Source organism: Nyctereutes procyonoides, unplaced genomic scaffold, assembly GCF_905146905.1.
Source record: "Nyctereutes procyonoides isolate TBG_1078 unplaced genomic scaffold, NYPRO_anot_genome, whole genome shotgun sequence".
In the NCBI taxonomy this organism is placed as follows: Eukaryota; Metazoa; Chordata; class Mammalia; order Carnivora; family Canidae; genus Nyctereutes; species Nyctereutes procyonoides.
The window spans coordinates 4,179,522-4,323,572 of record NW_026575044.1 but is presented as its reverse complement, the minus strand read 5'-3'; the positions used below and the strand labels follow the sequence as shown (position 1 = coordinate 4,323,572).

Genomic DNA, 144,051 nt, shown 5'->3' with positions numbered 1-144,051 from the left:
CGGGACGGCGCAACCCGGGTCACGCTCGGTGAAAGCGGAGAGCCGGGCCCTTCCCGCCTGCGGCCCGCGGAGGGCGCCCTGAGCGCTGCGAAGCCGACGGTCCCGGGGTGGGGGTGGGGGTGGGGGCCGGGGAGAGCCGGGAGCGCGGAGGGCGCGGAGGGCGCGGGGGCGCGGGGGCGCGGCGGCCAGGCCGGCCGGGGGACGCGAGGACGGTCCCGGGCTCGGCGGCGAGGACCGTGCGGCGCGGACCTGCCGGAAACCGCGCGGGGAGGAGTGTCCGGAGCCGGCGCCGCCGAGCCCGCTGACATCAGCCGCGCTCCTCCCCTCGCCTCCCAACACCCTCAGCTCGCGGCCGGACCCTCCTCCTCCCACCACGTGTCCTCCCCGCTCCCTCCCGAGGGGCCGCGCGCACGGGAAGCCGGAGAGGCGGCAGGGATGGCGCTGTGACAGCCGGCTCGGAGCCCTCGGCGTCTCCCCCCGCGGCCCCGGCCGGCGCCCCGGCCGCTCGGTGAGTGCGCGGGCGGCGGGCGGCGGGCGGCGGGCGCGGGGCGGCGGGCGCGGGGTGGCGCGGCCCTTCCCGCGGCTCCGGGGCGTTCCGGCGCCGGCGGGGGCGGGGGCGCGGGGCTGGAGCCGCGGCGGGCGCCGCCGCCTTTGTTGCGGGCCCGCCCGGGTGGCGGGTGGCAGGCGGCGCCGGCTCCCGCCGCCCGGCAGGTGCGCGGGGCCGGGGAGGGGGCCCGGCGGCGAGGAGGGCCGCGCCGGGTGGGGGCCGGGGGCGGCGGGAGCGCTGCGGGCGCGGGGCCGCGGAGAAAGGGAAATGGGACAAGATGGCTGGAGAAACCCGAGCGCGCCCGGGGGCGCGGCGGCCGCAGGCGGGGCGCGGGGGCGCAGGGGCGCGGGGCCGCGGGGCCGGGGGCGGCGGGCGGCGGGTGGCGGGCGGCGGGCGGCGGCGGCCCTGGCAGCCGGCACCGCGCCGGGGGCACTGTCGCTGCGGGGCGCTGTCGCCGCCGCCGCCGCCGCCGCCGCCGCCGCCGCCGCCCCCGCCCCGCCTCGCGCGCCGGAGCGGGCGGGGCAGGCCGCGGCCAAGTTCGGGCCCGGGCTCCGGGGCTCCGAAGCCCGTCCCGCTCTTCCCCAGACCCGCCGCCTCCGCCCGTCCTTTTTGGAAATCTCGAGAAAAGCATACTTCGCGCCCTGCGGGGGTCTTTGCTTCCGAGGCCCGGGAGGACGCGGCGGCCCCCGAGACGCGCGCGCCCGCTCGCACCCAGGAACTGGCGGCGCCCCGAGAGGGCAGGAGCGCGGCCCTTTGTACTGGCCCGATGCTCGGCCGGGAGGGCGCCCGCGGCCCGAGGCGCTTCCCGGCGCGGGTGGGCCCCAGCCCTTGGCTGCGTCTCCGCGGGCGCTCGGGGCACGCCTCACTGGGTGTCCCTGAGGCTCCGGCTCGGAAAATCCCTGACGGCAGAGTGGCCCTGTTTCCTGAACCAGCTCCTGGACAGAATCTTTGACTTTGGAAAATCCGGGTGATGGGTGGGTGTTCCGGGCCTGCCAGCCTCCCAGTGCCTAACCGGGCTGTGGAGACAACCCCGTTGAGCAAGTGTCCGTCCCATCTGTATTCCAACACCTTCATCGGTAGGAAGCCAGCACCCCTTTCCTGCCACTTATTTCGTGTTTGGGTGGCACTGGCTGTGAGAAAGTTCTGGCTTGCAGTGCTCTTTAAAACCTCTTCCAGGAATGTTTACCCACCAGGCCTGTTCCGCTGCTGGGTCTCTACAGAACCAGTCTGGTCTCTTCCACAGGTAGCTTTTTAAATATTTGAAGACAGTCAGGTATGCTGTCTGCCTGCAGCCCCTCTTCTCGTAATTAAATACGTCACCTTCCAGCTTCCTAGTGCTTCTCCTGAATCTCTTCCTCCCCAGGCCTGACTCTGTTTCCTTCCCTTATTCCAGCCTGAAGAGTGCTCAAGGCTAAGAGGTTTGTGCAAGCTGCCCCCATCCTAGCCTTCGAAGAGTTTACACTCGTACCTGATTTTTCTCAACTGAATCTTGCTTGCAGAGATGGAGTCCACAGCCTACACTCTCAACTTGACCCTAAAAGAAGAAGAAGAGGAAGAAGAGATTCAGAGCCGGGAGCTGGAGGATGGCCCCACGGATATGCAGAAAGTCCGGATCTGCTCAGAGGGTGGATGGGTAAGTAAGAAGGTGTGAGGTCCACACAGCTCTGAGGAGAGAAGCAGGCCTGAGCCAGGCTTGTGTTAAGTCTCCTCCTCAGGCAGACATAGGAAGTAAAAATAGCCCAGCCCAGCCCGGTATGTTTGCATTCCTGAGAAAACAGTCCTGTGGCTTTAAAAGGCACTGTGAAGAATGGAGGAGCTGGTTATGGGAACAGTCTCCAGCCATGTAGCTTATCATCCTTCGGGGTGGAAATCCGAGAGGCAGAGAGAGCTTATCTCTCTGTCCTACCCCTGAATCCCCTACATCCTGCTCGGTGCCAGGCATGCTGCAGACACCAACTAAACGTTTTGCTGACCTATGTTAAAGAAAAAAATATTCTGACGTTTGTGAAGACGGTAAGAAAAATTCTGTTCAGGACTGTTGAGACAGGTGTCAGGACTGTTGCAGTAGAGGAGGGAGCTGGGGAGCTGGGGTCAACACTGAATACAGTGAGACGAGCGGGGATTTCTAACCAGAAAATCCGCCAGAGTGGAGGGGTCAGGGGACAGAAAATTACTAAGAGGCAACTTCAAGAATGGGGGGATTCTTGCTAAACTGACTTAATAAGATTCTTGCTAAAGGCAGGCTAGGTTGATCACATGTCAGGGGTGGGGGGAGACTCTTTCTAAAGTGACTTAGCAGGATTCTTACTAAGATTGGGCTGGGCTAGCTTAGGACAGGAGGGGCGCCCACATGGTAGCCTGGTGGAGAAGAGGGTTCAGACTAAAGTTGGGGAAGGAGAGAGTCTGCTGCTGCTTGAAGGGAACCATTTTAAATAAGACTTGGGGCGTTGAGCTGACATGAGGAGAGCTGCAGGAGGTGAGGACAATTGGTTCTGTGCGAACATCTCTTGTGTTAGCACACTCAGGAGAGCTGCACATCCAGCAGGCCTGAATTGAAGGGTTGGGGTGATGGGCAGCAGAGAATCTGGAACATACTCAAACAGAAAAGTTGATAGAAGCAGGGTAAATTCATGAACACGTAGACGCAACATTGTCCGTCCCGATCTTTGCCTGTCTGCTGTGGCCCACCAGGTTGCACCTGTGAGCACGAGCACTCTGGAAGCCTCACCCAAAGAAGTGGGCAGGGCTGCAGTGGGCTTGTGCCAGGGGCGCTTCAGGAAACACCGGGGTGGGTGGCTGGGGGGGGGGGTGTAATAGAGAATTATTGTTATAATTGCATATGATTATTCATAGTACATACTGGACACCCTGACATTTGGGCATGAATGGTGAAAATCTTAAACATGCAACAAATTGACATTTCTTTTCTCTGCTTAGTTCTATGTGTGAACATTATCAGTATCCGTTATATTCTTTGTTTCCAATAGGAGATGTGTATTCATAGAATCCTGGTACTCCCAAATGTCCCGCCTAGCTCCCCTCCCACACAAAGGAATTGGGGAGCAGAGGAGTTATCTACTTTGCCCCAAGGATACGCATGCACACTGACATTTGTTCTTAAAAATGCCTGTTGAGCTGGACTCTTAAGAGTGGTGCATTTTGTTATATGTTATACCTCAATTTAAAAAAAGAAAAAATAATAATACACTACCAGCCCCTGGGCTTGCAGCCTGGCTCTGTAGGCTGCACTGCCCTTGTCTTTTTGTGTTCTCTGCCCATCCCATCCTTCTCCCTGGCCTGATCCCTTGCAGCTGGGGAGACGTTGGAAGACAGGAGTCTGTCCCATGTAGCATGGAGCAAGACTTCCAGGCATTAGAGACCTTGGGCTTTAAGGCTAAATTGGCTATCCCAGAACATCTTGATAGCATGGAAAACCTTAGAAAATGAGTACAGGGAAGGTGGACATTGAAGTATGGCAGGACAGCGAGAAGAGATCAAGGTGAAGACCATGCTTGGCTGAGAAAGGAGGCGGGGGACTGGCTTTTGGGGCCTCCAGGCCATCTGTAGTTACTGAGCACAGTGGTGATGTTCTTAAGACAAGATCTCTAGTCTCCTGCAGTTGCCACTCTTGTGAGGAAGGTAGGGAAGTGAATGCAATTCATAGTACGGTATTCAGAGTGCAGTGGGGGAAGTTGGCTCAGGTGTGGGGTCTCATTCAGACTGGAGAACTCAAGAGGCTCTTGGCAGAAGGGAAGCATGGACCTACCTAGTCTTGACCAGTAGGCAGGTTGACTCCCAGGCCCATCCCCTCCTGGGGACACTTGGCAATATCTGGAGACATTTTTGGCTCTCATGATTTGGATAGGGGTTGGGGAGTGGAAGATCCTACTAGGCCTCTCCTGGGGAGAGGCCAGGGACACTGCTAATCCATCTATAGTACCCAGGACAGCCCCCACCACAAAGAGTTATCTGGCTCAAAATGTCATTCATGCCAAGGTTGAAAAACCCTTCTTTAGGACATTACGCTAGGGGAAGAAAAGAAATGAATCTGTTCCTTAAATAGATATTTTGGTTGTAGAGAATTGTGTTAGGGTGATCAATAAAAGTCCTTCCAACATAAGAACCTTGCTACGTATCGGAATAATATTCCATAGGAGAGTTGGAGTAGAAATAGAGTTTCAAGTAGAGAAAAGGAAAAACACGCCTTGAACTGAATCTTACGAGTGGCACTGGCCAGGGGGAGGGACAGGGCCTGCACTCCAGACTCGCAGAAAGCATACGCAAAAGCATCGGAGAGGAAAGCTGTGTGCAGTTAGGAGCAGCCCCCGTAGCTAAGTGGCCTGCTGAAAAAGCATGGGCTTTGGAAATCAGACTCTCTAACTCTGACTGCAGGCAAGTTACTTAGCAGCTGTTTCCTCACTCATAATAGATAGTGGGTAGTGATGCTCATATCTTAATATTATTTAAAGGATTCAATAAGATAATTTAAAGGGTTCAACAAGGTAATCTATTTAAGCATGTAAGAAGGAGCGCCCTGCCCGGTGTCTGACATCCAGCAGGCACCATCTTGGTGCACTGGTAACAACCCCTTGCCCTGAGATCCCTGCCACCTTCATTGGGTAGTTAGGCCACTTCATCAGTGAGGCTGTACAGTGTTACCCTTGGAGATGAGCATTAGAACGCCAGCTTGCCAGCAGAGCAAGGCAGTACACAGCTAGAGGCAGGAGTACCTATCTGATGTGTCCTGGATCTTCTGAGGAAAGTGAAGGGGAGGGGGCCAAGAAAGGTATCTGGGGATTGAACACAGGCTGCCTGACTTCTGAGTGTGGCCCAGGGCTGGCCCTGTTTACCTTCTGCTGTGCTTAGCCAGATGAAAAGCCTCTGTGGAGAGAGGAGAGGCATGCACCACAGGGCCTGGCTGAAGGCTTGCTCAATTCTCACAGAGGGTTGCTGTGAGGGGAATTTCTAAGCCACTGTACTGTGTGTCTCCAGAGCATAATGTGGGCTTGTTTGAAGATCCTCTGTGGATCAGACATAAGTGTATGAGGAGACGAATCTGGCCCCAGCCAGCCTCTAGCCACTTTCTCACAACATCAGGGCTCCTGGTGTTTTTACCAGGCCAAGGATGTGTTACCTTTCTGAGTATCGATAGCCCCTCTGAAATGACAGACATGGCTAGTCCTGTGTCCCATTTTATCAGCAAAGGGAAAGGGACTATAAATAGGTCTGGCCTAGATCTGGAATTTCCTAGGGAGAGAAAAGGCCAGAGGGAGGGTTGTTCAAAAGTCTGGGAAGTGGGCAGGGGTGGGGTAGAGAATCCCTGGCTGCCTGGCTTTCCAGATTGATGAAGCCTGTGGAAGGCCTAGAGATCCATCTACTTTTACCTCCTAGTGTCTCACACATACTCCAAAGGGGAGGCTTACTTCTGTGACAGATAAAATTTAATGATCATTTGAAACCATTCTAAGTGGAATAAGGGAAGGGAAATTCGGATATTGTTTGCTTAAATCAAAAGGACATTTTTAAGTGATTACTGTCTATGAGAAGTGTGTTAGGCTGAGGGAAATGGAATAACCATAGGTTTTGCATTCAGTGAGCTTGTACTGCAGAAGAAGAAGCTGACAAGGAAACCAAAAGAATACTGCGTTGTGATAAGTGCCACCGTAGTGTTGAGCCCAGGTATCATGGGAACGTGTAGGTGGGCACACAGCCCAGGTCAGGGTGGACTTCCCAGGGAGCAGGACATCTAGGCTAAGTCTTGGAAGATGGGTGGGACGGTGGGTGTGTGGGTGTTAGCTGGATCAAGAATGAGGAGGAGCTCTGAGGCAGTGGGAGAGCAATGTGCAGGGACGTGAAAGGTCAAAGAGTAGGCATGGAGTATAGCTGTGCATGGAGGTGGGGGAGAGGGGGCGGCTGGTCATCAGGGAGGACAGTTTACTTTGTAGGGGCTGGAGCCTTGAACCCAGAGAGTGCCAGGTCCAAATCTCCACCCTGCCATTTATTGGCCGTGTGACTTTGACCAGCAGCAAGGCCTCTCCGAGCCCATTTCCTTCTTGATTAAATGGGGTTGTTGGAAAAAACAGATAAAGTAGTTACAGGGGCCTTTCCCTAAGAAGTGCTCCCTGCATATAGGGTGCTGAGAGTGGGAAGGGAGGATGTGGACTTTGGGAATAAGGGGAAATGCCAGTATGTCATACCAGTCACATGACTGATGGCTGGACACCTGAAGAAGCTACAGACAGTGCAGACATGAATTTTCTAAGCTGATGAAAACTGGGTTCATCATCACCCAGGCTCTGGATTCAGCCTTGGAGAATAGCTTTGAAAGCAGTAATGCAAAGAAACCAGCCCAAAACCCTGGCCCAATGATCTCCGATCACTGAATATGATGAACTTTGAGGCTTTTTAGTGACTGAAAGAAACATCATGGTTAAAAAAAAAAAAAAGACATGTAGTTGGATGAGCAAGAGGAGGTTGGTGTGGGTGGCCTAGCTGCCAGCGCCCCCTCCCACAGTGCCCCCTCCCACAGTGCTGGGGGAGGGGGGACAGTGGGGAGAGCTTTGGAGCTGCCTTCTCTGCCCTTAGGGCTTTCTGCAGAAGGTCTAGGCATGAAAGCAAACTAGTTTGCTCTGGTGTCTCATTACATAAATTTAAGCTCTAATTAGCTCTCCTCTCAGATCGTAGGTTGGAAAAGGCCAAATGAGGCCCCCTCTCTCACTGGTTCCTCCCCGGGCTTTGGGTTCTGAGTCAAACGCTAAGGCTGGTGCCCCTGGAAAAGGAAACAGTACCCAGGACCCCCGCCTGCCCCCACTGGGCTAGGGATCTGCAGATGAGAGAAGGCAGGGGACAGGTTGTCTTGATGGGGGAACTGCCCCAGGGTGTCTGCTTGGGTGTGGGTGCTCCCGGCTCCAGAGTGGGGGGGCTAAGCCAAGACCAGCTGTCCCCGCAGTGGATGTCCCCGCCTGGTGACCTGGTGATCTGTGCTGGGGAGTTTTTCTCCTCGGGGTGCTGCTCTGCCTGTCTGTGGGCCAAGGCAGTGATGGGTACTCAGCAGGGCAGGCAGGGCCTGTGCTATGTCCTAGGGTGCCTCTAGGAGCCGTGGTGAATGTGATGGAGCATGTCGAGGCCCCTCCCTTCTAGGATGAAAGGGTGTGAGTCTGTGTCTGCGTGTGCCTGTTAGTCGTTGAGAAAGGCCTGTTCGCTATTTCAGGTGCCCGCCCTATTCGATGAGGTGGCCATATATTTTTCCGACGAGGAGTGGGAAGTTTTGACGGAGCAACAAAAGGCCCTCTACCGGGAAGTCATGAGGATGAATTATGAAACTGTCCTGTCCCTGGGTAAAGCTTTGTTTTCCTTTGTCTCCTGGAAGCCCTGAGCCCAGAGAATTGTTTCCATGTCTCTTCTCTGGTGTCCAACATCCCTTTCTCCTGAACTTGGATTCTGTCCCCTTGATGCCTGTGCCCATTTAATTTCCTGTTTTTGATTTAGGCAGGATATAAATATTGTGTCCTCCTACTCAGCAACTTGTGCCAGCTCTCTGAACCATCCTCATTCGACCCAGGTGTTCACATAGAGTCATAACCTGGGGCATCTGGGTGGCTCAGTCGGTTAAGGGTCCGCCTCTTGATTTCATCTCAGGTCATGAGATCAGGGTCGTGAGATCAGAGCCCTGCATCGGGCTCTGTGTGGTGTCTGCTTAAAACTTTCTCTCCCTCTCCCTCTGCCCCCTACCCACCACATGCTCGTGCACACATTCTCTCTCTCTCAAATAAATAAATAAATCTTAGAAAAAAAAAAAAAAAGACATAACCTAAGAAATGTCACCACAAGTCTGGGCCTGTGTTCCATATATTCCTTAGGAAGCCTCATTCTTGCCCTGTCCAGCTTCAGTTGCGTGGGAACATACCACCAGAGAATCCTGGTTCCCCTCCCAGCGTTGGTAATCTACATAGTTAGAGTGTAACCAGTTGGAAGCATTTCCTGAGTTGCTCATACATGTACCAGAATGTCACTGGATCCACCAAGTCCCTGCTAAATGCAGCTCTTTTTTTGTTGTTGCTAGTACCAGCCCTCCTTAGCAAAGATCCGTAAATTCCCTTGGACAGAATAACTTCCTATTATATTTTTTCTTTAAGTACCCCTGAGCCCTTTCCCCCGTCTTTTGTGTATCTCCACATTGAGAATAGCATGTGCATGGGAGGGTATTTCGTAAATATTATAAAGTACTACTTTTGGCAGTGTTTCAAGACAGTAACACACAGCTGTTACCTGTTTTATTTCCTATAAACAGAATTCCCATTCCCTAAGCCAGACATGATCACTCGATTGGAAGGGGACGAGGAGTCTCAGAATTCTGATGAATGGCAGCTCCATGGAGGAACCTTTGCAGGTACTACAATTAAACCACTCCAGCATCCATCCAATAGGGGAGCATCGTGAGGCTGGATTTTCCATATACGTTGTGTGGCGTATTTAACAGTAAGGCAGGGTTGTGAGGCAGAAAGATCATGGGCTTTGGAGTTTCAAAATCTTTCCAGTGCTGTGTGACTTTAGGCCATTTCATTCACCTCTCTGAGCCTCCATTTCTTCCTCTGTCAGCTGTGGGTGATATGTCTCAATGTGCAGTGTTGTATGTGCATGCAGCATACTGAAGCTTGTATGGCATCTGGTCCAGCGCACATCCCAGGGGAAGGAGGCCACCTCAGCAGTACACCAAGTACCTCTGAAAGCCAAGGAAAATCACATGACGAAGCATGTGGCCAGCAAGAGCAAATGTAGTACATATGTGAGCAAATATATCTGAGAAGCACGTGGTCCTTTATCAGGCATCATAGTTAGGGCAACAGTTGGATAAATACAACTTTTAAGCAGCCACTGTTTTTTTTTTTTTAAATTTATGATAGTCACACAGAGAGAGAGAGAGAGGCAGAGACACAGGCAGAGAGAGAAGCAGGCTCCATGCACCGGGAGCCCGACGTGGGATTCGATCCCGGGTCTCCAGGATCGCGCCCTGGGCCAAAGGCAGGCGCCAAACCGCTGCGCCACCCAGGAATCCCGAGCAGCCACTGGTTTTATTCACCTCTATAGCTAAGAGTTTAAAATGCCACATTTCATTGATTCTAAGACGTGCTTCCCCCCCCACCCCATCTTGTTAACATCTCTGATGTTTAAATTTAACATCTGTTAAATTAAGAATGCCTCTTAGAATTAATGGCATTTTTTCCCTTTTTTAATGGTATATCTTAAAACTGATGGCATCTTAGTTTTGGTGAGATAGGATAATTTCTCCAAGTCCTATTCAGTTTCTGTGACCACCTTCTAAATACATGTATACAATGAAACCCAGTTCTGACATTAGTAGAAGGAACTAGTTTTCTGCCTTAAAAGCTTAGCTGTGCTAAGTATGGTTTTGCCATAGATTTTTTTGGTTTAAGGAATGTGATGCAGGCCATGATGCATCTAAATTCTGGACTCTTATATGGTAGTATGGGTTTTATTTGACTTCTCCCCCACATAAAAATATTTTGACCCAAACATGGCCCACAGAACAACCATGTGATCCAGGTTTTACCTGTGTTCAGTTCCCCACTCTGGCACTTTCTAGCTCACCTACCTGGATTTATCACTTCACTTCTGTAGCTTCATCTGCAAAGCAGGAGTAATGATGATATATAGGTATTATTGGAATTGGATGTAGCAGTCTGTAAGAATTGGCATGTGAGTAAGGACTTAGGAAATGCTACCTGTTATTAAAGTTACTGCTTTGGGTAAACTTCAGATTAAGATATTCTTAGTATTTCAACCCAAAAAATCAGGGAACTGGCCAGAAACTATTATAAGTACTGTCATTATCTTTGCCCCTCCCCGTTTGTCTCCCAGAAAATGAAGAGTCTGATGTCAAGCCCCCAGACTGGGCCGGCCAGATGCATGCCACCGCACAGTTTGCTCAGCCCCAGCACCTAGACGGGTTTGGCCTCCGCCTGCCTCGAGACCTCACGGATCTGCCTGAGTGGAGTGAGGGGTACCCCTTCTACATGGCCATGGGCTTCCCGGGGTATGACCTCTCGGCAGACGAGATTGCCGGGAAGCTCCAGTTCAGCAGGGGCATGCGGCGCAGTTACGACGCAGGATTCAAGTTAATGGTGGTGGAGTATGCCGAGAGCACCAACAACTGCCAGGCGGCCAAGCAGTTTGGAGTGCTGGAAAAGAATGTTCGAGACTGGCGCAAAGTGAAGCCGCAGCTCCAGAATGCCCATGCCATGCGGCGGGCCTTCCGCGGTCCCAAAAACGGTCGCTTCGCCCTGGTGGACCAGCGTGTGGCCGAGTATGTCAGGTACATGCAGGCCAAAGGGGACCCGATCACCAGGGAGGCGATGCAGCTGAAAGCTCTCGAGATAGCCCAAGAAATGAACATTCCGGAGAAGGGGTTCAAGGCTAGCTTGGGCTGGTGTCGAAGAATGATGCGAAGGTATGACTTGTCCCTGAGGCATAAAGTGCCTGTGCCCCAGCAGCTGCCCGAAGACCTGACTGAGAAGCTTGTCACATACCAGCGGAGTGTCCTGGCGCTGCGCAGGGCGCACGACTACCAGGTGGCTCAGATGGGCAATGCCGACGAGACGCCCATTTGTCTAGAGGTGCCATCGCGGGTGACTGTGGACAACCAGGGCGAAAAGCCTGTCTTGGTCAAGACGCCCGGCAGGGAGAAACTAAAAATCACAGCGATGCTCGGTGTCTTGGCAGATGGGAGGAAGCTGCCTCCATACATCATTTTGAGGGGCACGTACATCCCCCCCGGGAAGTTCCCTAGTGGGATGGAAATCCGCTGCCACCGGTACGGGTGGATGACAGAGGACTTGATGCAGGACTGGTTGGAGGTAGTGTGGCGGCGGAGGACGGGTGCGGCACCCAAGCAGCGTGGGATGCTGATCCTGAACGGCTTCCGTGGCCACGCCACTGATTCTGTGAAGAGCTCCATGGAGAGCATGAACACCGACATGGTTATCATCCCTGGGGGCCTGACCTCACAGCTGCAGGTGTTGGATGTAGTGGTTTACAAGCCACTAAATGACAGCGTCCGGGCCCAGTACTCCAACTGGCTTCTGGCAGGGAACCTGGCACTGAGCCCCACTGGCAACGCCAAGAAGCCGCCCCTGGGGCTCTTCCTCGAGTGGGTCATGGTGGCGTGGAATAGCATCTCCAGTGAATCCATCGTCCAGGGGTTCAAGAAGTGCCACATCTCCAGCAATTTGGAAGATGAAGATGACGTCCTGTGGGAGATTGAGAGTGAGCTTCCAGGAGGAGGGGAGGCGCCCAAAGAATGCGATACAGAGAGTGCGCCGGAGGGCAACTGACAGCCGACGGGAGAGCTAAGGTAACCAGGCAGCCATCGGCACATACCTGGCGCCCGCGCTGACGGCCCAGTTTGTGGTCCACAGATACCCTTCCTCTTGCCATTACTTTCTTGTGCTTCCAAGAACTGTCAAGCCTATGGTATAGTACCCTACGTAACAGGCCAGCAGCCTCTCCTTTATGTCAGTCTTGTGTTGCATGGCTTACTCTGTGGGTGTTTTGCTCTGAGGCCCGGACCTGGGAGCACTTGTATAGTACATAACATGAGCCAAGAGTTACCCGAACATTTCATCTGAGAGCCATCGTGCTCAAAGAAATGATTTGGGCCTGAAAGAGCATAGTTAGCAAGAGGTTTTGCCAAAAAGCCGACTGGCCTGTAGGACCATGATGTAGGGAGAACACCCTGGTGTAGGGGAGAGCACTGTGTGCTGTGAGCCTCACCTCCGTGCTTGAGTAGTCTGCAGAAACCCACGGGGGTGTGAAAACGGTAGCTTAGACTTGCTTTTCCCATGAAGTTCAAAAGTGTTTTTAAAACATCTCTTAATCTCATCATGACCTTCACATGGATGGAATGAGCAATTGCAGTAATTTCTTATAGCCCACTGATGTCTGAAGGGAGATATTTCTAATTTGAATCTTTGCACCAAAAAAAGAAAAGAAAACAGGGCACATATCTGGGACTACAGTGAATAAAGTCCAAGGCCTGGAATTTTCAGAATTGAATATAGAAGGGGAGCAGCTTTAAGAGGAATCGGGGAGTGCAGATGAACACACCACTGGTGGAGGCAAGTCTACACCACACACACACACACACACACCTTGAGATGAGAGCGCGGCCAACCAGGTACACTGAGGGAACATGTGGAAAGAACATACAATTCATTTTACCCTCTTGCTCTTGTCTCCCTGATGGTCAATTTATTTCCCTAGACACACAGTATTTAATATGAAGGGTCATTCCTTTTTCTACAGAGGACCCAAAACTACCTTGACATGTCTTTTGTGGCGTAACTCCACGGTTCCATCCTACTTGCTGTTTTCTTCAAGGGAAGTGCTAACTCAAATCTTTCATCCCACTCCTTGCTGTATAAGTGCAAGAGTGACTTCCGTCTCTGTCCCTGCCCTCAGATCGAATCGTATGCATACTACTGAACCCCACTGTGATTCTGAGACCCCTAGATACTGTCTCCACTGGGAGTTCTGTCAGTCCTCCAGCAGGGTGTTCTTACTGTTCCATTCACATCACCGAAACTGCTTTCTCCCCCCTCACGTCCCTTCCCTCTCTCTTCATGAATTCAGCCTCCTTTTCTGCTAACCAACCTCCGCTGGATATCAAACTTTGAGTTATAGTGAATTTTTAATTCGTTTCTCATTTTACTTTTCTGCGCCCCCTTCCTTGTTAGATAACATTTTTTTCTTTTCTAAGCTCTTTACTACCAAAAGAGGAGAGGGAAGAGACAGGGCTAGGCTGCAGCTGCGAAGGTAGGCATGTACGTCCAATACCAAATGTGACCTTTTGCCCATCATGACCACTTCTCTCTACAGCTGCCCTTTTGTGAGCTGAAGAAGTGATAGAAGTAGGGATTCTCAGGAAGCAGGAGTTTTAGGAGGGGATAGACGGCCATAAAACTGCCTCTACTCATGTCTTTGGAAGTCTGACTAATGGAATAATTGTGTTTGTTAAAATGTATACGATTTCTAAAATCCAAAATCCAAGGGTTAATTCATACTTCGGTTCTCTCTGTTTTCCAGCAAATGGAACTATTTGAAACAGGTGAGGAGGAAAATCCTCAAGAAGATTCCTCAAAGTGTGGATGCACAGGGAGCAGCAAAAGGCCACAGGGCTCGGAACAAGCCCGTCTGGACAGCAGCCTGTGTACCCCATCCTGCGATACAGCCTAACCCCGCCCCACATCCACAAGGTGTCAGAAAAGGTGTCTTGGACCCTCGATTTCAGCAGAGACATGATTAGGGAAGAAACTGCTTCTGCCCCATTTTTTGTTTAGAGATTAATCCATGTGTCCACTAAAAAACCCTGTAAATATGAATGAACAAAGGTATTTCCTGGAGAAGAGACCATTTGTTCAATACCAACAAGAGACTCATGGGCCCAACTCCACTGGTGTCCTTTCTGTGGAGCAAACCTCAAGTAAATGATTTCTTTTGCCTTTAAAAATGCTTCCAAGAGTAGAACCTGTCCCCACACAGGTTAAAACTACAGAAAAGGCTTTATGGAAATGAGTCTTTTATGTATACCTGCTACTTATACATTTCCTCTTTTGGAAAAATGAAAATACTAATGATAGCAAACTTCAGACATACTGGCCTGGTGCCAGCAGATGGCTTTTCTACAGACAAATTAGGTTAGTGTGGAAGATACAGGTTAAAATAAACTGTGCTGTTTTATTTATCTTCCTAATCTGGTCGGCAGCTAGAATTTTTTAGGGTCTTCTTTAATGGCTCTGTTTGTCATTATACTTAATGATAGGGCAGCATTTAGTACACAAGCTCTTCTGTTTCTCAGGCTGCCTGCAGAAGAAGTCACCATAAATTATCTGCTGTCTACATGGTACAAGGCTCATTGACTCATCTGATACTTGTTTTGTTCATTTCTTTAATATTTTTATCACAAGGGTATGAGAGGACATGGGCCTTTTAGCCACAAGCTGTTTCAGTACTTTAAATCTCTACCCTGCAGGAATAGATGGGAGGTCTTTGAATTTTTACATTATAGACATTTGCATTCCCACAGAAGTTGTCATGAGAACATTCCTTCTAAGCTTATCTGTGCTACAAAAAATATGCCAGGACCTTATAGACAAAGCCACTGCTAGAAATGTCATTCCAATGTCAGATCTGAGTAACAGTAACCACTTTTCCTTGTAGACTCAGCTCATTTATAGATCATACTGTTCTTGGCATCTTGAAACACCTATTTCTACTCAGGTACTCATTTTCCTATTAGTGATTCACCTTACTCATTTTTTTAAAACCAGTTTTCCTCCAAGGGAGTTGTGGGGATGGGGGAGATAATTTCACTTAGTTTCTGGTATCTGAATAACTTTCAGTGTTTGAATTGTCTCCCCATTTGCTTTTCACCAACACATTTGTGTTACCACAAATGGCATCCAAATCCCGCTACTTTGCATTCCAGAAGTTTCCATCCCCTCCACTTCCACTTAATTTCTCCTCCACTGTCCTGGTTCCTGGCCCTTCCTCTTATGTCCTGTTTTACTTGCTTTGGGAGCTTAATTGATTTTATGAGACCTAATTTTGGGTTCCTGCACTGGAGCCATAGTTTTCTTACGGAAAAGAGTAGAAAATGGGCTCAAGTCCTGTTTCATTCCACCAACACCTTCTTGAGTCTCATCATCAGCTGATAGATGATGCCTTACAGGTTGCATAGCACTGGAACTTTCCTAGAGTAATGGCTCTACTGTCAGGGTTTTTCTGGGCTCATTCTTCCAGACTTAATTATGATCTATGCTTAACAGAGTCCCAGTACAACTATTTTGCAGAATGGCTATTACCCTAGAATTACTATAGCACATATTGAGACATAGTTGTACTCCCCAGTAGATAGAAATTGACCCCAACAATAAACTTTGATAATAAAGACAATAGGCTATGGTGGTTTTATTTATTTACCTGCTAGCATTGTGAAAGGTCACACTTCAAACGATCATTTACGCTTTATTCTCCATTCAGTTTGGGGTATGTTTGTGTATGTAATATTCCTGGGATGGCAACATAAATGCTGGTGTCTGAAGACAAAGGAAAATGGTGTATATGGTTTCAAACTGAATTAAAAGTCAGGCAGGAGGTGTTGGGATACCTGGCATGAATAGCTTTTTTCCTCAGTCACATCTCAGATGCTCTCAGGGATGGCACGTTACCAAATCACATGGAGTAAATCCATAAAGGGATATTAATCTTAGTGAAGGCATGCTAGGAAGTTGATGAACAGAGAAGAAAACTCAGTATCCTGTTTTCATAAATTTCTTGAAAAAATGAAAGCATGAAGAACCTACATCCCTTTTCATGGTGTGCTTTAAATCAAATTAGTCCTGATGATCTACCATACCCACAGATTCAATGAAATTAGTAGTCTACTATCTAAGAACAATCCAGACATTTTTCCTTTTTTTAAGCCATCAGAATCCAGCGCTGAACCAATCTGTTGGCCACAGCACCTAAGTCTGACTCCTAAAATCAAGCTTCCTTACCCTTATTCTGCATCCTGGAGGCATTTTGGCAGGAGCCAAAATATGATGGAACACGGGCATTTATCTAATGGTCAAACAGTAATCCTTTAGAAGTTAATTGTGAGGTGCAGTCAGAAACATCCAGATCGCTTCAGGCAATGGTGGCGGGGGCAGGGTGGGTAGTGTCTGAGGAACCTGTACTTGGTCCCAGCAGGGGGTGATCAAGGCAATGAGAATGTGTGCAAATCCAGCACGGGATGCCTGGTATAAAGTAAGGTGGGCCTTATCCAACCTGGTTTACATAGTGACACACCTGTAGCTAAAAGGCCATTACACTCCTGCAGGAAAAATAAGCTTTATTCTAATTTTGAAATTACCTAGTTTCTAACAGCTTTTTCCTCACTGGGAGTTACTTTTCTAAATGCTTGGTAATAAGCAGTCACGATTTCACTCTGGATCCCACAGTTGGCAACAGTTGGGAGTTGGAACCAACCTTCGGTGCAACACAGGTGTTCACATCTTTCAGGGCATCTCTTGAAAAAGCCTAAGTATCCCTCTACCTTCAACCCCATCTTTCACTTTACAAAATGATTCCTTAGGAAAACTGGCACAGAAAGTAGATTTTCATGTAGGCACAAGAGACATGAGGCAAACAGAGTCCTCTGGTGTCCTGTGGTCCCACCAGGGTAGGTGGCTGAGGATGTGGACCACACACTAGGGAGCAGTGGGACTTCCATGGGAGCTGCCATTGCAACAGGCAGCCAGACATGGCTGAGGCTCCTGGCTGCTTTCCATCCAGGGACTGCATGGAATTTAACACATACTCAGCAGTAAGGCCCCAGATCTACGAATAGCCCCAAACCAAATCATTACATTCAGCTGAGTGTCCGTCCAAATTCTTCTAAACCTGAAAAATTATCTAAAACTCTAAAGGACTTTTCAGACTTGCACCCAGAACTGAAACTAAGGTGTTTAATTTTTCTTTTCAGTCCACACATCACAAAAGGAAGAAATGATCTACATACCTAAGTTGGAACCTGTTTTTTAATCTTTCTCATCCATCACATCCCTCTCTGAACAGTCTTCTAAATCTCACAGAGCAGGGCTTTTCAAACTTCTAAAGGCAGCAGTATTCCTTATATGTTTAATAAGTACACAAGAGGAAAGTTTTCTCCCAAAAGGTTTATTTGTCACATTTGAAGTACAAAATCAAATACACAAATATTGAACCATGTATACATATCTATACATACTACTTAGACCTACACAACCCATCTGTACCTTCTAATCTAGTCACCAACACTATCTTCTGAATAAAAAGCATCACCTCTAAAAAAACAAACTTTATTATTAGTAACACTGTAAAATGTAAATTATTTGCACTTTATCATTTGGAAGGACAGAACAGATACTGCACAGGAAGTGGGGAATTTCTAAGTATAAATCCAGTATGTCTACATGGGCTTCTTAAAACCTATTCTATAGGAATAATCAAGAGATGAATTTTGCCAAAGTCTTTGGGCATATTAAGTATAAAAGAAACGTAAGTTATGAGAAAAAACTTTATTAGTTACATTCCAGAGTTTTTATTTTGGTTTTTAATGTAAAGAAAGGACTTTATTTTGTCTAACAGTATAGCATTTCTAAGTCCTATTTTCTATAGAGTTGTAATGAATTTGGGGGGAGATACCTATATCTGCTCACTAAAGGAGGTATATGATTTTTAATACTGTGGATTATTTCAACCCAAATCCAAGAGCACAGTTCTTTAGGAAAAGGCAGAAATTTTAGGCTTGCCAGATAACAGAATATATGCTGTCATTGAACACACAGATGTCCTGCTGATCATGGGAACTAAGTTATAAAAGCTTCTTTGTTCTAGGATGTCATCTACCTCACAAACAGACCACAGGATACTAAGCCTCAGATGCCTAAAAACATCTCCATTCTAGGCACAGGATTTTATCAGTGCTTCTTACTCCCATCACTGGGAACACATACATACATACATACATACATACATACATACATACAGAGATATGGGTCATTATCAAAGTCAGATTTATATTAATGGCTTCACAGTAGCAACGCAAAATGTACTCAGTGTCACATTTCCATAGGAAAGTTTATATTTACACTATACACTTCAGTTTTGAAGTGTGGACCCAAGAAACATTCAATTCTCTAACCAATGAATTTGCTGAGGGTCCCATGCCCTCAAATCACCTTAATTCAGCAGAGCAAAAGCCCTCCTTGGCTGCCAGGCGCTGGCGGTGGACTTTGTCTTGCTGCAGTTCTTCATGATTTGGATGCCAGAGTTTCATGATGATCCTTTCAATGTTGAGAGCATATACGGTATGTGTAGGAATGACTTCCCTGTGTACCTGTGATTAAAATATTAGCATGACTCCATTATGTTTCAGTATATTTTTCCAACATTTTATAAATTAAAAAGTAAGGTTTATGTCAACAAAACACACAAAAGACACACATACCTATAAACTATAAGCCAATGCCTAATGATAAAGCTCCAACTAGATAGCAAGAAAACAAAGAAATAACAAGCTTCTGAAATAGGAGTAAGGGAATAAATTTTTTTTCTTTTCTTTCTTTCACTGGGGACATGGGGGCTGGAAGAGGTAAGTTTTAGGAAGGAGGCCTGGGCCCTGGATTTGAAAAATGAGGATAGTATTAATGGCTTTAATAACAAACAACAGAAACTGAAAACCAAAACCAGGAGGAGGAAAAGCTACCAAATTATCTTTGTAAACTCAAGTGAACTTTGAACCATAAATCTAGATAAACCTCAAGGGGCCAAGAGTTACCTGCAAAGCTTCAAAAAGGTCGTACATGTTGACTGGAGGCAAAGACGCAGGGAGGGTATCCCCAGAGCACGCCAAGAGGAGTGCAGCTTGCTGCTCCGCGTCATCAGGGGGCGGGTGGGAAGCTGGGTTCTGACCAGCACAAGGAGCAGAGAAGGCTGGAGGGCTGAAGACAAAGTATTTTAAAAATATTCCCAGTAACTAGGAAGGAGACAACTGAACAACTAGAGTAGAAATGGGCTTTAATACAGCTTATTAAAAATATCTTAAAAGGAACAAAAAACCCAATTACAAATCTAATTATTTTTTTAGCTAGCATATACATGAGTAGCCTCTAATTTTAATTATCATAGGCAGCCCATCCGTCAGGCTGGAAACAAAACATAAACACATAAAATATTTACTGAGCTCAAGATACTGAACCAAAATTGTTTCCTGCCCTTAAAGTGCTTCTAGTCAGGGGAAGAAAAACAGACCTTAATTAAAGGAGAATGAAATTGAAAAACTGACTTGGGAAAGGAAGATAAAATGTAACTGGAGGCAACAGGATTGAAAATTAACATGCAAGAAAAGAAGATATGGCACAGAATAAGCAGCAGGCAAAAACGGGGGACGGAGAAAACCCAAATCTTGCCAATTTCCGAAAACAGGATCCAGATATAGTATCAGCAGGGAAGTCAGGCATAATTTTTGTATCATAATACTGTAGGAGATGACCTTTACAGTTCTCAAGAACATCTAGGAGGTAAAACAACGAGGAGGTAACTCAGACCAAAGCACAAGCGGGTATGTGCGTGGGTATGGGCATGAGACAAAGGCAGCCCTGTTGGAGAAACAAGCGCCGACAGTGAGGTGATGCCCCGACACTGAGGTGACGCCCTGTGGGCCCGCCGGCGGGGGAGAGAGGCAGCTCGGGAGGCCTAGCAGGGTCAGATAGGCTGCTCCCAGCATTCGGCCACTAAAAGGAGCCCCCTCTCCCTGTTTTTGGTTTGTTTTTTTTCCAGAAAAGAATGACTTACAAAGAGAATACTCCCACACAGGATAGGCCTGAATGAGACTGAGAATGTAAATCTTCACATTTGACAATCTAAATAAAAATAGTGAACCTAATTTAAGATGGGGCTCTTCAAAATGGGCCTAAAGGTCTTCAGCCATGAAGTAGGTACAACCCCCTCCCTGTTGTGTCCAACTCTCTTCTCGGCTTTCCTACCACGTCTCCTACGTTCCCTTCCTATTCCTTCTTCACCATCATCACTCCTGCCAGTCTTCCCAGTCACACTTTTTTTTGCTCTGAACTTGGACCTCCTGTCATCTCCCTAAACAACCAGATAACTGGCGCCCAAGGAAATTCAGTCACTTCAGTTACCACAAGAAAAATCACATCATTCCTTTTTCTTTCCCAAAGGCTTACAATCTGTGGACTAAATTATCTGTGGGAAAGGAAGAAAGAAAGGTGGAGAGGTGAAATCAGACAACACGCGGATGAGATGAAAGGTGATCCAGGCTGTCTCATAAAGTGATGACTCAGGAGGACCTTAGAAGTCTTGGGAGCCCCCTCTGTGGAGGGCGGACAGAGGAATCCCAGGTGTGGGGCCGAGAGACCAGGTCTGCACAATGGCATGCCGAGAACAATCTGATGACACCCAACATAGGCCACTCCCTTGAGCTATAGCTACAGAAGCTATAGAGAAATGCCTCCCAGTCCTCCTCCCACCATCGATACCCAACCCTGAGCCAACAATCTCAGGCTTCACTTCTGACCCAGAGCAGGCCCACTTCTACCACCAGGCAGATGCTGGCCCGTTAGGAGCCATCAGAATGCACCACCCCAGGGAACCACTCCGTCCACCTCAGAAAGTGGGGCACACTCACAGTAAACTACTTGTGGCAGCCAAACTCTGCAACTTCCCTTCTGATACAAAGTACCAAACAATTAATTAGTTATCACCAAGGATGCACCAAAGAAAATAAAACTGCACTGTCCTCAAAGGTACCTGAGACTTACAGAAACATAATAAGCAATTATTTAACAGTGGTCTAATACGTAATAGTAGTATACCAACCAGAAAGGAAAGGATGGATGCAAAAATCACAAGAAACTTCATATACCTTTCTATTAAGTTGTTGTAAGCTACTACACTATTCTTCAGGTATGGCTGTGGGGTTACATTACTACCAAAGGCATACTTAAAGTGACCATCACGTAACCGATAAGCTTTCCTTCTTGACACAACTGATGTCAATATATCTTTAAGGTGATTCTGTAAAAACAAAAAAGAAAAGAAAAATAGCATGAACTCTTGTTTAAAAGCAAATCATAGAACTTCCATTGACCAAAAAATGTTTACTAGCATTTAGTGGATGGAGATATGAGACAAGCTAGCATATGTTGGAACCAAATGAATATTTATTTACCAAAGAGCCACAAAGCCACACCAGAGTAGGAGGGTAAAGGAAAGAGGGAGATGTGCTATTTTTATTTAGTTCAATTTAACATGGGCTTACTCTACATGAAATTTATTAAAGAAGTTATTTATATCTCCAAATTGGCTCCTCTCAGAAAAGGATTTTCAGATAGCCTTAAAGTACAAAAACAAATACATAAAATTTTAAAAAGGAGGCAAATTAATTTGAAACCTGTTTTAAAATAGGACAGAAAGTCTCAAGATCTAAAATTTATTGGTTACAATGCCCAATCTACTAAAATTCTTGCATTAAAGAACCTTGGCTCTCCCCAAAAACCATACATAACAGATATATAGAAAATAAACAAAAATTAGGTATTTAATATCTCTTAAGGAGAGCCAAGTACATTAGAGAGGAATGGAAAATGTGAAAATAAAGAGAGAGAGCTGGTCCCAGTCTACTATTAATAACAGGAGAGTCAGTATTAGGCCTGGTGTTTCAACTATACTAGTAAAATAATCTCATATCCAGGCTTTCATGATACAATTTGTCATTTCCACACACCAAATTCATTTAATGTTTACAACTTGATGAGACAGCTATTATAATCTCTGGAGTACATGAGAGCAAATGGAGGCCCCAAGTATTGGGAATTACCCAGTATCATCTGGCATACCTACACACTATAGATCCCAATATATTTTGTCAAATAATTAAATGAATAAAGTGAATGGATCAGTGAAAGAGTGTGCTAAGACAAGAATCTCACTGTTTAGACTCTTTAAATGCTGTGCCACAGCAAAAATCAGTGATTTTAATCTTTAGGATTCTACATCTCAATTTTTTCCTTAAAACCTGCTCCCTTGGGGATCCCTGGGTGGCGCAGCGGTTTAGCGCCTGCCTTTGGCCCAGGGCGTGATCCTGGAGACCCAGGATCGAATCCCACATCGGGCTCCCAGTGCATGGAGCCTGCTTCTCCCTCTGCCTATGTCTCCGCCTCTCTCTCTGTGTGTGACTATCATAAATAAATAAAAATTAAAAAAAAAAACAAAACCTGCTCCCTTATCAGGGCAGCCTGGGTGGCTAAGTGGTTTGGTGCCGCCTTCAGCCCAGGGAGTGATCCTGGAGACCCAGGATCCAGTCCCACATCGGGCTCCCTGCATGGAGCCTGCTTCTCCCTCTGCCTGTGTCTCTGCCTCTCTCTCTCTCTCTCTGTGTCTCTTATGAATAAATAAATAAAATCTTTTTTTTTAATTTTTTTATTTATTTATGACAGTCACACACACAGAGAGAGAGGGAGAGAGAGAGAGAGAGAGAGAGGCAGAGACACAGGCAGAGGGAGAAGCAGGCTCCATGCACCGGGAGCCCGACGTGGGATTCGATCCCGGGTCTCCAGGATCGCGCCCTGGGCCAAAGGCAGGCACCAAACCGCTGCGCCACCCAGGGAGCCCCAATAAATAAAATCTTAAAAAAAAAAAAAAAAAAAAAAGCAAAAACTGCTCCCTTACTAACAAATTAACACCAAATTAAGCAGAAGTGTTAGGCCACAATAAGTTTTCTGAAAAGCTTAGTCTGTTAACTAAAGGCAACTGCTTGAACTATGAGGTGTTTCTCCCCTCAAAAGAAATCCATTTCAAGACAACAATTCTCAGATCATGACATTTTGGTTCTTTTCTTGCAGGATCAAATTAACAACACACACAAGCTTGTTACATTCAACCTGTAAAACTCTTTCTGCCACCAGCAAACCAACCTCCACCGCATAGACAACAGCTGAGACTGCCTCCTCGGTGACGTTGTCCAACCCGTGCTCATAAGCAGTCACTATCATTCTCCCTTCCAGCTGACCCCGAGTGGGAAGCATCATTGTATGGGAACAGAGTTTCAAGTCATCATCATCTTGGGGATCCTTTGCCACAAACTGCTGGGCTCCCGAGAGGGGATTTTGAGGCTGGAATCTATGCTATGGGTAAGAAAACTTTTCAAAATTATTCATCACAGTGGCAAGTAATGAGACACAACAAAAATAACCAATTTATTGGACTTGAGATCCCACAAATTGTCACCAAACCATACCGGAGGGGTTTAAAAAAAAAAAGTGACTTGTGTACAAATAATCACAGATTCACACCCATTACATAATGAAGACATGAATTAAGGGGAATAATGGTAGTATGCACAGCAGTTTATTCTATTCAATTAATACCTTGGTAACCACAGAATATATGGCTCTGTGCTAAAAATAACAATTAGGGGGAAGGAGAAGATATAAAATTATTTTCAAACAAGTCAGAGCATTTTAAATATACTTGTAAGTAAGCAAGTTCTGAAAGTAGAAATATATAGTAATACTCCAATTATGCTGTAAAAAGCCTAGCCAACCAACATAACAGATTTAATAACAGGTATTCTAAAAGAACACCAGATGATATAACTATTTTATATAGTCTTTTACTTACAATCCTCAACACAGAATCTTGCTAACATAGTCATTCTAATTATTTAAAATAATTTTTCTTGGGCACCTGGTGGCTCAGTTGGTTAAGTATCCAACTCTTGATTTCAGCTCAGGTCATGATCTCCAGGTCATGAGATCAAGCCCCAAATAGGGCTCTATGCTCAGTGGGGAGTCTGCTTGAGATTCTCTGGCCCTCTGCCCCTCTCCCCATTCATAGGAGCGCACACATGCACTCTCTCTCTCTAAAATAAATAAATCTTTAAAAAAATAACATAGTGTTTCTTAACCTTTTCCCACTCATAAAACCTCTGCCTTCCTCTGGTGGACTCTGAAAGCCCATCTGTATACTCCATCGTCAGTGCGAGATACACCCACAGTAGCAAACATGACCTGTCCCTGTTTGAAGTTTGTATTGCAAAAGAAAACACTGGTTGTTTTTCCATTTTCCAAGTACAAAACTGTATTTTATATCAAATATCCCTTTTCAAACCAAGGAATGCCTCTCTGGAGGTACTAATGCCTTCCAGATTGAGTATTATTTATAGAATACATAAAAACAAAGGTAGCAATAAGTATTTGTTGAGGTTAATCAATAAAGCTATTAACACCCAGTCAAATCTATAAAAGAAATATTTTTGAGAAACTTTCTTCTCCAAATACAAACAAAAAAGCAAGTTATTCTACAATGTTTACAAATTTTATAGCCAAATGCCTTCATGACTTCTCTGCTGATCCCCAAAGGCTCAGGGCCTAGTTGGGCAACATCAGGATCCTGCCAGAGGCAAGCGTCCTGGAGCCATGGAACACAAATCTTCAATATAAGAAACATTATTCATTCCAGAAAAATACTTAAGAGGAGAAAGAATACAGGTATATTTTTTTGAATCATTAAAAAATCATTAGGTATTAACAAAAATATATTAATATTTATGCAATAACAAACTAGAATTATAAAAACTCAGATACCTGGGACTCACAATCTTTGAAACTCTCAACTTCAAATACAGTAACATTCCTCCTCAAATCATGCCCCCCTTTTTTCCAACTCTACTACTAGTATTTTAAGATGTATTTAAAAACTAAGGCCAGTTTCATCACATCAGCATTTAAATCAGTTGTTACCAAGATCTATTGAATAACAACCTACATCAAATTTCTGACGAACAGAAGAAAGTTTTTTCTTTCCCTTTGGTTTTCCAGGTTTAGCTGCAGAACCCCCGGTCCAGTGCAGAGATCCAGCACCCTCTGTGAGACAGAAAAATAATAACCATAGAGAAAATAATGATAGGTGTCAACTGCTAAGTTTGTTTTTATTTTGGGCTAAAAAATTATGGAATGCTCAAGTAATGAAAATAAATAATAAATGCTTAAATTCAGATCTTCTCTTTTTTCTCTAAACAAAATTATGAATCATCTCAAAGCATGTTTTTTCCAGCTGTAGCCAAAATTATTCCTTTATGAAGACAATTTGTTTTTCATATTTTCAACTCTAATGTTTATTGGGTGTTTTGTTTGCTTGTAAGTAGCAGTAATATCAAAAAAGTAAGAGAGAATTTTCTAGTTCAAGATGGTGAACAGAGCACATGAATTTCTCTAAGACCCTACTAAAAATGGTAACAGTGGAAAGTAAACAGCACATATGCACAATAGCAACAAAAAGGAAAATGAGTGAAACAAGATGATATCTCAACAAATTTCAACAACGGTCTAAAACTGTCTGACTTACAAGCAGACATATGGAAGCTATAACCTAGGCGAGGCAAGGTTGGGAAATACAGAAACCAGTCTACCTGCATAGCAGAAATCTAGAAAGACTCTGGATTTGGAGGAGGTAAGTGCAGTGGAAACCACGGAGGGATCAATAAAGCTAAAAATAAGATTAATGGAAGGTCTATATTCAAAAATCATCACCACCAGTAGTGGGCACAGTACAAAATAAAAATGCAGGTCCCTTGTGCAAACATTTACCATTTCAAGGCAACCAAAGTAGAGCGCTAAGCCAAGCATGGGGCCCGTCTGAGTTCCTGGGCAGTTCACAGGCCTTGAAGCCAGCCCGGCTCATGCCCATACATAGTACAGTAACTACAACAGCAGGGGAGAGAGAGGAAGGGGACAAGTGAATGGAGGACTCTCCTCTACTTAAACTGAACAAAATTTCTGGGATCTATTCACGTAGTTGGTATAGATGTTGGCATTCTAGAGCACAGCTCTCTGTATGCTTCCATTTAAGGAGCCCCAAGCATTGTATGCTTCATTCTTAAATATGAATCACCAGACATTTGACAATAGTCTGTAATATGATCAGAAGACCAAGCTAAACAAACAGAAAATAAAGGTCCCAGATTAAAGATTTCAGGCAACACAAAGGACTTCAAGTAATTTCTAACTGGTACCTTCAGAAGTTTGAAAGATATATAGCCATAAAACAAAAAGAAGATATTATAAAAATTGCTGAATTAAAGAACCCATTGAGCAGGAAGGTTGAAACAGCTGAGGAAATCTCACAAACACAAAGCATGAAGACAGATGCCCAAAATCAGTAAATGCAGAAAGAGACTTAAGCTCCAGTAAGGAGCTACTGAAGTCCTACCGGAACAAGAGACAAAGTAGGTGTCTTTGAGAAAAAGTCCAGGAGGGGGAAGAAGTATTTCACTCTAACGCTTCTGTATTATCTCTAACCATGAGTGTATGCATATATAGTTTAAAGAAAAAAAAAAACTGAAGTAATCTAAGCTCATTATAGTACACTTAAAAAAATTACTCCCCAAAATTTTTGTAAGACAGAAGAAAAACCCCACTCATCATCTAAGCAAAAATACTATTTTGATGTTTTTGATGTTTTTTGATGTTTTTTTAAGAAGTTTTTAAAGTTTTTAAAAAAAATACTCCAAGTTTGCCAGTTAAAAAGGAGCTGTTTGGACACTTATGATGATGAGCACTAGATACTGTACAGAATCGTTGAATCACTATATTGTACACCTGAAACTAATATAACACTGCATGTTAACTAGACTAGAGTTAGGGGGAAAAAACTGTTTGGGAAATCAAGTTCCTCCTCTCCACCACTTTAAATGTCTTTGGTATACCCAGGTCTCACTGATGAGGTCAGCCAATCCCAGAAGACTCCCAGAGAAACCTATTCCTGCTGGTCAGCCTGAGTGTTCCATGACACTGCTGATGTGTGAGCACACTCCAAGCAAGGAAGCACAGCATGGTGAGTATGGACTCACTGACAATGAGGACAGCTTTCCAGCGCTAGGCAGATTTCAGTGTGGATCCAACACTTCCACTTACTAGTTGGATAAAGTGTCAGGTAAGTTTTGCTTTTCTTTTTGTTTTCTCTAAAGTTTGTTTCCTAATCCATAAGAGGAGGTTAAGACCTATCCTAAGGAATTGTGACAATTAAAAAGAATGCACAGAAAGTGTTGCATTGCAGTTACTCAATGAAAATACTCTTTCCTGCCTAACTTAGAAAAACAGAAAACCCACTCCTAAGTATTATACATACAATGAACTATTTCTCTATTTCTTTCTTTCTTCTTCTTCTTCTTTTTTTTTTTTTTTTTTGAGTAAAAGGATAGAAGTTTATAAAGCAAAGATACAGAGAAAGCTCTCAGAAGTGAGAGAGGTCCCAACAGGTTGCCCTCTATTTCACTTTTAATAGAAATCATCTCTTTGTTGCTAGCAACTATCAATTTCATTTTGAGGAAATATATTTTGGTGTTTGATAGAGAAATAACCTCTCAAATTCCAAATATTTCATCATTTATTTTAAAATAATCAATAACAAATGTTCATGAACATCAAAGGCTTTATTTAGTTAAAATCAGCCACTTATACTAATACTTCATTTTGTTTAGCATTTTTTTACTTTCAAGAGCACTTTTTCATATGTTCTTTCATCCGTATATGTATAAATATAATTATCTATCTATCTATCTATATATATATATCTGTAGAGCAGATATTACTGTAATGTAAAAGCTAAGAACATCCAATAATTAACTATACTACCTAAGCTAGTGGCAAAACCTAAACTTGAACCTAAGTCTCTTGACTCTAATCAACCAGGGTTTCTATCCCCAAACATACCACTCACCTTTTGCACATATGCCACTTTAGAATAAATATACAGAGCAAGATCTAGTTCTCACAATGCTGTCTTTCCTGATCAAATTAAATTTTACACTAAGGAGTGGATCATCTCTATGATCTAACTAGCTGAAGTCCACTTCTATTTAAAGAAAACAGAACATGCAAAATCAGATACACGTGACAATGTGCAGAAAAGGGCAGTGTGGGGTAAGGGAAGCAGCCCCTATTAACTCCAATCTCCATATACAAATGCTCATTGTTAACTACTCTTTACCAATGACAACTTCTTTGAGTGTGGGGGACTTGGACTTTAGGAGACTGCATCTGAGTTCATTATTATACAGTAGAGGGTTAGGTGAGAAACACAGAAAGTACTAGCCATTTCTCCATAAAGATTATTATCACAATCACCACAAGTCCTTTAAAAACAAAAATATTCAACTTAATCTACAGCACGAGATACCTAGAAATCCAAATTTCTAACAAGAGCTCAATATAGTTTTTATTGTGAGGCAAATTTTAATGCATTTATTTTTGATCACTTGATTAAAATAAGATGGTTGAAAAAAGTGACTTATACCACTTAAGCTCCAAAAAATTAGGGCAAAATAGTCACTGTTTCTTATCTGTATCTATTTCGGGTATGTGACAGAATCAGCCCCTACCTACCTCCCCAACAAGCTAAGGCTGTAATCTTCCAGGTGCCAATCTCCTACTTGAGAATACAAGTCAAAGTCCAGGTTCTCACCACGTTGTGGTTTCTCCTCCGCCTAACCCTAACTCATCTTCCCTAGATCACAGAAACCCTCTCCTAACACCAGCGGCCCTTGGCTTCTTCATCCTGATTGTTCGCCCTCTGGCATCTCATTTACGCAATCTAAAATCAAGCTGAGCTGAGTGAAATAAGTCAATCGGAGAAGGACAAACATTATATGTTCTCATTCATTTGGGGAATATAAATAATAGTGAAAGGGAATATAAGGGAAGGGAGAAGAAATGTGTAAGAAATATCAGAAAGGGAGACAGAACATAAAGACTCCTAACTCTGGGAAATGAACTAGGGGTGGTGGAAGGGGAGGAGGGCGGGGGGTGGGGGTGAATGGGTGATGGGCACTGAGGGGGGCACTTGACGGGATGAGACTGGGTTCATATGCTCAGTGGCAAATTGAACGCCAATAAAAAATAAATTTATTATTAAAAAAAATAAATTTATTATTAAAAAAAATAATAAAACAAAATCAAGCTGAGTGGACAGTAAAGACCAAAATTCAGTATAAGCACAGGGAAATCATCTACTTCACAAAGGTTCTATAAAACCATCTTTACCTACATAATAAATGTTTTCTTCTGAGCAGTTCAAAGAACATTTCACTTGCAAACAACAGATGTGTCTGTTAAAGAGGAAACTAAAGCCCACTGCTCCATGGCTCTGCTGAATGACATCCCCAGAAGTATTTCCACTCCCTTACCTGGTGTAGACACCAAAATCTGACAACGCGTAAGAATAGCCAGGAGGAAATCGTTGTGAGAATGGACTGAAAAAGGGAAGATTGTCACAAGTAAATTACAAAATATTTAAAAATGTAAGGAAACCATTATTTAACTTTGGATTATCCCCACCCTGCCATTCTTTACACTTTATTTCAAATATCCATATTATTAAAATAATCTTACACACCACTAAACCCAATTTTATTTTTTAAGTGAAAAGATTTACTGCAAAATGTACTGCCATTTATTTTTGCAATTACTTATCTGTCATTTATTACAAATCTGAGAATACTTCAGAACAGTAAAGTAACTCTCCGGATAATTATTTTACCATTATCCTGCGTGAGAAGTCTATGGGCTTCAAGGTCAAACTCTTCTTTGCTGATCTTCTGCTTGAACCACAACTTTAAATTAGCCCAGTATCTGCAAAGGCAGAAGCAGTATTAAGAACCAACGGGTCTGCTTCTTTCCTTCCCAAATTCACCTTACCTGCTCCAAAACCAAGGAAAGGAAATTTTGCATTTCCTACTGTATTGTGAACTGAGTTCATACACTTCTCCCCAAATTCATACGTTGAAGCCCTAATCATTACCCCAGTACCCAGGGTGTGACTGTATTTGGAGACAAAACCTTTTTAAAGAGGTAATTAAACTAAAATGGCGTTTTCTTCAGGGTGGGGGTGGGCCCTAAGCCAATTTGATGAGTATCCTTGTAAAAAGAGATTAGGACAGAAAGAACGAACACACGAACACACACACACACACACACACACACACACACACACACACACCCGTGACCCCAGACAGTGGCCATCTACAAGCCTAAGGGAGAGGCCTCAGAAAAAACAATCCTGAGGATACTCTGATGTCAGACTTCCAGCCTCCAGAACTAGGAGAAAACAAATCTATGTTGTTTAAGCCACCCCATCTGTGGTATTTTGTTATGGCAGCCTTGAAAATGAATACACCTAGGAATCAGAAAACCAACAGAAGGAAAAGGAAGTTCTTCCAAAAAGGAACTGATAGTCACACAATTGGACTCACAAGTCAATTAGCCAAAAATCACAGACATACCTTTCCTTCTTCTCTGTTGCCTTTGTAAAAGACCTACCCTCCAGAATCCTACATTTGAGATATATATTTTAAAAGTATTATTATTAAAAGTATTAATTTTTAAATATTAATTTCAAATACATTAATTTTTATAATTAACTATAATTAATAAACTATTGTATATTTGGAAGTTTGCTGAGAGATCTTAAAAGTTCATTAAAAATTTTTTTACCTATGTGTCATGACAGATATGAACTAGACTCATCGTGATAATTTTGCAGTATACAGATAGAATACTTGTTGCACACCCAAAACTAATATAATGTTACATGTCAATCATTCCTCAATAAAAAAAAAGATTTTTTTTTTTAATTTTATGATAGTCACAGAGAGAGAGAGAGGCAGAGACACAGGCAGAGGGAGAAGCGGGCTCCATGCGCCAGGAGCCCGACGTGGGATTCGATCCCGGGTCTCCAGGATCGCGCCCTGGGCCAAAGGCAGGCGCCAAACCGCTGCGCCACCCAGGGATCCCAAAAGATTTGTATTTTAAAAGATGTTTGTGTTTTATGGGTTCGGGAGTAGTCATTAATATTGATCCTGATAAACTTTTTCCTTTCAAATGAACTCAAGTTTTAATCTAACTGGCTGGAGTAATGAGTTTCTAAAACACCTCACCACAAAGAAAATACCCGTGGATATGAGAAACTTAGTGGTTTTTAAAGTGAAAACCAACCACTAGTTATAAAAGGTACCAGTTAACTGAGAGGAAAAAAAAAAAAAAAGATTTGATCCCTTAGACCTTAACAACATTATCAGAGCACTAAAATATGACTTTTCACATCCACAGCCCTTGTTCATCAAACAGAATTAAAGACTACTCAGTGCATGTCTTACAATCACTTTCAACTTACACTTAGCTATTTTCTAATTCTCATTTGAGTTCCTAACAGAAAAGAAAAAAGAAGATTTCTAAATTAGATGGTTTAATGCTCTCACTGCATTATACCCATGGCAGGGCTTCTCCTGCACATAGCTTCCCTTCAAGTCATCTTAGTATGTACCTCTGTATGTAACTGGATATGTGTGCATGTAACTGCATGCAAAGCTTTGGGCTCACATCCATTTTTCGCCCCCCCCAGGAGAAAACTATAGTTTTAATGGGGCCAAAGTTGCCCAAGACCCATTTCAACAGCAAAATGTTTAGTTTCAGAGCTTGGCAGGACATTTCACCTGATACTCACACACGCTCATTAGTCAGTAACTTCTTAACAACAGACATCTAAATGCTCGTGTTTTTTGTTTTGTTTTGTTTTGTTTTAGGACAGGAAATAAAGCTCTACAGAAAAAACAAGTTTCTTCCTGGCCCATTCTATCCAACAAAAGAGGATAGTAACATGAGACAAATTTCATTATTTAAAAGCCCTGTGTCACTATTTGGCAAGAACGATGCAAAAATTTTGAGTGTGAACTTATATGTAAAACAAGGCTCTAACAGGAAGCTCTGCCAACATGATACTACTTATCTTCTCCAATGGCAAACTTCCTAGCCGAAAAGATCTGAGAGACCTGCTCCCCAAACCTGGTCCCTATATTACCTTGCTGTACAGCCATGGACAAATGACTGTTTTCCTCAACAATACCAGAGTCAACATCTATGAAAATGAGGATGATAGGAGAGAAATGGGAGTGGGTCAAACTAGGAAGCACTGGAGATATTTAGAGAAAACTAAATAACATATGATCAAGCCACCAAAAAAATTCAACACTTTAAATAGGACACCTTCCTGGGTACTACACAAAGTGAATTAGCTAGCAAAGGCCATGTCTTTCTAGAAGCTGATGTGGGCATGCAACCTGACATAAAGGACATGTGGACCACTAGATAAATAGAAAGCAACTCTTATCTGGGTTCCTTATACACTCTCTGTGTTTTACCTACCACCCAGGACCATGTTTAAACTGCCAGGTTATATAAACCAAAGCAAACTACTCACGAAGGAAATGTGAGAAATTACTGTATAGCAATAGTACAGAGTGTTTAACCGAAAGGCACTTTTTAAGGAGCAGGGGAAAAAGCGAGAGAATGGAAAAACAAATACCAACCCTGTGCCACTAACTATTCCTGGCACAAAAGCATATTTTGATTGCAATATCAGTGCAATATAGTGATTCACCCTACAGATGCACCAAATTTAGCTTTAGCATCTATATTTGACCAACATTTGATAGCCAGCATTGGTCTTTACTAACCAAATAGAGGGGGCACCTGGGTGGCTCAGTGGTTGAGCATCTGCCTTCTGCTCAGGTTATGAACCGGGAGTCCTGGGATCAAGTCCCGAATTCGGCTGAGTGGGGGGTGGGGGGAGGGCTGCCTCTGTCTCTGCCTCTCTGTGTCTCTCATGAATGAATGAATGAATGAATGAGATCTTTAAAAAATAATACAAATTTAAAAAGTAAAATTGTAATAACAGTTGATGTTCCAACAACTTCTAAAACACCTCCTTGTTATTTCAGAAATATATTTGGCTTCGGCCTTGGATGAAGTATTGATCTTCCATCCTGCCATTCCGCATCGGACCTGCTTGTGTCCGCCTGGCTGGGCGCAGGTTCCTCTAGAACCCCCCGTAAGGGGGGAATCCCTGGGTAGCTCAGCGGTTTGGCGCCTGCCTCTGGCCCAGGGCGTGGTCCTGGAGACCCGGGTTCGAGTCTCACGCTGGGCTCCCTGCATGGAGCGTGCTTCTCCCTCTGCCTGTGTCTCTGCCTCTCTCTCGCTCTCTATCATGAATAAATAAATAAATCTTTAAAAAAAAAAAAAAAGAACCCTTTGTAAGGTATCAGGGCCAGGAATTAGGGCACGGGGAGCCCAGTGACTTTTGAAGACTTAACTTCTCTAGATCTCAGTCTTCTCATCAAATGAGAAGGGTAACCGTACCTACCTCACATCCCTGCTGTGAGGATTAGATGAGATAGTACATTGGAGAGTACTTAAAAAGTGTTCAATTAATGTCCCCTACTGAGATCCTCACTATCACTGCAGTGATGTTCGGTATTCTACCCGCGGGTCTGTCTGCCTTCCGAAACTGTTGTCAACGCTCTAAAACGCAGGGTCTACGCAGGGCCCGGATCTCGGTAAGCCTCCGCCTCCAGGAAGCCCTCCAGGGGCGCGCCGCCCCACGCGGTGCCCGCTCCCGCCGGGGAGCGTCGCGTTCGCGGTCACCCGGCCCGGGGCAGGCCTCACCGGTCTCGAACTCTGCATGGGGGCCTGCAACCGTTTAGGCACGGATCGTGCCTCTCCCGCCCGCGCAGGGCGGGGAGTCCCGGGCGAAGGCGCCCCCCCGAGGCCCGCGGCCCGCAGGAGGCAGGGAGGCCCGGCCCTCCAGCCCCGCGCTGGCCCAAGAAACCCGGAGGCCCCGCCGCCCGGGACGCCAGGCAGCGCAGGCCTCGGGGCGGCGAGGGGCGTCTCCGGGGGCGGGGGGCAGCCCGAAGCCAGGGGAGCACAGGCGCGGAGACCTGGAAGCTGCGCCACAACCGCTCTTACTGTTTCACGTTGTCCCCCAGGGCCTCGCTCAAGTTCTTCTTGGCCGCTTCCAGCTCGCTCACAAAGGTCGCCATTGCTCCCCACGTCTCAGCCCGACCGCAGACGGCTCTGCCACGCTGACCAACAACCGAAAAGCCAACGCGGCGAGAGTCCCGGCGCTGGAGGCTCAGTCCGCCGGCGTCTGCCCCGCCCCCAATCGCTCAGAAGACGTTTGTTTGGTTTTCGGCTCCGCCGGCCTTCCTGAAGAGAAAGTGAGGCGGCAAATTCGCTGTTTTCTCGGTCCTCCTGCCCCCGCCCCTGGGGTCACGTGATCGCGTGTGGCCCCCGCCCCCCGCCGCCGCCGCGGCCGCCGTGGGCTGCAGCGGCGCCTGCCGGGCTGGTGCTTCTGGGCTCCTGCAGGCTGCGACCCGCCGGCGAGGGCACGGTTGGGCCCGCTGTCCTTTCACCTACAGGAGTTATCTTTCCCGGCAGGTCAAAAAGTAAGTGTAGTATCTGGTTGGTTCCCTCCGACTTATTTTTTCGCCAGGCACCGATCGTGTAATATGACACTTAATCGATTCGTCTTAATTCTCTGCGACTTCCAGCTAAATTGTAAGTTCCATGTGGACAGGATTGTGTTTTATTCACTGCCGTTTGCCCACATACTGGGCTCTCAGTAAGTACTTGCGGAATGAATGAAGTAATTGTGAGAAATAAGGAAAAGACACAGAAGGCTAAAAATTAAAAAAAAAAAAAAAAGAAGAAGAAAAAAATGTGTTTTACTACCTCCGGACAAACTTTGAGATTTCTCCTCTACCCACACCACAGTCCCCATAATTTATAATCATGCTCTGTCTTCTATTGTGCATCTTGGTGGGGGTCTTTAAAGCTTAATATACTAATACAAATCTTTTCCTCTGGTATTTTAGTGTCTTTATAATCATTTTAATGACAGCTTATCAAATACCCCACAGATAAAATGTACACAGTGACTTGTTTCCTAATTGTTAGCCTGGTTGTTTCCATTTTTTTTCTCTATTAAAAGCAATTTTTAAAGTAATGAACTTTTTTGCATAAACCTTTTCTGCATTTAGGATTATCACTTTAGGATAGAGTCCCACAAATAGAATTACTGGTTTAAATGATAGGAATATTTATAAGAATCTTGGTGTATATTGTCAAATTGCCTCCCAAAGATGGAAAATAATCCTAATTGCTTTGAAATCTTGTGTAATTTCTCTACGAAGGCCCCTTCAAGCTGCTTCATTTGTTCAGCAAAATGCCCTCCTATTATGTGCTGGGAACTCTTATGTGCTGGATTTACAAAGATGAACAAGCCAGGTAAAGTATTTCTATCTGTGTTCATAAAACTCCAGAGAATTTTTTTACCTTTTTTTTTTTTTAAGATTTTATTTATTTAGAGAGTGAACAGGAGAGAAGCTGAGCAGGGGAGAAGGGGCAAAGGGAGAGGGAGAAGCAGGCGACTCACTGAGCAGGGAGCCCAATGCAGGGCTCCATGCAGGGCTCTATCCCAGGTCCCTGGGATCATGACCCAAGCTGAAAGCAGACCTTTAACTGACTGAGCCCCCCAGGTGGCCCAAAATTTTGACTTTTTAAAAAGTGGTTATCCACTTCTGCTTTTCCATGGCTCCCCACTGTAAACAGAAAGTCACCAGCTAAGTAAGCTAGTAAATACTTTATTCATTGTGTTACTGAGAACTATAGCCCAGGAACAGTCTTTCAAATTGCTCTGAAGAACTGCTCCAAAACTTGTTATATATTATGTATACAAATTATGTATGTAAAATTATTGTATATACATAAGGGGAAAGGGGCTCATGTGCTTGCAAGCAGTTCTCCAAATACTTGTGCATCACAAGGTATAAGTTGTTAGAGTCATTAAAATGAAGGTTTACTGATGTTCACACAGATGTGAGAAAGACCCTTAAGTCATCTGAATACATTATGTTTCTATCATATCTGACTGTTTAAAAATAGTGCTTGAGTGCCTCTGATTAACTGGTCTTCCAGTTCTTCCTGTTGTCCATTTCTCCTTGAGATGACTTGAGATGGTCACTGAAGGCTGTCACTGGTCACCTACTGTGGTCTGGGTGCATATTGAGTATTGAACAAATATCAGACTCCTCAATCTGGCATTTACACTTTCTTATGACCTGAACTCTGCCTGTCTGTCCAGATCACACACATCCTGGACTGTCCCTGTCACCCCTCAGGATGCATTTTGCATCCGTTACTTGACTTTCTGTAACAAACCACATGAGTCAGTCCCTCTACACCTTTCTCCCCCTCTGCTAGGTTTGAGACCTATGGGTGGCTACCTACATTTTTTGCAGACAGGTCCAAACATGTGTAAGAACCTGCTAAGGGGCAATTCAGCAGCACTAGGAAAGGGCACAGGAAGTGTTTAGGTATATCTTCCAGGAACAGTTCTTGTTTTTCATCTCCATCACTTCCCATCCACTAGGAGAAATACGACTCTTAGCTCATCACATCTGTGCTTCATAGCACCCATAACTCTATACATCTAGTTCAATTATATTCCTTTTTTCTCTCATCTCTTTGTACACCTATTAGCACTGATTTCAGTGTAATTGTTAAATGTCCACCTAAACTATAGTGTTAGACAATATAACATACACAGAAATCTGACCAATGTACCTAACAGAAATAAATATCAAAAACATTTATAATTTGGCAGATGTCCATCAACAGATGAATGGATAAAGAAGATACACACACACACACACACACACACACATACACACAATGGAATATTACTCAGCCATCAAAAAAAATGAAATTTTGCCATTTGCAACGACATGGAAGGAACTAGAGTATATGATGCTGAGCGAAATAAATCAGAGAAAGACAGTTATATGATTTCACTCATGTGGAATTTAAGAAATCAAACAGATGAACATAAACATAAGGGAAGGAAAAATAAAAACAGAGAAGGAGGCAAACCATAAGACACTCTTAACTCTAGGACACAAACAGGGTCACTGGAGGAGGATGGGTGGGGGGTTGGGGTAACTGGGCGATGGGCATTAAGGAGGGCACGTGATGTGATGAGCACTGGATGTGATATACAACTGGTGAATCACTAATTTCACTGAAACTAATACTACACTATGTGTTAACTAAATTGAATTTAAATTTTAAAAATTTGAAGTTTGGTGATTTACTTTAAAGAAACTGATTCTAAATCTTCTTTGGGGATAGCAATAGTTACACACTACATACTACATACAATCAACTATTAAATAGCTTCAGAGAATGTAGGTTAAAGTAGTTTGTGAAGTGTAAAGAATTCTACAAATGTTACTTTAATCTAGTTTTTAAGAATCTGTTTTTTGGACCATCTCATAGTAATTTTCTCTTCCCCAGTTGTAGACTAGTTTTAGAGTAACTAGTAAAGTCAACTCAATAAGATATTGGGAACAAGCAATATAAAATAAGAGTTTCTATTACATTATATCTTTTTTGCATTTCATTAAAACAAAGTTAAAGGTTGATAGTATTTATACATTGCCTATTTTTATGCAACTTCTTTCAGTATGTAATTACATAAACCGTAAATATGTGATTATATAAATATAATTGTGTACAAATAGAATACAAAGGAAAGCCCCACAAAAAGTTTATTTTCATAGCAATCTTGTTTAGGTATCTATGAAAGCTTGGCCTCTGCTTGCTTAATTCTTCCCCATTCTGTATTTTATAAAGCATTGGATTTTTGGCAATAGGATTTGATGTTGATGGAGTTGTGAGAGGTCTCTGCTCTGGAAATTAAAATTATTGTTATTCTTTTTCACAGATACCATATTTGGGATTTTTAGACCTATTTATAAACCACTGGCTCCCTCTTTACAAATACTTGTTGATTGGCTTTCTTACTCCATTCATTAACATTGGCTCATTAGCCTTTTTCCCAGAGCACTGCCAGCAAATGTGTGAGCTGTTGTTCTATTTCAGACATCAGCAGCTCTGCTTCACTTGGAAAGACTCTTATTCAGCTTTAAAATATTATTGATAATATTTTTAGTTGCCCTGTTGAATTAACCGCTATAACGCTTACTGTAATTTGTAATACTTATTATGCTACACTAGGCTACTTGTGTGTATATATTTATAGTTATGTGCAGTGGTACACAGTGGCTCACACTCAACATATGTGTCTGTCAGCATAAAATATTTTAGAAGATTCTATGTAATGGTCTTCTTAAATCTCTATCTATATTGAGGTTCAAATTTTAATACAGTTAAAGTTTATAGACTAGAATATATTAGGCCCAAGTTAAATTTATGGCTGAAGACAATTAGAGAGGCATGTCACCCTGACACCACATATATTTATTTTATGTCTGCCAAAAGGAGGTGAAGAGGCTCTAAATCTTTTTTTATGCCACGAATTTCATCGCCACTCTGGAAAAGCCTCTGCACCCCTTCTCTTCTCAGAATAATCTTTCTAAATAAATAAACTATGTAGGGTTACATTTTAAACAATTTTACTGAACCTCTTCTAGCCTTGAGTCCCAGCTTAAAGCCCTCTGAAGCTTTATAAGTACTTAGATTCCTCAGGCTGCTGTAACAAAATATCACAGTGGTTTATTTTATTTTTATTTTTATTTTTTAATATTTTATTTATTTTTAAATATTTTATTTATTTATTCATGAGAGACACAGAGAGAGAGAGAGAGAGGCAGAGACACAGGCAGAGGGAGAAGCAGGCTCCATGCAGGGAGCCTGATGCGGGACTCGATCCCGGGAGACTCCAGGATTATGCCCTGGGCTGAAGGCAGGCGCTAAGCCACTGAGTCACTCAGGGATCCCCCACAGTGGTTTAAACAACAGAGATATATTTTCTCCTAGTTCTGGATGCTAGAAGTCATGATTCAGATGCCATCAAGTTTGGTTTCTTGTGAGAGCTCTGTTCCTGGCTTGTAGAGGGCCATCCTCTTTCTATGGCTTCACAATGCCTTTCTTCAGTGTGTATGTGTGTGTGTAGGGAGGGTAAGAGGGAGAGAGCACAAGCATGGCAGCTCTCTGGTGTCTCTGCTTGTAAGGACACTAATCCTATTGGGTCGGGGCCCCACTCTTATGACCTTATTTAACCTTAATTACTTCTTTAAAGGCCCCATCTCCACACACAGTCACACTGAGGGCTAGGGATTCAAAATATGAATTGGAGGTGGGGGGGGGATGCAAACATTCAGTCCAAAACAGTACTACAGGAAGTTAATAAGAGTTTCCCATTCTTTTTTAATCTTTTGGAGATTAGAGTTTTAGGACTCTCAGAAATGGAAGACATCTAGGGATTCTAGTAAATGAAAATACCTAAGCAACCCTAAGAATACTGAAAAGTAAACACTGTTTTTACATATGTTTTGATACTATCATGGTTGACTTGATCAAAGCATTTTTGCTGAAGTTAGTTTTAAAATAGTCTCAGAATATAAGGGATAGAAAGGAAGAACCATGATCTGTGACATAGATGGACAATAATTAAGAGAGTCAACTGTAGGGACGCCTGGGTGGTTCAGCGGTTAAGCGTCTGCCTTTGGCTCAGGGTGTGATCCTGAAGTCCCAGGATTGAGTCCCACATCAGGCTCCCTGTGTGGAGTCTGCTTCTCTCTCTGCCTATGTCTTTGCCTCTCTGTACATATGTTATACATTATAAAATGTAAATAACTCTACAAACATTAGCTAGTCTAGTTTTAAAAATCTGTTTTTTAAATTATTTTGTAACAGTTTTCCTTCCCCCTCAGGGGAGGATAAGTAAAAATATAAGTATTGTAAAAAAAAAAAAACATACAAACAAAAACAAAAGAAACCTTAGAATTAGGACAGAGAGCCCTTCCATAGCTCAGTTGGTAGAGCAGAGGACTTTAGATGCAATGGCTAGAGATAGGACAATCAACAGAGAATAGAAACCCAGTAGAGTTTGTTACTCAGCTAAAAGGGCAGAATAGGGGACAGAGCTGGACCACAGATTAGCTTCTGAGGACACAGAGAGGCAGCCAACCTTGGGCACAGCCTCTTAGATCTTGCTAGAATATTTCTGTGCCTTGGAGGGAATCTCAGAAGCAGCTCTTCATTCTTTTGCCCTTTCTCACTCTGACAGCCTAACAGAAAGACCCTATTGGTTCTGTTTCTGTGATGGTAGTAAGAACACTACAGACGGACTGTAGGGAAACAGAGATGGCTCAAAGAGCTCCCATTAGGGAGGAAGTTAGTTTGGGCATACCAATGGTATTTGTGGAGCCATCCTTTAAACTTTGGAAAACATGAATTATTAAACTACATATACTGGGAAACAACCCCTTCAAACTTCTGTAAGCAGCTTGTCAAGCTGAAATTTGGAAAACTTAGCTGAAGCCTTTGGCCACTACTCAGAATGTGGACAAGAGCTTCTCCGGGTGTTGGGACACCTGGGTGGCTCAGTGGTTGAGTCGTTGCCTTTGGCTCAGGGTGTGATCCCAGCACTGGGATCTAGTCCCCCATCAGGCTCCCTCCAGGGAGCCTGCTTCTCCCTCTGTCTATGTCTCTGCTTCTCTCTGTGTCTCTCATAAATAAATAAATAAAATTTTAAAGAGTTTCTCCAGGTGCTAAAAAATATTTTTGTATAGTGATGATGGAGGTCAAGCATTAGAGAGATCTTTGGCACTTGAGGCCACTTGGGGAAATGTCAACTGACACACTGGCACTGGAGTTGCTCATGACATTCAGACTGTGCTGGATGGAGACCAGACTACACACCTCACCCTCCGGACAGAGGGAAAGCCACAGGGCTGACCCAGAAAGGTGAATTGCCTGCAGTTGCCCTGAAAAGCCTGACCCTAGGGAACGAACTTGATTCGTAAATTTTTGAAGATTTGGCCCGTGCTTAGTGTTTGAAATCCAGGAGGTGATTTGTTGCCTGGAGTTATAGCTGCAGTCCAATCCACTTGCTGGAGCCCTGAGTCCACTCTCTATCCTTATCAGAAACAGTAAGCCCGCTGGGAGTCAGCACTTCCTCCAAAGTAAGGAGCTTAGTCTTACATATCTTTTCTATATTTATGCCTGATTTCTTTAACAATTTTTGTTGCTTTTGTAAAGACATCTTTTTCATCTATTGCATTGAAAGTTGAAAAACCACCTGTGGCTAGTTCCAGTCACTGAGTAGCTAGCTCAAGGCCAGACCCTCCATTACCGTGTGGAACAGGGCTCTTCATAGTGGGTATCTTTGCCTTGCACCTGGTTTTCATGGCACTTTTCACATTTCACCAGTAGGTATGATATTTGCTGTACACTTAGAAAAAATACCCTTTATTCCTACTTTGCTGAAAGTTTTACCATGCATTATCATTGAACGCATAAATGTGTTTCTGCATCTATTCAAAGGATTGTACTGTTTTTTCTCCTTTACTTTTTTGGTGTGGTAAATTACACTGATTGATTTTTTTTCTCCACTCATATTTCTGGAATAAATCCTCCTTGATTGTGATACATTTTTAAAATACACTAGTGTATTTGATTTGATCACATTTTGTTTAGGAGTTTTTGCATCTATTGATAATACCTGAGTAATATTAGTATCAATCTAAAACTTTTGAATATGGTCCTTGTTTGGGCATAAACTTACATCATTAAATGAGTTGGGGAGTTTTCCTGCTTTTCTGTCTCTGAAACAGTGTTTAAAAAGGGAGAGGGGAAAAAAATAAAACATAAAAAGGGAGAGGGGCTTCTCTGTTCTTTTAAAGTTTGAGAAAATTTTCCTGTGAAATCATCCAAGCCCGCTCTGGTGGAGAAGAGGGCAGGTTTTTAAGAATTTCCAATTCCATTCTCTGATTTTTGGGTGTCCTATTTTTTTCTCGAGTTACTTCTGTTAATTGATGTGTTTTTCTGTCTACTTTTCCATTTCCTCTAAGTTTTTCAAAGGAGCTCTGTGTTGATAGGTACTTATTTTGCTGGGGTGAGGATGGGCTGCGAAGGTGGATGAGTATCGCATTAACATATCCCCCTTCTTTGCATGTTGGTGGATGTGGGGATAACACTATTTTCCCGACACTTCAAAGAATCTCCCCCACCTCTGGCCTCATTCATGGAAACTTTATTCCAAAGAAAATTCAGGAGGGTCACATGATGAAGGAAAGCCGGGGTTGTGGGTTCTCTAATTTGGGGTCCCAGTTTTTCCACAACATTTTTATAAAGAGGCTCTTGGATTTGCAAACCCAATTTGGATCCCCGTCTCCTTTCGGGCCATTGGAGCGATCACCGGCCTGGCAAATCTGTGTTCAGCCCCACCAAGGCCTCTCGGAGCAGCCACAAATAATTTCTGCGTAGAGAAAACAGACCCCCCACCCCCCGGGTCCGGGCTGGTCCTGCGCTCCCCGAGGAGGTGGTGGGCCAGCCGTGACCAGCGGCGCGCGGTCGGGCAGTGACATCGCGCAGGTCTGGGTAGCCCAGGGCAGTGAACAGCCTTTCGCCCAGGCCGGCCTACCTGCTGGCCTCCATCCTGGTCCCCTTGGCCGAGGTTGGATGTCGCCGGCAGCGACACAGGTGGGTTCAGGGCTGTGTCCAGTTCAAGAGCGCACCTTGCCCGCGGAGACCCGACTGTGCGGGCGCCTGTCCCTGAGAAGCAAAGCGGAGATTCGGAGCTAGAGCCCGCCTGGCCGAGGCGACCCGCTGCCGCTCCGGGAGAGACCGCGGCCGCGGCCGGTTTCCGCCGGCGGCCACACGGGGGTGATGTGCCCTAATCCTGCCTCTGGGATGGGCGGCTGCTGGCGAGGATGCCGCGTCTTAGGCAGCCCAGCCCGGAGCGCCGCACCCCTGGGCCGCCCCCGGCAGCTTCCATCGGCCACTAGCGGGGCTCAGGTGGCCATCTGAAAGGTGGCCGCCCTCCTCCTACGGATTAGAAGCCCTCCGACTCACATGTAGGTGCTCCAGGGGTGGTCTCCAGGAATGTTGCAGGACATTGCCCCATGGAGCGTTCAGGTTTAACTGGTTGACGGTGTGCAGTCGGCCACCATAAAGCCCCTGCCAGCAATGGGCTGGAAAATCATTGCCATATTCTATGCAAGGTAGTCACCTAGAGGAAGAAATGGAATTGCCACATTTAGGAGCTGAAGACCAAAGGAGACTTAGAGCTGGGGGTGGCGGGGGTGGTGAAGGCCTGCAGAGCTGACCCAACCCTGAGAGCTTGGGTCCGGAAGGGGAGAGAGAGCAGAAAGTCCATTGTGGAATGCCTTTCTCATCAGACCCTAATCAGTAATGACATAACTTGGTGAGGTCCTAACTCCTGCTCTCCCCATGCCATAGGTGAGGAAACTGAGGCCCAGGAAAGTCAAGTTGCCCCACGATATAAAATAAGTGGTAAAGCCTGGAACCCAAGTCTGGTACTAGTTTTTGTGCTTATCCACTCTGCTGTGATAACCATAATGACAAAAGTTAATTCCACAGAGCATTTAATGTCTGCCAAGCAAGGAACAGAATGTTTTGTAATGCTTTTTTTTTTTTTAAGATGTATTTAATTGGGCGGGCACAGAGGGAGAAAGAGAATCTCAGGTAGACTCCCCACTGAGCCCGGAGCCAGAGAGGGCTGGGTCTCACCTCCCTGAGACCCGAGTGGAAATCAAGAGTCAGATGCTTACCTGACTGAGCCACCTGGGCATCCCTTCCCATGCTTTATTTCATTCTCACAATAATCCTATGAGGAAAGTACTATTATATTATCATAGTACTTTATATATATGTAGAGGCTGCCTTTAAGCAACAGACCTGAGCCGTGGACTCCTGGGCAAGCAGAGCAGCCCACAGGGCCCACTGAGCTGAATGCAAATAGGCTCATTAAGCCACCCACTTGGAAGTAGCCATAAGCCCTAACTAGCCAATGGGCTACTTGCAACCAGGCACAGGTACCAAAAAGTACCAAAAAAGGGATAGTTCCAGACATTCCCATAACTCCTCACTTGGCCTTTAGCCACAGCCCCCTCCTACTGCCTCTTGGCAGACACTCTTCTTTGCTGTCCTGCCTGCTGTTCCCTTGCAGTGTATTCAATAAACTTCTGTCCTCTTTGTCCTTTGCCTTGGGTGAATTCTTTCACCACCCACACTGCCAGCTCCACCCAAGGGGGTTACCCCACATACAGTACCTTATTGTTACCAGAGTACTCTCTTTAATTGTCACCACAACCCTATAAGGTAGGTGCTATTATTTTTAAATATTTTTATTTAGGGCAGCCCCGGTGGCGCAGCAGTTTAGCGCCGCCTGCAGCCCAGGGTGTGATCCTGGAGACCTGGGATCGAGTCCCACATCAGGCTCCCTGCATGGTGCCTGCTTCTCCCTCTGCCTGTGTCTCTGCCTCTCTCTCTCTAGCTGTGTCTCTATGAATAAATAAATAAGATCTTTAAAAAATATTTATTTTTATTTAAATTTAGTTAACATACAGTATAGTATTAATATCGGGTAGAACGAGGTGATTCATCAGTTGCATACAACACTCAATGCCCATTACATTAAGTGCCCTCCTTAATGCTCATCACCCAGTTACCCCATCTCCTCCCACCCATCTCTCCTCAGTTTGTTTCCTAGAGTTCAACATCTCTTATGGAATCTCTTTTCTCTCTGTTTTTCTGATTTTTTCTTCCCTTCCCCTTTGTTCATCTGTTTTGTGTCTTAAATTCCACATGAGTAAAGTCATGGTATTTGTCTTTCTCTGATTGACTTATTTTGCTTAGCGTAATACTCTCTAGTTCTATCCATGTCATTGCAAATGGCAAGATTTCATTCTTTTTGATGGCTGAGTAACATCCTATTGTATATATATACCACATCTTTATCCATTCATCCATATCCATGGACATCTGGGCTCTTAATATAGTTTCTATCCGGGCTATTGTGGACATTACTACTATAAACATTGGGGTGCAGGTGCCCCTTCGAATCACTATGTTTTTATCCTTTGGATAAATGGCTAGTAGTGCAATTGCTGGGTTGTAGGGTAGCTCTATTTTTAACTTTTTCGGAAACCTCCATACTGTTTTCCAGAGTGACTGCACCAGTTTACATTCCCACAACAGTGTTAGAGGGTTCCCCTTTTTCAGTATCCTCGCCAACACCTGTTTGCTGACTTGTTAATTTTAGCCATTCGGACTGGTGTGAGGTGATATCTCACTGTGGTTTTGATTTGTATGTTCCTGATGCTGAGTAATATTGAGCATTTTTTCATGTGTCTGTTGTCCATTTTTATGTCTTTTTTTAAAAGATTTTACTCATTTATTCATGAGACACACACAGAGATAGAGAGAGGCAGAGACACAGGCAGAGGGAGAAGCAGGCTTCATGCAGGGAGCCTGACGTGGGATGTGGAACTCGATCCCAGGACTCCAGGATCATGCCCTGGCCCGCAGGCAGGTGTCAAACTGCTGAGCCACCCAGGGATCCCTCCATTTGTATGTCTTCTTTGGAGAAATGTCTGTTCAAGTCTTCTTCCCATTTCTTGACTGGATTTTTTGTTTTTTGAGTGTTGAGTTTATAGATTTTGGATACTAGCAAGGTAGGTACTATTATCATCACTATTATTTTACAGGGAGATAAACTGTCATAAAGAGATAAGAAACTTGCCTACAGTTATATGGCTGATCACTGGTATAGCTGGAGTTGAGCCCAGACAGTCCCACATCAAAGTGCATACACTAGCTACCATGTTCTAGTGCTCACCCTATTACAGGTGCCTCCAGCCACCTCTTCCCAAGGATTTCATCTGAGACAAGCCAGGGAATAGTGAAATTCCTGCTGCCTTCCAACCACTATAGTTGATGCCATCCTTTCAGTGATCTACATTACACATTATATTACAACTCCTTGCAACCCCATGATTCCTGTGTACTGTGGGGACAGAGTTCATGCATGTCCTGCATCCATGTTATGAGAGACTCCTCTACACACTGCACCTCGTCTTGTGCACATCAGCTAGGTTAGGAGATTTGGGCAAAATAGTCTTTTCTTTCTGTTTTTCTTTTGTTTTGTTTTGTTTTGGCACAAATGTCTGAGGCCTGGATTTATTGCCTCTCCCCCTGCCCCCATTACCAAGTGTACTGAAGAATCCAAACCTAGAAAATAGTATCTAAGTGGTCGACTCCAGTCCAGGAACATGAAGCAGGTCCCACCCAGGCTTCTCCCATGTGGAGGTAGGACTACCACCATTTCTATGTGTTGTTTGAAATAAACTTTGGTATTGTATCTGTATGGTAGAGCATGACGTAGTTGGCTTTACTCTTACTGTTCCCCAGTAGGGTTCTTGAGGCTTGGGACTTCAAAACAAAAAAAAGCAAATAAAAAAGGTTAGAAGTTTGTCTTTTGCTACTTCTCCATCATTATGATCTGTAGGGACCCTATGACATTAAATTGGTGTGTGGAGAAGGTTATAGACAGTGTAAACCAGATTAATGAGGGGATCCCTGGGTGGCGCAGCGGTTTAGCGCCTGCCTTTGGCCCAGGGCGCAATCCTGGAGACCCGGGATCGAGTCCCACGTCGGGCTCCCGGTGCAGGGAGCCTGCTTCTCCCTCTGCCTGTGTCTCTGCCTCTGTGTGTGTGTGTGTGTGTGACTATCATAAAAAAAAAAAACAGATTAATGAAATTTGGCTGCTCCTGTGACAAGTGACTGAGGGATGTCTGTCTAATACCAAATGGATAGTAACTGGAAGTCACTTCTTTACTAGCTATGAGGGACTGCTGAGCAGCCTCACATCCCAAAGTACCTATTACATCGCTGGGCCACTGGGGTGACAGGGTTTTGTAGAATCCCAGTAACAGGGGCCTTAGCCTTTTCTTCCCTGTGCCAGTTGGAAGAAGGGCACTGTGTTCTAATGTCCAGCACAGCCAGCTTCTGATCAGATAATACTGCTAATAAACATTTATCAAGCACTTAATATGTCCACACAAATCACTCTAATGTCCAATGTAGTCCAGTGTTTTCCATGTCATTAGGGGATACCTAGGAACCAACTGGGCTAGGGCAATGGAATTAATTCCAGTTGATTACTTTGGGAAGCCCAAAGGGGCCTATGGAAGACAGGAAGGGTATCTACCCTCCATTTCTGGGACCTGATATGGCCAAAGATTACTGAGATTTGCTTTCCCTAACAGATAATTATTTCTGTTTAATTTGCCCCCCAATATAACTTTGATAAAAATAGTTTCTCAACTTTGGTGTTAAAACCACACACAAGCCACACTCCAAACTGATTAAATGAGAATGTCTGGGAAATGAAACCCAGGTACCAGTATTTTTCAAAGCTCCCCATCCCCCAACCAAGTGATGTCAGTGTGCATCCATTCCTCATACTTTCCCTCCTAAACATGACTTACAGTGCAGGGTACCTACAGCACCTTTAGGGCAGAGGCCTGTAGGCTTGGAACCTCAAATGTTCCTGGGGAGAGGATGCTGATCTGATTGAATTAAAAGAGGCAAGTTCCAATATGTTTGCTACAGATCAAATCAGATACCAATTATATAGGATCATTTTATATTAAGGAATATAGACATGTTGAGGGCATTCCAGGATGGAAGTAAGTTGGCCTTTGTCACATCGTGGAAGTTGAGACTGAGCCTTGGCCCCAAAAGTAGTGTCATTGGACAACTAACTTTGAGCTGCCCTTTGGTTATCCTTGAACTTAATGAAAATACACACCCAAAGTGAAAGTCTAGTTTGAGCTGTGCTCTGGGGATTAGGGAAGAGTCTAAGGGTGGACTGGTGAAAGAGGAGCGATAATCTTGTTTAGGATCACATGGTGGCTGGGCACTGCAGGAGAAGAGTCAGCAATAGCATGAACAGAGATCCCAGGCAGGGCAAGGAGCAGTGTCCACAGCTAATAGTGACAGTAATGTAGTGGTGTCAGAGATTGACTGGCACTGTACAGATCTTTTTGCCCCGGAGACTGCCCAAGTCCCCATCACCACTGAAAGTGAGACTGGAGGTTCTATATGAAGGGGTAGGAGAGACGGGAAAAGAGGCATTATTATTTGGACGTGGATAATAGCCTATACTGGTGAGCCGGGGAAGCCTACCACATATTGGTATAATCTGATAGCTCAGGAGTATACCTCAAGCACTACTCAAATTTCCCATGAAAACAAAGCCCCACTCCCAACCATATGTAAGTTTCTATTTGGCCTTTAGTGTTAGATGGACATCTTTCTGGTTGCTGCAGGGAAGAAAATATATGAGCATTCTCTCCCAGCAAGGAAGGTATCCTGGGGATCAGTGCTCTAAGACATCAGGACACTCTATATGTAATACATGTTATATTAGATACTAAATTCTTTGAATAAAAGGCTGTTCCCTGGCTGGTACATTCATGACTAGCAATGACCAAATAAAGCTTGTGCTTGTCTTAATCCATGTCATCTTTGAATTATTTTGTCTCTAGCCTCCCTGAAGTAAAACACTGGGGGAAAAGCCAATAACCTCTACTGAGAGAAACAGTGTCATTTTGAAACATCTGTAACGTACCTATTTACCTTTTTCAAAATCCTCACCAACAGAGTCACACTATCTAGTCATAATTTCAAGCACTTTGTCTCCATAGTGATGATTCAGGCTCCTGTTGCCATGGTGATCATTCTTGAGCTAAACACTTCCGTCAATCCTTCCCCTCCTTCCCATAACCATTGTCAGTTCTGCAGTCCAGGCCCTTATTATGTCTTCAGTACCTAGCACTGAGCCTGACAAATAATAGGTAGTCAAAGTATTAAAATAGCTCTTACCTGATATTTCCATCTCCAGGCTTTGTCCTGTGTGTTTTTATGCTTTATATTCTTTTTTCCTTAAGTGGAATTTTTAAATTGCCAAAGCAAATACATCCTCATTTTAGACAACTCAAATAATACAGATGCCTACAAAGTTAAGGTAAACATTCCTTACCAAAATAAATTCTGGCTGGATCAATGATTTAAACATAAAAAACTATAAAAGTTCTAGAAGAATTTATAATCTGTGATAAGCAAGATCATTTTAAGTAAGAACAAATTCCAGAAGCCATCAAGAAACAATGTATTTGACCATATAAACATTTCTAAAGCTGCATGGGGAAAATGCCATAAACAAAGCCAAAAGACTAATGAAAAACTGGGAAATGTATTTACAAAGAAAACTGGTAAAAAGTTAAACCTCCTGGGGTACCTGTGTGGCTCAGTCAGTTAAGCATCTGTCTTCAGCTCAGATCATGATCTTAGGTCCTGGGATCAAGTCCCACATCTGGCTCCCTGGTCAGCAGGGGGTCTGCCTCTCCTCTCTCTCTAATGCTCCCCCTGCTTGTGCACAAGCACTCTCTGTCAAATAAATAAAATCTTAAAAAAAGGTTAAACTTCTTTAATTATTAAAGAGTTTATATGAATCAGTATGAAAAAGATGACCAAGCCAGGAGGAAAATGGCCAAAAGAAATTGTTGGCAGAAAAAAGGAACAATAGTCCATAAAGCAGATGACAAGATGTACAACCTCACTCATAATTAAATAAATGCAAGCAAGCTACAGTGAATAAAAAGATATGATTGTTGGTTCACTGATCTAATTGGTAAATATTGATGTTTAGTGGTGCCTGCTTCTGCAAGACTGAGGAGAGAATGAGCACTCTCAAATTGTTGAGAAAATGTACATTGGTGTGTTCTTTCTGGAGGATGCTTTGACAATATCCATCAGAACACTCAAAATTCTCATCTTTTACTACTAATCCCTCTGCCTTAAATTTGCCCAATATATATAGCTGCAGATGTTTAGCAAAATGTGTGTGCCAGAATATTTATTGCTACATTATTGTGAAGCAGCAAAAAAATTGGAAACATTCAGTATTCAAAAATAGGGGTCAAATTTACTAAATTCCAGTAAATCTATATGATGAATAAGGATGGCCCTGAGAAAAGAATAAAATAGTTGTATATGCTCAAGGTTCAAAAGACCAAGTTGCAGGACAGTGTGTAACACTTTGACAAGAATAGACAAATAGATCTATATATGATGTGGATATATGCATTAAAATATTTTTGGCAATAAATTACAGGAAACAGTTATTAGTGGATGTGAGCTGGTGTGAAGAAAAGGAAATAAAAATTTTTAAAAAGATTTATTTATTCATGAGAGACACAAAGAGAGAAGCAGAGACCTAGGCAGAGGGAGAAGCAAGCTCCCTGCAGGGATCCTTATGTGGGACTTGATCCTAGGACCCCAAGATCATGACCTGAACCAAAGGCAGATGCTCAAGCACTGAGCCACCCAGGCGTCCCAAGGGCAGAAATTTTTACTTTCATTTTATATCTTTTACTTGGTAAATTTTCCATCTTATACATGTTTTGTATATGTCATTTTAAAAAACTGACATCAGGAGTTTCCTTTTCTCTACTCCAACTGCAATGCCCAGAGATATTTTTTCATTGTTTTTTTTTCTATATGTAGACAAGGAAGGTACAAATATGCATCTGTGCATATGCACAATTACAGTATTCTCTTGTTACAAAAATGGGATTTAGATAGTTCTGCAATTCGCTTTTCCTAATTTATATGTCATTCACATATTTCCATGTAAAGATGTACTGCATAAAATCTCATAGCTAAGTAGCTGCCCACACTCTGATTCATTGATTGAGCACCAAACAGATGCCAAGCCTTGTGCCAGGCAAACGAGCAGGCAACATTGAAAAAAATGCAGTCCCTGCCCTCAAGAGGCTCCAGCCTAGCTGAGGAGATGAATGAGTAAATCCACCTGGTCGGGGTGGTCAGTGGAGTGAGTCCACCATGGTATTCCCGGGACTTCTGAACCTGGGAGAGCGTAGAGTCTTTTTCCTCAAGTACCACAGAAGTGCATGGACAGAATTGGCTTCATTTTACAGTGTTTGTTTGTTTATTTAAATAGACTTTACTTTTTATAGCAGTTTTAGGTTCACAACAAAACTGAGCAGAATGTATTGTTTCCAGATACCCCTTGCCCCCTATATGTACATAATATACTCCCCATCAACATCCTACATTGGAGAGGTACTTTGTAACAATCATTGTACTTGTCCTTATCAGCCAAAGTCCATAGGTTACATTAGCTTTCACTCTTAGTGGTGTACATTCTGTGGGTTTTGACAAATGCATAATGACACATATCCATCCTTGTGGTACCATACGGAATAGTCTCACTGCCTTAAAAATCCTCTGTGCCCTGCCTCTTAATACATGGCAATCATTGATCTTTTTATTGTCTCCTTAGTTTTGCCTTTTCCAGAAGATTATATAATTGGAATATACAGTATGTAGCCTTTTTAGATTGGCTTCTTTCATTTAGAAATATGCATTTAAGTTCCCTAAATATCTCCTTTCATGGCTTGATAGCTCATTTCTTTGTAGCGCTGAATAATGTTCCATTGTCTGATGTGCCTCCATTTATATATCTGTTCCCCTACTGAAGGACATCTTGGTTGTTTCCAAGTTTTGACAATTATGAATAAAGCTGCTACAAACATGCATGTGTAGATTTTTGTGTGAACATAAGTTTTCACCTCCTTCGAGTAAATACCAAGTGGTAAAATTGCTGGGTTTTATGGTAAGATTATGTTTAGTTTTGTCAGAAACCACCAAACTTAAAAGTGGTAAAGCACACTGTATTTTTGAAATGACTTAGTCTTGTCCCAAACAGTACGTATATGAGGTATGTTTTCAGACACTCCAGAACTTTCCTGAGTGATCAATGCTTCCTCTCTCACTGAAGATGTCTCTCCCTCTGCCCTTATGTTTCATCTTCTTAGTTTGACTCTTTGAACTCTGTCAAAATGCAAACCCCAATACGATTGATCACAATTTCCATTGTCATCAATTAGGTACACCTTGAATAGGAATAAACATTCCAAGAGTGTTTTGATGAAGCAAAATGGAGTGATGGCTAAGGGAAAGAGCAGTGTATATAACTGGTCCATTTTCTTCCTCTCTAGAGGGGCTTCCTGTACCCAGGGAAAGATATCTTTCCTGTTGAATAAGGTGGGAAGGGGCTAGCAGTCACCAGGCAGGGACCTGGTGGTGTACAGCAGTGAAGAGGAGCAGTCTGTGTCCTTGAGCTCACCACCCAGGCATGTACAAACAATTTCCATATAACACAATAAGTACTCTAATTGCAAAAACAATGTGGTTGATTTTCAGATAGTCTGCTTAGTTGTCAGTTGACGTGTCAAATTCTGTGTTGCCATCTTGGATGCAGAAAATATGGTTTGCACTAACAGATGAATAAAAACACCACCAAAGTTCAGTGGTGACCATGACTGACTCAGCCTGGAGGGTCTGAGAAGTTTTCACACAGGAGGCAAAGTACTCAACCAATTATGTGACTTTTTGGGGCACAGGGAGCTTTGAGGGCAGACAGGTCAAGTGTGTGCATGAGTGTGGAAGTGGGAAAGAGTATGGTTTGTTTGGAAGAAGAACAAGTGGTTTGGGGTGGCCAGAAGAAGAGGTGTCTGTGCTGGGGGCGGGCAGAAGAGGGATGGGGATGGTAGGAGAAAGGATTAAAGGGGGCAGCATGTCAACGACTTGTACATCATGGGCAGGAAATTGACCTTGTACGGTAGGCCTGTGCTGTCCAGTAGGATAGCTACTAACAAAACACGGCTCTTGAGTATGTGAAATGTGGCTAGAACAACTGAGGGACAGAATTTTTTTAGATTTAAAAATGAAAATAGTCTAAAATAAATAGAGGTAGATAACATGTTGATAATATTTTAGGTATGCTGGGTTAAATAAAATATATTATTAAGGGGCAGCCCGGGTGGCTCAGCAGTTTAGTGCTGCCTTCAGCCCAAGGTGTGATCCTGGACACCCGGGATCCAGTCCCACATCAGGCTCCCTGCATGGAGTCTGCTTCTCCCTCTGCCTGTGTCTCTGCCTCTCTCTCTCTCTCTCTCTGTGTATCTCTCATGAATAAATAAATTAAATCTTTTAAAAAATACATTATTAAAATTAATTTCACCTATTTCTTTTTACTTTTAAAAAAATGAGGCTGGAGCGCCTGGGTAGCTCAGTTGATTAAGCCTCCAACTCATGATTTTGGCTCAGATCTTGATCTCAGTACCCTGAGATCAGAGCCCCAAGCCAGTCTCCATGCTCAGTGCAGTGTCTGCTTAGGACCTTTTCTCCCTCTCCTTTTGTCCACCACACCACCACCCCCGCCCCATCTCAAATAAATAAATTTTTTTTTAATGAGGCTGTTAGAACCTTTAAAATTACGTATTTAGCTCATGTAATATTTATTTTGGACAGTGCTGCTATAGGCAGTTGGGAGCCATTGAGAGTTTTTGTGCAAAGGAAAGAATGTGATCAAATGGGGTTTTATAACTACAAATAGAGTGAAGGATGGCTTGATGGGTGAGTGCGCCCAGGAGGAAGGTGACTAACCAACTAGAAGGCTATTGATATAGTTCACTTAAGAGCCAATAAGGACCTAACTGAAGTAGTAGTAGGGATGGAATGGAGGGGCTATATTGAAAATATATTTAGGAAGGGAAGTTGGCATGGCTTAGTAATGGCTCTGGGAGTGTGTTGTACAATAAAAAATTTAATTTTTGTTCCTGGTTCCTGAGAGGTAACCTCAAAATCCTGGAAATCTCCCAAGTGATAGGAGTGTCTTTGTTGTTCATGGTGGACTCCTGGACCACACCTGAGTTATGCTAAGGAAGTGACTCATGGTAAGCCCCTAGATAGTTTCAGAATGGGGCTGGCCATGCCAGAAAGACCAGTCATAAGATTGGGGGGTTGGACTTTGAGCTAAGTGTTATCAGCCAGACCTCCCAACCTTGGGGAGGGATGGAAGGGTTAGAAATAGAGGTCGATCACATGGCCAATGATTCAAGCAATCATGCCTATATATATAATAAAGCCCTAATAAAAACTCTGGACACTGAGGCTTGAGTGAGTTTTCTTTACACTAGTGGGCTGGAAGGGTGTTGTGTCCTAAGGACACAGAAACTTTACATGTGGGACACCCCCCACCCCGACCTTGTACTATGGTCTATTTGGGGGACTTGTCCTGATTTGTATCCTATTATAATAAACTCTAATCAGAAATATAACACTTTCTGAGTTCTGTGAGTCATTCTAGTGAATTATCAAACCTGCAAAAGGTTTTGGAAAACCCCTCAATTTTTAGCCAGTTGTAGTTGGCATCTGAAATGAGAGCAGTCATATAAGGGGATGTGCCCTTAACCTGCGATATTTAACCTAATTCTGTCTAGCTAGTGTCAGGGTTGCATTGCAGGGTGAAAGAGAACAGGTTGAGGATGACTGTACAGTTTCTAAGTTAAAAATAAAGGGAACTCAATAGGAGATGCAGGTCTGAGTCAGAGCAGGGGAGGATGGATTGGGTACTATTCCTGTCAACTTTAAGGAGTCTATTATCTTTAGGGTTGCAATGTCTAGGAAGCTACACAGTTGGAGTTCAGAAGAGAATCTGGGCCACAGAAGAAGATTTAGGAGTGCCCCATATTCAGGATGTTGAAATAGGATTTTTTTCCTGCCTTCGTGTCCTCTAAAGCCCTTGCTCCTTCCATCTGCTGTCCTCTGGCTAGAGAGATCATCCTGTGCTTTGCCTTTCCTATCACAACTCCACCCAAGTTATGCCTTCTTCTTCATCCTCTTCCCACTTTGGCCTGAAGTGATCGTAAAACTGTCTTCCTGTCCAAATGTTAAGACAATGATGTAGAGAGGATAGATAACCAGGTGGCTCTAAACACACCCTCCACACTATGTGTGCTGTTCACTTATGCTCTCACCGATTCTCATTTGATAATCTGCCTATATGACTCTTGCCCTTTTCACTCTTGTGTGGATGGGGAGGGCACAACTCTGAACCTTTGCAAGGTTAAGCTTGTCTTATCACTCGTGCATTATATAACATGATGAGATAGTTCATTATTTTTTTCCAAAAAAATATTTGAGCACCTAATAGGTGCTTAGTGTTAAAGATATAAAGATGAAAAGACATGGTTGCTGTCTTCAAGGAGTTTACAGTCTGAGGGAGTTCAGACACTTATATGCTAACCAAATTCTTTTGATCATGTGATTATGTACAAATTGTAACTGAGGAGGTTATCTAATTTAAATTCATTTTATAAGCTGACAGGAGTTAGTATGTTCAACTAACTTAGCATTTGTCCGTAGAAGAAGCTGGATTTCAGAAAATTAAATATTTCTTCATTTTTGGTTTTTCAGTGGATGCCAAACATTTATTTCTTTTGTTTGTTAGCATTTTTCACATCCTATCTATCTACACTTACACTAGCTTTTCCCTACTCATACCCCTTTCTCCTTGCTCTGGCACTACTATGAATATTGACAAGTGGTCTAGGGAAAGAGAAAAAGTTATTTTGGGACAACTCCATAAAAGTGTAATGCAAACAGATCTATAGGAGTTTCAAAGTTCACCACTTAAGTCAAAGGATGATGCAAGAATTAGCTCTGTTCCTTTGCTGCTTTGGACCTTTCAAAGCATCAACATTACCTGGGAGCTTTGTTAGTAATGTGGGGTCTCAGGTCCTATAAAGACCTATTGAATCAGAATCTGAAAAAATTTTGAAAGCTTTTATTTTGAAATAATCTCTACACCCAACATGGAGCTCAAACTCATAACCCTGAGATCAAGAGTTACAGGCTCCACTGACTGAACCAGCCAGGCATTCCCCAGGATCTGAATTTTTAACAAGATCACTAGGTGATTCAAATGCACAATAAAGTTTGAGAAGCACTGCTCAGAGAATTTCCTGTGGAATTCTGTGAAATGCTATAATTATGCAAGGGAAATTAAGTTTCATCCCTTGTAAACACTGACTGCTTGGTAAAGACTCTTGATGTCATGATGAGTTTTTTGGTTTGGTTTTTTTTTTTTTTTTTTTTTTTTTTGATAGAGAAAGAGAGAACATGAGCGAGGTTTGGAGCAGAAGGAGAAGCAGACTCCCTGCTGACCAGGAAGCCAGACATGGGGCTGGATCCCAGGACCCCAAGGTCATGACCTGACCTGAAGGCAGACACTTAACTGACTGAGCCACCCAAGCGCCCCATGGTGAGCATTTTTAATGAACTGGTAGAGAGAAGAGTCTACCTCTGGCTCAGACATATTCTCCTACCTTAGATATAGAGAAGAATCTTGAAAGACAGACCTTTGCTCAGCATAATTGTACAAAAATGGGCTTTGTATTCAGGCTGGCCGTGAGCAAAGTGAACTCAGTTTCTTAATGCTTCAAATTCTTGGAATGGAGTTTGGGGAAGAAATGTGGTCCCATGAGCCACAAGACCCACCCATCCCTACCTGAATGTCAGGACTGTTTTAGAGTCCAGTTTATTTCCTCTTTTGGTGGCTTAAGAAAGCAACTTTCCCTGGATTCAGAATTCAGATTTTCTTTCTTCAAGTTTTAGCTCTTAAAGGTTTCACCTGGGATTTCAATATGTAACTTGTTTTGAGTTAAATGCCTGTAGACTTGGGTGCTAACGGTTTGGTTTGCCACTTGGAACTTGATTATATCATTATTCAGTCACTCTGAGGAACCAGGAGCCCATGGTTCCTGATTTTTTTTTTTAAAAAAAAGCATGTTGAAATGTATTAGAATCAGAACCTGTACAAAAAATAAAATAAAATATAATCTGAAACTGTTCAAGTTCAGAAAGGCTAGTCAAGTCCTTTTCTTTTTTTTTCTCATCATTATAAATAATTTAATAATTATTTTTTATTGGAGTTCAATTTGCCAACATATAGCATAACACCCAGTGCTCATCCCATCAGGTGCCCCCCTCAGTGTCCGTCACCCAGTCACCCCCACCCCCCACCCACCTCCCTTTCCACCACCCCTTGTTTGTTTCCCAGAGTTAGGAGTCTCTCATGTTCTGTCTCCCTTTCTGATATTCCCTACTCATTTTTTCTCCTTTCCCCTTTATTCCCTTTCACTAGTTTTTATATTCCCCAAATGAATGAGACCATATAATGTTTGTCCTTCTCTGATTGACTTACTTCACTCAGCATAATACCCTCCAGCTCCATCCACGTCGAAGCAAATGGTGGGTATTTGTCGTTTCTAATGGCTGAGTAATATTCCATTGTATACATAAACCACATCTTCTTTATCCATTCATCTTTCGATGGACACCGAGGCTCCTTCCACAGTTTGGCTATTGTGGACATGGCTGCTAGAAACATGGGGGTGCAGGTGTCCCGGCGTTTCATTGCATCTGTATCTTTGGGGTAAATCCCGAGCAGTGCAATTGCTGGGTCTTAGAGTAGCTCTATTTTTAACTCTTTGAGTAACCTCCACACAGTTTTCCAGAGTGGCTGCACCAGTTCACATTCCCACCAACAGTGCTTTTCTCTTGCCAGGAGAATGCCATTATCAGTGGGCTCTGGGTCATCAGCCAAGGAGGGGTGGAAAGAGAGACAGAAGCAGCGGCAGGTCCTTCACCAGACAGAGGGCCCTCGGCACTACCATCCCCAGCTCAGCCATCACTGGGAGGGATAAGAGATCTTGGGAGAGGGACGCCTGGCTGGCTCAGTGGTTGGGCGCCTGCCTTCAGCTTAGGTCGTGATCCCAGGGTCCGGAATCAGGTCCCACATCAGTCTCCCTGTGAGGAGCCTGCTCCTCCCTCTGTCTGTGTCTTTGCCTCTTTCTCAGTCTGTCTCTCTAATGAATAAATAAATCTTAAAAAAAAAAGAGAGAGAGAGAGATCTTGGGAGAGCAGGTGGCAGTAGACAGGCCTGGGCAGCAGCTGGGGCCTTCACACTGAAAACCAGTCTGCGTAGTCAGGGGGCAGCAAGAAGCATGACCAGCAAAGAACACCAAACAGGAAGAAATTTCTGCCACCCAACAGACCCGCAGTAACCTCCACTGGTCCTCAGGTACCAGAGGTTAGTCAACCCAGTGCTCCCAACGAATGAGAGATTAGAAAGTGCACTAAGAAATATGGGTGTAGTTCCTCGCTGTGCCCCTGTATTAACTTCCTGTGGCTACACTAATACATCACCACAATTTGAAGACTTCAAACAACAGAAATTTATTCTATTGTGAGAGCACAGTTCTGGAGGACAGAAGTTGGAAATCAATCTGACTGCAGGACATGCTCACTCTGAAAGTTCTAGGTAAGAACCCTTTTTTCCTTGACTCTTCCATTTCTGGTGGTTCTCAGCATTCCCTGGCTGTAGGCTAGATAATTCTGCCTTCAGGTGGCCTTCTCTATCTCTCTGTGTCTCCTCTTCAATCTCTTATAAAGACATTTGTCATTGGATTTAGGTCCACCAAGATAGTCCAGAATGATCTCGTCTTGAGATCCTTAACTTCATTATACCTTCAAAGATTTTTTTTCCAAAATAAAGTTACATTTACAGATTTTTGTGGTTAGGATATAGACAAATTTTGAGGGGAGCCACCAGTCAACACACTATAGACCCTAGCAAGCTGTGTGGCTCTGGACAGACCCCTAAGCCTTAGGTCTCTCATCTATAAGATCTCTTCAACTATAGCACTATTACTTTGTGACTTCTAAGAGTCTTTTACTTGAGAACTCTGTCTCTACACAGAGTAGGACATATAAATAAAATGCTCTCAAGTACTTATTTTTTTAAATAGCCTTTTAAAATCTTTTAATCTTTATGGTGTGCTGTTTTTACATTAATTAATTAATTAAGTAAATACTTCACCAGGACACAGTTCCCAGGAAGTGTTGGAATACAGTGATAAAATAATAAGATTCTTGCCCTCATAAAGCTTATATTCCATGTAAGCTCACATTTTATACTACTGGAGAAGAGAGGCAATAAAGAAGTAACAAATAAGGGTGCCTGGGTGGTTCAGTCAGTTAAGTGTCTGCCTTTGGTTCAGGTCATGATCCTAGGGTCCTGGGGTCGAGCCCCACATCAAGTCCCACATAGGGCTCCCTGCTCAGTGAGGAGTCTGCTTCTCCCTCTCCCTCTGCTGCTCCCGCTGCTTGTGTGTGCTCTCTCTCTCTCTCCCTTTCTCAAATAAATAAAATCTTAAAAAAAAATTTTTAAAAGAAGTAACAAATATTCGAGCTAATGAAATAGCACCTTGCACCATAAAGGAAATCGGGAGATGAAGAGAGGCACCAGATAGGCTGACCAGGAAGGCTTTTCCAAGGAAGGGACATTTAAAATTGAGCCATTAAAAATTAGAAGGAATCAAGAATAATAATTTTTGTTCAAGAAATTGAAAGGAGGCCAGTGCGACTAGAATAGGTTTTTTGAAGCTTCCATATGAAAAATGAATGATGAAAGACAAAAGTATCAGCCTATGTGATATTGCTTACTGGATTTTAGTTGACGGTATGTCAGTAGTGTGATGTGACTGCCACAGAAGTCTGTGTGGTCTTAGGCTCTGCTGGCAGAGTCTGGTCTCTGGTTCAGGCAAGATGATGGTCTTCCACTGTCCTATGATGCTGAGAATGCCCTGAGTGCTGTGTTCCGTTCTGGGCACTGCATGTGGTCCAAATAAAATAGGTCAATTAAAGAAAATCTTGGACTGTGCTATGTGTAAAAGAAATCCAAATATTGCCCCAAATTACTTTAAAAGTATGAGCACTGGGTGTTATATATGACTGATGAATCACTGATTTCTGTCTCTGAAACTAGCAATACACTATATATTAATTAATTGAATGTAAATTAAATTAAGAAATATCAGAGAAAAATAATGTAGGTCTTCACTCTAGGTTTACTGGAAGTCACAATAGAGATGTTTATATGAAAAATTAACAGAAAAATTCTTTTTATTATTTTAAAGATTTTATTTATTTATTCATGAGAGACACAGAGAGAAGCAGAGACATGGGCAGAGGGAGAAGCAGGTTCCCCGAGGAGAGCCTGATGTGGGACTTGTCCCCAGGACTCCAGGATCACAACCTGAGCCAGAGGCAGATGCTCAACCACTGAGCCACCCCGGTTCCCCCAGAAAGAAAAATTCTTAAAAATGCTCATCTCTTGCCTCAAAGTTCCACACACCTGCCAGCCCCAGCTTCTCTTCTCTCTGTTGTCCTTTCATACCTACCACCCCAGTGCTGCCTCACAAGAACCCCCTTCAAAAAGCCTGAGCTGTCCATGTCTGCCCCTCCGCCACTGCCCGCTGGTGAGCATATTTCCCTCTGATTTGTCCTCCCACAACAAGCAGCTTCCTCAGTACAGAGCCTTTCATCTCACTGCACATACTTTAAGATGGCCATGGAGGGCAAATGCATGATATATTTAAAAGGTAAAATCGACAGAACTCAGTAATTGATTGGTTAATCATAATATTCTCTGACATTTATTTTATTCTTACTTTGTGTCATGGCCTGTTCTACTCTATGAAGTAGATAGTGTTCTTATTCTCATTCAAAAGTGGGGAAACCAAGGCTCAGAAAGGTATGTTGTCCAAATTCAAGGAGGTGTAAAGTGGCAAAGATGGGATTTAAACGGAAGAAGTCTGACTGTGGACTCAGGTGAACTAACTGGGATTGGTGAGGTCAACACAGCCAGGAAAAACAGGTGAAAGGCCTGGGCTTTGGTGTTGGGTAATGCTAAGTTACTGTTACTCCACGTTACAAATCCCAGTTCATTCCTAAGGTTAAATATAAAAGTTGCTTGTTCTCTGATTTCCTACCTTCTTTGTTCAACCTTTGTAGTAACTGTTAACTCATTTTTAGAATTCAATATGCCAAAATCTTCCTGAAGAAATATAAAATGATAGATGGAGCATGCCCAAAGAAGACTCAAAATCAGAACTGAAGCACTGATAGCTTCATAGCTTTTCCTCATTTCTTTGGCTACTTGTATCTTTAGCAATTGGGGTTGATGACTTGAGGTATGCTCTGGGGCTTAAAAGGGTTCAGAATCTGTGTGTCTGATGCAAACTAATTGGTGATGTGCAAATGCCTCACATCCCCTAAGTTTCTTAGGTTTTTGGCAGCAACACCTGTGACAGGAAATAAACCCTGCTCTCTTCCTCTCTGGGTGGAAAACAGATGACCCCAACCCACATCAATATGACAATCATTGGTGCTTCCAGGGTTATCACAAAGGTTAACTAAAACCTTCTCCTAACGGTTCCTCTCCAAAGTCAACTGTGAACAGCTTTTGACAAGACTATTTATTTATTGTTTATTTATTCATACATACATACATACATACATGCATACAAGACTCTTTAACCAAGAAAGCAGCCCACCCCATTTGGGCCTGCCTGGAGAGCAGGTGTGGCTTATAATACTGCACTATTCTTGGAAGTTCCCTCCTCATACCTCCCTCACTCTGGACTGAGGCTCCTTTTGACCTCTATGGCACAGTCCCAGTTTGTTTTTTATATTCAAGGCCTGGTTTCTGAAAATGTTATAGGCCTGACTTACAAAAGCGAGACAGTTTTAGAATCCTTTGTGATCACTCTCCAGACCAAAAGACTGGGTTTCTAAGACCCGGAAACCAGAGCCAAAGGGTTTTATTTTGCTGCCTTTTGCCTGGCTCCCCTACAGGGCAACATGGACGCATCAGTCTCAGCATATTCGTGTCACCGTAATAAAATCACTGATAGAGTGCCTGGGTGGCTCAGTGGTTGAGCGCCTGCCTTTTGCTCAGGTCGTGATCCTGGGGGTCCTGGAGTCAAGTCCCGCATCAGGCTCCCCCTGCAGGGAGTCTGCTTCTCCCTCTGCCTATGTCTCTGCCTCTCTCTGTGTGTCTCTCATGAATAAATAAATACAATCTTAAAAAAAATAAAGTCACTGATATTCACATGACATCATTCAGGCAGCAGGTTTGCTCTGTGGGTCCCTTTGATATTAAAAGGGGCTTTTCTTACAGGTGCTGGAGAGACTTCAGCTCTAGTTTTTTCTTCTGATGGTTGCAAAAATCTCTTCTCTGTATGTTAAGGCTGCACATATCTTTCCCCCACTTCACAGATGGGGAGAAAGGAACAAAAAGCTTAAGTGCATGAACATAAACTCTTACGCAAGCCTTCCTCCTGTCCTTCTGAAGAGAACTTGATCCCTGCCCCTCCTCAATGTGTCATCCTCTACCCTCCAATCAGCAATCATGACTGAGAGGACAGTGACTCCACCTCTAGCACTTATCCATTTAATCCAGTCAGAACAGGGCAGACCTAAAACAACAAATTTAGGTTAGCAGAAAGGGCTAGTATTAAATATTAAAAAGGAATGGTTTCTCTTTCTTTGCTGTTGGGTGTGAGCAGAGAAATCCATTGTCCCAGTTGCTGATTACAAAAGGAATCAGTTTTAGGATGAAGCTTCAACCTGGATGACAAAGAGCAGAGTTAGAAAGAGATCATTGATAACATATATTGAAGACATTGAAAAAACCAACCCTTGTGGCCTGTTCTACATTTTGTTAGCTAATAATTTTGCTTATTGTTTTTACCAGTGTGTGTCAAGATTTCTGGTTTTATTACTGTTGTTCTATTGTTTTGTTTTTGTTTTTGTTTTTTCTTGTCAAAATGTCCCACTGCACCCTGTACTTCAGTCTTGTCCACTTCAGGAAATCTATCGCTGTCTCACCAGTTATTCAAGTCAGTGACCTAGGAATCAGATGTTTTTACTTTTCCTGCCCCATCTCCAGAACTTAATCAGAAAATCTGTTAACTCTAACCTCCAAAATATCTTCATAATCCATTCTATACATCCATCTCCAATGCTATCATCTTATTCCGTTGTCTCTCACCTAAAATCTGCAATAGCCTTCTGTTTTCCCTTCTCACTTGCTGGCCTTCCTATCATCTGTTATCCATGAAGAACTCAGAACGATCTTCTTAAAGCATAGGTCATGTTATTCATCTCTTTAAAACTTTTTTTTTAATTTAAAACTTTTAATTCTTTCTCACTTAGAAAAAATCCAAATATCTCATAATTATAGGAAAGACTACATAACTATAATAAAGATCTCAAATAAAAGTTTATTTCTCTTTCACATAACGATCCAGGCTGGCAGGACAGTTCTGCTCCATGAGCCTATTCAGAGACCCAGGTTCCTTCTGTCTTCTCACTCCACTGTCCCATAGGCTAGCATATTGTCTGTATTTGCAAGGTTGGTCACTCAAGGGAAGGGAAAAAGAGGAAGTTAAAGACAAGCATTTTCCCTGCCACCTTGTGAAGTGGGTGTTACACACATCTCCTTTGTTCATTTTCCACTGGTAATAACTTTGGTGGTATGGGCACACCGCACAGCAAAGAAGACTGGGAAGCATATTGTCTGGCTAGGTACCCAGATAAAAAATCTTTTACCAAGGAAGAAAAGGAAAATAGATTTTGGGAAGATGACTAGCAGTGTGTCATATTTAATGTGGCCTTCAAGGCCTGGTCTCCTCCAGCATCATCTCCTACATCTTTCCTAATTCACTTATTATGAGCTGTGGTGGCTTCCTTTCTACCATTCAAACATTCTGAAGTCATTCCTACCTTAGACCCTTTGTACTTGTTCTCCCTTTGCCTGGAATACTGCCCAGTAATCCTCATATCTGGGTTCCTTCTTAATCTCCAGGTAGCAGTATGAACAGTTTCTTCCTTTGAGAAGACTTCTCTAATCTCCCTTCCAAAACTGTCCTACTTCTTAGCTGTCAATGGCTATAACTCTGCTTCATTTTCTTCATAATGCTGATATTTCATGAACTCATTAATTTTTTTGTAGGTTGGCTGTCTCCCTCACTGGAATCTGAGTTCCATGAAGGTAGGGGCTTTATTTGTCTTGTTCCTGTTTACTGGGGTTACAACCTCAGTGCCAAGAACATTGTATAAACATGGAAAGTGCCAAAAAAATCCTTTTAAAAGTAAATTGAGGGGCACCTGGGTGGCTTAGTCAGTTAAATAGCTACCTTTGGCTCAGGTTGTGGTTCCAGGGTCCTGGGATTGAGCCCACATTGAGCCCCACATTGGGCTCCCTGCTCAGCAGAGAGACTACTTCTCCCCCTCCCTTAGCTCCCCCCCACCACCACTGGTCTTCTCTCTCAAGCTCTCTCTTTCTTACTCTCTCAAATAAATAAATAAGATCTTTTTTTAAAAAAAGTAAATTGAATGAAAAGATCCTAAGCAGTATCTCCACATCTCATCTCTATGCGATTATCTTTCAGATCAGCATTTACGACTTTGCTTTTTACCTTCTAATTTTATTTTGTTAGATTTAGCCCATTGCCCACAGCTACAGATCTCTCTTGGGATTTGATTCTGGACCTGCCCACTACCTGGCCCAGAATCAGGACCTGCAGATCCTCGCAGCATCCCATGCAAGTTGGCCGTCAGCCTTTCACACTGTGTTAATGGGCACTCACCATTCCCAGGGTCTTTAGTTATGTTTCCTTTTCATTTCATCTCCCTTTTGAATATGAGTTCCCACAATCTTTACACTTGTTTATAAGCAGGAATTGTGTGTCTTGAGGAGTAATGAACAAGGATTCAGATTTGGGGGCTAGCTCCATTGCCACTGTGGTCGTTTTTTAAAATGACCTCGTGAAAGGCATTCCCTTTCTTTGTAGTCTTGATTTTCCATATGTAAAATAGAGGGAGAAAAATGCCTGCTCTGCTTTCCTCATAGAATTGTTAGAAAGATCAGATAACAATGTATATAAACATGCCATGAAACAATCCAAAATTCTATTGAAATGGAAGATAGTATTCCAGGACAGCCAGGGCCAGGTGACAGGAGTCAGGGAGAGTCTGTGCAATGTGGGAGACTGTTGGGGAATGTATCTCAAAAATCATCAGCTCCCCACCCCATCTGCTGTACAAAGTATGGTGTCTTGGCCTTTTCCCTCCAGTTTTCATGTCAAGCATGGAGACACCTCCTTAGAGAAGACATCAAAAGCATCCCTTTGCGCTAGATGGCTAGAAGATGGCCTTGATAAAAAGGGAGACTTTTAAAATACTGTTATAACCAGTGTAACCCATAGCCTTATCACTGCACATGAAGTTTCTCAAAAATTGCCAAAGAGAATTGCACCCATAACAATAACAACAAATCCTTAGAATCTTCTTTTCATATGTTCCTCAAGAGCTCAAATAAATGATGGTTATATCCCCAAATCTGTGTGTGTTTGACTCTCCAAATTCTCTAGCTCATCTTGAACATTATCCTTTGTGTTCTTCTTTCCTACACTCTGATCCTTCCATGTGAATCAGTGAAACCAGGCCTGGATCCTCTGATACATTACCTTGTTTGATACTAGAAATTGCAGACACTGAGCTGGCTGTTCAGAAATTGGTGTACACTGAAAGAGAACAAAGTTGAAGAGTGCTCATAACTTTGATATTTTCTACCTATTATACTGATTTGTTGCCTTTCAGATTAAAAGAAATTGATGCTCAGACACGGTGGAGAGGACGGGAACATACACAGAGACTATAGCAGACACAGAGTCTGAGCATATTTCTTAGTAGTTCATGCTTCATCCTCCCCATGACCTGGATAGGGTGTCTTCCACGCTCCCCAGTTGTCTAAGCCTAATGTCTCTATCTTGTATACATAGCTTATACTCTCGTGTGATTCTCTTGCGCTTGAGGGTAGTAATTCCTAGTCTAGGCATTGGTGAAAATACATACAAATAGCTGGCCTTTGGACTCATTGCCTCCTTCATGTCTAAGCCACAGCCTCTTCAGTAACCTCTGTGTGTTGAGCTGAGCACTTGAGGTTAGCAGCCAGTGCACTGCACCTCAGATGTATCTACCTCCAAAATTTTTGGCCTCTTACCTATGGCTTATAAGTGAAAACAATCCCCATCTCCTGCCCTGCAAACCCCTCCAGGCTTGTAGGTCATTGTGAAAGGGAGCAGTTTCTTGGCAAGTCCCTCTCAAAAATTTTCCAAGCTCTGCTCTAGCATATAGCAAAGAGGAAAGCCCTAAAGTGACTGAGATAATTTGTACTAGCTGAGATGTGACCTGGATGTAAAAGTGTTTGGGCACATTCAACCACATGGCAGTTACTGGTCTCGAGCCCTCCTGAGGTCAGAGCTTTCAGAATGTCATAAGTGATTTTGCTTTGGTTTAGTGAAACTAACATTGGAGAACTTATGGTGTGCCATACACCATAGTGATTTGAAGGATTCAAAAAGAATACTTTCAAAGAACTTGCATTGCAGTGGGTGGACAGACACAAAAAGAGATCAGGTTGAAATAGTGTGTTGAATGCAGCCACAGGATGAACAGTGCTGGGGAGCATGAAACTGAGGCTCTTAGCTCAGCCTGGTGAGAGCAGGGTTCCCTAGAGGACGTGACACCCAAACTAAACCCTAAAGTGTGCATAAGAAAATGCACAAAGAGGGAAGGCATTCTGCAATAAAGGCACAAAAGTGCAAAACAACACAGTATATTCCAATGCTACAAATGGTTCCGCATCTGAGAGCATAGCAAAGAAATAGAGAAGTAGAAGTAGAAACTGGCAATCAAGGTGCAATGGCAGGGAAGAATCAGATCACAGAGAACCTTGTGTGTGTTCTAAGGCACTTGATTTTGTGTCCAAAAGACTGTGGCGAGCCAGAAAAGTTTTAAGCAGGGAGCGACACAGTCAGACTTTAGTCTTGCCATGTATCTTGATTTTAATGAAGTATTTGTTATTTGAGTTTTCTGCTTAGGAAACATTTGCACATATGGAATTTCATATTTGAGGGACGTTATCAAGATGCGATGGGGCTTGTGTGAGAAGAATATTCAGGTTTGCCCTCTTGAGTGAACTGTGTGCTGCTAGTTTTCTTTTTCTTTTTGTTTTGTTTTCTTTTGCCTGGATCCAGGGGTACAGGAACCCATCAGTTCATGGCACACAGTGCAGTGCCCCATCCTCTGTGTGGGCCAGGCATCCTCTACTATAAGGCAGAACTAGGTAGCTCCCTTTTATACCTTACATTTCTTACACTGAGAGTCTTTAGGTAAAAATCTTTTTTCTTTCTCAAACTGTGAGGAGCATTTGGCAGCTTTCTAAAAAATGCTGGTCTCCTCAAATCAAGAAATTAAAACATTTTATTTAGTCCTGAATTTCCTTAAGAGATAAAAATGTGTGAAGTTTCTTGTAATGAGAGATACGTTTGCCATGATAAAGAGTTGTTTGCCAATTCTTAAAGACTTTTTCCTCTGAAGCACTGAAAGTGGACACAAAACCTTCTCAAATGCCTGGAGAAGAGGTTTCCTTTACAAAATTCCCCATGACCTATTCTGAGTGGCCGGAGTTTAGATGTTTATGAAAATCCCCTTCATTTAATAGAATTATTTAAATCTGAAAAATCTCCTTGGGAAAATGAGCACTCACCAAGTTTTCATGAGGAACACCTTGTACATGATGCTCACTCCCCTGGAAGGAAGAACTCTTAATTAACAGATTTTTTTCCTTCAAAACTCTGCTGCTCTGGACACATGGAAAGATGCTCAACATCACTAATTATCAGGTAAATTCAAATGAAAACCACAATGAGGTATCACTTTACACCTGTCAGAATGGCTAGTGTCAAAAGCATAAAAAATAACAAATGCTGGTAAGGGTGAAGAGAAAAAGGACCCCTTGTGCACTGCCAGTGGGAATGCAAACTGGTGCAGCCACTCTGGAACAGTATGGAGATTCCTCAAAAAGCTAAAAATAGGGACGCCTAGGTGGCTCAGTGGTTGAGCATCTGCCTTCAGCTCAGGGCGTGATGCTGGAGACCCGGGATCAAATCCCACGTCGGGCTCCCTGCATGGAGCCTGCTTCTCTCTATGCCTGTGTCTCTGTCTCTCTCTGTGTGCATCTCTCATGAATAAATAAAAATCTTTAAAAAAAAGCTAAAAATAGAACTACCCTACAACCCAGCAATTGCATTACTAGGCATCTATACAAAGGATACAAACATAGGGAATTGAAGGGGCACATGCATCCCAATGCTTATAGCAACAATATTCACAATAAGTCAAGCTATGGAAAGAGCACAGATGTCCATCAACAGATGAATGGATAAAGATTGAGAAAGATATATATGAATATTATTCAGCCATCAAAAAGAATGATGGGAAGGGAAGGAAAAGTAAAATAGGATGAAAACAGAGAGGAAGGCAAACTATAAGAGATTCTTAACTTTAGGAAACACACTGAAGGTTGCTGGAAGGGTGGTGGGTGGGAGAATGGGGTAATTGGTTGATGGACTATAAGGAGGGCACTTGATATAATGAGCATTGGGTCTTATATGAACTGATGAATCACTAAATTCTACCCTAAAATTAATAATGTACTATATGTTAACTAACTTTAATTTTAAATAAAACAAAAATTAAAAATGGAATTACCTACCCTATGATCCAGTAGTTTCACTACAGGTTATTTACCCAAAGAAAACAAAAGCACTAATTCAAAAAGAATTGTGTTTATTGAAGCATTATTTACTATAGCCAAAGTATGGAAGCAACCTAAGTATCCATTAATTGATGAATGGATAAAGATGTGTTATGTAGGTACCATGGAATATTACTCAGCCATAAAAAGGAATGAAAACTTGACATTTGCAACAACATGGGTGGAACTAGAGAGTATAATGCTAAGTCAGTCAGAAAGACAAATACAATATAATTTCAGTTACATGAAGAATTTAAGAAACAAAACAAAGTAAAAAAGAGACAAACAAAAAGACAGGCTATTGGGGATCCCTGGGTGGCACAGCGGTTTGGCACCTGCCTTTGGCCCAGGGCGCGATCCTGGAGACCCGGGATCGAATCCCACATCGGGCTCCCAGTGCATGGAGCCTGCTTCTCCCTCTGCCTGTGTCTCTGCCTCTCTCTCTCTCTCTCTGTGACTATCCTAAGTAAATAAAAATTTAAAAAAAAATTAAAAAAAAAATAAAGAATGCTGTTTTATCTGAAGCCAAGGTGCCTAGAGATGACTCTACCCAAGTGCGCCATCCCCAAGAACAAGAGGTGCTGGCCATCCCTGAGAACAAGAAATGAAACAGGACTTGGGACCAGAAAAGAGAAAGTGCTTTATAATGTGAAATGTGGCATGGTGAACTGTCGATTCTCCAGAACCTAGTTAGTTCCCCTTTCCTGCTTGAACAGAAAAGAATGAAAAGGTAGATGGTGAAGCAAAAAGTCCCCAGTTCTATGGAATTAAGAGAGGAAGAGGAAAGCCCTTGCCCAACATCAAGTGTTTTTCTTGAAACGATCTAGAATGTCTGGCAACAAAGAAAGGGTGAATTATTATGGGATAGAATTGGAGGTAGGATAGAAGAAAGGAAAATAACCCTGGAAAGAGATGAAAAGTCTTAAATAACATGGTAACACAGAGATGGATTTCTGAATTTGAAATGAGCTGAGTATAACCTTAAGAATATGTGGAAGGTGCTGGTGGGATTCTTTTATGAGTTGCAGTGAAAACAGCCTCTCTGATGTTCTGAGGGTGGTTTAGGCCTTTATGACTATAGGTGAAGAATGTTTTGGGGAGGAAGAGTTAAGATGGTAGGGGAGTAGGGGGACCCTAAGTTTATCTTGCTCCTCAAATACAACTAGATAGTGATCAGATCTTTCTGAACACCTGAGAAATCAATCAGAGGTCAGAGAAAACAAATACAGCTAGTCTATAAGTAGGAAGTGGCCACCCTTTGCAAGGTAGGAGATGCAGAGACTTGAATAGCTGAGTATATGGTGGCGGGGAAGGAGCCTGCTTAAGGAGGCTACCACAAAGCATCATAAGCAAAGGAGTGCAAAATTGGAACTTTCAAGACTCTGCTAAGTAGAGTGCCCAGGTGGCCAAGTGGGCTGGAATCTCAGGTGTGACACTGTGATATGAGGATTCCCTGGGCACAAGAACAGGTGGTACCTAAGTGTTGCAACTGTTCCCAGGCTTAGGAGCGTGGAAACTGGCTGAGAACAGTGAGTGTAGGTGCTGGCTTTTTGCTCTGTGTTGCCATTAACTGTGAACCACTGCACAGTTGTTCAACTGCTTTCTTGGTATGGGTCCAGCAAAAGGCAGAAGCATGGAGAGACCCTCCCTGGGAAGAAAAGTACAGGTATGTGTCTCAGGAATCCCCAAAGTTTGGAGTTTTGAAACTCAGCTACCTGAGATTTGAAAAAAAGAAAAAGAAAAAGAAAGAAAGAAAGAAAGAAAGAAAGAAAGAAAGAAAGAAAGAAAGAAAGAAAGAAAGAAGAAGAAGAAAGAAAAGAAAGAAAGAAAGAAAGAGAAGAAAGAAAAGAAAGAGAAAGAAAGAAAAAGAAAGAAGAAAGGAAAGAGAAAGAAAGAAAGAAAGAAAGAAAGAAAGAAAGAAAGAAAGAGAAAGAAAGAAAGAAAAAAGAAAGAAAAAAAAAGAAAGAAAGAAAAGCCTGGATACAGGCAGGGTGAACACAGAGTTTTGACAGAAACTGGGAGACAAGAGTGATTTATTGCCCTTCTGTGAGGGCTCACTGAAGAGTGTGGGGCTAGAGAGCTGGGCTCAGCCATATGCATCCCCCCATCCCAACAGTGCTAAAAGTCTTCAAGGGAGCACAACCTAGTGGAGTCCAGAGCCGCTTACATCAAGCCCTTCCTCCCTGCGCCCTGGAGACCCATTTCCACTAGGGCCACTATATACATATAAAGCATTTTTAATGCTTTTTAATTTTTATATATACTTTATTTTTAAAAAGACTGTATTTATTTATTCATGAGAGACACACAGAGAGGCAGAGGGAGCAGCAGGCTCCCTATGGGGAGCCTGATGTGGGGCTTGATCCCAGGACCCCGGGATCATGACCTGAGCCAAAAGCAGATGCTCAACCACTGAGCCATCCAGGCATCCCTATACATATATTATACACACATATATATTTGTGGTTTTATTTCATTTTATTTTATTTTTATATGTATATATCTTTTTCTTTCTTATTTTGGGAACTAGATTCTTTTAATAAGAAGACTGAAACATGCCCAGGATTTGTTGTTGTTGTTTTGGGAGTTTTTTCTTTCCCTTTATTCCTTTCCTTTCTGGACAAGATGATGAGATGCAGAATTCACCCTAAAAGAAAGAACAGGAGGTAGTACTCACAGCCAGGGATTTAATCAATACAGATTTAAGTAAGATGTCTGAACTAGAATTTAAAAGGATGATTATAAAGATACTAGCTGAGCTTTAAAAAAGCATAGAAGACACTAGAAAATCCCTTACTATAGAGATAAAAGAACTAAAATCTAGTTGGGCTGAAATTAAAATGCTATGACCAAGATGTAGTCCCAAGTGGAGGCCATAAAACTGAGGATGAATGAAGCAGAAGAGTGAATCAGTGATATAGAAGATAAAATTATGGAAAATTAGGAAGCTGAAAAGAAGAAAGAGAAAACTGTTAGATGATAAAGGTAGACATAGGGAACTCAGCATTTCCATAAAGTGAAATACTATCCATATTATAGGAGTAAGAGGCTCAGAAGAAGAGTGGGGGTTGTGGGGGGAAAAAGGGCAGAAGGTTTATTTGAACAAATTATAGCTGAGAATTTCCCTAATCTGGGGAAGAAAATAGGCATTCAAGTCCAAGAGGCACAGAGAATCCCCTCAAGATCAACAAAAATAGCTCAAGAGTACAACATGATTATAGTGAAATTTGCAAACTATAAAGAGAAAAACCTGAAAGTAGCTCAGACAAAAGGGTTAACCCTTAACCTACAAGGGTTGACACATGAGGCTGGTACAGACCTGTCCAGAGAGACCTGGCAGGCTAGAAAGGACTGGCATGATATATTCAACATGCTAAGTGGGAAAAATACACAGCCAAGAATACTTTATCCAGTAAGGCTGTCATTTGGAATAGGAGGGATAAAGAGTTTCCAAGACAATCAAAAACTAAAAGAATTTGTGAACACTGGGGATCCCTGGGTGGCTCAGCAGTATAGTGCCTGCCTTCGGCCCAGGGTGTGATCCTAGGGTCCTGGGATTGAGTCCCGCATCAGGGTCCCTGCATGGAGCCTGCTTCTCCCTCTGCCTGTGTCTCTGCCTCTCTCTCTGGGTGTCTTTCATGAATAAATTAATAAAATAAAAAGAATTTGTGAACACTAAACCATCCCTGCAAGAAATATTAAGGAGACCCTTTGAGCTGAAAGACCAAAAGCAAAGACCAGAAAGGAACAGAGTCTATAGGAACAGTAACTTTACAAGTAATACAATGGAACTAAATTAATATTTTTCAATAATTACTCTGAAAAAGGAAATAAGATAAAAATTGAGAGGGAGGCAAGCCATAATAAGAGATGCTGAACTCCAGGAAACAAACTGAGGGTTGCTGGAAGGGAGGTGGATTGGGGGAAGGGATAATTGGGTGATGGGCATTAAGGAGGACACTTGATGTAATGAGCATTGGGTGTTATATGCAACTGATGAATCACTAAATTCTACCTCTGAAACTAATTTTAAAAAATAATACTCTGAATGTAAATGAATTAAATGCTAATGGCTAACAGACAAATGAAAAAATGCTTAACATCACTCAGCATCAGGGAAATACAAATCTAAACTACAATGAGATACCATCTCACACTGGACAGAATAGCTAAATTTAATATCTCGAGAAACAACAGCATTAGTAAGGATGCATAGAAAAGGGACCCCTCTGATACTGTTGGTGGGAATGCAAACTGGTGCAGCTCCTCTGGAAAACAGTATGGAGGTTCTTCAAAAAGTTAAAAATTGCTATGACCCAACAATTGCATTTCTAAGTATTTAGCCAAAGGATACAAACATCATGATTCAAAGGGGCACCTGTGCCCCAATATTTATAACCATGTCCACAATAGCCAAACTATGGAAAGAGCCCAGATGTCCATCAACAGATGAATGGATAAAGAAGATATGGTATATATACAATGGAATATTACTCAGACATCAAAAAGAATGAAATCTTGACATTTGCAACAAGGTAGATGGAACTAGAGGGTATTATGCAGGTGAAATATGTATTAGTTAGAGAAAGACAAATACCGTATGATTTCATTCATATGTGGAATTTAAGAAACCAAACAGATGAACATAGGGAAGAGAAGGAAAAGTAAAGTAAAATGAAAACAGAGAGGGAGGCAAACCCTAAGAAATTCTTAGGGAACACACTGAGGGTTGCTGGAGGGGTGGTGGGTAGGGGATGGAGTAACTGGGTGATGACCATTATAGCAAGGGTACTTGATGTAATAAGCACTGGGTATTATATACAACTGAGGAATCACTAAATTCTATCCCTGAAACTAATAAAATACTTTATGTTAACTAAATTTAATTTAAATAAGAAATGAAAGACTCTTTTTGGATATAGTAGTGGATACCTGTTATTGTGTTTGATTTATGCAGCATCCCATTTCCCACTTCTATCAATACTCCCCTCTCTTCTTTGGAGAAATGTTCTCATCCCACTCTCCAGTCCTTCACAGAATCTCATCTTCCTAGTCATAGTGGACTTGCTATCTTTCCGGCCACAAAGATTAGGTCAAAGATGGGCACATGACTTACTATGGGTCAATCACAGCCTTTCCTCATTGTTCTCTTGAGTAAGGCCTTTCATCTGTCTTGTCACATAAGCTGGGAAAGTGTGACTCCTGGATTGCTAGTGTCTTTATTCCTGCCTTGTAGAGAAGGTCTGTTGTTACTAGGAAAAAATATAGATATAAAAAGATAAGGAGATGTGAGTGGTGGACATAGAACTGACTACATTAAACCCAGATTTTCTCTCATTACTACTACTCTTTTTCCATTTCATGAACTACCCCAGGATCTTTCTAATAAACTACCTCCATTCCCTCCTTTTTTTTTTTTCAGCTAGTCTGAGTTGGCTTTCTGTCATTTGCAACCAAAAGATTTTTGACTAATATCACTGCTAAAGGAAAAACCTCAGCTGGAACTTTATGTCTCCCTGTCATGAAGGAATGAGAAAAGCCAGTTCCAGGATGGTAGCAGCAACACCAAGAGGCTGTAATTGAGGAAGGATGCTAGTATATCTATTATAAATGAATTCCATTCAGTTAAACAAAGATCTTTTATAAGAAGAGTGGTAAACAGAAGTCAGCATATATATCTTTTTGGCTTTGCTCTGCTGGAGAATGAACATCTCCAGAAAAAACAAAGTGAGCCAGGAAGAATATATTGGTGCTGGGCTGTTGCACAAGATATATAAACAAAATACAAGAACACATCTCCTGAGAGCAAGGGTTGTATTTAAAGTGTTTTAATATAAGAGACGACAGAATCTTCTCTACTTATTTTTGAGACAGAGAGAGAGAGAGAAAGAGAGATTCATCTTTCTATGGCCAAAGGCCAGGCAATGGACTATTTGGTTGCCCATTTCAGTGACATAATTTTTGCTTGTTAATGAGAAACTGGCTTCACTATAACTCTGTAGTATCAAAGTCTGATCTGACTTCAGAAAAGACTTGTAACTCAATGGTGTTAAAAACACACTTTAAAATAGCTTTAAATCAAAGAAGGCATGTGCCTCATTCCCACTTGGTCCCAAGGAAGAAACATGAGATATTCCCCACATGGGATCCACAAAAGTCTGCCCTGAAAAGATAATATGGGAAGATCTACACTTGAAAAAGATACAGAAAAACTTATCACTTCTAAATAAATAACTCCTAATATACTTGAATTTTATTTGCCAAAAGTGAATTCATACATGACTTTTTAAGACTACACCTCATGGGACGCCTGGGTGGCTCAGCGGTTGAGGTCTGCCTTCAGCTCAGGACGTGATCCCAGAGACCCAGAATCAATTGAGCTCAATTGCATTGAGCTCCCTGCATGGACGCTGCTTCTGCCTATGTCTCTGCCTCTCTGTGTGTGTGTCTCATGAATAAATAAATAAAATCTTTAAAAAAAAGAAAAAGAAACAAAAAGTCTATACCTCATGAACAATGTGAGGAACACCTCTAATACCTTGAATCCTGGAAAGTTAGTACCAGAGGTAGTTCCGTGGAAGTGTGCCACTAGATGGCGTGTCAGGCTAACCCACTGCCCTTCTCTAGAGTTGGGCTTGCTGGCTACCTCTAAGCCTCCTGCCATATTTGGTGAGTCATCTCAGACCACTTAACAAGCTTTCAGGAAATGCTTAAAACTAAATTCAGCAGAAAGTCTTTCACCTAAATGGTGTGATGAGTATTATTAGGATGTATCGTCAAGATTTTTCAGAACCTTTCTGAAGCCTAGTTAAGCCTAGTTCTTTATTTCTTGAATGAATATAAAAATATGATTTTTACATTAAACAAATGGGAATCAATAGGTGCAAACATAAAATATTTTTTCTCCACAACTGTCTAATTTTGATCCATCCCATGGGTCTAGTTCTTCCTTGCTTCTTGAATAAAATCTGGATCCATAATGTTTTTGGTCACTTTTGACTGGTAAATGGACTTCAGTTTGCTTTTAACCCCCCAAATTATTAAAATAGTGATTCATTATAAAATGATCAAACTATGAACAATATGTAAAGTTAAAGCTTTTTGTTCTCTTTTATCTTAGGCTCACTTTATTTGTATTTATTTATTTTTAAAGATTTTATTTATTTATTCATGAGAGAAACACAGAGAGAGGCAGAGACACAAGCAGAGGGAGAAGCAGACTCCATGCAGGGAGTCTGATGTGGGACTCGATCCTAGGACTCCGGGACCATGCCCTGAGCCAAAGGCAGATGCTCAACTGCTGAGCCATCCAGGCATCCCTCTTAGGCTCATTTTAGGCTAGAAGCTTGCTTAGAAAGAAATTCATGTACCTTCTAGATTTATCTCACTTAGCACTTCCATTCCCTCTTCACTCAATTACTCATTTCTCTTGGACCCTCCAGAGAAGGTCCTACCGTGTATACGTAGTCATTATGGAGAGAAGGAAGACAGGTAAGGAGCAAGAAAGGTCTTTCTTCACTGGTATCCATACAGTATGGCATTCTACCAAACATAATTTAAAAACTACAAAATGTATAAGGAAATAAGAAACCATAAGTGAGAGTTAACGGAACTAATGAACTTCAAAAACCTATAAAGATTGCAGAAAGAATAACTGGGTATAAAGTATAAAATTAGTATACTTAACATAGTCAAAGAAATAAGAGGGAATTGTCTACAAGATTAAGGAGCAGAGGGCAGCCTGGGTGGCTCAGTGGTTTAGCACAGCCTTAAGCCCAGGGCCTGATCCTGGAGTCCCAGGATCGAGTCCTGCATCGGGCTCCCTGTATGGAACCTGCTTCTCCCTCTGCCTGTGTCTCTGCCTCTCTCTCTCTCTCTCTCTGTGTGTGTGTGTGTGTGTGTGTCTCATGAATAAATAAAATCTTTAAAAAAAAATTAAGGAGCAGGACAGTATCAACAATGACCATGAAAATTTGAAAAAGAACTAAAGTGAACTTTTAGAAATGAAAAATTTTGAATTGAAATTAAAACTCAAAGAAGGAGATTAGAGCCACTTGAAAATAGTGAACTGGAGGATAAACTTGACGGAATTACCCAGAATACAGCACAGAAAGACAATGAGATGAAGAAGACAAAAGACAGATTAAGCAATATGGAGGATAGAATAAAAAGGCCTAACATACATTTAGCTGGAATCATTAAAAGAGAGCTTAAAGAGAAGACATACTTGACATATTAATAAGTAAGAGTTTACCATCATTAATGGAAAATCCAACCCACAGATTTAGGGAGCACAACAAATCCCAATCTGAATAAAAAAAGAAATCAACACCATGTTAATTAAGCCAAAGAACACAAGAGACAAAAAGAAAATCTTAAAAACAGCCAGAGAGACAAGACAGATACAAAGGAAGGATAATTAGATTGGTAACTGACTTACAAGCAACAGCAAAAGTCAGAAGAGATTGGACTAATATCTTCAGTGTGCCAAAGGAAAATAACTATTAGTCTAAAGTTGCATACTCGGTAAAATTATCTTTCAAGAACAAGAATGATGTAAAGCCTTTGTTTTAGATAACAAAAATGGACACAGCATCCTACCAGAAGACCACTACTAGAGAAAACTTACTTCAGAAAGAAGGGAAAAGATTTCAAAAGAAGATCTGAAATGCAGAAAGAAAAGATGTGTGGAGAAAACATGTAGATATATAAATCAATATTGTATTTTTTCTAGACAATATTTTATAAAGCTGAAAAGGCAAGATAAAGTGAAAACAAAGGACAAAATCAAAAGTCCAGAGGAGGTAGTCAGAGTTAAATTGCTTTGGAGTCTATCTTCAAGTGAACATTTTTAAGGTAACTACTAACAGAATTGAGTCCAGATGCTTCCAGCAAGGATAGGCTTTCTATTCAACCAGAACTCTAAAATCTAGGACTCCCTCGGTAGGGTCTCTCATAAGAAAGGATTAGTATGTCCCCAAGGTAGTTATCCTTTCTTTTGCTAACAAAGATTTTTCAGATCTCTTTGGAACTTAAAATGTCCTCCCACAAATAGCTTCCTTCCTCCCTTCCCCATTTCTAGCAGGCAGATCCTTGTGTCCATCGTGAAAATGAGCTAGGTACCATCACCTTGCCCACCGTCTTTCCTACTGCTCATACTCTCCTGAATGTTAGTCTGTGGAGAGCAGCGAGAGTGGCACTAGAATCTATCCGGGCCATACATAGCATATGAAAGTCTGTGAAAACAGAGATGCCTGGGTGGCTCAGTGGTTGAGAGTCTACCTTCAACTCAGGGCGTGATCCTGGGATCCTGGGATTGAGTCCTGCGTCAGGATCCCTGCAGGGAGCCTGCTTCTCCCTCCACCTGTGTCTCTCTTATAAATAAATAAATAAAAATATTATTTTAAAAAGTCTGTGAAAACATATTTATGCTCTGTTAGTACTTGCCTCCCCTACAATCCCACTGTATTTAACCCTCTAATACAGTACTTAAAACAATCAGAGGCAGTCGTGTATGATTTTTTTTCCCCCTGCTGAGGTTATTTAATGTCAGATCATGATTAAACATAGTTGTGTTAATTAGGAGCTCTTGGTAACAAATGTAGGTGAAATGCTTTATTTAGAGTAAAACATTACAAGCAAAATCACTTTATATGTTTGACACTGAAAAAATCATGGGCAACAGTTATACAACATTTTAGTTTTGATGCCACAGACAAGGCACAAAATAACTAGGCAGGTGACTCTCAAGCAACAGATTTCTGACCCCTTGTCCTGTTTTTCCTTCTATTCCCCTCTTGTATATTCCCAAAAGGAAAATTCTCATGGGATAGTGTCTGATAGCTTTGTTAATAAGCTGGCTTTTCCTTAAAGCCAAGGTAAGATCAAAGTTATTTGTGTCTCTTTTGGTTTTTCCAGAAGAGATGGGTCGGGTGACATGAGCTTGTGTCCAGCCCCAGGAAGAAACTCTAACAAAGCTTCTAAGTGTTAAAGCTGCATCGCCTCCTTCTACATCTAGTCCCTCCTAGCTCTGCCTAAAATCCCCAAATGCAGTGGAGGTGCCAGATAGTTCACTTCTAAGCAGGTTGCCCCCAAGCCCTAGAATTCTGAGTTTCGATGAATTTGTAGTTTGGCTCAGAAGTTCCTCTTCAAGAGGAATCTGAAGTATATTTTTGTCCAAGCCTTTTCTCCTCACAGCACAGCTAATGAAACCAGAAACCATCCTTGAGGGAAGCTGGCTTTCGTGCAGAGCCGCAGTGGAGGAGTGGGGTGGGCAGCATGAAGCAGCCCTCACTGCCAGCCTTCACAGCCTCCCCACTACTGGTGGTGTGTGGGTGAGCACGGGGGCCAGGACTCTGCACCAGGTGCAGACCAGTCAGATACCAGTCCTGGGGAGGGGGGGGGTTTGCAGGATCATCTGGGAAGAACCCTACACAGACAGAGGGAGGAGGGTGTTGGGAGGATCAAAGGCTATAATGCCTGTGAAAGTGCTCTGTAAACAGTGATATACCATAAAAATAACACAAATACATTAGTATTAAACTTATCACCCTCAGGCAGTGCCAAAACTCGGGATACTGCTTAAAGCAGCACAACATTATCTCTGTTCTGATAGTAAAACCCCTTACTTAAAGCTCCACGGATCAGCGTTCCAGGTGACTAGGAGGTAGGATCCTGGCAGGAAAAAAACAAAAAACAAAAAACAAAAAAACTAGGCACTCTTCCTCTAGGACTTTAAGTACCCAGGGTACTATTTTGGTGAATTTGGATCTCTACATCCTGTAAGTCAGTTTTGAACTCTAGCAAGATTCTGGCAGCATCTAAATCTGATGTTGGAAGGGTATATAATGCAGATTTAATTTTTCTTGCCCACCCCACTTTGGGTCTTAAGGTGGAAGAGGGAGTTGACCAGCCAGGCTGATAATTTGAATGCTTCAAAAAATGATTTGCCATTTCCCTTTTCCATTTCCTTCTATTCATGATCTAAGTTTTGCTCAGAATGACATTAAGGGAATGAGAAAATTACCTATAATTCTTGTTGTCAGATCTAAGGTTGTCACAACAGATCACTATTCTAGGATTAGAAACATCTAGAACCGGCTCTTGGGGAGTGTTCCTAGTTTCTCTCTCTGCCTCACACAGTTCTCCTGCCTCTGGACCCTGGCAAGCCGATCCCCACCATCACAGCCAGACTGCTGGGTGCTTCACCACTGCCTTCCCCAAGGGAGTAAGAAGACGTCTGAACCCACCTAATCAATCTCCAAGGAAGGGCCCAACAATACATTTTCAACAGCAATCAAGTAATTTGTAGCTTAGGCAATCTGGGGAAACACTAATCCAGCAGAAAGGATCAGGCTTGAAATCTAAAAGCCTAATTAGATTTGTAACTTCACTAACAGCAATGCTGGTTTATTTCTTCACCTTTAAAGAAAGCGGGGTTGGATTACAATAGTATTTGCAACTTCAGCTTCTCTCAAACGCTCCCCAAAGTCTAGTCAGATGACCTATATGATGTCTTTCAGATTATTTAGAAATACTTAGACATGTGGCCAGGTGTTTTCAGCATGGAGTGCCGCGGGCTACAGTGGCAGCCCCTTTCTACCCCCAGTCCCATGCCAGGTGCAGAAGTGAGGATCATGTGAAGCGAGATGAGACGCCCATTACCTGTGCCAGACTTTCTGTGTGTTATGGAGGGTGGCCAGCAGCACTCACGGCTGCAGAACTGAGGCCCTGGTCAAGCAGAGGCAGAGCGCCCGTGAGCATGCTTGCATGGAACAGCACATGTATCATCAGGTCCATGGCAAATGTCCCCAGCTTCCTAGTGAATCTATGTATGGCCTAAAGAAGCTGTTCTGGGGGATACCTCCAGCCACCTGCATCCACTTTCCCGACATATCCCTGACTCAGCTGTGACTCACAAGCAAACAGCAGCTCCTGCCATCATCCCACTGGGCCTTCTGCCTTCTACCCCTCTCCATCCTAATTCACCTCTTTCAATCAGATTTTTTAATACTGGTTTGTAGAACACTGAGCTTATCTTTAAAATACAATGGACTGACACACACACACACACACAACATTTAAATATCAAAATATACCCATTTAAATTTAAAAACTTTAATTCTCTGGGTTTGTTGTAATTTATCCATAGCAGTATTTCACATTATATGCATAAAACCTCCTACTTCTTTCCTGGGCATGTCTTATTTCCCCTTTTCAATTGCAGGGTCCCAATGGACAGAGATCATCTCTTACACAGGACTTATTTTGTACCCCCAATAAAACCTAGGAAGGAAGCTAATATGTATAAGCCCTTCCTGTGTGGGAAACGCTACTCGGGGAAGAAACAAGAAGACCCACTGAGAAAAGCCACAGGGCTGAGAATGGCCAGCTTTGCCTTTGCTTGTCTAGCCAGTCTTGTCTCTATCCACATACCCAGAAACAACAGTGTTCTCTCTCCTGGGAGTGATTTATGAAGCCCTACAGAGGACAACCTGGTCCTATATCCCCAGGTTATTTCAGGAGCCTGTTATCTTCATGGTTTTGATTGCATTGTCTGTCCATCGTTTTGCTGTCTTTGGGATTGCAGGTTTCCAATTTTAATAATTCTTTTCCATGACTCCCCTAACTTTCTCCAAAATCCTACATGCCCTCGGCTAACAAAAACAATATGTCTGGTCTCTGCAGCTGGTGCTATGGGGCTCTTTGGTGGAGAGAAGCCTGACACAGTGCTCAGTGTGAAGAGAGAATAGCCTCTGAAGCTACCCAATATTCTCCAGAATTGCCTGAGCAAGTTAAAATCCAAAGCTGGTGACTAAGAAATGACGATGTTTAATCATCCTTTCCATCTGAACTGGGGCCCAAACAGACTAGACCTCACTCTCAGAGGCCAGGGACACCAGCAAGTCTAAAATTCAGCACCAGGGTTATGGCTTGTGTCTTCCTGCCCTTGGAAGTGCCAGCACTGGGCTGAACTGTCCCTGGTTCCTCTTAGGCCAAAGCCACTGCAAAGTCCTTTGGTAAGCCAAGTCTCCAAGCATGAGTTGATATCAACTCATCCTTCTGATCCTCACCAGCCACTTCTTTATTTCATTGCAAACGTAGGACTGTTTTAGAAGTGCCATGAAGTAAATGGATACCAGTGGAATGGTGCTCTGAGAATAGGGCCCAGCTCCAGTCAGGTGGTTCTGGAGACCAAGGAGATGTTGAACAAGAAGACTTCATATTGGACTATTTTTTAGTCCAATATAGAAAATTGACCAGTACTGGGAGGCCAAGCATCACTGTCCTGCGTTGATTTGATCCAACCATGTGTCCCACCATAATGGCGTGGGATGAAAAAAAGCTTTGGCAAACGTTTGCCAAAGGTAGTGGAGACTGTGAAACACCTAAGGTTAGATGGAGTCAGGGAGTAAGGGCTGAACATCCAGACAAGAACAGTCAGCTTTTCCTTGAAGACAAACAGACATTTAAAGGGTGCACCAACTTCTCATGCCTTGAATAGGAATCAGCAGTTTGGGCTGGGCTCAGCTAGGCAGTTCTTTTGTCAGTCTTGGCTGGCTCACGCCTGTGTTTGCGATCAGCTGAGACTTGACTGTTCGGGTGTAAGGGCTATTGGGCCTTTTTTCCTCATCATGCAGCGGGGATAGCCCAGGCTTGTTTACCTAGTGGCACCTGCAAGGTTCCCAAGAACAGCAAGAGAAGATAGGCCCCATGCACAAGAATTTTTCAGGTCTCTGCTTGTGTTACATTTGTTTTGGGCCACTGGCCAAATCAAATCACACAGCCAATCCCAGATTCGAGGGGTAGAGAAACAGACTGCACCTCTTGATGAGAAGGGAAGTAGTTGTGGCCATTTTTTTGCAATCTATACAAATTACAAAATCCAGAGATATCTAGCTTTGGGATTTAGGTAATATCTATCATTTTGGCAAGAGTGGGAATAGGAAGTGCTCCTCCTTCCTGAGAGCAATAGCACTCATTTCCCAAAGCATCTAGAGCAGCAGCCTAGTGAGGCAGAGATACGTGCTGCATACATCTCTGGTGTCCTGGAATAACAGAGCTGGAATGGCAGAAACAACTCATGGTAAATGAAGTACTAAACCAGAGAAGACTGAGTAGAGTTTGTGGGGAACACGGCCCGCATTCAGAACATAATGAAATCATATATTCTTTTTCTCTTCAATTCTTTTTCATCATTCTTTATTTTAGGTTACTGTTTCTCCTTCTTTCCCCTTCCTCTTTGCTTTTATATGTGTATTTTAAACTTTATTAAAAGGCACCTGATGACAATTGAATCAGAGTGCAGAGGGAGGGGGGCTCCATGGGTGGCACCAACCTGTGGAAAATCCAGGGGAAGGAAGGATGAGGAGAGCCCTTAATGTCCAAGACTCATATGTCACTGTGCACAGAGGAAAGAAAAACAGCAGTTTGTGTTCTCAGAATGGAAAAAGAAATAACACTTATACAGCTTTTCAAAAAGGTATACTCTCAAAAAAGAAAAAAAAAAAAGTATACTCTCTTTTGTCTTGTTCCAGCCACTCAAGAACTGTCATTCAGAACAGCAAACTGAAGTCATTTCTCTGATTGTCCAGCAGGTCACTGTCACTGAACTCACCAAAGGCCTTCTGATTTGTGTGTAACAATAGTCATTGACTAGTGACTGGGAGGAAATGGGGATAAAAGGTATATTTTGCCCAAAGCTATCTTCCGTTGTCAGTACAAGGCCTTCTTCTAACAGTACTATTAAGTTCTTCTGTCTCTAAGCACAGCACAGAAGGTATAGAAGAACATACTGTAGGCAGAGGCATTTTCGAGGGATTAGCAGTCTGGAGCTAACTCCCTTTCAGAATTAGAAAAGGAATCCTGGTTCGGCTAAGGAAGAACATCAGGCAGGATGAACTCAGTGAGTGAGACACTCCATGTGTGGGAATGTTCTCACACGTAGTCATCTTCCTAAGTTTCTCATACTAGTTAGATATACACTGAGGTTTGGAATCAGCCTCCCTGAAAGGCTGCCCCCCACCCCTTGCCAAAGCAAAGATCAGCAAATCTTCCAAGGTGGTGGCCAGAGAAGGTCCCTGGTGGGCCTGCTGGCTCTTGGATCTGTGTCTTGTCCCGGTAGTCCACTTCTGATTTCTAGTCACCCAGAGAGATGTCTTGAAAACAAACATCAGACCACAAGGGACATCCTGGTTGGAAAGTCACTCTGGAAAAGAGCAGAATGGGCACAGCATTAAACTACACAATGGTTAAAGAAACCCAACATAAGAGGTGGTTCCTTGGGCAGAGTCCACAACCTGTTCAGAGTCTGGCACCCCCTGACTCAGGGCATTTTATCAAGCTTGTGGTCATTATTCCTAAGCCTCAGTTCCTGCTGAAGCCAACATACATGTGACAGAACTTAGCTCTACAGCCAGAGAATGGCTTCCCAACCGCTTAGGGCTAACCACAATGTTCATAACACACAACAGCTAGTGCGGATGGTGTGTCATCAACCCAACGGAACCACAAAGTTCACTCCTGCTCATGGTACTTCATACATCATCTCATTTTTCTCTTTAAAGAACAACAACCAAGAAAAGTTAATTATTTTGGAGGGGTTAATAATCATGTCAAAATTTCTTTCCATTCACATTCTCTCCCCATACCTCACACTAAAGAAAATGTCCACCTTGAATTATGAAACACAAAATGGCGGAAGAGGCAGAGGACCTGAGGAGGGAGCATGAGCACTGGGGCTTGCAGAGGGGCCCCCAGAGCACAAGGGGCAGAGGCAACCCAGAGTGGACATCTGTGACTGTCCCCCAGCCTTCCTCTGAAGTCCAGGGCTCACATTTAGGGGCTGAGGGATGCACTGGGCTGCTCTTGGCATTCACAGAGAAAGCAATAAAAACCTATGTAAGGCCAATTACAAAAAGAGGCAATTAACTGGGCAGGGACCAAAAGGTTTCCCTCACACAGAGCACAATTTTCAGTTTCCATTCAACAAAATGTCAAAGGAGGAAAGAAGTGAGCTGTCCTTCAAAAATAGCAGCAGCTACTAACCTTCTCTGGGATGTGAAGGCTTTGGGAATTTTATGCAAGTCATAAACCCTCCCGGTATGGGGTGGGAGACCTGGGAGGAATGCGCACAGAGGCATGCACAGAACATGCACACACGTCTCCGAAGTCCACCTGGATGACTGCCTCGAATCCCCGATGCTGCACGCTTACAGCTGGTCTTAAGCATCTGAGACCCCACATCCACACACCGCTTATTTCTGCTCTGCGCGAGTGCGCAGGGCCCCAGGCTTACTGACACGACCTGGGGCAGGGCAGGGCAGGGCAGGGCAGGGCAGGGCAGGGCAGGGCAGGGCGCGGCGCAGCAGCGCGAGGCCCCCCCGCAAGCCAGCCCGGCATCCCGGCTCCCCACGGTTCCTACCGCGCCTGCGCGCTCCGTCCCCCCCGTCCCCGCGCCCCCGCGGCCCCCGCCGCCCCCGCCCCCGCCCCCGGCGTCTCCCTCCTCCCTCCCCCTCCCCCCTCCCCCCTCCCCCCTCCCCCCACGGGCAGCGGCGGGCTCGGCCTCACGGGTTTCTTGCTGGGCTCCTTCTTCCGCTTCTTCTCCGAGTTGCTGTGATAGGGCAGGTCGCGGCCGCGGTAGGACGGGCCCCGGCTCAGCTCGCGCTCGCTGTAGGGCGGCAGCGCGTCGTCGGCGGAGTCGTCGTCGGCGGAGTCGTCGTCGTCGTCGTCGTCCTGCGGCGCGGCCGCCTTGTAGGTGGCGGGCGGCGACCAGGCGTAGTAGGAGGCGCTGCGGCGGCCGAGCTGCGCGCTCAGCCGGGACGGCGTCTCGAGGCTGCCGCCGCGGCTGGCGCCCTCGGGCCGGGCCTGGCGCTCCAGGCCGCCGGCGCGGGGCGCGTGCTCGTACTTGGGCGCGGTGCCCGGCGTCCGGCTCACCAGGCGCGGCAGCGGCGCGTCGTCGGGCCGCCGGCGCGGGGGGCTGGGGGCCCAGGCGCGGCCCGCGTCGCCCAGCGGCTCCCGGCTGCGGCTGCGGCTGCGGCCGTAGTAGCCCTCGGGCGAGCCGTCCTGGAAGAAGCCCCCGAGGGCGCGCGCCTCCGGGCGCTCGAAGCGGCCGCCGCCGCCCCGCGCCTCGTGGCTGTCGCCGTCGGCCCTGCGGGAGCGCGCCCCGTACGAGTCGGCGAAGGCGGCCAGTTCGTCCATGGACACGGCCGGCACCCCGGCGGCGAAGTTCTTCCGGGACAGCATCTCGGACTTGGAGCGCTGCTGGCTGCGGGCAGAGGGCACAGGAGCCGGCGGTCAGCGCAGCGCGCCCGGGCCCCAAACTGTAACCCGGACCCGCGCCCCTGCCGGGGCCGGGAGCCCGGGGGAGCCGCGAGCGCGCCCCGCGCCCCTGAGCTGCCTCCCGGCCCCTGGCCCCGGGGCCCAGGCTGAGCAGCCTCCCGGCCCCTGGCCCCTGGGCCCGGGCTGAGCAGCCTCCCGGCCCCTGGCCCCTGGGCCCGGGCTGAGCAGCCTTCCGGCCCCTGGCCCCTGGGCCCACGCTGAGCAGCCTTCGGGCCCCTGGCCCCTGGGCCCGGGCTGAGCAGCCTCCCGGCCCCTGGCCCCTGGGCCCACGCTGAGCAGCCTTCCGGCCCCTGGGCCCGGGGCTGAGCAGCCTTCCGGCCCCTGGCCCCAGGCTGAGCAGCCTCCTGGCTCCCAGCGCCTGGCTGAGCAGCCTGGGACCCCTCTGGCGCTCTCAGACACAGGAAGGAGGGCGACCGCGGCTCTCTCCTGAATTTGTGCTAAGGATCAAAACGCAGCGGTGATTTGTAGGGTGCCGAAGCACACCGTGGGACCCTCTGATCATTGTTATGGGACTTCTGGTTGACAAGCACCTGTCCCACTTCTGGCACCCTCGAAGCCAGCGCGGGTGGTGTGGCTTGTGATACAAACAGTCGGAGCCCAAGGATTCCCTGTAATATCTGGTGATAGACGGAGAAGCCTTTTCCTCCCTCAGAGCCCGCGGCCAAGTTCCCTCTGCAAGTTTCCTGCAGTTGGTAAGTCTAAGAAAAAGGCAATGTCTACTGTCCTTCAAGATGAAGGACAGGTGAGTGGTAACGGTGCTATTCAGTGGGAAGCAGCCATACAAAACAAGGTGCACATCTTGGCCTCCCACGTTCACTGGCCAGGTGACTCTAGGTAAGTTCCTTCACATCTGTACATTTCAGTTTCCCCAACTTAAAACGGAGCCGTTAACAGTACCGCCTTGTAGACTTCTGAGAATCAAACACAGCAGTATAAGGGGTTTGGCATTTTACTTTTCACATAGGAGCGATCAAAAATGATTGAGGGGCACCTGGGTGGCTCAGTCGGTGAAGCATCTTGCCCCCTTGGTTTTGGCCCAGGTCATCATCTCATGGGTGCTGAGATCTATCCTGAGGCCGGGAGTCTGCTTAAAGATTCTCTCCCTCTGCCCCTCCCCTCACCAGTCATTCTGCTGTGCGCACACATGCTCTCTCTCTCAAACAAAATAAATAAACCTTTAAAAAAAAAGTGATGGAAATGATACATGGAAATTTTCAGAGGTTACAGGATAAGATTTTATGAGAAGTGCAAGGAAATGTTAATAAGGTTCCTTAAGGAGCGTAGAGTAGCCATTTCAAATGGACTTGAATGACTATTACTACGCATGGTGTCACAAGTGTTCCCTTGCTTAATCAACATGAGAAGGGGATGTTCAATAGGCCAAAAAGAGGTGTGGCAGGAAAACCTGAATGGGGGACAGAGATGCTATCGGGAACTGACAGTCTCAGAGCCACCTTGCCTTCCAGCTCCCACCCCTTGCATCAAGCACCAGAGCTGCAGCACTGGCACAGCCATCTTCACCTGTACCTGAAGCTCTCCCGATCCTCTTTGTTATATTCCATGGCTGAGGGTCCCCGGCTTGCCCCACCGCTGCCTCCCATGACACCCGACCAGTAGTCAGGATTGCTCTCCAAGTCCCCGGACACAGGGAACTGCTTGCTTCTCATCTGGTGGTAGGCCTGGCGGAAATTGCTGTCTTCCTCATGCAGAGAGCTGAGTTCAGAGATGGTGTTGTTATCTGCAGGGACAAAACCAGGCATGATAGACCTTTCTACATATCAGGATGGGAGCTCTGTTAAGGGCTGAGACCAAGGCTCTGGGGAAACACCCTCCCGAAGGCCTCAATCCTGTCCATGTTTTGTTGTAGGCCTGAACTAAGCTCAGCAGGAACTGGCTCCATCCAGAAGCCCCCTTGCTTATAGAGAAGAAGACTTCCTACATGCTCTGATCTTAGAAGAGGAAAACAATTGTTTCTGTTCCACCTAAGGCACGTTTCCCAGAAGTTGGGCTTTTTGCAGCTGGTTTCCTCCTAAGACATCATCATCCTTGTTCCAGTGTTTTTCTTCTTCTTGTATACTTCTGTGAAAGCCATGATGATCCCGGGCATGAGGACACAAAATGGGCAAAAAAGAGAGAGAAGCTACAGTTCACAAAATCTTCCTTGCTTTTGGCCGAATCCCAAGATGGGTCTTTGGAACCAGAATAGCCCCATGCTTCAGAGGAACCCATTCCAGCCTCCTCCAGCTGTGCCCTTCAGCACAGAACATAGTCCACAGGGTCAAGAGGACTGCATACCTAGTATCCAATCATCCCCTTTCTGTATGCTCATCCAGGAATGTGGACTACCCTTCTCAATTGGTACCAAGCCCATTTCCAGGGTCTATAAAGACTTCTTTGCCTCCTCAAAGAGTAATCCAAGTGTATGTGGCCATGGGTAACTAGGACAGCTGTGTTGAGGTATGAGGAAAGAAGGGAGGTTGGCTGCACTATGGCCTGTTGGCTCCACTTGTACTTTTCCTAAACAACTGTAAGGGACGGAGTGGGGGTGGGGGGTTCATAGTTTTCTCATTTCCTAAAGTGGCCTAAGTAGCATTTTGCAAAAGCACTTGTGAACAAGACCAGAATCACAGTCTAAAAGAAAAAAAAAAAAACCCAACTATTTATTTATAGAACTTTGAAATGGATTGCATTTCATTTTACTTAAAAAACACAGCTAGTGAATCTATTTGTAATGCAACTGGATCCATTTGTTTTCTAAAATCCTTTGATTAGAACTTAAAATATTATCAAAATCAATATTTACAAAGTATCAGGACTGGCTATTGAGCAAAAGGTAAGCCAACATAGGATGTGGGCAGCAAAAATATGTGTCTTGGGTTCCCCTCAACTTCTCTTTTCCTATCCCCAACAGTTCTTGGTGGAACAGAGAATTTTGCTGACTCCCACCCATAAAGAAAAGGAAGGACCTGCCCCCTGCCTCCTCCCCCCTGGATAAACACAGCCTCCTTGTCCTGTTTTACCAGGTCTGGGCTTACTGCAGATTCATTTTGGTCATGTAATCAGTTGGTTTTGAATTATGATCTAATTTTTAAACGTTTTCATCCTTCTAAGGAGAATGGATTAGTCAGTGACTATTTGAAAGGAAAATAACTCAGATACTACTGATTAATAAAATCTAGAACCTCCCTTTTCTCATGATCCCAGAGAATTCTAATCTCCTGAGAACAGTAAAGAACTTTAAAACACATCAAACAAAACTATTGAAAAATCACATTGTTGGCTCAGAACTTTCCTTAAACTTCAGCGAATAATGGATCTTTTCCATTTCTCCACATACTGAGGGCTACCTCAGTGTCACCATTCATAGTGACGGGCTGTCTAGGTTGTATACTGCTCTAACATTTCTGCCACATTGAACTTAAACATCAACATCCCTGCTTCACAAACACCTGACAATGTAATTCTAGGACAGGATAAGCAAACTTTTTCCATAAAGGGCCAGATGTTAAGTATTTTAGGCTTTGTAAGCCATACTGTTACAATTACTCAACTCTCATGGTAGTGTGAAAGCAGTCACAGACAGTATGTAAGTGAACTGGCATGGTTCTGCTCCAATACAAACTATTTCTAAAAACTGGAGGTGGAACATATTTGCCCTGGGAGCTAAAGTCTGCAAGATCACTGCACCAGTTTCCGGACTAAAAATATCCCAAGAGCAACCCCCTACTTAAAAGAGACAAGGAAAGTGAGGCTCTTATGGCTAGCAAATTCACAAACCTGAAATTCCCAGTTCTTACAGATTCATGTACCAACCCGAAACCATGAGATCCATTTTACAATGAGATCCTCAAAGACTGTCCCACATCCATGATCCACCCCAGGGTTTATTCTGCTCTTCAGAAATAGAACCTCTCAAAGCCAAGTGAACTGTATTCCTATTTCATCTCTATGCAATTATTGTCATGTCAACCTGCAGGCTCCAGAAGATCTTGGTTCTAGTTTTGGCACTGAGGTACCAGCACTGGGTACTTTCCCTCTTTGCTCCCTCTGTAAGATGAGGGAGGTGGCTTCAACCATCTCAGTCTCTTCAGCTCTAACATACTAAAGTCCTAGGAGGTAGAAGGCTGTGATCTCTGAACAGGAACAGCTGCTACAGCCATGGAGCCATCAATTTGCTCAAAAATTTATTGTGTAAAGAGCCCAGGACTGGGAGTCAGACAAGCTGGGTTCTAATCCCGGTCCAGTCACTTCAACCCTTTGGGTTTCTGTTTCCCCAGCTGTACATTGCGAAGATTGATCTTGGCCATCTCTAAGGTCCCCTGGGATGCTAAGATGCCATTACCTTAGGACCAGCCAGTCCCTGGAGACCACTGTAATCCAGATGGCCAGGAGACATCACCTTAATCAGGATCCATCCTTTACTTTTAACCTCAGTTTTTAACTCTTTCTCGGAGCTGAGAGATCCACAGATTTCCTCCCCAGGTCCCTTCTCCTTGGTCGCCGTTTCTGTCCCCTTACAGGGCTCCATGACAACACATTACAACTAACTCGTCAAGTGCAGTGACATCTGCATTCCTGACATTCCAATCTGGAGATGGTCTTTTTATAGTCGGGGCGGTGGGAGGATGCAGCGATGGATGCGGATCAGACAGGATGAATTTAGCATTGCAAACTGGGAGGAATATGTTGTCCTTAATCTGAATAAAGCGCCTCTAGTCTGGGACTGTTTCCCCAACAATTCCACCAAGTCTCTCTTTGCTTCCAAGGCAAGCAGGGTTCAAAGAGAGAGAGACACAGTGACCTCACTGCCGTGCCTGCCAGCACCGCCCAATAATTAGCCCGTCCAGGTCAGACCTGCCCTGTGCTCTCTCTCATCATACATGGTAATTTGGAATCCACCCCCAAATAATCAGCTGTACCAGCTGCAGGGTGTCCAAGGGCTGTGGGTGAGTTAAGGTTGGGGCCTTGCCACCTACAAACTCAGTAACTTAAAAGTCCTTTTGACAAAAGGGGCACCTCTTTGCTAGCCCATTAATCTCTGCTGCTGGGAATCTCAGAGGAACACAGGCTTCTTCTTTGTAGATTCATTGGGCCAACTTATTCTTCTACTTCATCTAGGCCTCCATGTAGCAAGTCGGCAGCTAGACCATTCAAGGGTAGGAGTTTTCATGTTGGAAAAAACTCACCTTTTTAGTCACTATTTTGAATATATTTTAAAGAGAGTAGTAGGGAAAGACTCTCTGAATAAAACTTTTCCAACCCCAGGATTGCATAGGCCCAGCAATGCTGACTGCCCCACAGAGAGAAATAACATAAACCAAGGTGGTCCACCAGAAGCCCTGTTTCTCCCTTCTGTGGACTTAGAGCTACTTTCTTCAGGGCATCACCAGCATCCCTGTTAGTTCAAAGTCCTGGGAGCTCAGGGCTGCCCAAGTTTGCTAACCCTCAAATCCCCTTTAGCTGTGAACTCCTGCATGATGCACAGATCACAAAGAAGTAACTGATGCTCACATCTGCCTCTCATCCTTCTGGCTGGATCAAACTGAGCCAGCTCCTTCTCGACGTAGTACAGGACCTTCATGGAGTCTCTCTCTTTGTCAGCTTGAATCCGGTAACCTTTGCGAACTGTTGAGAAAGGGCAGGAAAGGGAACTGAAAAAAGCAGGAGAGGACCTCCACTTACTTTACCAAGTAAAACACTTGGCTCCTGCTTATAACAATTCTTTTTGAAATCACCAGAAATAATCATTTACGTTTATACTTATGGAACCATACCTGAGATCCCTTTTATCAGATGGTGCCCCTGGAATGGAGGAACAGCAGGTAAACAACAAAATTCTATTACAGTATAGTTTGGGTCATTTGTTACCGTCTGCTTCCTACCCTCTGACCTCCTGTAGCTCCACGTAAAGCTCAGAGACGTATACTTACACTAAAAAAAGACAATTTTCTAGACCGAGGACACAGATCACTCTATACCACCTGAGGATCACATCTTTACTTGGTGGGAGCACATGTAAATAAAACAGACACCCAAACATCAGGGACCTTGATGAAGGTAGCCTAAAAGCCTCTAGTTTCATGGGAGATGATGTAAAAACTCCGTAACAGGGTGGTGCATAAGAGCCAACATGATTGACAATAAGACACATTAGTGCAAAATATGTGGATTGCTAATTATGGTTCCATTTTATTTCTTCGACATTTTCCTTTTAGGAGAGGGAATACCATATTCTAGACATGATTAATTCAACCTGCTGCTATGTGGTTACAAGCAGGTGTTGTTTGGGGGGCTTAATAAAAACATTAATTTTTATTAATTTTGTTAATAAAAAACAAAATTAAAGCATGAGAGATAGACCACTTCCAATGTTCCCATCACTCATAGTCTCAGGAGCAAAGCCTGTTTAAGCCCCACATCACTTAGTATCAGTCAAGTCCAATACCAGCCTCAAGGGTGATCAGACACAGGCAAGTGTCATCTTTACAAATAAGAGAAACAAGAGAGAGAAAGAACGAATGGAACGGGAACAGGACAACAGTGGTGAGAGACAATACTCATTGGGTACTGTAAATGTGCTAGGTACTGTGCTAAATGCTTTACGTGGACATTTGTTCCTCACAAGCCCTACTGAACTTAATATTAGCCTCATTTTACGGTTGTGAAAACTTTGGCTCACAGAGGTTTCATAACCTGCTCAAGAATAACTGGCAGCACTGGGGCTAGAACTATGTACCTTGTTAGAAACCTCTCTGGAGCCCAGAAGTAGAGGTAGTAAGGAGAGACAGAAGAGGAAGACAAGAAAGCCCAGAGTAGGAAACACTCATAGGTGTGCCACGGCTGGTATGATCAGTCCTATCTTCAGGCCAGTCAGGACTATACAATGGGATGGAAGCAAGTAACCCAACTCCCAACATTCTCTGTTTCCAAAGCAGGGCAAATACCAAAGATACCACACGACTGCATGTGCCTCCAGAGGACATTCTGCTTTCTGCTTTCTAGTCGTGTTACCCTGACTGTGGACAGAGTCCTGCACACAAACTGTGCACATGGGAGATTAAAATAGAGTATCCCACAGCACTCTGATCACAGCCCTGGCACTGAAGACTAAAAGAACATCCCCACACCCATTTGCAGGTGCACTGATTTTTCTGTATGAGAACATTCTGAGTTGTTCATATTCACCTCAAATTGTGGAATTACTTTAAAAAAATTAATGAATCTCAGCACACGCTTTTAATCTCAGCACACCTTCTCCTGGGGGTTAGAGCCCATAATCCTTATGCCGAAGCAATTATTAATAGGAATTATTTTATTTATCAAGCTACACACTATTCCATCTCTGCAGAGGCGTTTACAGAGTTGTACAGACAGTTCAATTAAAATGCAATTATCCCACGGAACCGCTATGTCTGTTCTGAGGCAGTTATGTCTGATGGATGAAAAACACAGGGCTAGGAAGTAAGGGATCAGGCATTTGTAGGCATGTTGCTGGTTTATTGAGGGACCTCAAATAAATGATGACCTATCAAGGATCCAGTTTTCATGTCTATAAAACGCAACTAATACTTCCCAGCCTTTGTCTTCATAAAAAAGAGAAGACAAATATAGAGAAAAATTTAAAAAGAAAAAAAGAAGATGACAAAGACCAAATCAATAGATTACTCTGAGTTCTTTATAATTATTAGGGGCAGCTCAAATGGCAACACATCCAGAAAGCTTTCTCTGATTCTCATAGCTAGAAAATTCTATATCTTCTCTCTCTCTCTCCACCTCATTTCTCTCTTATAAATCATTTACTTTGAACTTTCACTATGACTTTCAATATATGCTACTTTTTTCTAAATTATTTGTATAAATGTCCAATCTTCCCAGAGATACTTGAAGGAAAAGAATTCTTTTTTTTTTTTTTGAAAAGAATTCTTATTCTAAATCAGTGTAAAGCCAAGGACACTGCTTAGTAGGCACTTAATCGATGTTTGTTTGAGATGAACTGGTGCCAGTCTGGGGATGGTAGTGGAGTTAATGACTTTTTTTGAAAACAGTATTTTTAGTAGAGTTTCCCCCTCTAGATTGTAAACTTCCTGAGGATAAGGACCAGTTCTCTTTGTCTCTGCATCCCCACCACTTAGCACAGAGCCTAGCACACTGTAGACACTCAAAACATGTGTGTTTGTATGAATAGGATGAATGAATGAATGAATGAATGAACAGAAACTAGGAATAGAAACCACATTACAAGGGACTACAAAGTAAGGCAGAAGCAGCCATGTAGTTGGTTTGTTGGAGAGTTTTGACCAGGAAGGGAAGAACTTGAATGGTAGCTTGAGGGAGCAGCAAGTTTTCAGCAAGTTTTGTTGTTATTGTTGATGGTGATTATTTTTAAAATGCTAGGATAAAACTAGCATTTTATAGGCATTAGGGAAAGGGCCTACTCTACCCGACTTATGGCTTTATCTAGGTGCTTTTAATATGTGAAGCACTGTTATGGTACATAGTCAGTCATTCTGAGATAAAGTGGAGGTGGGGGGTGTTCCTTCATGGAACAATGTACTGGCCGTCCCCTGGTGGTGAGAGATGGTGGCCACTCTGAGCAACAGCTGGAAACCTCTCAGTTAATTGCAACTTGCACTAGAGCATAGACTGTTTTCTGTGTCATTATAACAAATTACGGTCCTGATTATGAGACAGATTTGATTACGTATGCACAGGTTATCATGTCCCTGAAAAGTTACAGTAACTATTTCCAGCTTCAAAATGAAGATGGTAGGTTTACCTTTCAATACTGGTATTATAAAGGGACTCCACTGGAATAGATATTTTCAGCCTTGACTTCTCAGTCACCCCAGCTAATATCTCCATAAATCTATGTCCCTTTAATTTGCCAAGAAGTATTGATATTTAGACTTTAAAGGGATCATCCACTTGGTTTCAGTAGCTAAAAAGCTAGGCAATTCTCCCAGTAAAAGATGTTGGCTTTTGTTTTGCTTTGTTTTGTTTTAATCTGTAATTTGTCTGGAGATCAGAGAACTCTGATGTATGGTGATATTTTAATAAGATGTGTCCTAGACTATGGGCCAAAGTCCAGCACTTTTTTAGAAAATGACTTCTCCCCGCAGGGATGTTTCAGTTTAGGTTGGATGGATGATTTATTTATCTTTTTCAAGTTCTGTCTGGTCCAAGTCCTTTGGTTGGTGTGGCTCTTCATACTTGAGCTCCTCTAATTTATTAGCCTTGCCAACCTTGGTTTTAGTGAAGAGGGAATATTGGGATATTCATTCTGATGCCAAACTGTAACTTCAAAAATTCCTATTGTTAAGGCAGTTGAGCTGATACTTTTGACCCAGTTAACTGAAAATTAACTATTTTTCAGCTAATTTCTCCTTTACAGCTAAAACTAACTTATAAACTTGCAAAAGAAGTCTCTAAGGCAGATACCCATGGATATAGCCTTGTTTTTCCTGTCCTATCTTAATGAGCTAAGTAAGGCTGTTTATGGATGATGGAACAGCTGCCAGATTCCACCCCCAGGGTGATAGCAGCTCAGTTGTGGGAGAAGTGATGCTTAAAATTTGCATATTCTCTGTATACATACAGTAGGCATATATATAGACACACATCCTTATTAGTTTTGAAAATGACATTTCAAAACCCTACTTGCCTACTCAATTCTTTTGTAAGAAGGATGAGTGGGGGCCAGGTAGATGTGAAAATGAATTAGAGCAAAGCAAGAGAAGCTGTGGGAAGCCAAGGTAGGAGACAGTTGCATTAATTAAGGAAGGAGATGATGGTAGCAAGGACTAGGATGGTACAATACCGAGATGGAGGAAAAGTAAACTGATTCAAGGTTATTTTGAGGTATAATCTGAAGGATTTGGTGATGAACCAAAAGAGGGAAATGAGGAAGAGATAAGGATGAGGTCCTTGCTTCTGGTCTGGGCTGCTAGGTGGACAATGGTGCCATCCACTGAGATAAGAATTGTAGACGTTGGTTTGAAGTTGAAAAACAGCAGATTAATTCAATTTCCTAGAGTTTAAGCTTGAAATGCCTGTGAGATGTACAGAAGGCAATTTGATATATCGGACTGAGGAGCAGAGGAGGGGTTGGAGACTGGGAGTCATGAGCATGGAGAAGATGAGAAAATGACTGAAGCCACAGAAGTAGGTAAGATTTCCCAGAGAGAGGACCTTGGACAAAACAGGAACCCCAACATCTGGAGTGTGTCAGAGGAAGGGCAGCCAGCATATAGTGAAATAGGTAGGGAAAATCGCTAAGTAAAGTGTTGAGGAAGGCAAAGAAAGAAGAGTATAGCAGAGGTGGTAAATGCTTTTGAGAAGTCAAGGGGCTTGAGAATTGAGATGTAGCCATTAGATTTAGCACTAAGGCAATCTTCACAAGCACTGGTTTTTGGAGTAGTGAAAGCTACTGCAAGATGGAAGTAAGGAATTGGTAAAAAGCAGAAAAAAGCAGAGGAAATAGAGACATGAAATATTCAAAATGTTGAAGGAGTTTGGCTGTGAAGAAGAGAAAACAGACAGGCAACTAACATCAGAGGACTATGGGGTTTTTGCAAATTATTATATTTTAATGGGAGAGATGTAAGCATGGTTTGAATGCTGAGAGGAAGGAGTCACTAGAGAAGAAAAGGCTGGCGATGAGAGGGAAGGAAGATTGGCTGGCAATGAGAGGGAAGATTGGATGGACTGTGGATTCTCAATAAAAAGGGAATCTTGACAAAGCTGAAGAGGCTGCATCCAGAGGAGGATAGGACGAGACAGTCTTCTTCTATTGGAACAGAGATCTCAAATGAAGAATGGGAGAAGGAATCAGGATGCCTCTTCTTGTCTCTCACATTTGGTAACCCTGCCTTTTCAACTACCCAGAGGGTTCAAAAGGGCATGTGTACAAATGTAATCTTAAATAAGTCACTGTTGCTAGACGATTACCCTAAAATTGAAGTAGCATATAAATATAAAATAGGACAAATTTACATATTTATTAATCAGCATTTCTTAACATCTCTAACATTCTTTTTAAAAGAAGCTACATGCAACATTGGCTTAAGCCACCTTTGCCTTAAAGAACAAATAGCCAAATGCCATCATTAAGTCTAGCCATGGGACCTTGAGTTCAGAAATGTGTCCACTGGAGGATCATGGAGAACTCCATCCTGACTCTGTGAACCAGACAATGACACCCAGGGCCAGACTAGCTGTGGCCAACATCAGCTGTGCATTCTTCCCTTTTCCCTTGCTAATAGAATACTGATTTTATTCACTTCTAAGGTGAATAGTGTTCTGAGCTCAGAGATGAGTCTTGACTAATTCAAGCCAATCTGGTAGAGAAATGGGCACAGGACATGGTTCTTGCCAATGAAACTGCAAGGAGAAGTCTGTTAGAAGGGGCAGGGGCTTCTGGAAGAGGTTTCCTCACTCTTGAGAAAAGCAACACAAGGAAGAAACATATCTTTTTCCATCTCTAAGCACATTTAGTACCTGAAACTATGGGAGTCATGATAGGATCATGAGGAGAGCTAGCCCAGAAGGACAGAGCAAAAAGATGGAAAGAACTAAGTCCTACACTGGTACCATCTGAACCAATCAATTAACCAACCCCAGAGCCATCTTTCCTTGGGATTTCTTGCTATGTGAAATAATAAATGTTCCTATTTTTCAAGCCACTTCTTTTGTTTTTAAAAAAGATTTATTTATTTATTTTGAGAGAGAGAGAGCAGGGGGGAGGGGCAGAGGCAGAGAGGGAAAGAGAATCTCAAGCAGACTCCACCACCTTGCTGAGGGCAGAGCCTGACACGGGGCTCGATCTCACCACAAGATCATGACCTGATCCAAAATCAAGAGTTGGATGCACAACTGACTGAGCTACCCAGGCACTCCCAAGCCACTTTTTTTTCTTTTTAAAGATTGTATTTATTTATTCATAGAGACAGAGAGAGAGAGAGAGAGAGAGAGAGAGAGAGAGACAGGCAGAGGGAGAAGCAGGTTCCATGCAGGGAGCCAGACGTGGGACTCGATCCCAGGTCTCCAGGATCACACCCCGGGCTGCAGGTGGCACTAAACTGCTGCGCCACTGGGGCTGCCCCCAAGCCACTTCTAATTACAGTTGGTTAGTATGGCAGGATGGGGCCAAAATGATTGAACTGCAACAAGCAGGAAATAGAAAAAGGTTTAAATCAGTAGAGAGGAAGTACTTATCCTATGAATAAGAATTATTAAGAATTATTTCATTATGAGAATCCATTTCTTAAAAAGTAAGAAGGAACGGGTTCTGGTGGGAAGGAAGGATAAAACAACTGGAAAAAAGGGGAAGCTGCAAATAAAATATGAGACAAGTTCCATTAATGTCCCTTGGCCCACTCCATCCTTGGAGAAATGAACTGTATTGTCTTTATCTCTCTAATTCCCTGTGTGTCCTTGATCATTAACTTTTATTTCTCAGTCTGTGACTCATTCCCAGGCTCAGACGTCAGAATTCTACTAATAGTTCCAGGGAGAGAAAAAACCTCACAAATACCAATTACTCACTGAGGATATCCACTCCTTCCACGGTCAAGCACTGACAGTTCAATCGTGGGCCAGATACTCTTCCCCTCTCCCAACACAGGAAGCCAGGATACCTCCAGGGGAGAAATGTCTGTTTTACCAACCCTACTGGCTCATCCACACCTAGGGATTTAAAAATCACCTCCTGCATATACTTCACACACATCTAACCTTTACTACCCTGTTCAAATGCCTCCAGGGAAGCTAATTTTAATGCCCCTCCACCCCTCTACTCCTCTGCCCCTGCCAATAACCATGAATTCATCATTCCCTAAATAACATGGCTAATACCCACCCAAATAAACCCTTCTTACCAATTACTTAATTCTATGATGTACATCACTGGGCAACTTGGGCTCTTCCTGAACCCTCCCTTTCCTTCATTCCCTAAGGTCACATTTTGAAGTATCTCTCAGATTTACCTAATCATTTCAATTCCCATGGCCTCTATCAGGACCCAAGTGCTCTCATCCCCCCTTAATGGCTTCAATCACATCTCAGCTTGGGATCTCTGATCCCACTCTCTTCCATTACCACTCACCTTGGCAGCATGTCACCTCTTCAAGAACTCAGGAACCTTCCTGCAATGGCTCCCGCTCACTTATGGCACCAAACCCTGGGCTCTCCTGGATGGGTTTCAAGGCCTTCTCTAATCTGGATGAGGCTCCACCAAAGCCCTCCACTTTCTTCCAGTCAGCCACATTGGAGACTGTCAAACACACACACACCCTGTTCTTCCAGCTTCAGGCTTGCACAGTGTGTCCATCCTGGGGGGTAATCAGCACCTCCCTCTCTGCTCTCCTAGTCCTTTGTCTCTTCTAAGGCCCAGCTCAATTTCACCACTTCCCTGAACACTCTGTAACGCTCCGGCTCTTTCTCCTTTGAACTCCTAGCACCATACTCTTTGCAGTATCTAACTGTCCTGATAAAAGTACATTCTCCCTCCCTGGATGGACCCTACTGCTTTCTGCAGAAATCCCATCCTATACATCTTAATGTCCCTTACAGTACCTGTTACACTCCTGAACACTAGGTGGGGAGGAGATAACTATTTATTAATTGGATGATCAACATTCAAGGTGTACCTTGCCTCTTTTCCTTATCATTTTAGTTATTGAGGAGCCTGGGAAGAAAGCAAAGACAGCTACACCCTGCAGTCCTTTGGAAAGCCTGCATTGCACTCCAGATGACATCTGATACAGCTGGAGGGATCCCATTTCTGGAATGGAGATCATTGTTTTCCAAAGAAGAATCACGGAGCTGATGGTTCTTATCAGTAAGGAACCAGAGTAGAAGCCAGAGAGGAGCATGGGGCAGGGCAGTCTGGAACTACATTTACCACTGTGGCTTCCTCCAGTGGAGTCACTTGGTGCCAGGGGAGGTGGATGCGGCTTGTCCATCAGCATGCCAGATGAGGGGGCTCCTCCCAAGGGGACAGAGGGGATGGAGTAAGGGCCGGGGACACCGGAGACAGAGGGAGGGTACCCGGCCTTTGCTGCTTTCCCTGCTTCATACACTGTGGAGGGAGATGAAGAGCAAAAGAGATTATATTATCATCCCACCCTCCACAACCCTCACACCAAAACTGCCTGAGGATTCGCTCAAGGGAGCTCCCGGGTGTGTGCCTGTGTGTACGTGTGCTCTCCTAGGCCTGAATTGATTCATCAGAACCACTCTACCCCACTTCCTTGGACTCCTCCAGCTCCACCAAAAATGAATGACATAAGGAATTACAGTGTTTAGTACCTGGCAACTGAGTAATTAAGCAGTACTAGGAGCTGTCACAGCAGCCTCCCCGGTGACAGCCGCAGCCCACTCAACCACACTGTCTGCAGGCCGCCTCAGTCCCTCTGGAGGAAGCCTAGCACTGGGCTACCCAGGGCTGCTTCCAGGAGGATCCTGAACCCTTTTAGAAAGGCAGGGCAGGCAATGAGCTTGCACTTGGCTCTGCTGTGATCTCAAAAGCAGAGCAAATAATCTGACTCTTCCTGGAAACTGCTTTATTCCTAAGGACATTAAAGATACATGTATGTCTTTCCCTTGAGGATGTATTTGGTTTCTGGCAGGGGTGCCCAACATAGTGTCTACATGGGCTTGGCCATTAAGATACAATTGTGAATTCTCAAATGAGGACTAGTCCCTTCGTGGACTATTGTGTCATGGAAATAAATCAAACTCATCTGTGGCTAGATGGTATGCAAAAGCTGCAGTTTGCACACTCTGCTTGTAAAAAGAAGAGTTCTCTGTATATGAGAGGCATGACCAGAGAAGGTTTCCTCTAGCCTAAATGCCTGAAGAGAGGGCAAAAGCCTTACTCACAACCTGACCATCTGGAACCTGCCCTTCCTTTCATCAGTAGTTCCAATGACAAATGCAAATGCATGGGTGATTGGTGTGAATAAAGAGTATGGAGAAGTGCATGCAGGCGAGAAGGCAAACAAGAATGGCCATCTCAGGAAGCCAGGAGCTCCCAGCAGAGTGAACCTGGAACAACCAACTTTTAAGGTGGAAGGAAAGGAGGTGGAGAAGGAATCAGGGCACACAGCTGTCTGATGGAGAGGTGACATCTCTTCTGATCACTCCTTGTCTCCCCACTGGTCACTTTACTCACAGGCCTGAGGGCAGCAGCAGGAATCTGGACAACATGGGCACCGGATGTAGCAACAGCAGCTGTGAGGGCAGCACTGGCACCAGCAGATTCCCACCAGGACGAAGAAGAGGAAGACTCCCAGGATCACCAGGCCAACAAACACCCACTCTGGAAGGACGCACAGAGAAACCCACACTGGAGGTGGCCCACTGTTGGGACACACACACTTTCATCACTGTCTCCTGTGAGAAGAGTGGGTGAGAGGGACCTGGGGAAGTAAGCATCTCATGACAAGGCATGGAGCCCTCACACTCAGGAGGAACTCTGAGAGTGAGATGTATTGGCTTTACAGGGTAGGGATATGGAGAAGGCGGAAGAAGGTTACCTAGGTCATACTGAGCACATGTAATGACCAACACAAAGTGACGGGGGACTTTTGGGACCCCCACCTGAGAAGAGGGTTTACCATATCAACTGTAGTGTCAGGACAAGTATGGACAAGAGCAGAAAGACTCCTGGCTGGGGAGAGGAGGAATCTTGCTTGCTGAGCTATGACGTGGTGGGTTCTGTGAATATGTTCCTTTTGTGGTCAAGTTATTCTTACCTACAAAAATATAAGTCCTGAGAAAAAATTCTCTATGTCTCCGTGATCTTATTTAGGTGGTCTGGGTCCCTCATGTATTCATCTATTTTCTCTGTTGAGCACCCCCATAACACCTGTACTCAGCATCAGGGCTGAGACCAAAACCTTTTGCTTATACCTGTGTAACAAACCATGGCTAGAGAAAACTAGAGACAAAGACTCAGGTAGAGAATATGCTGTCCCCATGCCCCAAGAATGGCTTGGTTTGATTGTACTCGGGCTAACCACGCTAAGTAGCCAGCAGAGCCCCAGCTAAAATGGTGCAGGGCTTTGATGACTATATTGGCTGTTTGTTAACTTCTGCTATTGTCACACCTCTACCAGGGGCTGAACACAAATTCTAGCTCATCTGCTAATCCAAAAGATTAGAGAAAGGAAACAAATTCCATTTGGCTTAGTAAAAAATCACTGTGACCCTCAAGTGACCTTATGTCACGCTTTCAGGACTTGGCTACAGGACCCAGCTTCCCACTGAGGCCTAGGACAGGCTGGAGCAAGCCAGGATTTCCTTTAAAAGTCCAAAGATTAAAGTGATTCATCTTGATTGAAAGCCACCTACCCCAAATCCCTTTACAATGAACTTTATGTACATGTTGTTTCTTGAATTTTGGTTATTAAATATTCCTTCAATTAAATGGTCATTCAGCTGGAGCTTGAGAATATGACATTTTTGTTGTATAAAGTGTTCTGTGTTAATGATAAAATTATCTGACCTTTGTTTAGAACATAATTTCCTCAGGAAGAAAACAAATAACTTATGTTTTCTAAATGTCCCTCCTTACTCAGCCATGTGAAATACATTCAAATTAATCAGGTCACCATCTCTTCGGGGAGGAAATGAGGTCTTGCGCTTGCTGAGGATGGTCTGGAGAGCATTCCTGCTGAGGACAACAGATAGCGGAGGGCTTTGTCCTGGGCCTCATCTACAACACAGTAACATTATGTAGTCTGAGCCAGAGGTGAACTCTGAGGAGCAGAGGTGTGGGGTGGCTACAACTAGAGTCAGGCAGTCAATGGTATAAAGACTGGCAGGTTACCTTGGAGGAACAAAATAATGTTATCCATGGAAGGATTCGTGGGGGTCCAAAGGGAGGGATATTCAAGGGACAAGGACCAGATATGAAAAATACAATAACTCTTTCTTGGGACTGGGGGAAATAACATCTAGTTTGAGGCAATGCTTTGTAACATTGTGTGTGTAAGGAACGAATGAGTACATGCTGACAAAACTGGATAAGAGGAATTACAAAGAGGTATCCATTTGGGTCCTTGGGATCAACAGTAATATGAAGACTGTCTATATTTGGGTTGGCCAGCTCATGGCAAAGCAGGAAAATTTATGGAAGAATAATTAGTGAAACTCAAATGTAAAGATTATGGATGTTTAAAGCCTGAATAGAGTCAAAACCAATGGCCAGGAATGTTTTGTATCTCTCTGTCACTCCCAACTATTAACTCTTTGGCAGAAGCAAGACTGAATTATACATAGTAAAGACTATGTATTTCCTGAGTTCAGATATGTCCTTTCCTGTAGTTCATTCTAGTTTCTCTCTGAACTTCCATCCACTATGGACTCTGGGGCTGCACCAAACTCATGTTGGCTTGTCTAGGCTGCGGCAATCAACTCAAGCTACATAAGATGACAGAGGTGTGCATTTGGGGTTTCCTTGACACCTGGTTGGTGGATCTCGGGGACTCAGGGGGCCCAACAAGCCTCTGAAATTGTATACTAAGCAATGTCTCTAAGAGTGTAGTTCAAGGGAGGAGGCGTGCATTACTTTCATAAGGCTTGAAAAAACATTTTTTGATAAAGTTATAAAAGGCAATTCAGAGTTACATGATTGTACACTAATGAATGGATAAACATATAACTTAGGGAATAAGGAAATGCGGATAATAATAACTCTGTTAAGGATACTTATAGGTGTCTCGGTACAGCTGAGACACTGAATTTGGAGATTGCCAAAGAGCCTGCAAGGCCTGACATGGAAGGACTGGGTCCCCTTGCAGCCTATTTGAATTACGATTGTTCTCTTAGGGCCTAGTAACAGAAGAAACACAATCTAAAGTCTTTTCCACTGGGCTTAGTTCATCCTGGAAAAGACCACAGAAATATAGACAAATGTGCAAATAAAAAAAAAAGGAGCAATTAGTGACTAATGCAGAAGCAAGACAGAAGGAGTGACAGCAAATTAAGCAAATAAAGAGTTAAATGACTGAATACCTGGCATAATCTCCACAGCAAAACTGGGCAAGAGATCAGCAAGCAGCCCTGTCCTGCCTAGAAGAGGTGGAAGGAAAAGAAGAAGGAAAGAGGTTACTCCAAAGGAAAATACAGCTTAAAGGCTGGCTCCAGTTGGCACCATCCCTACACAGGGTCAAAGATCCAGGCTCTAGCTGGTAGGAGAGGCAAGTCACAGAGGCTGGACTCAGTCAAGAGAAAAATCTTCTCCATCAATCTTTGGCAGCCATCTAAGTGAACTTTGCACCTAGACCAGATGGAAGCAGAAACAGAACTTTCTCTCCAACTATTTATAGGAGGAGGAAATCTCTGCTTCAAATCTGAAAAACCCGGCTTGAGCAGACTGGCATACACCATCTCCATTCATTTATACATTCTTCTCCACACATTTTATTGGAGAGTCAAACCCATCTGTATCCAAACGTTCAACCTACATTTTCATACATCCATACACAGTCCTATGTCCATATAAAAACAAAAGTACATATTTGGTTTTAACTCAGAATTGTCTCACTACATGATTCTATTTATAGCCTAAAGATGTTTCAATGATTAAAATTTTCAAAGGCAAGGAAAAGATAAAGCTAGATGAGTTATACGCTCTTCTACACTCCTTCTGGTTTCAGAAATACTCTATACATATGTATATGGTATGGCTTTTCCATATGGGACCCACAGCTGGCACTGTATGAACCCAAGTGCCTTCTGCATGATTCAGCATAGGAGCTTAAGGGCTGGTGTGAGAACAGGTGCCCCTCAGGGTTTAGAAGGCAAAGAGGTGTGAAAGAACCAAGACTATGGAACATGTGAGAGAGAGGTTAGTCCTTCTAAAAATTAGCCTGATTTATAGAAAGAACCACTGAAAATGCTTTCACCATGTTCTCATATCAAAATAAATGTAAAGGCCCTGATGTGGTTTTTGCACCTATACCAGATATTTCTACCACACCGAAGCCTTGCTAATAAACAAGCTCCCAACTAGCAACAATATGAAGCAACTAGCAAAATTGCCCTCCTTTCAGACTTCCGATGGCAAAAAGCCACTGAGGTACCACGTAAGCATGCAACTGAAATTTACTTCACTTATGTGCATAACATATACCCCTAGAACAGCTCTGCCCAATAGAAATAAAATATGAGCTACCCATAATTTTAGCTTTTCTAGTAATCACATTAAAGAGTAAAAAAAAAAAGTTAATTTAATACTATTTTGACTCATACCAATGTAGCCAAATATTAACACTTCAAAGTTTCAATAGCCATGTGTCACTATTGAATACACAGTTTTAGGGCTCTGTTTCTTGCATATAGATTTGGTTCATTTAGAAAACAAATTTTTTGAGGTGCATTAGAGAAAAAGCTACCCATGTGTGTGGTTTATATTTTGAGTCTAAAGGTTGGTGATGATTGGTCACTGGCCCCCCCCCCCCGTTCTATCAAACTGCTCCATAGAAAAGAAGCTCTGATAAAGGTCAAAGAAAAAGAAGTTCCTCCAGGACATTTACTTTTTCTCGGCTCTCCCTAGCCATACAAGGCCAATGTGGTAAAATATGCCCTGATCATGTCTCCTGCATGGGTAATGGTTCCTCATCTGAAAAATTAATCAGTATCACAGTACATTCCAAGGTCAAGGAAGTATAGAGACTGACTCAGGCTAGCTCCGTTTTAGGTTTTAGCAAGAAGGGCTTCTTTCCTTCTGTATTCTATCTTGTGCATCTGACATGGTAGGGATGGTCTGCTGTTTGCAAGGTCTCTTGGAAGAACATACAGGAGCCAAGTGGGACACTGGAGAAAGGCATCCTGAATTTGAAAATTCTCAGGCTAGACTTTGGCCTAAGCCTTCATGAAATGCTAAGAGGTGCCTCTAAAACTCACACGTGGTCTAATCCAGTTCCTAGGATGGGATGCCAGACAGGGATTTGGGGCCAGAGTCTGAGCAAGTGATTAGGAGCATGCATTGATTTCATCTGGAGTGTTCTGTGTACAAATATCTCTTGGAAACTCAACAAAGAAGCAGTGGTCAAGGATTGGGGAATTTTGGATGTTGGCCATCTCTTAAAGACACAGCTAATATTAATTACCAGCCAATAGCCAATGATCAAGAAGTCTATATGCTGTGTTTTTAGCAAACTGGTTATGGGATACTTACTTAACAGTGGTTTAAAAAAAATTCAGACAATTGGCACTTCTGAATGAATCTCTTATTATATCTGGTAAAATGAAAAGGCTTTTCTTGTGTCTACTCTTTAGCTCTCAAGCCTACCAATGTTTTAAACATCTCTAGATGTGCTATAGCCCATAATTAACTACATTGAAAATAGAAATGTTATTGATGATATAAACAACTGATTTGTATACCCTCCCAGGAAAGTAGTCATGTGATAATTATTAACTGCAAAAAATCCATATATTCAAGGAAAATATGGTGCTCATACATATTACATAAAGCACATTAAACTAGAAAAAGCAGTGGACTGGGGGTCAGGGTACTGGGAGTCAGCTTTGCCATTAGTTTACTTGCTACTACAGGCAAATTACTTCCTCTTTCTAGATCTCAATTTTCTCATTAGTCAAATGAAGTGGTTGAATAAAGTGATCTATAAAGAGGGAGACCATATATCCTGGTGGGTGCCTGTTGTCCTGGTGTAAATATTAAGAGCACTACTTTTTGCTCTCAAGGTGTGCTATTTTGGACAATTAATTATATGGCCATCCCATCTATAACATTTTTGGTTCTCATATCTGCTACTTAGTGATTAGAGTTGCAAACTCAGCTCTGTATGTTTATAGGGACAGCAGGCAATGCAAGTAAATACAGCTTGCCAAATGTAATACCACAGGGAGCATTTAGGGGTGAACCAAATGGCAGATTATGTGTCTACGGGGACTGCTACTACTCACCTCTAGCCAGTTGCTGCCTCCTAGGAATGTGTCTCCATGGTCTCAGGTCTTCTAATTTTTCAAGATTAGCCAGACCACAGAGTTTTGTGTGAAATATCCTGATTTTCAAATGTTGGCAACTGATTCACAGTTTTTTTTTAAAAAACACTAGACAAGCCATACAAAATATATTTTGGGGCTTTATAGAGCCCAGAGATCACATACTGGCAACCACTGACGGGTATATACAAACCAACATATTTATGAGCATGTAAAACACACACAAAAAGCTGGATTTCCCCAAGGCTGTTTAGGTTATGTTGTTGGTTTCCTGACATTGCTACTACACACTGAATGTCAATGAATACAAGCTCTAGGAACCTATATTCGAATTAAAATCTGAAAGCAACAGTATTACATGCCAGACTGTTTGCCCTTCTGATTTTGGGGGGGCTGGAATGGGCATCATGGAAGAACAATGAAGGAATTTTCATTTCTAGATTTTGTTTATATTTCTAATTCAAAAAAATTAAGGATGGGTGGTATCAAAAATATGGACAGGAGATTCACAAAGCTTGTCACTCCAACAGAAAAACATACATCAAGCTTCTCATTCTCCCTGAAGCAATGGAGTTTTCCCAGAATATGCCCATGTAGTGCTAGCCCCAGGATGGTGTAGGTGAAGAATCTTGCCAGATAGTGGGTGAACTTTAAGGTCTTCAGAATTCAGGACACAGAAGGAGTTCTGGGATAGCAGACAATATGACTATATCATGGCAACAGCAGAGAGAGAGAGAGTACAAGTCTCTCTGGCTTTTATACCACAACTTATATTTTACTGGGACTAAAGACATTTTTAAAAGTAGATTTATGCTGGAATCATATATTTCTGAAAATAATTTTGCTTCCAGCTTCTTACCTAACAATTCCTAAGAAATGCTGTTGCCAGTTAGAAATGCTCCATCTTTTCTTCCTATTCTATCACATCCAATAGAGGTCTGATCTTAGAAAGTCCAAACAATTGCAGTAAATACTTTCCAGATTTCAGTAGCACTTTACCAACACTTGTGAATCATTGCTTTTCTTCCAGGATTCAGTTTAAGAGGGGCAATTACAAGTCACTTTAATGTCTGAGGAAAGGATAGAAAACAGACCCTGCAAATAGAAGGCCACGTTTATGCTTTTCAAACCACAGCTCAAACTATCAGTAGAAAATACAGTTTTTACATAAGCACTCAAATAGTTTTCTCCAAACCTTGCAGAATCCATTACTTTTAAGAAATTTCCACATGAATAGACCAAACAAATTAGGCATACTAATAGTTTGTACACGCACGCACACACACAAATGCCAGCTTTGTACAATTACCCTCACAAACTTCATAGCCAAAAACACTCACACATTAAGTTGAATGATCAGGGCAGAAACATGAATTGTGGGAAAAAATGACCCTTGTGTCTTACCTATAGAATTCTCTATTTCATAGCTGTTTTCTACCATTGACACATTGAAGTTATCCCCACCTGAACTCTTTGTACATATTCCTGAAAACCAGCCCACTTCTGGAATGTCCCCAATTCATTCATTCATTATTCAGTCAACAAAGAAATATGGACTGTGCCAGGTGGAGACACAGAAATGAGATGTGAACCCTATGCCCGAGAGGCTCACTGTCTAGCCCATGCGGCTTGTCCAACGGTGTAGGTATAAGAATGAGTTGTAGCTAGCTGCTTGTTTCACAAACTTACTAAACTCAAAGGACTTTCCTCCTGCCAAATTCAATTATCATCAGCTTTTTTTTTTTTTCTTCATTTTTGACATCAAGCTCCACCTGATGAGGCAATGAGGCCTTTCCCCAGAAACACAGTCCTCGCCTGGTTTCCCACCTCTCTTCCACTCATGGCCTTATCTCTGCACATTTCACAACAAACTATGTCCTGGTGCTATTTCCCCAAGGTTCAAATGCTCTTTTCTTGGTAGGCCAGGCTCCTCAAGGCAGGATGTACTTACCTTCTTTAATAACATAACCAGCTAATACAGTTCTCAATCTCCTGCTTTGTTCAAATCCTTACTACACACAGTCTCCTAGACTCTGAAATCCATCCTGGTAGAGCCCTGGAAGAGTGCTGCCCCTTTCCATGCTCCTGAGGACCCTGCAGACACCTTCCTGAGGGCACTTATTTCCCTGCTGCAGTAACTCCTTTACACATGCCTCCTCTAGCAGGATGGAAACACTTCGAAGGCAGGGACTGTGCTCCGTGCTTGGCATCCCCAGAAGCCCACCTAACCCAATTGGACCTTGAAGTGTTTCCAATAGCAAATCCCCAGGCTGATATGCTGAGCTTCTGGCTGGACTTCTGGTTTATTGTTCACAAAAGTACTTTTTATCTCAGATGGGAACCAGCTCTTAATAAGAACATGAAGGAAACATTTATTCATTCATAAAGCACTATTCTATGTACTGGAGAATGTTTAGCACCCCTGGACTCGGGGCTCAATGCCAGGAGCATACACTAGTCCTTGCAACACCCCCAAATGCCATCTTGCTATCTAGGGGGATTGAAGCATCACCCCACCCCACACTCCACAAGTTGCAAACTACCAGGCTATGGTGTTTTTAAGGCAGTCACTTCAGAGAGATACACTATGCATACAAAATTTAGCCAAAAAAGTTGTTTTTGTCTCTACTCTTAAAACTTAAATCTAAGCTCTGATTACTAGTTCAAACCTTCAAAGTGCAATGGAAGGTACAGAAATTCTGGATTTAGGACAAACTTGCTTTCAGATCCTAGATCTGTTATTCCATTACTTGCAACAAACACACTATTTAAAGCACTGGAACTCATAAAGAGGAGAAAAAAATAATACTTTCTTCATACTTATGATGTCACCACTGTTGACAGCATTGTTATCTTCAGTCATTTCTTTGAAGGTATTACCTTGGAGTCCTCCTTAGGTTTACCAATATTCATACCAATGACCTTTCTGTTCAGGATGATCTAGAATGCTTTTCTTCTCCAGTTCCTTGTAATTTCCTTCTTCTTCCTTCTGTTTAATGCACATCTGGCTTCATCCCACTTCCAAGCTTTCCTAACATGCCCTAGATCCATTTTCAGGGATGTACTATACCCACCCCCTGGTCTCTCAGCTCCTAACCATCCAAAATGTTTCTCTCCTAAGTCTTTTAGGAGAGCAGATGGTTTTCTCTGGCCCCCTTAAGTGTAAAGTTGTTTCTATGGCTATTTGGAATCCCAAAAAGACTGGAAATTTCCCAAGTACACACACATCCCTGTTTTTATTCTATATTCCCATAGCAACCATGCATTCAATAAATATAATTTATGATTATCCATCACAAATGTGGATATAGCTTCCCTTTCTTTTACATATATTTATAAACTGTATTTAAGCATTTCATGCATGTACTTTTTTCTTTTATATCTTTTACATTTTAGGTCACTTTAAATTATAGTGAATAATTCTGACAGTGAATTCTCTCCACAAAATGACTAGTATTGGACCATCTGCAATTAACTATTAATAAGTGCTTCAGCTTTTTGGCAGTGATTATAAGCTTGACCTAAGGCACTGACTTTATTTATTTATTTATTTATTTATTTTAAGTAGGCTTCACACCCAGCAGGGACCCCAACACAGGGCTTGAACTCAAAACCTTGAGATCAAGACCTGATTATGCTTGACCAACTGAGCCACTCAGGCGTCCTGACACTGACTTCTATTCACACAGAATTCCAGAGTTAGATGTTATAGCTAGAAAGAATCTCACAGGTCATCTAATCCATAACCCACTCTATGTTTTCAGGAATCTGAGGATCAGAGAGATTAAGGATCTTACTCAGAGTAACATAGCTAATGAACCAGGAGTAGAACCTGAGTCTACTCAGCCTCATTGCAGTATTTTTTCCCCAATATCTCCTCCCCCCTCAAGCTTTGCTTATCCTTAATTTAAAAATGTGCAGCAAGGGCTTTTTAGCCTCCTAGTATTTGCAAGGAGCAACGCTGAAATTTATGTTTGTGGCATTACTGCTCTACTTATATAATTAAGGCATAATTTTTGGATGTACAAAATGTTAGAGATGGTTAAAATTTTCGGCATCTCTTAAAGTTGTGACCAGAAGATGATTACTGAATACATCATAACACAGTATGAGCTAATTAAGACATTCACCATGCTGCTACGAACTAATAAACAATAATAAAAATGATTGCAAAGTACTCTGCTTTTGCAAAGTGCTAGAGTGAACCAACTCCCTGCCCCCAGAGAAAGAACAGATGCCAAGCATTATTAGTAATAGAACATGTACAACTTGGCCTGCGATGAAATGCAGAAGACAGCTAGACTTGACTCCAAGATGACATAAAGGAAGGTGGGACTTAATGGAAGGAGGAAATGGGCTTTCTTGGCACCCAGTGGGAGTTCCTGAGCTCACAGTGCTCCATGCAACAGACCGGCACTGCAAATTAAACACAAAGATACCAAGAACGGCTACTCTCCTTAACCCCCTAAAGCCCTGGTGGTCTGAGGCAGAGGCGGAGGGCACACGGCTTGTATGCAGGTCTTGGATGGCCGGAGTCCCTGCCCTCTCCTCCCTGGCCAGCCCCTCTTGGGGTGAGGGGCTTCCACCGTGGGGCCTTTCCCAGACCCCAGTCGAGGCACCGCCCGCGTGTGGACGCGAATCTGCACACTTGAATGGCAGCAGCTGGCTCCGGAGAAAAATGGAATACCTGTTTCCTGCCCGGCTTTCAAGGGCCGCAGCTCTTTCTTTCCAGGGCTGAGCCGATTTCTCGGTGACACCCACTCTCCCCTCCCGCGCCCAGGCCGGGAGACCACAATGAGGCTGGCGGGCTGACCCGGCTGCTCCAGCTCGCGCCCCGGTAACCACGGCAACCGCAGGCTTCAGGAATGCGCACTAATTGAAGGCCGAGCTTCCTCCCACAGTGATGAGCAACAAGTGAAGCAAAAATAGTGAGGCGGGATAAAGGCTGAGAGCGAGCTGGGGGTGGAGGGGAGAGCTGGCACCGCGCGGGGCGGGGGCTGCGGGGCGAGGGATTCGCGGAGGCAAAGGGCGCCTTCGAGACCTCGTTTGTTCTCCTAACAACCCGGGGTCGGTCGTGAGGGCCTAAATGGACATCATTTACCCTGCAGACATCTTAGTGCAAATTTTCCAGTGAACAATTAAGGCAAACCACCATCGCCGCGGCGCTGGGCCCCTTTGCTTGTTTCTAGCAAATGAATGGAGATGTGCGCATCCCTGGGTCTCCACGAATAAAATGCCAGCTAGCAGCAAGGGTTTCTCAGTGGAAGAAATGAGCTGACACTAATTTGCCCCCAGCTTCTCTGGATCTTCTGTTCCCTTCAAGCCCAAAGAAGAACCTTGAGGGTGGTCATGTTTATGGGGTGACCATCACCAGTTTGACAGCACAATACAAGTTTATGCCTGTTGTCTTGACATAAATTATTAAAAGTTTCCCTGTGTCACTCTCAAGTATTCTGGTTTAGATAGTAAATTATAGAGTCACCCTATCTAACGTCTTTTCAGGGCCACCCAGATCCTAATCCAAGTTAGGTGTTCCCCAAACCCCTCCAGACTTCATCAAATGGCCTGTATAATCTTGTATTTAGGCACAAAACACCCTGTAATTAAGGAAGGGCCATCTACTGAGAAATGGGAACTTCCAACAGCAACCAAAATATAGTAACCAAAACAAAGCATGCTGGGACAGACTGTCCTGAAATCCACTAGCAGGAAGAGTCCCACAGGGCTGATTAGGGTCACCACTGGCAAGGCACTGCACAGATGTCATTGAGAAAACGTGAATCTATTAGTAATAGGATTGCCAATTCACAGATGGCTCCTTAAAGCCTCTGCCTATGGAACAGGCTAAAGGGAAATCGGCTCTCCAGCAGGAGTCCCAGAACACAGAATTCCCTAAAGAGGGTTCCCTCAGATTAAGGATGACACACTAGGAATGAAATGTGGGGGATGGGAACTGGTGGGAGTTCTTATTATGTGCCATTTAATCCTCACAATAGGTCTTCCATGTAACTTTTATTACCCCTTCCCCACTTTTACAAATAATGAAACCAAGGCTCTTCAACATCAACTTATGTAACTAAGGTTATTTTGCTGCACTGAGTCCAGGGATATCTGACCCCAAAGCCCATGCTCTTCACAGTAAACCTCGTCCCAGTATCCAGATGGACCTTTGGTCAAGATCAGGATTTTGCAACATAGGCACTATTGACATTTGGGGCCAGATAATTCTTTATGGGGTGTAGGAGGGCTGTCCTGTGTATTTCAGAATGTTTAGCAGCCTCCTTGGCCCCTACCCACTAGAAGCCATAGCACCTCACAAATTGTGACAACCGAAAATGTTTCTAGACATTGCCAAATGTCTCCTGGTGGGGGAAGCCAAAATAGCTCCCTCTTGAATACCAATTAGCCTAGACATTTAATATCAAATACAGTCAATCCCTTCTTGTATTTTCAAACTGCTTCAGAAATGCAATACTTATCTTTACCAAAAGACAGTAATTTTTATAGGGATAATATAGTGTCACTTATTTATTTTGTATCTTCACTGTGCTAGGGACACAGTATGCAAAAAAGACAAGTTAAATGTAAATCATAATTTAAATGTAAATCATAGTTGAAGCAAAACTGACTCTATTCCTTGGTGCCTATCAAAGAGCAAGGTTGCAATTATGCAGCCAAGAGTTTTGAAGGCCACAGGAGACTTCCTGCAAAGACTAAAAAGCATAATCCAAAGTCTTCGGAGCATCCACAACCCCCACTCCACTGCTCACAGAGTAGAACGGTTGTCGCTGACAGTTATTAACCAGAATCACATTCTAGTTCATGCCTGGCTAACTTTGTAGTTCTTCCAACAGAGGCATCTAGGTAAGCTCAGGACAGAGCGGACCAGGACTAGGAGAGAGGACTAGGAGAAAAGGTGATAGGCTAAAGAGCTCACTCCTCATTAGTTCTCTTTCTCTCCTTGCATGGGAGCCAGCATGGCTATCTCGGCTCTCTCAGAAACCTGAAGGCACATGTGTCTACTGAAGATAGGATGGTTCTGCCCTCCTAGTGGAATTGAGTCCACTTAAGGTCTTTCATACGGGGGCAAGATATCTGAGGTACAACTGAGTCTACACATGAAAATATGAGCACAGCCCAAAGCCAAAGATGTTCCAAAGGTGTAAACCTCAGATTTATGGCTAGAGTGTGGCTCTGTAATTAATTCCTTCTCTCCTTTCTGCCAGGAGTAAACTTTTTCTTTCTTCTCCCCCAATTCTTTTCCCTCTTCTTCTGTTTGTAAATCTTGGAGAGAAACAGCGGCAGCCACTCTGAGAGATCAAAGTTTTAGCAAGCAACAAAGACCTCCAAGGAGGCTGTTGCCATGGGAACTCTGGGAGCTGAAGCCCTTTTAATCGGCAAATCTCCTCGGTTAGCAGCACTGGGCTGGGGCTGGCAAAGAGGAAGAGAAGGAGGAGGAGGAGCCTTGGCAACAAGTAGCCTTTCCCAACAGCCAGAACTAATGTCATGGGGGTGGGAGTGCAAAAGACTTCAGACTGAGGCAGTGCTGACAAGGGGTGAGTGCGAGAGCATTTCTGCTCAGGCTCAGGACCACGCACCTGTCAAAAATCAGTGGCAAGTTCTGAGATCTCCCCTCCCAAGAATCCCCTAATTTCTGAGTGTGTCCTTAATGGCTTCTTAAAACTAACAGGCTGAAAGGTGTATTTTGGACCACAGTAACAATTTCAGGCAATTTCAGGTGTTGTGAACAACTTGATTTTATAAAAATTCATGGATGTCTGTTACTCCGCCCCTTGCCTAGGTAATACACATTTGTACTTCTGGGTAAGTCACAGCAGGAGATATGAAGGAAAATAGAAGCTGACGCGAAAACAAAGGTATCTCTGTGACATTACTGTCACAGGGAAGAATCAATCCCAACTTAGCGCCTACTCACAAGGACCTACTGGGAGCAAACCTATTTCTGGCATCCTGGAATAGCATTGCATCTGGCCTATAAAGAAGCACAAATGGATGCATTCCACAAAATATTAACACTGTTTGCTTTTGCCTGCCTTCTTCATTTGGAAACAACTGCCCAATTTCCCTTTAGGAAGCTACTCCTTATCTTTTTCCCCTTCAATTCATATGGTTCAATTGGGGCTGGTGGTATAGTTATACTCCTTTCCCAAAGCACAGCCCACCCCTAATAAACAGGATTATGGCTGAAACTATGGAGAAAGGTGCTTTACCCTCCTGAGATGGAAGTCATTAAAGACCATGAAAGTCTAGACCTGCTGGGGGTTATCTTTGCCCCAAATGGGGAGCCTCACTGAGAATTAAGCTAACACAGAGGGGACAGAGATTCTTTAAAATATAATCCGAACACTGAGACTCAGCCATGCTTGAGCTTGGACTTGTCAGTTGCCTAGCCAAAAAATTCCCCTGTGCCAAGTTGAGGGTCTAGCCCTTGCAATTGGAAGAGTTCTGAAGAATATAGTCAGTAGCTCCGAATGGTGAGATTTTAGGAGATATTTTCTTCATTTGTACATTCCTGTTCTGCTTGAAATGTTTACAATATATATATATTATTTTTTCTAAAACAAACAATATTAAAGCAAAACAAGACAGCAGTATTCTAGGCATCACTCTATATAGAGAATTAATTCTGCAATCCGTGGGTCTTCTAAATGAAGTCAAAATCATAGAAAAGACTCTGAAAACTATTTTTTTATCCTAATATCTGAGACAAGAGAACCTATTCCATGTTGAAAGCTCATCAGAGAGGGAGTTTCTATAATTTCTCCCACCAACCATAATTTCTAAAAATTGTTATTTACCATTAGGAAAGCCTTCCTTAGCCTTAATCTCAAGACCTCTTGGGTCATGTCCTCTTCCTTGCTTCTTGGTCCAGAATCAGGAGTGTTCACCCCGCCATGTTTCCCTCATTTTTCTGCTTGAAGGGCCTTCAAAAACAAGCTACCACATGGGACATCTGAAAGAAGGGGTCAGGCCCTCATATTGCGCATGGAAAGAAGTAAGAACAAGGCGAGCTGCTTTTAGATTTTAAAATAATAACTTCTCTGCTTGAGCCTTCCTGAATGTTGAAGTCTTTTTCCTGCCAGCTGGAGCTGTCCAAGGGAACCTTCCTCCTATCCAAACAGTGGCACAGTTCCAGGTTATAAACATCCTGTCCTTGCCACAGATCTTAGACCAACATCTAATCTCAGGGTGGCACATTTCTGGACACTCCCTGCTTCTGTCTGCTGGTATGGCTCTAAGATCCCAAGTGTCTAAATGTTTCTAAGGTACCTGTCACAGTCATCTCAAAGCATTCAAAACACCAAGTGTATTTCCAACTTCTGTATGACTTTACCTCCTGAATCATCAAAAAGAGATAAAGAATGTTCAGCATAGTTTTTATGTTTAATGTTGAATCAGCAGTTGTCCTCCCATTTCTCTGAATCACATGTCTTCAGATACTTCTGAAACCTCTGAAAGAAACATCCATAGTGATTTATAGATGGTTCAGACGTCTGGGAAAAGGAGGATGGGGTCATGCTCAGTGGGGGAGGTATGCAATACGGGCAAAAACGACTATGCCTTTGAAGTGAGGGCCTAGGTCAATGGTTGTAGGCAGTTTCCCTAAGAAATAAAGTGAAGGGATCCCTGGGTGGCGCAGCAGTTTGGCGCCTGCCTTTGGCCCAGGGCGTGATCCTGGAGACCCGGGATCGAATCCCACGTCGTGCTCCCGGTGCATGGAGCCTGCTTCTCCCTCTGCCTGTGTCTCTGCCTCTCTCTCTCTCTCTCTCTCTCTCTCTGTAGCTATCATAAATAAATTTTTAAAAAATTAAAAAAAAAAGAAAAAAAAAGAAATAAAGTGAAGTACTAAAGCAAATCTGGGACAAGTAAAAATGATTGCCCATGACCTCAAGCAGCAACCACAATTTTTAAAACATGGCTCATGGGCGCCTAGGTGGCTCGGTCAGTTAAGCCTCTGACTCTTGATTTTTAGGCTCAGCTCATTACCTCAGGGTAGTGAGATGGAACCCGGTACATCAGACTCTGTGCTGCAGGAGGAGCCTGCTTAAGATGCTCTCTCTTCTTCTCCCTGTACCTCTCCCTCCCTCTCCCCTGCTCCGGCACTCTAAACAAACAAACAAACAAACAAACATGGTTTATGCAGAGGAACATTCTATAGCTTCTTAATATACACAGGTCATATGGTATCATGGAAAGAGATGAGGCTAGGAATCAAAACATTTGGGTTTGGGACGCCTGGGTGGCTCAGTGGTTGAGTGTTTGCCTATGTCTTTGCCTCTCTCTGTGTGTCTCTCATGAATAAATAAATAAAATCTTTAAAAAAGATGAGGTTTGATCATCATCACTATTTTTTTTACAGGGATAACTGTCATAAAACCTGAACATTAATTTCTTCATTTGGAAAATGATGAAAATAATGCCTTCTCTCCTACCATATGCAGTTCTTATAGGAAAAAAAATCTGTGAACTTCGAATTATTATCAGTGTACATTAACATTAGTAGCATACATAATAATGGCATCCACTTTGGTGGATATTTATTGCTTTTTTAAAAATCTCACATCCATTCTTCCTTTGTTTTGTAAGAGTGCCCCAATTTGCTTCACAGAATTGATTCTTCTCCTTATCTTGATGGACTAGCCACCAAGAGCCCTTGGTCTCCCAAGGCTAAGCAGTGGATACCTGTCCAAACTAGGCCAATTGGACTCTCTCTCCTGAGACTGATTCTTGAGTGGGAAAATGCAAAATCAGAAAACAAAACAAAACAAAACCCAGTTGAATTGACTTTTTTCTGGCTATGGAGCCTTAAAGACATTGTCTATTAATTCTTGCTACATAGACCCTAAAGCAACGGTGGCACAGTAAGGACTGTGCTGTATTCATCAAAACATTCTTACTTTTTCGTGGGAAAATACAAAATAACAGCAGAAGTGACCCATCTCACTGTCAGACCTGCCCCTAAAAGTCCCATATGCCTTTCTCTCTTTCTGAGCAGCTGGGAGCAAATGTCTTCAGTACAGCTGAACCACATAATGGGGAAGGTTAGACCCTACTCTACCACCTGGAAGGAAGCCTTCTAACCCCCATCTGACTAGGACAAGAGGAAGTAACAGACTTCTGCTGTAGTAAGTCACTGAGACTTGGGGGGTGTTTTTACAGAACTAACAAGTGTTACCCTACCATACTATCCTTTTCAGAGACTGATTTTTCCAGCCTTCCTTTCAATTATGATACCTTTTCAACAAATTATTTTCCTGCTGAAGTTAGCCAGAGTCCACTTTGGTTGCTTTCAACCACAGTCCTTATGGATCCATTACCAGTAATAATTTAAACAGCCAATAAAGTATTATGATCAGATTAAACCATGTTATTTCACTTGAGACTACATATTTATTGTATTGATCCTTTATAAGTCAACAAATACATACTTAGCACTAACATTTAGGAGGCATAAAATATTAATTACAGATTCTGCCCATTTATCATTTAAAAAACATTCACACCAGCCTCTTTACACTAGACACTCTGCTAGGCATTATAGATATAAAGACAAATGAGCATTGGTCCTTTACTCTGAAAAGCACATGGTCCAGTGCTACTGAGAAGCTTGTAATGTGGCAGGAAACATCAAGACAAGTGCATATGCAGTGCCAGTGTTACCAGTCACATGAAGTAAAACTAGAATATAAGACTGATAAGTTCTGTCCTTGGCCCTTTCTACTTTATATAATCTTCCTAGGTGACTCATCTATTCTTCTATGGTTCTATCACTCAGTATTCTCAAATCTAGTATATCTAATCCTGTCTTCTCCACTGAGTTCCACACCTGCATTTCCAGTTGTCAGCAATACATCCCTACCCGGGTGTCCCACAGGCCTCTCATATTCAACATATCAAGAACCACAGTCATTCTCCTGCCTCTCTAACCTGCTTTCCAACCTGTATCCTCTCTTAGTTGATGGAACAGTTGGCTACCCAGCTAGCTAGAAATCATGGTGTCCTTTTGACTCATCCCACTCTCTCATTTCCTTTTATACATAGTCACCAACATCCATCATTTCCATCTCAGAAATGTTTCTGTGTTGTCACTTCTCAATCCACTGCTCTGGTTCAGAATCTCATACCCATCCTGCTACAGCAGCCCCATTGCCCATCCCTCTGTTCTAGCATTCCTTTTGCACTGTCTACCCTGCTGCTAATTATTGTTTTGACCCTGAGATCTCACTTCAATTATCTGTTAATATTTCTTTACTGACTCCCAAAAGTCTTCAGGATAAAGTCCAAACTTCTTAATCTGACATATAAGACACTTCACAATCTTGTTCTCTCATTTTTTCCATCTTCACCTTTGTATGATGGGAAAAATAAATTCTTAACTTTGCCTCTAACTTATCTCTTTAACTTGCTTTTCCTTAGTAATTGGTCATCTGAAATTCCAACCAGGTTTTTACTCTCCACTTCGTGATCATCTCCAAGAGGAGCTACTCTCAACTCTCCACCACCATCAATAGTTTCCTCTCATTCTTGTAGGATTTTTTCCTTTTAACCCTGACCCCCTGCAAAAGACCACAGTCTATTTCTCTGGCTTCCTTGTGAATGAGACTCACCCTGTACATTCTTGTAACCAACCTATAACCCCTGCTATCCCTGTCATGAGGACGGAAGTCCTGGGAGGTCTTTTTCTCATCTATCAAGGTAGTCACATCTTTCATGTTCATCTACTTTTCAATCCAAAAATTTTTAAATTGTAATGAAGCTCAAAAGTAACCTAAGCCCCCTTTCCTATACATAAATATCTCATTTATTACAACTTTTAAGAAATTTCCAACCCTCCTGGGACAAAAAAAAAAAAATCACTACTCCTGAGAATGCCTACTCCATCTTTAGATGTTTCCCATTGCTAACAGTTATTTCTTCACACTGAGATGGATTCCTCTACTCCTGGTTCTAGTTCTACCAAGCCACACAAACAGAGTAAGTCCAGTCCCTCTTCTGCACAATTTCACTAGAGATACCTCCCATGCTCGCTTTCTCAAGTCCTCCTTCACTAGATCAAGCCTTTCTAGCTCCTCCAACCATTCCTCATGTAAAATTCAATGACTAAACCAGTGGCTCATGAAGGTTGTAATTAGCAAACTGTGGATGCAGTTATATGGCCCCTGAGGTCTTCATCTTTTTGAGGTTTACCTCAGACATCAGGTTGCTCTCTTGGTCTCATATAAAAGGAACACCTAACTATTAGGCCTGCATGATATAGCAACCAAATAATTAGAATTTTTTAAAATGTGACAATATTTTGAAAAATTCTCTAAAGAGTATATAAAGATCAGAATTTTGCACCTGGAAAGTAAATATAGTACTTCCTGTGTCCAGAAAATTCTCATAGATTTCAAACTACTTCTCTAAATCAATCTAACACATCTAGTGTTGCCCTGAAAAATTTACACAGCAAATATATCATACTCTGAACATTTCTCATTAATGTGGAACACAGTGGAATGTTGTGTTTCTCCTCCCCAAGAACTCTAGTATGTATCCGTTTTTCTCACAGATAGGCTTCTTCTACCTGTGATGAAGAGTAGATTTGCAGCCTCCCCAGTCCTGCTTTACCATTCTTTTTGGAGTGACACTGATTTCTTCTTTTCATCTTTTCTCCCATCATTGGTGACCATTTTCATCTGAGCCTTTCTCTCACCCACCTCTCTTTGTCCCAAGGACAGCATCTTCCCCCAAATGACTGTACGTTTTATCCAAGGGAATACCCTTCCTATACTTCAGCACAACCTCATATGACAAGGCTTTTACTCTATTCATTTCCCCACATTTGTAGAATTGGGAACAAATTATTTAAAGTGGTTTTTACCTGGCCTCCTTTTCCTGCACAGGCAATTACTTCTCTGCAAATGGCTGCACTGGCCAAATAATTGTGTCCACAATTAGCTAATTGCAGGCTCAATGAGCCACTTGTTCCTTCAGACTTGGCCATTACCGTTGTGTGATTGGGCAGAAATTTATCTCTTTACTCCCTTCTGATTTACAGAGTCATAGCAGATCCCAAATCTGATTTCCCTGTATTCTTTCACAATGTCAGTATAAGTCTTTTCACTTTTTTACTTCCTTTTCTATGTGTGTCATACTCTCCACATTCTTTTACAAATCACAACAGCCATGCTTTGTATATTAGACCCAAGGAATATGTATTTGAATTAAGTCAACACTCGAGTAAGGGTTATTATTAATTAAAAGGTTAATTATGAATAAATAATTACCTGAATCCATTTTATAAACCATAAAAGTAAGGCAGCAGAATAGTTGTACACAGTCATGATAGAGTAAAACCAAAAATCCTAACTAGCAAATCTACTTCTTCCCTGGGCCCTGAGTTTCCCCCAAAGGGTAAAAATTAACCTGCAACCTCATCTGCCTTTAAAAGAAAGCACTATTAAATATTCCTCCAAATTGTTTACCACCTGGCTTCTTGGAAACTACAAAAAAAGATTATTTCATTTAAAAAATGGCCTCAAGTCTTTACCTCTTCTCCTACAATTAAGGGAGTCTCTTTTCTTAATTTCTGTATATTTTATTCTACCTTTCTTGTACAACCAACATGTATAGAACCTAAAATATATGGTCAATTTTTAGTTTCATATAAGGAGGTCATCTCCCACTGACATTCTTCCAATCCACAAAAGAGGACAGGTATAGCCAAAGATAATGAGTTTTCCTTTATGAAGAAATGAATATTAATAAGGATTAGACACATTTGCTTTGAAAATGACTCAACCACTTTTAGGTTTCAAGGCATTTGCCTTCCAATTAAACACTAGCAGACTCTCCAACAGCTCTTTCCATCAGGAACATTTTCTTTTTAAACTCCCAGTCACCCTTTCCCGTGATTGTCTTTTTTTTTTTTAATTTTTTTTTATTTATTTATGATAGTCACAGAGAGAGAGAGAGAGAGAGGCAGAGACACAGGCAGAGGGAGAAGCAGGCTCCATGCACCGGGAGCCCGACGTGGGATTCGATCCTGGGTCTCCAGGATTGCGCCCTGGGCCAAAGGCAGGTGCCAAACTGCTGCGCCACCCAGGGATCCCTCCCGTGATTGTCTTAATCGTAGGTAACTGAGTGGAAAAAAATTCCTGATGTCTTGGGAGATCCCTACTCACCAATGAGTTCTTATCTCTCAGCTGTCTCTACTCTGCTTCAAAGACCTCTGGCATTTTTGTCAACACTTAGCACACCAAAAGATAAGTAGAGCATAAGAGCAGAAAGAAATCAGGCTTAAAGGTATACAAGTGAAAAGGAGGGGGAAAAAAAAACCCTGAGAAGGCAGAAGAAACATTCAGGACAATGCCATAAAGGGGGCCACAGCCTCCAAGAAACAGGATACAAGAAATATGGCCACTGCTTGTAAAGAGCATATTCTAAAACCAGTTAGTACACAAGAAATAAAGTCCATGTATGTAAGCTGCTGGAACATTCAGGGAGATGTGAGGACAGGGAACAGTGCAAGCGGTCTAAGATACAAATGTGCTGATGGCTCTCACTTACCCAACACCAGCAGTTCCGCCAAGTCCTCATTTTTGCCCTCCAGGTCATCGGGGGTAGTGATAATACAGTAATAGAGTCCGCTGTCTCCCCACATGAGTTTTCCAATTTGAAGATCTGCATCTGTTATCACAAAAAGAAGTGCCCAGTCCTAAAACTGGCCCCTGAAAGGAAAACACTGAAAAATGGAGGGTGAGAGGGGACCCTTCTGGAAGGAATGTCTGCTGTGTCTTACTTCTCCACCTAAATGGTGGTTGACAAGATGTTTATTTCAAACAAATACACAAATAAAAACCCAACAGCAAACACCAGCATGCCTAAGTGAAAGACTTAGGGTGACCCCAGAAAATGGTCTACTTCCAGTCCAGTTTTAGGAATAGAAGATTGCCTTCAACTAACCAGGTCTGCAGAAGCCCCTGAAAGCCAGATACATTCCAGAATTACTCTGGACTCTTGGAAATGAGCTGGCTTCACAGGCATTCTTCAAAATTCAAATAATCAAACAAGTCAGGTCAGGCTCTTAGGCCCTTTTCTTGCCCAATGGTTTACGGAACAGAAAAAAGGGTAGAACTGATACAGAACCAGCTGGGGCATCTACCTGGCTCTGTAACATCTATGCCTACATCCCTTCTCCCAGCAGAGGAACTTCTAATGGAAGCCTGCTTTCTGAGTTTGGGAAAGGGCCATAGAGGCTGAGGTCAAGGTGTATTTGAGAACATTCTTTGACTAGAGCCTATTCCAGTTCAGTTCACAAGCTCTTCAGACTAGAGGTCAGGTTGGAGAAAGACTATTTTCAGAGCTCATCTCTGTGTCTTGCTAGATATTATACCCTCCACCCTTTATTCCCCTTACTGTCCCATTAAGTAATCTGCTAGGCTTCTTGATGTTTCCATCTCCCATAAAATCAAAATCTTGAGGGGCAGCAAGGCAGAGAGGCTGACATCCCATTGTGTTTGGGACAGGGGAACTAATCTTCCTTCTATTCCTGGGTTCAAAGCAGAGGCATCATTACCATGCACAATCGTGATCTCTCTGCCCCTGTAGAAATCCCCCAGGGTGACAGTTGAGCCCTGTTTTGAAGCTACCACTCGAACAGTCCTCCTGCTGTCTAAACAATCCAAGTAGGGGTCCCATTCCAGGTTTCTTTTGCTGAGAGGCTGGGCTCGGGGAGAGGCCATGCCCAAGGATTCTCCCATGCGATCTTGGCAGTAAGACTTGAACTTCCACTGCACGACTGCAGGCTGATGGGAGGATGTGGAGAAGTGGCAGCGAAGCACAGTAGGCTGAAAGAGCATGGCCACCTTCTTCTTGTCAGGCACCGTGACTTGAAGGCCATCAGCCATGGCTGCAAAACAGAATGAATATGTCCAAACAGCATCCATATTATGGACCTCACTTCACACCCCACAGTCATGCCTTTCCACCTCACCTCCATGACCTGTCTCTCCCTGCTTTCTCCATCACCATTAATGGCATCAATATCCATCTGGTTGTGTTGTCCAGAAGCCTGTCCTTGCTCCCAATACTCAAACAGTCACTAAGCCGTATCAACTTGATCTCTCTCTTTCTCTCTTTTTAAAGATTTTATTCATTTGAGAGAGAGAGAAAGAACATGAGCATGAGCTGGGGGAGGAGCAGAGGGAAAGGAAGAGGGAGAAGCAGATTTCCTGCAGAGCAGGGAGCTGGACATGGGGCTTGATCCCAGGACCCTGAGATCACAACCTGAGCCAAAGGCAGATGCTTAAATGACTGAGACACCCAAGTGCCCCTCCACTTGATCTCTAAACATCTTTAATATTTCTTCCCTCCTCTTTGACCTCACTATCATTGCTTTGGTGGTGCTCTATTCATTTCTTACTTAGAATTTTACAATAATCTTTCGTCTGGTCTCCCTGCCTGCAGTTGCCCATATGCCATACATTTACTTTGCTATATAATCCAGATGATCTTTCTAAATCTAATTGTCATGGCTCTCCTTCTTTAAACCCTTCCCTCAATCTCTATGGCCCAAAAGTTCCTGAAAAGGCATTGTAGGTGCTCCATCATCTACCCCTTACTTCCTCAGCCTCACTTCTGGTGGCATCTCTACTTGCGCACCAACCTCCAAGAATAACCAAACAAGTAACAGTTTCCCCAGTGGGACATGCTATCTCACACCTCTAGGTCTTTGCACACGATGCTCCTAGCTTCTGTAATGCTTCTTCCTCACTTCTTTCCTTGGGAAACTCTTTCCTGCCTTTCAAAGCCCAGGTTAAACGCTTTCTGTAGGCCTTCTCTGACCCTCAACCCATTAGTCACTTCCTCCTTTGTGCCATCAGAACCCCAGCATCCTCTTCTAGACATTTCTTATAATTGCTTTGCAAGTATTTATTTTCATGCCTGTATTTATTTTCATGCCTGTCACCCCCAACAGACTTGTCAGGTAAGGAACGGGTCTTATCTTGCTGTCCCAGCTTGTGAAGCCCATAAGTACTCAATAAATATTTGATAAATAAAGACAATGAAGCTGGGAAGTATGACTTCAGGAGGAAGTGACTTCCCTTCCAGCTGATAACCAAGTATAGGGGACAGAGATGAAGGGGAAATGAAAGCTTTAAGAGAGATGAAGATTTTCCGATCAAAAGCTGTAGACTAAGTTCAAAAGCTTTGAAGGGTAATCAAAAAAAAGGGAGAAAAAAAAGTGCTAGAGAGTGGATGAGAAGTTTAAGTGGTGAAAAGATCTGACCTGAGACCTGGTGTCCAAGAGGGAAATTTCAGTGAACGGAAGACCAGGGGAGTGTTTGAGAGGCAAATGGTCTCTTAATTCAATAGTGAGATCTAGAAATTCCAAGCAAAGAGAACTTAACTTTCCCAGTTGAAAGAGAGAATCAAGAGTTTTTAACTTGAGCTGATATTAGAAGCAGAAACAGAATGATGATGAGAGGCAGAAAAAAGGAATATGAATAAAAAGATACCATAAAGAGGTTTTGAATTAAATCTAGGAGCCTGCCAAGTCAGTGTCAGGTAGCTTGAGAACAGAAAGCTCCACCCTAGAATTACAATGGACTCAAGACACACAAGGACTAGTTTCCGTGGGGCACCTTCTGTCCTTCATTCCTGCCAGTGTTCAAAATGACACTCTTATGGTTCAAACATACACTTATTTATGAATGTCTCTTATGGAAGCAGCCTTGACAAGGGCAGGATACTACGTTTGTGTTCATGTCTTCTGATTTCCAGACCAGTGTCTCTCTACTATGAAAAACCAGGTTCTAATTCTTCTTGGGAGAAAACAGTTTCTGCATTCTGTGGACTGAGGAAATGAGAGTATTTGAGATTTACCAAATCTTAGTGTTTTGAACCTACCAAATGCCATAGAATAAATGAAGGAAAGCATGCACAAATGAATAATTACTACTATGGGAATCTCCAGCATTTTTAAGAGAAAACCAGTTAAATATGCTGTAGATAGCATGGTATAGTAAAATAGCATTGGAATCAAATAGATAGGACTTTGAATCCTATCTGGCCATCCACTAGCCATGAAGCCTCTTAAGCAGCCCTCACTTACAAAATGAGCCTCATAATCCTTACTCACAGGGTTATTAACAAATAACTCGTAGGGAGGAGACTCTAGAGCAGAGCATTGTGATCATCCCCAGTACTGGTAGATCTCAAACGCTAATCCTCCTTTCCATTTCCTCCTTTTTCTCTACTTCCCATACTGAGGCCCCCTGAATCTCCATGACCATTCACCACCAATAAGTTTGATTACAGCCAGAATATGTAGATCAGCCTCACCAAGGGGCAAATAATTTCCTTCTGGAAGCTCACTGAAGAACCTCAGTTTTAGGCTCCATTGTTTCCTTCCACCACCCTCAAATATTGATGTGGCTAATTCCACTGCTGTCTAACTCACAGAGCTGGATTAGGAAATTTCTTTAGTTTCTCCTTAAATTCTATTGCATTAATTCTTAACCTTGTAATTCTCCTCCAAATCCTTATTCACACTCCAATTCTCCAGGTAACAAAAATGGGACAGAGATGTGAAGGGACTTCAATTAGCAGTGATTGAGGGTGGATTGTTCCCAGTACAACGCTTTGTACTTGACCATGTCACCTTTCTTCTCAGCTATCTATTCAGGCTATACCTGGGAAATCGTATTTCCTAGCCTTTGTAAGATAAATAAAACAGCAAAGGAGGCAAGTGCTAAATAAAAGTGTTGTAGGGTTTTCTGTTTTGTTTCATCAGGGTTTTTTTTTTTTTTTTTGACAGAGAGTTAAGTGTGGGGTTTTGTTCATTAGGTGATTACCAAGAATAACCTCTTTCCAGCTCTGCTGTCTGTTAGATTAGCCACTTGACCAAGCCATTGGACTCCCTTAATTTTTTTTAAAAGAGGGAGGGGAGGGCCCAGCAGGAGAGGAAGAGAGAGAATCTCAAGCAAGCTCCGTACCCAGCACAGAACCTGACATGTGAGGTTGGATCTCACAATCCTGAAATCATGACCTGAGCCAAAATCAAGAGTAGGATGCTTAACCCACTGAGCCACCCAGGCACTCCTGGACTCTCTCTCTCCTTAGTAATAGAGTTTAGTTGGTTCTTAGTTTATGCCATGACACACAATATAAATCCAAGCTCCAAAGAATAAGGAATACAGTGTCAGAAGCATCTGCCTTTTTATAACATGAGAGTTAAAGGCATGGATTTCGGAGTTAGTCCTAAATTAGAATCTGAGCTCTACCACTTCATAGCTGCATGGCCTAAGGCAAATTTCTCAACTCACAAATTTCAGTTTCCTCACTGGTAAAACCAGAATAATTGTAACTACCTTATGGAGCTGACTGAGGGTTAAATGAAAATTTAACCTAAGCACTTAGGATAATATGGTATATAGTAAACACTCAATAAATGTAGCTGTTGCTGCTACTGTCAAAAACAGTAAACAGAAGTCTGTTGACTTCTGTGAAGCTATGAACCTAGAACTAGGTGAGCACAGATATCAAGATGGGAGATGCTGAATGTGTATAGCACAGAATGGGCAAAAACCGCACAGGAATGCTAGAATAGGTAATTAGGAGTACAACAGTAACAGTGCCTGGGTGTGCTCATCACTACCCAAGCATGCATCACCTTCTGGAAATCAGAAAATGGAGGGTAACCATGTGTGTACATGTGCAGAGTATGATGGGAATCCTAGGGCTGTAAGCTAAGGATGAATCTGGACAACTGGAGAGGACAGGACTAGACATTTCAAGGAAATGAAAGTTCATTGGATCTTTAAGGACCATAATAGTGAAGAGTTAGAAAGAAAGCTGAAAATGCCAGCCCCTGCTTTAGCTCTGTAAACTGCAAGATGAATGCCACCCAATTCTTGAGTCTGCCCTGGCCATGCCTATTTGGAACCCCATTCCCATTGAAGGATGCGATCTAGAAGTGCTCGTCTGGCCCTAACTAAATCCAAGCCAAGATGAAGGCTTGGATACCTTACAGCCACTAAGCAGCATCTCTTTTGCTCAACTTGTGTTTATCCTGGACTGTTTCCTCCTTACTTCCTATCCATTTGCCTCACTGGGACTGAGATCCTACTCTGAGCACCGGCCTGCTTGCTTGGGCCATGACACCAGCCCTTTCTCTAGAGGATTTGGCATTGTTTCCTATATCCCTTACACGTGACTGAACCATATCTGAAATTGATGTGGCTAACCACCCAACTTCAAAAAGTACCTCTCATGGGATCTCCATTCCTACCTCCAGATCAGGCTCCTCAGAGATAGTACCTCCCATTTCCAAGAGATCTACCTTGGAGTGAGGTTAGTGTCCTGAGCTTTGGTCCTCTCTCCTACAGAGTCTTTCCTATTTCAGCACTCGTCAGATGCCAAAACCTAGTACTTCTTATGCTGGAGTTTATAGTGAGAATACTTTTGTATGCCAGGTAGATAAATTAAAAATGTTCAGCCTCTTTGTGGTGTTCATCTGTGCATTATCTAAGAAATCTTATTCATTCCCACAGTTCTATCATTATGTCTCAGACCTCAACTCTCAGAAGCCTCATTTGCAGGTTTTAACAGATACTTCAAATTCAATATGTCTAACCTCATTCATGATCTCTCTTCTCACTTCTTGCTTATAAAGCTGTCCTTCTTCTCTCTCCCCCTCTGGTTCCTTTGCCAGTATACCCCCATCCTATCACCTCAGAGAGAAATTATAGCTTTGATGATTTCTTCTCTGTCCCCAAATACATTTGGTTGGTCACTAAATCCAAACATCTCTTAAATTTGGTCCTTCTTTATTTACACTGCCACGCCCTTAAATTAGGTTTCTATTCCTTCCACTAGGTATTAAATATGAAATGCTTACTAGGTGTCAGAAATGGTGTTAAGCATTATTCATGTAGTATTTTTTTAAGATTTCATTTATTTATTCATGAGAGACATAGAGAGAGGCAGAGACATAGGCAGAAGAAGAAGCAGGCTCCCTGTGAGGAGCCTGAATGTGGGGCTTGATCGCAGGACTCCAGGATCATGACCTGAGCCAAAGGCAGATGCTCAACACTGAGCTACCCAGGTGTCCCTATTCATGTAGTATCTATATTCTCTCAAAAAAATTCTATAAAGTAGGAATTATTATCATACTCATTTTATAGATGAAGAATCTGAATCTCAGAGGTTGTATGTATCTTCCCTATCATCTCAGGGCTAGCAAGTGACAGTCAGGTATGAACCCAGGCTGACTGGCTCCAAAGCTCTTAACCATCACTTTACATAGGCCTTCGTCACCTCCTCAGTTTTATAATAGCTTCCTACGTGGCCTCCATACTTCCAGCCCAGTATACTTTCCACATTTTTTATCTAGAGTTGTTTAGAATATATACATACTATATTATATATATATATATTTTTTTTTTTTCCTGTGCTTTAAGGCCTCCATCGATTCCCCATTCCTTCCAGGATGAGACCTGAATGCCTATAAGGTCTTCCCTGTGATTTGGTCCCAAGCAACTCCAGACATATGAAAACAGTTTTCATTCTTTAACTATAAATGTATTATCCCTTTCATCTGGGGAAACACAAGAACATGTAACTGAAGGAGGCTCCGGCAGCCAGAGTGTGGGTCTTGCAAAGGCTGGGACTTTGAGTCCAGGCACCAGTGACACCGTAAGGGACTTCTGTGTCAGTGTTCCCATAAAGAGATTCACAGAGGTGAGGAAAGAATCTGAGTCTCATCCTCCAAAGAAAGCCAAGTATTCCAGGGCACTGGAGACAAATAGGGAAGAGAGCAAAAGACAGAAAAAGAAGTAAAGCAAGGGAAAGGATCATCCTGTATAGAAGGTACCTGTAAAAATTAGGATTCCTGAATGAGAGCAGCACTAAACAGCATACGAAAGATCATAAGTGAAGACTGCAGATTGTGTGCTCTTCTACATCTGCAAAGGAGGGAATCCTCAGTCTTAGACCACCAGACCATTCCTGTAACTTCTGTGCTCTTGATGCACAGAGAAACTGCCCTTGACTATCTAATTCAAATTCAATCAGAAACATATTTTAAAACATTATGTTAAGTTCTGGGAAAATCAATTTGAAAGACCAGTCCCAGATCTTGAGAAATCCAATGTAAACTTAATTTCTAACTCTAAGGTCCCTGAGGGCAGGGACCAGGATTTGGTTGACTGTGTATCCCTGGTATATAACAAAGTCATAGAATATGGCTGAAGGTCATACAATGTGGAATGAATCAAAGAATGAAAGAATAAATGAAGGAGTGAGTCAGAAGGACCTTTCTTAGCAGATTACCCCTAGTGCAGAGAATGGATTCCGGCGAATAACTAGAAAAGCTGCCTAGAAGTAGAGTGATGAGTGACAGCTCAGAGAGCAGCCCCCAACTCAGCCAGTCACTAGGCCAGGGAAGATCAGCTCCAAGTGCAGACAATGCCTCCCTTCATGTGGCAAAATAAGGTCCTGCCCCAATTCTCATGTAAAGAAAAGGATGCTATACACAACGAACCCGTGTTCTTGCAAGAATAACAAAAGCAGTATCTAAAGCAAAGCTGTTCTTATTTTAGCAATTTCATTTTTTCCCAAAGCCAGTTCCTTTTCCCCACTAGTTACTTGGTAAGCTATTCCTGCCTGCTACATCTTTGAGAGGCAGATCTTAAGCACAGCCCCATTTTACAGAAGCAAAGATTGCTGCTGAAGGTTATGGAAAATCATCATTGTAAAAATAGGTATCTTTAGAATAAAGAGCTCATCCATCTTTAAGTCCCAGAAGTGGGATTTTGACCTCAGACTTACATGTTCCCCAGCATATCTTGGCCTTCAGACTCCTAAGGTTTCTCTTCATTCAGTGTGACAATACAACTCTTCCTTTTCCTGCCTTCAAGTTGATCTTCTTTAAGAAATTTATCTCTTGTCTTCACGCTTTTAACATGTTGTCCCAATTTCTTAAGAAACTGCTTAGAGACAACTGATGGACATATTTTCTAAGGGTAAGAGATGAATATGAAGTATCTACCCAGCTCCTCTAGGTTTAGTTCACAATCCAGATGAGAAAATAAAGCCTGTCCACCCCTCAGTAGCATTGTCAGGATAGGAGCAAAGTATTTGGAGAAATGTTGTCCTGCAGGCTCAAGGTTTAAAGGTAAAGAGAATGCAGCTTGGGTCTTTTTTTTCCCTCCCTAAAGAAATAGGAAAGATTCATCTTCCTGATATACCTGGATTAAAAAATAAAAAGATTTTACAAAGAATAGTAGACATTCCCTTGGTATTTGCCTAATATCTAAGCCTAATTATCCAGCTTTCCTGTTGGTTCTGTAAGTTAATCAACTGCTTTCCAGCAAATTCCTTTCCTGCCCAAATTGGCCAGGATCAGCTTCTCTTGTTTGCTATCATGACACCTGATTGCTCAATCCATGTTAGGATCAGGGTGACCAGATGTACCATTTGGAGATTTAAAACAAAAACAAATACAAAAACAAAAACATGACAGCATCCTTGTGTGCTTTCTCCCTGACAGTCCCCAAAGGCAGCAATAGTTCCCCCACTTCCATGGGACTATGGAAAATGTCAGTCCTGCCCTTGCCCAAGGAGGCTTTGCTTATGGCCTAGTTATTATCTGCTACCCATAGCTCTGGTACTTGTGCACACAGAGCTTGCCATTCATTAAGCATAAGTCCTGTGTGTCCAACTGAGCCATGCTTTCCCATTCTCGGCCACCATTGAGCAGATAAAAGCCAGAAGCATATTCTTTTCTGTCTGATTTGCCTTGTCTCCCAGAGACCTGGAATGAGCTTGTGACTAATGTCTCACTGGCCCCCCTGCTGCTCCAATGGGACCAAAGCTGTACTAAAAGGGGTTAGCCCCTACCCTGCAGGGCAGAGGTGCTGTGGAAGCTGTCCTGGTTAACTGGGTGGGTCAGCTTTCTGGGATGGACGGGCTCTTTGGACAGAGAAAACTCCTTATCAACCTTTACTAAGCTGTTGCCTATGTTTCCAGTTTAGATCTCTCCCCTGAGCTCCAGACCCAAATACGAACTTCCTTCTCCACATGGATGTTACACAAGCACCTCCGACGTGTCACTCTATAGAGGAAGACACCTACTATCCTCTTCCATTAGTAAAGGAACTGCTTGGGTCTTAATCTAGCCCCCCAAACCAACTAAATACAACATTTCCTAGCTTCTTTGTAGCTAATTGTGACCATATGCTCTGGATGAAAGTATGTGAGAAGTGATATGTGCAACTTCTAGGTCCCCTTTCTAAAGCTGCAGCACAAGCTGCATGCCCTGGCTCTCTGCCTTCCTTGGTCCAACTGCTGAGAATGTTTGTCACTGGAGCGGTCTTGGCAGCCACACGCTGGGAATGGGAGACTCACCCCTCACTAGGTCCAGATTGTTATAGGAGAGAGAAAGAAATTATTTTCTGTGCATTACTGCATTTCAGTCTATTATAGCAACTTAGATAGTTCATGCTCACAAATGGCATCCCCAGCAATCCCAAGCCACAAAACTGAAAGTATCTTTGACATACCCACTCCTTCAACCTTCACATCCAACCATGCCACTCCTCCACCTCCAGTCACTCTGTCCACCTCTCCCATCCCCACTGCACCCTGTGACTTCAGGCTCTCAGCATGCTTTGTCTCTCTTTCCACAAGGGTCTCCTGGGTGGTTTCTGCTGCAAGTTTGCCCACATCTAACCTATTCTCCACATTGTGGTCCCAATGACATTTCTAAAATGCACATCTGCTCGGGGCATTCCTTTGTCCTGACCCTTTTAAAGACTCCTCGCCATTTCGGGAGCACAACTGGCCCCTTTCAGAGAGGGCCACTCTCTTTCATTCCTCCTGCCGCAGTAAATTCCCCAATCATACTAAAACATTTGTAATTTTCACAAATCACATCCTCCCTGATTCTTGGCTTTTGCACATGCTGTTCCCTCTATAAATTCTCCTTCTCCCATCCCACTTTTCTCCTAGTAATTCCTACTAATCTCTCCAAACTTGCTCAGCTGTCACTTCCTCTAGAAGTTTCTTTTTGCTCTTACTGTAGTTCCAGCACCCCAGAGGATGACATTGAATTGCCTAAGAACTTCCTACCTAGCTATCTGTCTCTGCCATTAACAACAAACTCCCCTGTAGCCTTTTAAAGACTCTGCTACATAGAAGGTACTTAACATATTTGTTGAATGATTTAACCCAGTTAATAGAGCTTATTATTTGTTCCCAATTAGTTTTCCCTCTGGACTCTTGCATTGTTCCCTGTAGGCAGAGGACACTCACCACTCCAAAAACCCTGGGCTTTTCTGCATGACACGCATGCCATAAGACATGTCCAAGCAAAAGTTTAAAAGGTCTGTACATGCTTTGGCTCTGGCACCCTAAGCGCTCTCCCTACCTTCTTGAGCCCTCTGCCATAACAAAAGTATGCCCAAACAGTGACTGATCCCTCATCCTGGGTCTCAGAATAAGAAAACATTTGGAACTGAGCCAAGTATACCAATTCTAGCCAAGTCACAGCTAACTTGCAGCTGACTTTGGCTCCCATGTAATATGAGCAAGAACTAAATGTTTGCTCAAGTGAGCTATTGAGATTTGGAGGTTGCTCATTGCGGCATCAAAATGCTGGCTAACATACCTATTTGGGGTTCATAATCAGTATTGAGGGCCTACTGTGTACCAAATATTGTGCTACGAGTTTTATATAATTCCATTTTAATTATCACAACAACCTATAAGGTAAATTCATTTCCCATTTTAAAACCAAAGAAGATACAGTAAAATATTAAGCTAGTTTTCAAATCCAGGTCAGTTTGAATCTAATCCCTCTTCCTGCACTGCCTCTGAGTCTGCCTCCTGATGAGCAGAGGGCACAGGAGGAGTGATGATGCAGGATCCCGGGACCAAATGCAAGGGTTCTACTCCTAATGCAGGACCGCAGGTGCTGCAGGGAAACAGGGGAAGCAGCATGCTCTTCGGAGTTCTTATTTGTTCTTGGCCCGTAAAGAACACTAGTCATCCAAGATGCCTTCTTTCTTTTTCAGAGAGCCAAAGACTATCTTGAAAACCAAAATTTTAAGCATACATATGCCACAGCTACATCCTGTGTGGCTCCTGAGTGCATAGCGCCAACCCCTAGTCCCAAATGGGCTCTGATACCCTCTCCTGTGCTCACTGGAGCACTTCTCATTTACTCCTTCCCATTAGATCTTAGAGTTATTGGAAAAACAAAATGCTATTCTTTCTCACTTTTCCCTGCAATATTTCCCTGAGCTTTATGACTTCTAAGCCTCACTACCCAGTGCCCCATAAAAGACACTATGTATGTTCACTTAAATCAAGAGTTCTACTTTGACCCTTGGATTCAGGCAGAAAAGAAGTTTCCCCTGGACTCAGGCACTTGACCCAACCAAGTCATATTAAGTCAGTGACACTATTTCTTATTCTTTTAAACAATAAGATACCATGGACGTGGACAAGTCATTTATTCTCTCTAAGCTTTTGTCGTCTTATACAAGGGTAGGTAATATCAACCATTCTTGCTTTAAATGATCAAAAGGCGTAATGTATAGGAAGGCCCTTTAACACAAAGAAAAGCATCATAGCATGTAAATAAGCAAGAACAACAACCACATCACACCTTTCTTTATATTCTTGATGGCAGAAAAGGAGACATAAGTGCTAAAATGTCAGAAAGAGTGAAGAGGTAAGTAGGTCCTGGAACAAAAAGTTCACACCAGAAGGGACTGTGTTGGCTAGAGTAGGATTCATCCCACCTAGTCCAAAGTGCTTGCCTTGCTTTACCAGTCCCCAATATGAGTGGACCCTCTCCTATCTACCAAGCACCAAATGCTATTCCATCTATCCTTCTGACAATCCTAACAAGAGCTTTCCCTCCCCAGCTAGTGTTTTTCATTCCAATCATTATTAATCAGGGAAAGGCTGAAGAAACTGGGGCTTTTCACTAGGTGAATTATAAAAGGAAGACTGGACCTGTCACGCTTTAGTTGTGACTTCCAACTCATTAAAATTAAATGGAAAAAAGATTTAAACCATAGAATCTTTGAGCTGAAAGCGACCTTAGAAGTCATCTCATTCAAGAGATTATGAGACCCAGATCTCATGGTTACATAGTCAATCTATGGAGCAGGTAGGACTAGAACCCAATCCTTAACTCCCAGGTCAGGATTCCTTCCACCAACGAAGTCCTGGCACTGAAACTGCAAACACTGTACTGAGTACTAAGTACTTGCATTAAGATTGCTGCTACTACTAATTCCAAGTCTGTAGAAACTAGCCAACCAGCAGAATCATGTGAGTCTCTGAAACAAGTCCAGAAAAAAGCACCTGGCTGGGGGCCGGAGGGGAGTTGGGAGAGCTGTGACAAAGTGTTGAAAGAAGATGCTCTGGTAAGGGCAAGGTCTCTTCTGCAGGGGAAAGAAGAACAGTAGAGGGAGAGAAATTGAAAGGTAAGCAGGACAGAGAAGGAGACAGTGGAAGTTGAGGTGTCAGCAACCTCTGAAAGCCACTCTTCCTTCTCCAGGGCTAATAGTGCTTTAACTCTCCGCACACAGTCACCAGGCATCTACTGGAATGCAAGCCAGCCCAGGCAACAACCTCCCCTAGATACCTCCTTCTCCCTACAGGCTGGGCTGGGACCCAGCCCCCATGGAGCACCCCAAAGCACTGGGTGCAGACCTCTGCTACTGCCTGGGGATAGGCTACTCCATAATGGTGTCCTGCCACCAGACTGCGAGTGCTGGAAGGCAGGGCTGTGTCTCATTCATCTCCATAACCCCAGCACCACGCTGGATGTGGTTAGTAACTCAGCAGCTGAAGAGGCATGAACACGTCTCCTAGGAGCTCCTTTAAGACTGCTCCGCCTCCACGTCAGGGTGGCTTGGGTGCTCTCCTAGCCTCTGTGTGGTGCTCACAGCTCTCATCAGAGGACCTTCTGCTTCCAAACCACAATCACCAGAAAAGTCGCTTGAGTCACGACTAAACTGACAACTCTGAGGGGAACGGCTGTGTCTTTCCTCTCTCTTTATCCTCAGCACCCATCACAATACTTAGAAAGCAGAGGGATTTAGTGTGTGCCTGTAGAATGGATGGATAAGTGAGTGAATACAACCAAAAGGCGACCAAAAGAAATGCTAACAGAGGATCCCTGGGTGGCGCAGCGGTTTGGCGCCTGCCTTTGGCCCAGGGCGCGATCCTGGAGACCCCGGATCGAATCCCACGTCAGGCTCCCGTGCATGGAGCCTGCTTCTCCCTCTGCCTGTGTCTCTGCCTCCCTCTCTCTCTCTGTGTGTGTGTGCCTATCATAAATAAAAAAAAAAAAAAAAAGAAAGAAATGCTAACAGAGCATAGCAATCTTCACCACAGAGACCCAAAAGTCTCAGGGAAAGCACGTCGCCAGCTCCCTCCCTGGGAGAGAGCCTCTGGCAGCCTCTGCTGCCAGGAACAGAGGGAATGCCATCCGCCTTCAGGAACAAAGACCTGGTGAAGCCTCCTTCAGGTCCTACTGCTGGATGGCACCTGTTGCTAAAATAGCAGCTGAGAAACACTATGTTTGTTCAAAACAACAACAGCAACAATTTATTACAGGAAGCAGCATCACAGTGACAATGAGAAATCATGAGACTAAATATACAGCAGAATTTTAGCAATGAAAGACAAGGAAGGAGCTGCCTGAGACTGAGGAAAAAACCTAAAGTGTTGATTAGAAATTGCTCAGCCGGCATTAGAAGAGAGAAACAGGGGAGGGGAGGAGGGAGGCGAGAGAGTGGGGGAGGACAAAGGGAGGGAGAAGGAGAATGAATGTGTTTTTCCCCAGGCTCTCTGACTCATTTTTGATCTGTCCTTCCCTCTCTCCTTCTCTTTGTACCACCCCCTCAGGAGAGAATTCATTGATCGGGCTGGACTGAAATTTCTTACCTTTCCTCTCAGGGTTTTTCTGGGAGCCATGAGTCTGAATCCATCTCCTCCTTGACTGCTCCTCCCCCCCCCACACACACACACCCCTCAGCCGCCATTGTCAGCTCCTCTACTTTGCTGAGGCTGAGGCAGCGTGTCCAGCAGCCTGCCTGCCGGGATGGGGTGGGGGGGAAGCAGAGGCTGGGATCTGGGGATGCCTGCAGTGCTCAGTGGGATCTCAGAAAGCCAACCTCCTGTGCAGAGCACAGAAGCCCAGCCTCTGACAGCTGAGGAGGCCCTAATAACTAACCTGTTGCCTGCCACTAGGCAGGGGGTGGCCTCTCCAGGTACAGAGCAAAGGAGGCACGGACAAAGCAGCAACTCCCCTCAAAATACACACAGAACAGAACACCCTACAACAAAAAAAAAGCCCAGTGAGGTAGCTCAGGAGAACGCAAATGGGATTGGCCTGGGGTTTGAAGAACTAGGTTCTAGTCCCGGCTCCATCACACATTTGCTGGGTGCCAATCACCTCTGTGGGCCTCCATTTTTATCAACTAAGGGACTGGACTAGATGGCCTGTGGCCCCTTCAAATGATATGATTCCATTTCATAAAAAGCTGCTAGCCACAAGAGTTCTATGTTCCCCTTCTGCCCCCACTCCCTGTGCTTTTCTTGGGCATACCTTGGGGTATCTAGAAGAGCATCTCTGACTTATTACTCTTGCCCCAGGATGCCTCATTGGCCTCAGGGAGGGGTGATTCGGGCTTCAGGCCTAGTTGCCTTCTAGTGTGATAGCGCAGAAGTAGAGGCAAATTAAGGACATTCAGAATCAGTGAGGGTGGAAGTAGAAGGCCCTAGGAGGCCAGGGGAGTGGGGAGACATGGATCAGCCAAACCCTGAAATTAGAGATGATTCATATTTGAATAATGTGGGAGGGATGAACTCAGAGCAGCCAAGAGAAGAGGCTAACTCTGCTGACATGCCCTGCCCACCCCCATCCCCTATACCTAAAGCCAGTATGGGGCAGACTGAGTGTTGAGGGCCCTCATTTGGAATAAGAGAGGGGAAAAAATGTGAGGCAATCAATAATCTTCTTTGAAGCTATGGGAAATGGAGTTTTTGCTTTTCTTCTTAAATACATTTTATCTGCTTTCAATGACTGCCTTAGAGATTTTAAACTTGTTCCCCTTTTCCTACTGACTGGATTTTTCCAAATTTTCTGATTGGTGCCCCAGGAGGGAACAGAACTTTTTTTTTTTTTTTTTTTTTTGGTGCTATTTTCTGATTTCTCTCCTGCCCTGCACTGCCCTCATCCTATCCTCGCAACCTTTCTGACCCTTTGTTCCTTTCTTAACCATTCCACCTTGCCTGGAATCTTTGTCTCAACCCCTTCCCAAACTACCCGAACCTCCCTCACCCATGCACACCCCCACCCAAGCTGGGTTACTTTGTGAATCTCTCAGGACTGGCCACGGGTCCCTCAGCCGCGCAGGACCCTCGTGTGAGACAACGGGCCAGGAGCAAGAGCCTTTCCAGACCTCAGGCTGGCGGGTGGGGAGAAAGTTCACCAAAGGGGAGGAGAAAGCACACTAAGGACCCAGCTAGCGGAAGGGGCTTGAATGCTGGGGAGAAGCTCTACCTTCTGGATATCTCTGCAATTTATCCTCGCTGGGGGAGGGGAGACTGTTTATCTGGGGAGGAAGGTTCTTCTCGGCTATGGGACCACTCCCCCAAATGGCACCACGCGCGAGCGAGCCAGGCCCTAAACTCCACAGCCAATCAAGCCTGCATCCCCATCTCCTTCCTCATCCCGCCCTACGGCACCGCGAGGCACAGGGCGGACGCCGCGGGGTCTCCCGGCTTCTCCTGGGAAGGAATCAGGGAGACAGACACTCCTCCATCCCTCACCTCCAGAAAAGCAGTTCTCCCAATTAATGTCTCCTCCGAGCTTTCTTTTCCTTTCTTTCTTCTTCTTCTTCTTCTTTTTTTTTTTTTTCCTAACCAGGCTCTTCCCAGGAACCACACAGCATTACCAACTCAGGATAATATCGACAAGAACCGTTGTGTGGAAGAGGAAATGCACGAGCGCAAGGACAATCCCCCAAGGAGTCAGACACCTGCGTGTCGACCCGTCTCACTTGTAGCCGAGCTTCTCCCCCGCCTCCTCCATCATCCTAGCGCGCCCAGCCCCTGCCCCCACCTGCCGCCGAGCCGCGGAGCAGCTCCGAGCCCGGCCGGGGGGGACGCGGCTCGGGCAGGGCGGGCACAGCCCCCACCAAGGGGATATACAGAAAGTTCCTGGCGTTGGTAGAAAAGGCCTCCTACCTGTCAGCCAGAAGAGCGCGGTCCACGCCAGCACGACCCCGTCCATGTTCCCCAACTTCCCATTCAGAGGAAGGAGTGAGCGAAGTGCGGAAGGGCGGCAGCGCCAGGCTCGGGGTGGCCAGGCGGCGGGGGCGGCGGCGGGGGCGGCGGCGGCGGGGGGGGCGGCGGCGGGCTGCGGGGCTGCGGGGCTGCGGGGCTGCGGCCGCGCGCGCCAGCGGGCCCCCGGCGTCCCTGGGCGCCGCCGCCCGCCGGGCCCGCCGCGCCGCCTGCCGAGCGCGCGCTGCCGCGGCCTCCGGGGCTGGCTCGGCGCGGCTCCCGGCCGCTCCCGCACGGCGCTCCGCACGCCCAGGCAGCGAGCGCGGCGCGGGGCGAGCGCCTCCCGGCCGCAGAGCCCGCCGCGCGGGGGAGCTCGGCCGCCTCCGCCTCCGCCGCCCGCCGCCCGCCGCCCGCCGCCCCGGGGCTTCCCAAGTTTCTGGGTCACGTGCCGGCCCCGAGGTCGCGCCGAGCGGCAAAGTACACGGGGGGCAGGGGGTGCGGGGGAGGCGGGCTGCGGGAGCGGGGCGGTCGGCGCTGCGTCTCCCAGGGAACCCGAGACCCGACGGAGCGGAGGCTCTGGGAGGGGGAGTCCGCGGACGCAGGTGGCTCTGGCCAACCTGAGCCGGGAGAGGGACGGAGGCAGGAGGGGCGACGCGCGGGGACTGGGCATGAGCTGTCACGGGACTTCGCCCAGCAAGTCCTCTCGGGCGAAGGGGCTCCGCTTCCGCGCCGCCCCCCGCGCCTCGGTGGGCTTCCCTTCTTGGCAATGCAAGGGACCCCAGAGGCTCTGCAAAATCGGGAAAGGTAGGGGTGGGAGAGAGACCCGCGCTGCAACCTTCTCCTGTGAAAACACCCTGAAGCATAATAAGGGCGCCTAGCTCTTTTTTTTTTTTTTTAAGATTTTATTTATTTATTCATGAGAGACAGAGAGAGTGTGAGAGGCAAAGACCACAGGCAGAGGGAGAAGCAGGCTCCATGCAGGGAGCCCGATGTGGGTCTCCATCCTGAGTCTCCAGGATCACGCCCCAGACCAAAGGCAGCGCTAAACCGCTGAGCCACCGGGGCTGCCGGCACCTAGCTCTTTAACAGAAAATAGGTGAAACTAGAATGAAATAGTCATGGCATTCACATGGGTCCACCTCTTAATCACTTCTCGGCCTTTGGCTAAGATCAAATGCGTTTGTTCAACACTTTACAGTTTGCAGGGTGCACTCACATGGATTGTTTCCATTTTTTATTAAACGGATCTGTCACATGTGTGTAGGAAAGGAGTCTAAATGTATGCGTTGAGAGACACATGAGAAGAAACTTGAGCTTTGCTTGACAAGTGTGTATTAAGCATCTACTAGGTCGTAAGACCAGCGCTGCAATATGAATAAAACAGACTTCCAAGCCGTTCAAGAGCTTCAACGTGCATCCAGGAGAGGAAGGAAGGTGAGGCCATTAAACGCATAACACATATTTGTTGTAAAATGGAGCAAAGATGGTAAGGGAGACATAGCAAGAGTGCCCTCAGAACACAGTGGGAAGGAGCACCTTGGGTGGCTCAGTGGTTGAGCATCTGCCTTGGGCTCAGGTCTTGATCCCTGGGTCTTGGGATGGAGTCCCACATAGGGCTCCCTGCAGGGAGCCTGCTTCTCCCTCTGCCTCTCTCTGTAACTCTCATGAATAAATAAAACCTTAAAAAAAAAAAAGGAACACATTGGAAGGAGCATGGAAGGAGTGGGGCACAGCACCACAAGAAAGAAACGGTGGCATCTCCTCCAGCATTTGCAGAGTGGGCAAGATTTGGGCTGTTCAGGGACTGGTGATGGAAAGGGGGCAGGATAGGGAATTTTGGACAGAGAAAAGAAAGGAGACAAGGCAGAAAGGTGTAAAATTGCCTCTGAAACAGAGTAGTTTGAGGCTTGAGGAGAGTTCCTGGAGAGAAAGACTCTACACACTTAAGAATGAATTTATAGATGAAACAGATGCAATATGAACATTAGAAAGGGTGAGAAAAGACTCTGGACACTGATCTTTTATGACTACCTGACATTTGAATTGCCTTCTTATTGTGACAGAAAAACTAAAAGGACTCATGAAAGACCGCATTTTTGCTCCTTTCCCTGCTTCTGTTCTCGCTAGCGCCTGCAGCCCCACACCTTACACATACCTCGTGGTACAGATAATGTAGGTCCTCCTTGTACAGCTCAAGGAATTCATGATTTCTTTGGAGTCTTCCAGCACAACAGATTATATCTAAGGAGTGACTGGGCAAGGTCATCATGTAGATCACTAACTACAGACAGCTTGATGCCAAAACCCCTGGCTCTAGGGCATCAGTAGCTTCTGGAGGACACTTAAGCACTCACCCTTGTTTTGACTGGTTCCTGGATGCATGAGAGGACATGTACACCAGACCACAATAAAATCCCCAGGCCATAAGCAAAGATTCATTCTCCTTTTTCTTTCTGAGTCCCTCAGGTGCTCTGTATCTACTCTCTGTCTTTAATAAACTCTGTTCTTACTTCCTCTCAGCTCACATTTGATTTCTATCCTATCCTGCACAAAGCCAACGACCCTCTTGGATTATAGCTGGTCCGTGGACCCCCTCTGGGTCCTCAGACTCAGTCTGCCTATATCATTGTTTTTGATAAACTCCAAGTGTGGAAACCAGAGAGTCTAGAGCCACCTCCCTAACCACCCCAGCTGGGATACAGGCCCAGGCCACAGGCCTGACCAGGAACCTCTCACTCAGAGCTTTTTGAGTCTGGAGCAAGTGATAAAAGAAGCAGAGACAGCAGAGAATCAGATTTTGCCCCTGAGGGGGTAGGGGTACCCAGAGTTTAGGGGCAGCTATGGCAGAGGTCAGGCCACCAGATTGCTCTGAGGTGGGATTTTGGCTGTGGTCTTGCTTGTGCAGATCTCTCTGGGTTCCAGCCCATTTTCTGCACCTGGCTCTTCAGCCTTCCTGGCACCCAGTATCTTTCATAAATTCCCTCTTTGTGTATTTTGGCCAGAGATGATTTCTGATACTTGCAGTTAAGAACCCTGACTAATATGCTATGTGAGAGAAATTTGGAGGATTATTTCATAAAAAAATAAAATAGAAATAGAAAATAAGAATAAAGGAGATACCTAACTTTTCCTCTTAGGTTCTAAGCACAGTCCTAGGTGTTTTACAAGCTTTCTCATTTAACTCTAATGAGGAAGTCCAGGTTCAAAGAATTTAATTAACTTCTCTAAGATTAAGTAGCTTGTAAATGGTAGAGGTAGGATTTGAACTGAAGTCTTTGGACTCCAAAGCATATGCCCCTTGTACCATAAAAGGGCACCCAGATCAGAGAGTTGATATGATGATGTCTTTGTATTATGTTCTCCCATTTATTGTATGTGAATGTGACTGTGGGTGCATGGGCGGGTGCACATAATGAACAAAATTTTGAATAGTGTTTAATATCTAAGCCCACAGAGCAATGGTATTTTATCCAAAACTCGGACAATTTTTAAGAGTTGAACAATTGGGAAGGAGAGATGGACTGAGCAAAGAAAACCTGCATAGAAAGTGAGCACCCACCAAAGTGAGCACCCACCAAAGAAGTGAGCTTTGCATGTGTGCTCTAGGTATATGCCTGTGTGTATGTCAACAGGGTTTCAGGAAACTTGGGCAGAAGCTTGTGCCAGAGTGAGTCATAGAACACAGGGGCCTTGTCCACCAACCTGGTCATTTGTTTTCTGTATAGCACTCTGCATAACTTCCAGCTGGAGAAGAACAATTGGTCTAGGCTTCATCTTCCTGAGTGTCGGGGACTCCCAGCCACCTCTAAGGAGGTGCCAAACTGGCTTAAATCGTGGTGTATGCCCCTCCCAAATGCACAGGTTACTACCAAGCTGATGGAAGATTAAGAGAAGCTTTGAGGGCACACCTAATGGTTCAAAACACACAGCCTAAAGGATGGCAGTAGAAAACAGGCAGAACAATGATATTATTTTACTGTATTGTTGATGGTAGAGGGGTATGATGTCAGAATCCTGGGGTCCTTCCAAGGGTGGTTTTTGAACTTTCAGCATCAGAATTACATTAAAGTGTTTACTTAAAATGCAGGTTCCCTGACTTTCTAAAAACTAAGATCAGGAACTCTGGGAGGGGCCTGAAAATCTGCATTTTAACTGCCTTCCTTCCTCAGTCGCTTCTGAAGCACTCTATGGTTTGAGGTAGTACCTAATTACTTTTATTGTTTCCCTGGGGAGCTGTTGAGTTGATGTTTGCAAATGAGCCTCAGATTCAGATCTGGTGATGCTCCAGTTATCCATTTCTTTTGGCCAGAAAGGACAGGACCCACAGTAGAGATTAGCTTTCACAGCTATGGCAGGGTCTGAATCCCTAATACTTCAAACTCTCTGCAGCTGCCAGGGACAAACATGTCAGAACATAGACTCCTGGGACCAGAGCAGAGTCGAAGGAAGCCATAGCTAGAATTGTGGGTCTTGGGGATGCAGGGGGAGTGGACTAGCAGACTGCTTTATTAAAGCTGTATACTGTAGAACAGAATCAGGACATGAAGAGAAGTGAACCACCACAAGGAGATATGCTGGTAGCTGGTAGCAACCTCATGGTTATAAATATAATGCAGCTGAATCCTCTTTAAAACATGATTTCATTGCAAGCATATAGGCATGCATGTACATAAATCCTGCTTAACACAGGTCTTTTTAAAGCACACAGATAACATCACATTTCTACTTCTCTTCTCTGATCTTGACTTCCAGGAAGAATCTATGAGGTTTGACTTTAAAATAGATACCATGTTTCTTACCTAAGCTTTGTTCAGCTTTCCTTCCCTGTGCTACCCTTTAGGTCTGTTATCTTCCCCATCTCTCGCATTTTCAAAACCACCTTCAGTGAATTATAAGTTTTTAAAAATCTAAATTCAAGCAAGGAACTGAAAAAAAATTGGAGATTCTGGGCACTCTATACTGGAAACTAGAGACATTTTCAATCTGAAAGCCCTTTCATATTGAGGAATAAATTGTTTCATTAAGAAAATGCTTTAAAGAAAGGATATGCAAATGTAGAGCGCATGATGCCAAAAAATTTAAAAAGCTGTACTGCCAAGAACAGTGGTAAGTATATAATAAGTAAAAGATTGGAAAAATGTGCT

General features: G+C 43.7%; 3 protein-coding genes across 8 annotated transcripts; 1 reads left to right on the top strand and 2 right to left on the bottom strand.

Annotated features, from left to right (window-relative positions):
• Positions 1–276: 276 nt before the first annotated feature.
• POGK (pogo transposable element derived with KRAB domain) lies at positions 277–15,517 on the top strand. Of its 2 annotated transcripts, none has more exons than XM_055324344.1 (6): positions 277–508; positions 2,047–2,180; positions 7,758–7,884; positions 8,838–8,936; positions 10,427–11,918; positions 13,649–15,517. In XM_055324344.1, exons 2-5 carry the CDS (start codon positions 2,049–2,051, stop codon positions 11,896–11,898), a joined length of 1,830 nt encoding a protein of 609 aa, XP_055180319.1. In that variant the 5' UTR covers positions 277–508; positions 2,047–2,048; the 3' UTR covers positions 11,899–11,918; positions 13,649–15,517. The 2 variants fall into 2 exon arrangements, with proteins under 2 accessions (XP_055180319.1, XP_055180318.1); XM_055324343.1 differs by lacking the exon at positions 277–508 and adding an exon at positions 1,438–1,623.
• Positions 15,518–17,274: 1,757 nt separating this feature from the next.
• On the bottom strand, positions 17,275–34,223 carry TADA1 (transcriptional adaptor 1). Its single transcript, XM_055324349.1, has 8 exons — positions 33,964–34,223; positions 29,705–29,796; positions 29,352–29,417; positions 24,935–25,032; positions 23,083–23,292; positions 21,033–21,184; positions 18,927–19,089; positions 17,275–18,485 (listed from the first exon to the last, which is right to left on the bottom strand). Exons 1-8 carry the CDS (start codon positions 34,035–34,037, stop codon positions 18,324–18,326), a joined length of 1,017 nt encoding a protein of 338 aa, XP_055180324.1. The 5' UTR covers positions 34,038–34,223; the 3' UTR covers positions 17,275–18,323.
• A 43,630-nt stretch (positions 34,224–77,853) lies between these two features.
• ILDR2 (immunoglobulin like domain containing receptor 2) lies at positions 77,854–139,007 on the bottom strand. 5 transcript variants are annotated; one of them, XM_055324340.1, is made up of 11 exons: positions 138,872–139,007; positions 136,854–136,956; positions 123,171–123,503; positions 122,162–122,281; positions 103,631–103,687; positions 100,785–100,931; positions 99,513–99,689; positions 91,124–91,237; positions 87,134–87,350; positions 84,842–85,538; positions 77,854–83,480 (listed from the first exon to the last, which is right to left on the bottom strand). In XM_055324340.1, exons 3-11 carry the CDS (start codon positions 123,499–123,501, stop codon positions 83,445–83,447), a joined length of 1,896 nt encoding a protein of 631 aa, XP_055180315.1. In that variant the 5' UTR covers positions 123,502–123,503; positions 136,854–136,956; positions 138,872–139,007; the 3' UTR covers positions 77,854–83,444. The 5 variants fall into 5 exon arrangements, with proteins under 5 accessions (XP_055180315.1, XP_055180313.1, XP_055180314.1 ...); XM_055324338.1 differs by lacking the exon at positions 136,854–136,956; XM_055324339.1 differs by lacking the exon at positions 136,854–136,956 and having other exon boundaries at positions 87,140–87,350.
• Positions 139,008–144,051: the final 5,044 nt, after the last annotated feature.

Excerpts from the sequence above, each read along its gene's own strand:
- POGK (XM_055324343.1), top strand. The coding sequence starts at position 1,518 with ATGGGTGGGTGTTCCGGGCCTGCCAGCCTCCCAGTGCCTAACCGGGCT. Across the intron at positions 2,181-7,757 it reads TCTGCTCAGAGGGTGGATGG|GTGCCCGCCCTATTCGATGA; the intron begins GTAAGTAAGAAG and ends TCGCTATTTCAG. Across the intron at positions 8,937-10,426 it reads CCATGGAGGAACCTTTGCAG|AAAATGAAGAGTCTGATGTC; the intron begins GTACTACAATTA and ends TTTGTCTCCCAG.
- TADA1 (XM_055324349.1), bottom strand. The coding sequence starts at position 34,037 with ATGGCGACCTTTGTGAGCGAGCTGGAAGCGGCCAAGAAGAACTTGAGC. Across the intron at positions 29,797-33,963 it reads CTGGGGGACAACGTGAAACA|ATACTGGGCTAATTTAAAGT; the intron begins GTAAGAGCGGTT and ends CTGCCTTTGCAG. Across the intron at positions 18,486-18,926 it reads ACCTTTTTGAAGCTTTGCAG|GTACACAGGGAAGTCATTCC; the intron begins GTAACTCTTGGC and ends TTTTAATCACAG.
- ILDR2 (XM_055324338.1), bottom strand. The coding sequence starts at position 138,917 with ATGGACGGGGTCGTGCTGGCGTGGACCGCGCTCTTCTGGCTGACAG. Across the intron at positions 123,504-138,871 it reads CGCGCTCTTCTGGCTGACAG|CCATGGCTGATGGCCTTCAA; the intron begins GTAGGAGGCCTT and ends TCTGTTTTGCAG. Across the intron at positions 85,539-87,133 it reads CGGGAGAGCTTCAGGTACAG|CCAGCAGCGCTCCAAGTCCG; the intron begins GTGAAGATGGCT and ends CTCTGCCCGCAG.